This window comes from Miniopterus schreibersii (genome assembly GCF_964146895.1).
Source record: "Miniopterus schreibersii genome assembly, chromosome: 1".
In the NCBI taxonomy this organism is placed as follows: Eukaryota; Metazoa; Chordata; class Mammalia; order Chiroptera; family Miniopteridae; genus Miniopterus; species Miniopterus schreibersii.
In genome coordinates this window covers 156,922,571-157,066,749 of record NC_138101.1, presented here as the reverse complement: position 1 = coordinate 157,066,749, position 144,179 = coordinate 156,922,571, and the positions used below count along the sequence as shown (strand labels likewise).

Genomic DNA, 144,179 nt, shown 5'->3' with positions numbered 1-144,179 from the left:
CTCACATATAGTTTCAAAATGATAGCTGGTGGGGGAGGGCTGCTGATGCTGGGAGGGAAAGGGACAGCTAACATGTTCGTCTCATAAGCTTAAAAAATTATGGAGCACTAAGGGCTAGAAAGACCAGTAGAGAGTATATTGTCTAGCCTTTCTTTCTACAGGGAACAGCCTCCAATGCCCAGGGAGAAGCGACTCATCTGAGGTCAAACAGAATTTTAGCAGCATAGCTCTGACCAGAACTGCAGCCCCCTGGCTCCCAATTCAGGGCTATTTCCACCTCACTATGCTGTCCCGGTTGGCAGACACAGAAAGTTTAGGAGGCGCCCCTGTCACAGGATGAGCTTAGCACTGTGATAGAGCTTTGCCCCACCTCGCACCCCAGCCCCAGCCCCCCAACCTTGACTCAAAGCGCGAAGCTCTTTGCATCCTTGGACAGTTTCTACTTGCATCCGCATCAATTAAACCTTGATCTCATTTATTATCTCAGGAAATGGTCTCAAGGTCACAGGGCTGGAAATTTAATTATGGTAGCAGTATATTAAGTGGCACATTTAAAGATGCTGAATTGGAGTAATTAATTTTTTGGATGGTGGTCTCGGAGGAGCGGGTTTCTCCACACTGGGTGTTCGGCATCCATCATGGCCATTGAGCTTGGCAGCTGTCTTTTAGCTTTAAACTGCCTCATTATTCATCTTTTACGAGTAGCCTTTAAAAACACTAGGCGCCGATATCCCTTTTTATTGTAATATATGTGTGTGGTGGGAAAGGAGCCATACTTCACCTTCGCTATAAAACACGAACCGAGGGTGCCAGCAGCTACCTGAGCTGGCCTCTAAATTGAGACAACAATTACCCTTCGCTGACATCTAGTGTCAAGGCGTGAGATATGGCCAGAGCGCTGCATCCATCGGCCTGGAAAACGTAATGCTTTCCCAGTGATAAAGCCTGTCTTTCCCTTGAGGCTCCAGCCCCAGCTGTAAGACAAAAAGCAGAGGGATGAACTTGGCTCTGGCTGTTGACTTTGCCGGGTGCTAGGTTATCAAATGGGGCACCCGTCTGCCAAGGCCTTAAAGAGCTTGTAATGTTTAATGAAGGGACAGTCATTAAATGTGTTTGGTTCAAATATCAGGCTCGATGAGCCTGGTGGTACTTAATAGAGAGGTGGGAAAATATGAATTAAATTAGAGAGATTCATTAAAGAAATTGGCCTGGAGCCCAAGAATGACTGGTTGTCAGACAGAGCTGCCAGTAGCCAGGAACTCATATAGTAAGGAAAATTCAGACTAGCTTTGTGTTTTAAATTCCAGCATGCCGCTGCAAATACGTTTCAGTGCTGCTCAGCCTGTGCTGTGGAGAAAGGGAGACCCTAAAATCAAATAGTTGATAGAACGCTTACGACTAGAATCTGTGTCCCCCTCTGGAAAACCTGTGGTGCCTGCCTCCTGCGGTGGGAGAGCACAATGTTTGCACATTTCCAAAGCAGAGAGCCCGACCTCTCCCCACTTCAGAGAGGGTCCACCCTGTCCTCTATTTCAGGGCTCTCAGTCCGTGCACTATTGATATTTTGGATAATTCTTCATTGGGGGTGTCTGTCCTGTGCAACGTAGGATTTCTAGCAGCATCTCTGGCCTCTACCCACCGGATGCCAGTGGTCCTCTGCCCCATTAACTGTAACAACTAAAATGCTCCAGACATTGCCAAATGTCCCCTGGAAAGCATAATTGCCCTGGTTGAGAACCACCAGTCTATTCTAACCTCAGGAAGCGGGTACAGACCCCTAAACCTATGATATGTCTAAATGACTCTTTATTGGCTGGAGTATGCACTGCTGGCCCAGGACATCTAAGCTACCTGTGTAACTGGCCTGATGACCACTCATGCCTGATTTTGACCACAGCTTTGTTTTCTGGCATGTATGTTGGATGTTGGCCTGATGAACTTGAATGCAGCTCTGGCCACAGTGCTGTGTCTTTACTATGTGCATCATTTAACCCTGACCTTATTTTGATAGCACTCACCCTGTAACTGAGTCCCAGTATCAACCCAAGTATCTCCACCTCAGTCAGACAATCAGCATGTACTTCCTGTGGGGGATTCCACAGGAAACCAGACAATCAGAACCACTGCCATCACAGGATATGCATTCTAGTGGCAAAAGATAGCCTACAAGTATGTTAATGAATAAGTTATATTCAATGCAATGAAGAAAATTAACCTGGTAATTGGATAGAGTGTGGGGGAGATAGCCAGCCAGCTGTGTGGTCACTGAAGGCCTCACAGAAGTGGAGACAGCCAATGTGTGAGTGGTGAGAAGAAGGTGGCCTTGACTACAAGGCTCTTTTCATCAGAATGAGCTGTTCTTTAAGAAGAGATTGTTAAATAATTATAGCATATGCAGAGCAAAGTTTATAAATCTTATGTGTGCACCTCAGTGAATTGGGACACACACGCACACACGCACATGTATGTATATATACTTGTGTAACCACCACCCAGATCTATAACCTTTCCATCATTTCAGGTTTATTCCTGCCTCTTCCCTGCCAATACATTCCTCCAGAGAAACTATTCCTTGATCACCATCGATTCATTTTGCCAACAGGCTACATTATATTTTGTTTTGTTTTGTCTGAAGAGGTAGGCAGTAACTTTTCATAAATTCCTGTAAGCCTCTGGTTACTTATAAAATTGAAGGAGGCCACTGCAAGGCCCCCAGGGAACTATAGGAACCAGTCGTAATGGAACCCGCATCATCAAGGCCCTCCAGGTGAATCCAGCCTGGGCTGATTCCATGATGCCCAGAGGGGAGGAAAGACACACCACAGTCTCTGTGCTTTCATCCCTACCCCCTTCTTTCCTATTTGCTGAACAAACATTCCTGCCAGAAAGAACAGCAGGAAAACACTGGGCACTGTCAGCGCCCCCGTTAATCAATGAGGCCATAACAAATCACAGGATGAAGCCTATGACACATCAATTACACTAAAAACTGAAGGCATCTACAGGAATTGGCAATCAGGCGCAGGACCTTCAGGGTCAACTCCACCCAGCCCAGTGAGGCCTGGAGGCCCTGCTAGTTATTGGTCTGGCTATGAGGCGATGGCTCAGGGTGAGAGGTGGCTACAGTGTAAGAAAGGCGGTGTTCTGAGTGGAGATTTCAAGGTCTAAGTGGGCTGTTTCTGGTGTGTGCTTCTTCAGTTCTGGATGATGGCTTTTCACAGAACTTCATTATGATGAACAGAAATAATCCAGTAATTGGAAACTTGCTTCTACCTCTGCCATTGACTAACTAGAAACTTGGGCAACTGAGTTCACCTCATGGTGTCTCAATTTCTTCTATCTGTATTTTACCACCTCATGAAAGCATTGCTTTCTGAGGTCAGAAAAGGTGTAAATTTATGGGTGATTATATCTGTAAATGACTGGGTATTTATCCCTCCTCCACGCAGTAACACTGAATATGTCCACTGTGTATCGGTGCTTCATTTCCCTCAGGGAGCCCACAGGTTGAGCTGGAAGTGAGAAATCCACATGGAGGGATCCAACAAAAGCTACCAGCTACATTGTAGTCCACCAATCTGTGAGTTCCCCAAAGGGGAGGCTTGATTGCATAGTTCTTTGAGTCCATGGGGCAGCCAATGCCTGAGAACTGGAGCAATCGCATTTCTCAGGCTTGTCTGGGCAGCCTTGTCTGGGGTGTAGTGGAACTCCTCACCCCTTGTCCCATCGATTCCTTTCCCTTTTCCAACTGCCCCACCACTGCCTGAATGTGAAAATGGAGCAGAGCAAAAGAAGGGCATAAACAGGAAGAGTCATGGAACTCAGTGGGGAGAAGTAAAAAGTTTGGCTAAATTCAGGACAGTGCACTGGGACTGGCTCAGTCAGAGCCACACACAGGACCAAGCACTTGCTCAAAGTGACGGACAGTGAATGGGCCACTATTAGCTCTCAGGTTCCACGCTCTTTCTTACTACTAGGAGGTGGCTCACTAAGTCGGGATTCTTAGTAATAAGCAACAGAGACTAATTTGGGCTGACAGAGGAGAAAAGGAGTTTTTCCCAAAGATATTGCCAGGCAAAAATCACCAGTGGATACTAAAATTAGAATGCAAAGTGTTTTTGAAGAACAGGATATTCACAGTAGATTACTAAAGCACAGATTACTTACTACAAGATTACTTGCCAAAAGGGGAAAGCACATATTTCCCATGGCCAAACCTGGTGGTGATCATGCTAACCAAGTGGTCAAGTCTAGTATCACCAACAGTGGAACTCTATGAGTATGCAATACACACAGCCCCACCAATGAAATGCACTTGCCAAAAAATGTAAACCTGAGTCTAACCAGAACTCTAGCCCTAACTTCAGTCTTACAGGCAATACAAGGAAAGAGAGGAATAAATGAAACACCACAGACTAGTCAGGAATGTAGGAAAGCCTATGAGCCAATTGTTTTACCCTTCAAAAAGTCAATGTTATGATAAATTTTTAAGTTATAAGCACTCTAGACTAAACCAGACGGAAGACAGATAACCACCAATCATAATGTTGATTGTAGACTGGATCCTGTTTTGGAAAAGAAAAGTCATTCTAATAGATGTTCTCGGAAGGTATTTAAATAAAAAACTGTATTCCAGATACTATCTTGAAATTAATATTAATTTTCCTAGGCTTGATAACAGTATTGTGGTTTCGTGGGAAATTATATTTATGCTTAGGAGATGCACTCTGAAGAATTTAGGAGTAAAGTGTCAACTTCAAGTGGACAACTTTCAAAAGGTCTAGTAAAAAATAAGAAAGAAGCCCGGCCGGGCGTGGCTCAGTGGTTGAGCGTCGACCTAGGATCCAGGCGATCGGGGTTCGATTCACGGTCAGGGCACATGCCCGGGGTGTGGGCTGCAGCCGATCAATGACTCTCTCATCATTGATGTTTCTAGCTCTCTCTCTCCCTCTCCTTTCCTCTCTCTGAAATCAATGGAGATGTATTTAAGAAAGAAAGAAAGAAAGAGAGAGAGAGAGAGAGAGAGAGAGAGAGAGAGAGAGAGAGAGAGAGAGAGAGAGAAAGAAAGTAAAGAAAGAAAGAAAAAGAAAGAAAGAAAGAAAGAAAGAAAGAAAGAAAGAAAGAAAGAAAGAAAGAAAGAAAGAAGGAAGGAAGAAAGAAAGAAAGAAGAAAGAAGAAAGAAAGAAAGAAAGAAGAAAGAAAGAAAGAAGAAAGAAAGAAAGAAGAAAGAAAGAAAGAAAGAAAGAAAGAAAGAAAGAAAGAAAGAAAGAAAGAAAGAAAGAAAGAAAGAAGAAAGAAGAAAGAAAGAAGAAAGAAAGAAAGAAGAAAGAAAGAAAGAAGAAAGAAAGAAGAAAGAAAGAAAGAAGAAAGAAAGAAAGAAAGAAAGAAAGAAAGAAAGAAAGAAAGAAAGAAAGAAAGAAAGAAAGAAAGAAAGAAAGAAAGAAAGAAAAAAAGAAAGAAAGAAAAAGACACACGTATATGGAGATTGGGATGAAGCAAATATAGGAAAAGGTGACCAGCTGTTGAGGCTGGGTGGAGATAATAGATGTTTGTCAGGGAGGGGTGGTGAAGGATACCCAGTGGTGATTTATTTAATTTTTTAAAAATATATCTTTATTGATTTCAGAGAGAGGAAGGGAGAGGGAGAGAGGGGGGTGGGGAGAGAGAAACATCAATGATGAGAGAGAGTCATTGATCGGCTGCCTCCCGCATGCCCCCTGCTGGGGATCGAGCCCCCAACCTGGGCATGTGCCCTGCCTGGGAATCAAACCACGATCTCCTGGATCCTAGGTCAACACTCACCGCTGAGCCACACCGGCCAGGCCACCCAGTGGTAATTTAGAGAGTTGATGTGAAAGGACTGGAGCACCAGCTGGAGGCCTCAATCCCCTAACATACCTGGCCAGGTGAGAGCTCGCCATTGCTGCTGGCTCCTTGACCACCAGAGGATGCTGCTTTTCTTTGCCCCCACTGCCACCATGTCTGCACCAGGAATTTACCCTTGAAACCACTTGGGTAAGTCCCCCATTGCCTGTACTGCACCAAAACCTGGGCACCTGTGTCACCAACCACAACAGCGTAAAGGCTACACGGGTGTTTTCTCAGGTGGCTCAGGTGAACTGAAGCCTCGTACCGGTGGATCTGGTGGCTGGAACCTAATTCTCAGGCCTGTTTCTGGCCGCAGGGTAAGCTGGGAGTTGGCATATTGGCGTTTCTTCTCTCGGTGAGGCCAGCAAGAGGATAGGGCGGCTTTAGTCAGAGAGGCGCCAGCTACATAAAACAATAATGTATGTAAATCACTAAGGTCAGGGCTCTATCCTGGTACTTAGCTCACGACTGCAGGATACTTCCAGGTGAGAAGAACAATTCTGACTCTTTTTAATCTTTGCCGGTTTCTTATATAGCCTTTCTTTAATGTTGAGTCCTGGGTACAGGCATTTATTTATGGACCAACTCTAGGATTTATTTATTTGGGCATATTGCCTTGTTTGATTATAAGTTGCTCTCTTAGTTGTTTTCTGTTTAAATGCTGAGAGGCCTTCATGCATGGATTGTCCATAAATTAAAATATATTACTATTATTATTGTTCACTGTGGTTCAAAACTACACTCTCTCCCATCAGAATGCATAATCGAGGCATTACAAAGCAGAAATATCTTAAAGTCTTTATGCTTTATCCATTGAAAATCTAAGAGGATGAGGGTGGAGCTCTCTTGGCAGTTGGTGACAGATTCAAACACAACTGAATTCATATTTACCATGACCTAATATTAATATCCATTAACACACTTTATATTGATAAATTTAGAGAGGGAATTCATGGTGCTCTCTCAGAGGCTGCTGGGAAGTAGATTCAACCCCTTCATTTGTCATCATTATGGGAAAGAGCTATGGTCCACAACTTATCATTTGTTTATGGCAGGAAGTACAGCAAAGGAGGGATGCGGGGTGGTTCAGTAAGGCTGCTGGTCCTCCTCCCTGCTCCCTGTCTCGAGGATTAGCAATGCCATATACCCAGGTACCCAGGCCACACACCCAGGAGGCATCCCCGATTCCTTCCTCTCTCCCACTGCCCCCCGGCACCCAATCCATCCCTAGTCCTGCTGATTTTAACCCTTAAATATCTCTCCAACCCATTCTCTTCTCTCCATTTCCTTCTATATCAGTCTTTTCCTGGGCTAATACTATTTCCCCTATTTTGCAGTAGCCTCCAAACTTATATCCCTACTCTGCTCTTCCTCTGTAACCTGAGGGATCTTTTTAAATGCTTGTGTATTCCTTCCATCTCATCTCCCCATCCCCTACAACCTAAAAATGTTTTCAGTGGGTTCCAATTGCATTTACAATACAGTCCAAAATCCCTAACTGGGTTTACATGGCTTTGTGGGCTGTAGCTCCTCCCCACGTCATCAGCTCCCAGCCTCATCTGACAATTCTCACCCTTATTCACTGACTCCAGCCACACCAACCTCATTTCAGTGTTTCTTACACTCTGTTAAAAAAACAAAATTCAACCAAGTAAATTTGAAGGTCTAATTGGCTTTATTAAGTGATTCGTGAATCAGCCAGCATCCCATCCAGCTCGTAGAAGGGCTGAGGGGGTGGGGTGCACAGAATGGACAGTTTTTATAGGAAGAAGGGTGGGGCGAGGGAGCTATTAACAAAAAAAAGAAAATTAATTTTGGGCCCCAGCATCTTTTTTTTTTTTTTTTTTTTGAGGGGCAAGAGAGAGAACAGGAAGGGTTTTTACTATGCAGATGCCTTTTCTTTGGGGTGGGCAGGATAGAGCCCCCCTCACCCCCGCGACAAATTACTGGTGCTTGACCAGAAAATTCCAGACTGTTTAAGATCACATTTCTAGGAGAGATTGAAACTGCAGTTAGTTCAGGCTTTAAATCTAGGTTTGGTATCACAGGCTTTTAGCACTAGTGATGCCATTTTGGGCCTGTGGTTTCCTCTTTAACAGCTGCAGCTCCTTCTGCCCTCCAAGCCTTTACATGTAGTGTCCTTTCTGCCTGGCATTTGTTCCTTCCCCACCCATGCTCACTCCCAGGCAATGCTCCCCCCAAACTATATCTGTTCTATGTTCTCATAGCACCCTCTGTCTTTCCTTTTCTGCATCCATTGCAACTGGACATTACGTATATGTTAGTGTGATTGTTGGATGACTTCTATCGACCCCACTAGACCGACAGCACCTTGAAGGCAGGAAGACTGTTTCAGCCCCTTTGCACCAGCTCCTAACACAAAGCCTAGGCATGTAAGGTGCTAAGTATGCATTTCTTGAATAAGAAAATACTTGGCCCGGCCAGGCGTGGCTCAGCGGCTGAGCGTCGACCTAGGATCCAGGCGATCGGGTTCGATTCCCTGTCAGGGCACATGCCCGGGTTGTGGGCTCAATCAATGACTCTCTCATCATTGATGTTTCTCTCTCTCCCTCTCCCTCTCCTTCCCTCTCTCTGAAATCAATAAAGATATATTTTTTTAAGAAAAGAAAGAGAGAGAGAGAGAGAGAGAGAGAGAGAGAGAGAGAGAAAGAAAGAAAGAAAGAAAGAAAGAAAGAAAGAAAGAAAGAAAGAAAGAAAGAAAGAAAGAAAGAAAGAAAGAAAGAAAGAAAGAAAGAAAGAAAGAATACTTGAACAAATGAATGAGTGTAAGTGACCACAGAGAGGGTTAGCCACAGAGAGGTCAGAGAGGGGTGAGAAAGCCCAGAAACCATTTAGATGGAAGATTGTCTTCAAACCAGGATTTAGAAACAAGGTCATAAATGCTAGCTGATCTAATGTCTCCTCCCCAGTTGAGAGACTAGGCTGGTCAGTTCAGATAAAGATAATCCTAGAGATTGGAAAGGTATGCTTGAAGAGCAACAAAAATAGACTCGCAGACCTTGCTGAGCTCTCAGTCCAAACAGATGTCCGTGATTGAAACTCCCAGAACCACCTCCCCTGAATTGCATTCAACTTTCATAAATGAGATTTTATGGGAATGATTGTGATGAGATAAATGAGCGACTCCACTAATGTATAATACAATTTTCAATTACAGCGTATGTACAATAATTTACATTTCTTGTTTGATGGTGTGATATTTATGTGACATATTCTGGATGAAACCTGGCTGCTGTTTACATAATGATCTTGCTTTTCTCTTAGAGAAGATCTGGTTTTCAATTTTCTTTTTGTGCTGCTAGACATTGTCGTTCCAAGATAAACATTATATATTATAGAATATGCAGGTGAAAGACATCAATGAAGTAATAATCTAGATGGGTTTTAATAATTCTCATTTATACCATTGGATTAGGTAATAGAATGCTTCACCTTTCATAAAATGTTGGAATAAAAATGCCCCTAAAATTACAGTAAATTTTTTGTGATCTGCTCACTCTGTGATCACTCCTGTGGCAAAGTGCCACTGAAGAGCAAAAAACTGAATATTTCATCGAATATATTTGACCATTAATAACATAATATTCAGCACCAGAATATTGCTCTGAAGTTGGAACAAAATCAAAGGAAAGTGTCTTTTTTCTGGCCTTTAAGACTAAGTCTGCATGAAACAAATGCTCTTATGCATTTAACTCCCAGTGTTATTCCTCCGCTGCTCGCTGGAGGTGGTTGACTACAAGGGAGAAAATAACCCCAATCAAACGCCCTCCAGATAGAAAACTCTTCTCACTATAGCAAAGGGGAGGGAAGGAAAGCACTAAGGAGCCACGTGAAATGAATCCAATTTAGGGTTCAAGACCCAGGCAAGTATCAAGATATAGTGCAGGTGGTCTTGAATGCAGGGGAAAATCTGGGGACAAGAGAAGGCCAAGTAGGCACCTCCACCCTGCTTCAGCCAGAGCACCTCTCCCTTTACCCATGTTATAGATTGGTGCTCCCAGTAAGAATTCATTCAGAAATAAGAACTGGCTACTTTTAAACCTTCACAAAAACACTTTGTGAAAAGTACTATTCTAGATGTTGGCTCTCTGAGCTCCATTTTCTCATTTACAAAATGAAGTTTGTATTTAACAGTCTCTAGCACCCCGTATTTGACAATACTATGTACTGTTTTATATTCTGGGCCAAAACACTCGTTAGATGTGGCTGTTATTTGGCATAACAATCTAATTATGCCATGTTATCAAACAGCATGCTTGCCTCCCTTTTAACATAACAAGGGAAGTAAAACATTCAGGCGTGGAACCAGCAATACATCACCAGTGCCGGTCTCATGTGAAAAGTGCTCACTTTGACATGGGCCACTGGGAGGTAGCCGCCTGGCACCTCACAGATTCTAGACTGCAGGGTGAAATACCAGACTTTTCTCAAGATTTTTTTGCATTCAGATGAGCCCAACACTAGATTAAGTTACAAATAAACCTATAATTTCACTATAATTAAGAAATCTTAATAATTTAGGATGGTGTTCTTTTAGTCATAACTTATTCTAACAGTAAGCAATTTGTTGAGTTTCTCTTCCTTTCTGCAAGTAAACAAAAACTCACCAGCTATCAGAATTATGGCGAAATCATAAAATCAAATACTACGCAGCCATTAAATTAATGATGTGAATGCATATTTGTTGGCATGGGAAAATGTTCAAAATAAATTCAGTAAAAAAAATCAAATAACAAGTCAGCATATATAATATTTCACTTTTGGAAAAAAATTACGTACACATCGAAACAATTTCAAAGGACAGCCATAGTTATCTCTGGAGAGCAGGATTAAAAGTGATCATGGTTTTCTTTTCTGTTACCTTCTAGTGTTCTGAAATTTTTAGGGAGAGTTTACATTAATATTGACATTTTAAAAAGAAACGATTTTGGATAAAAGAAAACCTCACTAATTTCTTGCTTCCATATATTATTTAGAAATGTACAAATGACAGCTCCTGAGAAATAGTGGACTATCTAGAATCAGCAAACTTTCTCTGCAAAGAGCCAGATAGCAGATAGTTTCGGGTTGTGAGCCATGTGTTGATGCCACAACCGTTCAGCCTGGCCGTTATCACACAGAAGCATCCACCGACCCCAGGGAAATGACTGCGCGTGGGGACTGTGTCCCAGGAAAACTTTGCCAAACAGGAAGCATAGTTTGCCAGCCCCTGGCGCAGGAGAAGGAACCTGGGCTTCGGGGGACAGACAGACGAGGGTTTGAATCCTCACTCTGCTGCCAGAGCTATACAACCACTTCTAGATTTGCTTTCCTTGTATATGAAATGGCAGGACTAACCTCCCCTTGGAGACTGTGAGAAAGCGCAGCTCACACAGCCGCGCACACAGGGGTGTATGCCTTCCTTCTTTGTACGGTACAACTGGAAAAAATTAAGCATGTTCAATAAAATGAGATTCAAAGGCAAACTAACTGAACCACCGCCATTTATCCACAACAAAACTGTTTCATAGCTTAACGTAGCATTTGTAGGGCAGGCTATGAATTGGGGGAGGGGAGGCGAAATGACCCGGTTGGAGGACTCCAGTTTCCACCTCACTGCTCCCGGGATGGCGATGGCTACAGGATGCTTTGAAAGCACACATTCTATCTTTAATTTAAAACAAATACAATATATCTAATAAAGTTCATGCAGGATGTACCTGAGGGCAAAATGCCTTTCAGACCCGGAGGCATTAAACACTGGCCCCGTCGCGTTCGTGTGGGGTAACATCTCCACCCACTTCCCAGGAACGGACCACACGGTTGACTCCCACACACCCTCTTCTAAAAGTGCGCACCGGGCATCATCATGCTTCATGCTGACGATCAGTGAGGCACCTTAGATTTCTCTTTTCTTGCTGTTTATAATGATATCTATTGACCCGCATGTCAGTTGTAATAATAGAAAATGGAAGAAGCATTTTAGTAAATGATCAAAATATATCGGCCCCTCGTTTACTTACCTTCCAGAGAAATCGTTCTTGCTTGTGAGTTCAAGACTCTGACTACCCACAGTACTTCCTTCGTTTCTGTCTCCATGTCTAAGAAATGTCTTCTAATAATATTTTTTATTTTGCTACTCAGGGCCTCTGCTGATTGACGATAGTTGATTAGATTCAAAATGTTACAGAGCTTCAAAAGAAACAAAAAACCTACCATCACGAGTGGCACGTTCCATTCTCATGGTCCCAGTGTGCCAATATCATGTTTCATGAAAGCCAGAGAAGGAAAATATGAAACTGAAAAGAAATCTCCTTTAGAAAGTTGGATTCTAGTCACTGCAAGGCGGCCATGATTTGCAATTTCCCCCTAAAAAAAAAACCTTTAAAACATGGAAAGAATGTTGATAACAAAATCTATATTGCCATACATTGTAACACAAGGGCAGTCGGTTAGCAATCTGAAAGAGAAGCCCACTGTGGTTCTGGTGCTTGTTTAATCACTCACCTCAGATGAGGGAACTAAGGCACAGAGAAGTTGACTAACCTATCATAGGTCACACAGCAAATAAGTGGTAAAGGCAGGATAAAGCCCCAAGCAGTCTGGCTCCATCATTTGTGCTCAAAACCATTCTGCTAAGTTTTTTGTCTTGGGCACTGGGCCCAGTGTACAGCTCAAGGGGGAAGTTCCCGGTTAATGTTGACACTGACTTAACCTCCCAGCGTTCTCTCATCTCTCTACATCTGTGATGCCTTTTTAGTATCATCCCCTCACCCATCTACCTTGAAGCACCTGCTGGAAGTCAGGGAGGAGGGCAAGTAACACCCACTTTTCATTTATTATCTCTGGTAGATATTCATGTCCCACTTACAGTGTCCAAAATGGTGTCAACAAGGCAGGTCGTGGGGCTTCAGTGAAGAAATCTGAGTATACATATTTTTATATTTATACATATGTTGGGGTAATTGAATTTTTTTTAATTTTGTGAGCTATCCTTTGAAAGAAACCCTTCTAACTACTATAGGACACTTTGCCATGAGTCTAAAATTGATTCAGACAGTTTGCCAAAGCTGTCCGTCTTAATTAATGACTTCCTATAACCTCCAGTTTTATTGGGTCCATATTTCTAGTATATTGACACATATATTAATGACTGGCCCATGAAAAAACCCACAGTTTTAAAATGATACGAGATAACTTGTTTTCTTATGGGAATTCACTTTTGCCTTGAACTTGTAGTAAAATGATTATTAGTTCAGTAAATTATGACTTCAATGTTCTTATGATCACCTTAGCAGTAGAAAGATTATCTGGATTTCATTTCTTGATGAAACTCCGCTTTGGACAAGTCTCTGGTTAATCTCATGTTCTAGCAAGTAGGACTATTGGCTTCATAGTCATAAACTTTCTAAGCAGAAGAACATTCACTAGGGGTCTGCTGGCTTTCTGTATTAGTAATATCCAAACGTGTTTAACAACACTCCACAGTATTTTCCAGTATCTTAAAGGATGTGTTAGATATTTATATGTGTCAAAGCAAAATTAATTTGAATTCTCTTTAACCTTTAATAAAACACTACAGAACATTTTAGAGTGAGATAGGATAGTAATAAAATAAACAATGTGAATCTCACAGCAACCATAACAAAAAGTATTTGGATAGACTGCTGTCCAATATGCAACAATTTGCATCATCCCCCCAAAAGGGAGCACAGATGTGCCATGTTTCTTATGTCTGTATTGCCAAGTCCAAGTCTGTTTGAGATGTGGTGGTAGAAGCAAAAAGCACCACTAAATTACTCTATTTTCAAGTCCTTTCTTCCCAAATTCACTGCTTTTTTTTTTTTAATCCTCCCCCGAGGATATTTTTTTCATTGCTTTTTAGAAAGAGAGAGAAAGAGAGAGAGAGAGACCTCAGGGTGAGAGAGACACATCAATGCTGCCTCCTGCATGAGCCCAGGGATCAAACCTGCAACTGAGCTATGTGCCCTTGACTGGAAAGGAACCCAAGACCCTTCAGTCCACAGGCTAATGCTCTAACCACTGAGCAAAACTGGCTAGGGCTTGAATTCACTGCTGTTTTGAAAGGTAAACTTTGAAATTAATGTGACAGTGAGGATAATATAGGAAACTGAAATTTTTCTTTTGAAATCAACCCAGACAGTCTAAACTGGGCCTACACTAAGTCAAGTAGTGGGGGTTACTTTTTTTTTTTTTTTTTTTAGGGTTATTCCCAAAGGCTAGCATAATTCAAGACTGATTTTCCCACAAAGTTGGTATTTCCTTCCTAGTTGGTGTGGCGCCACCATGTGGTATTAGCATAAACAGTTTACAACTCAACTAGATGGCTTCAAAATTATAAGATCCTTGACACTATTTATTTTCCTTTGGGGAATATTTGAATTCTTTAAAAGTTTGTACATAAGGAGAGAATCAGCTTATATTTTTATTACGTGATTTCAAATTAGTATATTTCAAATTCACATAAAAGGTGAACGTGTTGTGTTTTTATGTAGCTGTATCAGAGTGGTTAAGAGAACGCACTTTGGAGCTAGTTAGCCTGAATGCGTATCCCAGCTCTGCTACTTAATCTCTGTATAATTTGGGTAGATTACTCAACCCCAAGTACGGTACTGGTACCCATCCTAATGGATTGTATGAGGATTAAGTGAGTTACCTCAGATAAAACACTGAGAACAGTGCCAGGCACAGAGTAAGTCATCTACAAGCTCTTTGTCATTGCTTTTCTATTAGTATTATTAAGCTTGAATAGACTTTGATAAGTCATCTGTTTCACCTTTGAAAGTCCATTCAGACCCTAATCCAATTCATGAGAGACAATGTCAGTGACCAAGCTAAGGGAGTAGACTGCAGCTACTTTTTGCAGTTTAAAACACTAGTACAATACTTTGAGATGATTTTTTTTAAAAAATCAAAATAACTTCAATGTCTTTGTGTCAGGACATCACTTAAATGCTCAGTTACAAATGACCGACTTCAACATTTTAATGATACCCATGAACTTCATTCTTCTAAAGAGTTGCCTGCCTCTCACACTTCAATGAAAATGCGAATAGCCAGGGACTCTTGTTAAAATGCAGTTCAGATTCAGCAGGTCTGGGTGGTTCCTGAGATTTTTGCGAGGCTCCCAGGCTCCCAGATGATGGCGGTGCTATTGGCCTGCAGATTAGCAGTGCGTTAAGTCACTGAGATTCATTCCCATTTCTCCTTCATCATTACCTGCCCCTGTCGCTCAGCAGAACACAATGAGCTAATTCCACGTCAGAAAAAAGCCATAGGAACCAAGCTAATCCCTTCCGTAGCCTTCGCTGTCTCTGGACAGCTTGACCTTCCTCTCTCGTGATGGCCATGACTGCACGTGTAAGGGCAGGGTAAGGGGCCTAAACAGAGCTGGGGAAGTGTGTAAGGATCAAGTGCTATCACAGCTGGGAGTTCTGTACCAGAATTTCCAGAATATCAGAAATGCTGCCGTTCACGTGTGTATAGAAATGCCTCCTGTGTGGAAAGCATAAGGGGCAGAGCAAAGCCCACTGAAGTGGAGACCCCCAGGCACTGAGAATGACGAGACATGCGTGAAAGTGCTCTCTCAGCTTCTGAAGGAAATTAAGGATGTTTTTTTTAATATATCTTTATTGATTTCAGAGAGAGGAAGGGAGAGGGGGAGAGAGAAATAGAAACATCAATAATGAGAGAGAATCATTGATCGGCTGCCTCCTGCACGCCCCCGACTGGGGATCGAGCCCGCAACCTGGGCATGTGCCCTGACCGCGAATCGGACCCTAATCGCCTAGATCCTAGGCCAATGCCCAACCACTGAGCCACGCCCAGGCAGGAGGTTTTTTATTTGTAAAGCAATGCCAAAAATATCGTAATTTTAAAAGTTCTTTGGAAATTTGCATAAGCTTATCCCAAATCTATTAGTTATGACCCAGGCACACCAGATGCACTTTTATTGTCAGGGTCAGAGATTAGAAAATTACAGATTAAGAAACGTGGTGTCATAAATAAACCCAGGTTGAGAACTTCTTGGGGAACCTGTTGTGAGGTTCTGACAGCATCAACTCACACCAGATAAACAGTTCAAGTAATTTACAAAAGCTAGAAACATATCCTTAAATAGCTATGTGCTTAGTTTCTATCATCTATATAAAACAGCTGCGTCATTTTATATTCAGTAAAATCTCATACATATAAATATGTATACTTTTAAAAAAAACTGTACAGATACACAGTCAAATGTTGAGAACAATTAACTCTGATGCCTGACTTTTATTTTCTTTTTGCTTAACTGTATTTTGTCATGTTTCATAATCAATGTGTATTATTTTTGCAATGGGGGAGAAAAAAAATTTCACCTTAAAAAAAAGAATCATCTCCTACACGTGAAGAAAGTACTCTAAAAGTGTTATCTAGCAACTGAAAACCTTATACGTTTAGTATGACTACAGCTCATGATACACCTTCCTGCACTTACTGCTATTGGCTGAATTTCTGAAAATATAGTTTGGTTCAGTTTTTTAAAAAATAATGCCACCATCCAAAATAGTGCTTTAGGGAACTTAGAATTTTCCGTGCTAATAATCAATTCCGGTTGTTCTTTGGGTTCCATATTACTCTGAGGGAAATCCGAAATAGAGAAAACCCCATTTTTGTCAACGTCAGGGTCCCTGCGGCTCCGGACTGTGCTTCCATTTCAAGCGCCCTTGGGCCTTCCAACCTGAATTCCCTCACTTTTGGACTCTAGAAACGTTTCCAAGGAGCACTTGCAAGAAAACCACTTCAGGTTGGAATCCTTCTGCTTGGGCACAATCATGCAAACAGCCGGCAGAATTTATTTAACCTTCAGCCAACTGCTCATCCAACTCGAAATTATTGATAGCCCATCAGCAATGATCAAGATGGAGAGGCTGAATGCGGAGGTGCTTTTTTTTACAAGAGACCCATTGAGCTGGTAACAGGACTTGAAACGCCGTGTCAGCTCGGCTCGCGTGGTCAGGGAGCTCAGCTGCGGGAGGGAAATAAAACTGTTCAGTTACAGCCGCCCTCCAATCAGTCACAGGGGTAATGGTGTTTGGCTTCGGTCGGGTTGTATGTCAGCAAATATACATCTGGCAGACAGCCCCTAAGAGTGCCTTAAGATCATGCTTATTGTTTCATATAGATAGGGGGCGGGTGCTGATAGATGGTGGTCACAGGCCACCGAAATAAATTTTCCCGCGTTCAGCAGGTAAAGTTAATCTCAATACTGGGGAATGAGAGAGCCATTGTGATAGAATATTCATCCCATTGGCAGTGATGGGACATTTTTCCTGTCTTAATGACTGGTGCAGATCATATGGAGGTAGGTGTCCTCTCCTCCCCACTCCCCAGCCCGGCTGTATGAAAAGAGGCCTCAGGTACAGTCTGAAAGATTCACTAAGATTGAACTTTAAAGACCGAGTTTGGTCGAAGGACATACCACAGCACGACCCTGGGGTGGTCACAGTGACACAGGAACCAGATACAGAAGTAAAGAGCCACTGGGTGCTACACTGAATTATTTATGCCCTATCCTTAGTCCCCAAAAGGCTGGGAAGCACCATTAAGGGATCACTAAGTGGCGGGTGGGAAGCTTGTGGCACAGGGCTGTCAAATCTGGCAGTTGGCCCCAGCACCCATTCCCACAGGCCCCACGGGAAGCTCAGAATCGCGACCCAGGGTTTCACACACTCCAAATAAAACAAGTCGGCCACCATCCCACTAAGTCTTTAAAATCCAGACGTCTGCCTTCAAACACTTAAAGAAATACAGTGAGTCCTCCCCCAGTTTCTCGAAGGGTGGTTAGACGATGACTCCAGTAGTAGAGCCTGAAAAACAGCCTCAAAGACAACCTGATTGTCTGCATGGGGTTTTTCTTGGGAATGACGAATGAGGCCGGAGGGCCAAGGCCCGAGGCCCAGCAGAAATTGGGCACCACGTGCTGTTCATTGGAGAAGTGAGATTTTTTCAAAGGATTGGATCCTCTTATTCCCAGACCCAGAGTCAGCAAAACGCATGGATCTATGCCTGCCAGAGCCCCTCAGAGCCAATTTCCACTAGAAACTCCAAGGACATTTGAAGGAGAGGAGGGAAAGGGGAGGTATTAGGAGAATGTTAGCCTCAGAGGGACTTCATGTTATGACAGATGCTTAAAGGAACCAACGCAGGTGGATGCCGGGGGAGGGGGTCAAGGGGGCAGGGGAGGGGGGCATTTGTAATAATTTCAACCATAAAGGAAAAAAGCAAAAAAAAAACAACAGCCCATTCTCCAGTGATTGCAGCCCTTTTGAGGCCTGCTAGAGAACCCGGGACTTGCTGCAACCCTTGGGCTCTGGCTTTTTTTATTAGACTGGTTTCCTCGGATGTCCTAATGTAGAGCTCAATGGCTAGGGATTTAAAAAATACGCTAAATTCTCATTTTCTTAATTTAGTGAAAGTAGGCCTTTGTTTTCCACTTTCTTGAAGGCAGGGTGTTGCTCACGGTCTTGGTGTGTTGGGGATAGTGGGCACCCAATCCAGTAAAACCGGTGACCTTATCCATCACCTCCGTTTCCCAAAGAAGCCCTAGATCAGGCTGCTGTCCGGAGTTTTAAGCATAGTCTATCTTAAGCAGGCCAGGTTATGCATGTAAGCCAAAAATATGTATTTATACTAAGTTCATATTTTCCAAAAAAAAAATTCTTAACCCAAGTGACTAGACTGTCTTAAAATTTGAAAAATCGATTTTCAATATTTTGATTCACAAACATTCTGTAAACATAGTCTTTTTTAATAATAAAATGTGCTATAGGGTGTTTCAGTAAGAAAAATGTATTACAGGATATAAAGGGGAAAATATTCTGAATTAGTCTCAATTATACACTTTTTAAAATGCCCTTTAATTTTTTTTTAATAGTGAAAATTAATCCTTAATGAAGTCCTGCCAAACAGAGCTCCTAGAGGGCCTTCCTTTGATGAATAAATTAAGAATTTTTAATTCACTAACTTAATGGTTTTTTTGCTATTTCCTTGCTATTGCTTGGCACCTAAGCCACCTTGTCACCTACAGTGCTCAGCAAGTTGTCTGGATCAAGACTGACACTCAGGAACCAGCTACTAAGTAGATGAATGTGTCATAAGGGGTTTGAAAACCATTTGCTCTCTTGAGTAAACATTTCTTCCATATTTTTTATTTTACAATGTAACTGCCACTTTTCTGGCCAGTGCAAAGTTCAGTAAACATTAATTAAACCTGTCAGTTACAATTCATGTGCTTTTGAATTTGGTGCATTTATGAGGCCCTGTTTCTATTTAACTTTGCAATTATGTGGAGGATATTGTTAGTAGTCTCCTGTGTTTTCAGTGACCTGAGCCCCACCCATCACTGTATTCCAGCACCTCTGTGCTGATAACATCTCACATTTATCCCTGAGGCCCTATCCTTTCATGGTAATAATTAACATCAGTATAACACTTTATAATTGAAAAAGCCACCTATTCACATATGCTATTTTTCAAATGTGTGACTATCTTAATCTCCACACAAAGGTTGTGTCCATTTACTTAAAATGAGCCAGGACAATGGGGAGGTTGTAGACCCAGCACTGCAGATCTAGACTATGTGAAAGCCAGATACCAGACAGGTAAGCATTCAGCCTCTGGAAACGTCAACAAACAGCTGGGCCTCAGCCACTGGCCTAGGGCTCAGGGCAGAGCTCCAGTTTCTGAGGGGCAAACACGAAGATATGACTTTAATTTAAAGGGAAACTTCTCTTTTAGAAGGATTTGGGAATCAGGGCCAAGGTAGAAATCTACCAATAAGACCTAAGACTCAAAGGGATACAAAAAAATCTAGCAAGTTGTAAATCGATGTTCATGAATGAATGAATGAATGAATGGATGGATGGATGAAATATCAGACTTGCTGCAGAGGTAATCTGATACTAAGTCATTGTATGTTGATCTAGAAGTTCGTATTATTCCTAAGAACTGGGGGTTGACTGGATCTATAATTAAGGATCAAATGTACCATCTTGGGAATAAAAGGAGGAATGAAACCCATTGGGGCTTTCATTAATTCAAAGTTTACTGAGAATAAAAGTTATCTGGGAGTTTCCTAATTATGCAGATTCTCAGCCACCTCCCTTAGACATTCTGATTCAGGGGGTTTTGTGTAGGGCACAGAGATTTTTAACAAGTACCCTCAGGTGGTTCTAATGCTATGGTCAATGGAGAGAGAGAGAGAAATATCCATCAGTTGCCTCCTGTATGTTCCCCACCGGGAATTGAATCTGCAGCCTCGGCATGTGCCCTGACTGGGAATCAAACCTGCAACCTTTTCGTGTACAGGATGCTCCAGCCAACTGAGCCACCCAGCCAGGGCCCAAAGGGCTTTCTTGGCAAACATACAGCTTGCTAAGTTGTCAAGACGTTACTGACAAGATAGTCAATAAACAATTTTAAACTTATTCAAATATACCTCACTTTATACAAAATACCTGAGAGGATTTTGTTCAGAAGCGAATTCTCTTCAGAAGCGAATTCTTTACCTAAGTCTTTACCTAAGTTACAGACCATTCTTAGCATTGCATCAGTGAGGGGTTTTAGTTGTAAGCGATCAAGGCCAATGGTGGCTCTCTTAAGCAAAGAGGGAATTAGAAACATCTTGGGGTGGGGGGGTCACCATACCAACAGGAGGCTAGAAAATCATGCTTGAAAACTAGAGTGCAAGGGAGCCAGATGAACCAAGGTTACCCCACGGGAACAGTCTGGCCCTTCACCAGCACTCCCGGGAGAATGACCATGACCCCCAACACTCCCTTTGTCTGTGCCTCCGCTTGGTCGAGTGTCTGACTGGCTGAGCATATCGTGACTGTGCCAAGGAGTGAGTTCAGGACAAACCAGGTGCCCTTAATTTCTGTTCATGCTCAGAGATGGGGGAGGGAAGGAGCACTGAGAATTGCCTTCTCACTGAGACTCGCTACAGTGCTGAATTCCCTGCAAAAGGGGGAGAAGGAAGTGCTAGGTAATGAATGGCAAAAAAATAAAGGTCCCGTCCAAAACTGTTCATCACAGTATTGTTTATCATAGTTAAAACAAGGGGAGGCACCTAGGAACAGACTTGTCTGACAATAGTTAAATAGATTATGGTTCAGTTCATATGATAGAAAACCCCGAAGCTATGAAAACGATGTTAAGGCAGACTATTTAATGATCTGAGAAGATAGTTATTAAATATTATTAAGAGGAAAATAAATTATAAAGCAATATTTAAAATAGGAGCTTACTTTGTAAATAAGAACAATGGAAGGATATGTACCCCAAAGTTAATAGTAATATCTCTGGGTCATAGAATTAGGAATGATGTTTATTTTCTTCTCGATGGTTTTCCCTGCAATAACCTTGTATTTAAATTTTTTAAAAGCTAGTCTAATATGCATAGTCTTTCATTAAATACAAACCCTTAATTTATTTTGTTTAAAAATCATATTGTTTGCATTTACTTTATATTTTATATATAGCATGTGTGTGTATATGTGTGTAAATGTATATTTATATATGTACTGCATGTATTTATATATATCTGAGAGAAAGAGAATGGGTATGTGGGGATATGTACATATTCCATAGCTTCACCCACTTCCTTCTTTTTAATATTTTACTAAAACTATTCAATTGTTCCCTGAGGAGAGTGCCCATGTCATCACTCCTTCGTATCTTAGCACACGCTATACCTATTAAGTACTCAGTTATTATTATTGAGGGAAAACCTTATTAGACAGTAAACGAGCAATGCGGAGATTTGTCTGAAAGCCCAGTTACGTTTGAATCCTGGCTCCAGCGTGCACTGACTGTGAGTGAGTCGCCCGTCTTGTCTGAGCCCCCCTGTTTGTGAAATGGCACCGTGGCTGGCAACACCCTCTGGCCCAGGCCCTCCGGCTCTCAGAACTCACCCTGCAGGTTAACTCGTGTTCTTAAGAGATAACGTATTCACAGGTTTGTTCACTATAACAGTGTATGTGATCACAAAAGATTTAAAATAACTAATAGGTCCATCAATAAAGAACTGATTGGATAAGTTACAGCCCAGGCATACAGTGACATCAGGAGGAGTGGGGAGATCGTCTCGTATGGGTATGGAAAGATCTCTAAGATGTATCATTAACTGCACAACCGTGTATAGAGTATATCACCATCTAGCTATAGAAGGGTAAGGAAAGGCTGCATTCGTTGGCGTATATGTGCATACATTAGCTCTAAGGAAACCCATGACATTAAGCATCAGTGGAATGAAAAATCACAAGAAACCTGTAACACTGGGTGCCTGTGGGAAGGGGCTCTGAGAGGCTGGGGGACAAAGGTAGCAAGGAGTGCTAATACTGCTAAAATTTTGAAATATATCAATTTTTTATTGACAAAATAAAAACTAAAACTTAAGGGATTAAGAATAATTACTGTTGTAAAATACCTAGCGTGTGGTTGGCACAAAGATATCAGCCTCTGATAGATAAGGTATCTATCGCTGCTCTGATTTTAGTGAGGCTACTTGCTTTTTTCTCCAAGCACGAACCTTCCTCCCTCTCGTGGAGGTGCGGAGGAATTGCACTAAGCCGGAGAATCAAAATTGAAACTCATGAGTAAATGAGAAGTGGGCTGGATACCTATGTTCATCCTCCCTGGCCGCTCCAGTCCATGCCTTTTCAAGGTAGCCCTCAACTTAGGGAGACTGGCACCTGTGTGCCTCCCCAAGGCACGCAGAGGTAAGAATATATGTGATCACGGGGGCCAGGAGATATAGCTCAGTTTGCACAGGTCAATAGCTGCATCTTATAAAACTTCAGGACACTATGTTTTTAAATAGATAACCTATTGTCCAGTGATTGAGGCAACTCGATTGTTGCTGTTCAGCCACAATCATGATTTTTAATAAGGGTGACTAATTCTAATAACTTCCGCAATTAAGATGTCCAAGGCAGTTACACTGTGCTGTATTAGTTGTTATTTGTGTTGCTGAAGGAGTGATATTCCATCAGCATCAGAAGTTTTCTTACTGTGGGCCCCAGTGAAGCCTCAGGAATGTTTAAATCACATTAGCACTTCCCCCACTGGAGGGGAAACTGACTTAATTGGGTATCAACACACATTTTACACCTTTTTGGGAGGAAAAGCCCAGAACTTGGGCCTGATTGATAGAAAATGCTCTATATGAAGAATATTTAAGCTATAAATTTCATCATTGTTTGCCAAATGAGAAATACCTTTTAGAAAATATGATCCACTCTCCCCCCCCCCAACTTTATCTGTCTAGGTAAATATAATTAGGTAATGGATGATGGTTTGTTAGCATTTTATTTTCCTGTGTTTGCAAGGGCATTAACGGTGATAATAAAGCTCACAACAAATATGGTCAGTTTCTGATTTTCAGAGGCAAGAACGTGACTTTTGAGAATCAGATGGGCCAGATGCAGGCATTCTTGCAAATTAACTCTTCCTGTATTCTGAACAGGATTGGAGAGACTTGTCTTAGCTGATTTGCATGCACTAATTGCTAGTTCTGAGTAAATATGGAATGATCACCTACACAATTACATTCATAAATTAATATTTTTGCTTCACAGTTATTTACACACAGGAAGAAACAGTACAAATAATTTTAAGGCTGTGTCTACACTTACATAATGAAGTGGTTAATTAAAGCAATGATCTACTTAATGACAAGCCTAAAAATTTTTCATGAAATATCCATATATGGGAGGAAGAAATGTCTTTGCCTGAATAATTCTCATAATTACCTCAATATTTGATTTCACTTTCTACGCACAGAGATATGCCCTAAATGACACTTCGATTATGAGCCTAGATTATCTTTTGATTTCTTGTGGGTGACGTGGATGCCAAAGCTAACTGCCAAGGTAAGAGGATTACACCGAAGGTATCACATAAAGACGCAATAGTCCCACTCCAGAAGGACTGGTACAAGCTGATTCAGGCAAGCAAGTGGCAATGAACGTACAGAAAGAAAGGCTGAAGCTGGATCTAGCAGGAGCCAGTCATTGACTACCAATACCAAGGGGCTCCTTTATCACCCCCAGGCCAGAGTAACCCATTTCAATTTTAAAGGAGTCAGACTATCCTTTAGGGGGCTCTGACCCTTTGGTCCACCTGACCTCTGACCTTAATGTTCAAGACCGAATTCCCTCTAACTGCTTGCTTCCCATCTGGAATTGGGACTGCAACAAGCCATAATCCCTTGGGGTTGGACAACCACCTCACTCATTTAGGAAAAGATCTAGTTTTTCCCCTATTTGATTTAGGCTAGTAAATGTGTGCTGATTTGTTATGCAACAGCAGAAAACTGTTTTACGTGGGTTGGTTTAATAGCTATTCATGAGGACTGATTGAAGTAGAGAGAATCTAGAGGACACAAAACCAGTTAGAAACTACTCTAGTAATCCAGGGTGAGATGATAAAGGCCTGAGCTGAGGTGTTAACAGTAAAGCACAGGAAGACAAACTAGTGACAGATGGTGAAGGAAGCCCATTAGACTTGGTGTCCACAAAATGTGCAGGTATAGAAAACTACTCTATGACTAATTGAACAGTTAATTCATTGGAAATCAATCGTGAACTTCCTTCTGCTATTTTTCCAGCTACCGTACTGGACTACTATTGAAATATTCCACTTGGTTTTTGTGTATGTTTGTATTAGCTCCTCAACTAGAAGACAAGCTCCTAGCAGACAGAATTATATAAACTTCACTGAATTCCCTCATGGAATCAAACATTATAGATGGGTAATGATTTAGTTAAATTACAACATACTTCACCACACACCTGTTAGACTGGCTCAAGTCAGGACAAGCTGACGATATCAAGTGTTGACAAAGATGCAGAGCAACTAGAACTGTCATGCATTGCAGGGGGGAATGAAAAATGATATAGTCACTTTGGAAAACAGCTTGGCAGTTTCTTATAAAGTTAGATATACACTTACTATACAACCCAGAAATTTCACTCTTAGGTATTTTACCCAAGAAAAATAAAGACATATACAAACACAAACCCCCCATACTTAAATGTTTATAGCAGTTTTATTAAAAATCATCAGCAAATGGAAACAACCCAAATATCCATCAACCAATGGATAAACTATAAGACATTCATACCCTGGAATACTCAGTGATAAGACAGAACAAACTACTGATACATGCAACAACATGGATAAATCTCAAACAGTATTATGCTAAATAAAAGAAGCCAAACTCAAAGGCTGCATACTGATTGTCTAACTACGATGCTGTACACCTGCAACTATTACAAAATAATATTGAATGTAAACTGTAGTTAAAAAATAAAATTTTAATTTTAATAAAAGGCTGCATGCTGTATGATTCCATTTACATGACATTCTCCAAAACTACAGTAGATCAATGGTTGCCAGGGGCTACAGTTGGGGAAGGGTAAAGGGAACTTACCAGGATAATAGAAATATTCTATATCTTGTTTGTGATGGTGGTTTGCAAGCCTGTATACACATCAAAATTCATGGAACTGTACATCTAGACATGGTGAATTTCAATATATGTAGATTATACTTTGATAAGCCTGAGTTAAGAAAATAAAAACAAATTACAATACACCAACAAGCACTCTGTAGCACATGTGTCATCTGTCTAGTGGCAGGACCTTGCCCAGATCTTTAGAGCTTTTCAAGGCTGGGGCAAAGCATGGTATATAATATCCTCTCTTCTCCCACCTCTCAGCCTCCATCCTCTGCAAGAAATGTATATGTATTAAGTGAAAAAAAATATTTTTTACACAGAGAAATCCAACAAAAACAACAATAATAGTACTAAAGGAGGAGAGAAGAGAAGAGACTATTTCAGTAGGGCATGTTCAGGGCCTTGAAGAGGTCTGAAAATAAGGAGGGCCTGCCAAGCCACGACAGCGTATTCATGCGAATGTGCCCAGGGCTTCGGGTCTGCTTTTAGCACCAACTGGTAGTATCCACCCATCTTCCACTCTCTTTGGCGCCACGCAGCAGCAGCTGCTTAAACCCTGAAAGAGGTTAGCCCCACTCCAAACGCAGGACTCCAGGCAGTGTTATCCCCACGGCCAACGTCTTAGAGGGGTCTCTGCCCACAGGCGCACGCAGGTGTGTGCGGCAGGCCGGCCTCGGGAGGGTCCGTGGCAGCATTCCCAAGCTCACACAAAACGCAGATACAACTGGTAATTCCGATTTATACTTGACCCGACTTGAATGCAATTTCCGTATAAATCCAGGGAATGGACTATTATAAGACCCATCTCCAATCTTAAGGAAAAAGACATGGATTTACCCTATTTTCTTGCAATTTCATGCACAGTACACAAAACTCCCCAGGCACCCGAATGACACAGTTTAGGAAAATATGTCAGGTGAGAAGTTTGTGTCTAGGGGGAAAAAGAAGGAACAATCACAATAGCACTAGTTTTAGTGAAAACATTCATACTAAGGGGATATTAGAAATGAAAGGCAAAAGAGCTCTATGTTAGCATGATGGCATCTTATATATTCAGAGATGCTGACATTTCTGTTATACTATATCGGTTGTCTTCCTTGAGTTTTATCTTTAAATTCAAGAGAGGAGTATAAATTTTACAAAGTGATTAAACACTACTCCCTTTGAGAATAGAGGACTTTGAATTTAAAATTAATATTTCCAATATGTTAAAAGTTAACTACATCCCATGTTCAATATTTTCTTAAATAATGATTGCATATAATAGGCCATTCTGAAGTATAATAAATGATGTCTTCTAAATTCTAATAATGCCTAGCATTACTTATGACCCTTTCTGTAGTGATAGCCAATAAAAAAGATCATATTTTCAGTATATACATATCATTTTGAAGACCTTAACATTCAGAAGTGAGTCCATTTATTTAATTTATAGGAATATGAAAATCTTTCTAGGAATAGTATTTTATGATTCTACTCTCATCAATATCTGATACTCTAAATTTTCTTTTTAAGCATCTCCATTTTCCATTGTCATGTCTGAATTACTTTTCTTATTGTATTTTACCTATTTCAATGTCTACTCCTTTTCTTTTATAAATGAATTCAGCAGTTGAAATCAAAATGAGCTTAGAAACTCTTAAGATTTAACACACTTTAATTACAATATATCATGCCATTAAGAAAAGTCAGTTCTCTCTTTGATGAGAATCTTGTTTATATTTATTTCATGATTTAATTTGACTTATTAAAAATAATCCTTCAAAGCAATTAAAATGGAAATATACTAAAACTTGACTGTATTTTATTATTTTTAAATGTTTAAACAACCTGAATACTGGTAAAACACTATTTCTGTTATTCCCTCTGCTTGTTTTACTTAAGAAAAAGGAAACCAAATGAAAGATGTACATGTAACAGAACCTATACATAAACACAGGGTGGGGCAAAAGTAGATTTACAGTTGTATGTGAAACACAGAGTTTATCTTTGTACTATTTATTAATTATATATGAACAACTATAAACCTACTTTTGCCCCATCTTGTAAATATAAAGTAAATATACATGTACACATATATGTCATCAGACAATACTATAAAATGACTCTGTAAAACCTATACTGTTAAAGTTTCTTCCAATATCAAAGATCAGAAAATTATCAGAGATTTCTTTAGTTTAGGGAACAGCATAATTAATTTCAGATAAGCCCTTGTCTGGTCAATTAAGTCCATGAAAACTTTCTTCTGGTTTTTCATTCATCATTTATATTTCCCCATTAGGCATTTTATAACAAATCAGAAGGATAAATCCAATTTGCTATGATCCAAGCATTATGAGCATTTAGAGTGTCTTCTTTAACCCCAGAGTTCCACTGGGATGGATATTGAGAGAAAGAGAGATATGCCTTTGTTTCATAAAGACTAAGTATCATCTAAAAAGTTAGTTTATTGTCCATGGTTAAATATTTGAGCCTTATAAAGAAATTGCATGATATGCTTTAGAGTCACCTTATATTATCAATTGCATTAAACCTATTGCATTTCACTCCTATAATTATTTGCAGTTCTCACCCATTCCTTGAATTAGTTTTTCCCTTTGACTAGTTTGTTTATTTATTTATTTATTTTTCAAATATATCTATTGATTTCAGAGAGAGGAAGGGAGCAGGAGAGAGAGATAGAAACATCAATGATAAGAATCATTGATCAGCTGCCTCCTGCACGCCCCCGACTGGGGATCGATCCCGCAACCCAAGCATGTGCCCTGACCAGGAATCGAACCATAACCTCTTGGCTTTTAGATCGATGCTCAACTGCTGAGCCACGCCAGGCAGGGGTGACTAGTTTATTTTAATTATCATGTTTACTTTTCCAAAACTAAATTTTCTATTTTCCATTATAGAATTAATAAATGTTTCTTGCCCTAATAACCTAAATATGTTACATGCATATCTATTATTTAATGTGTTGCAAAATTTTTAGGATTAGATACCAGAAATTGACACCAAGTTTTAAGAAATTTACTGGAAAGTTTATGACACTCCTCTGGTCCCATTATATAGATTAGAAACTAAGAGCAAAAGAATCCAGCATATAGGTCACCGGATCAATAACCAGGCCTGACGTGTCTTATTTCTTATGAGCATGTCTCATCTCTCCTATTAGATGACCAGGGAGCCAAAGCAATGCCCCCCTGCGTCTAGCATACACCCAGTGAATATTAGGAAGGAAATATTTGAGCTGGTTTTGTAAAACCAATGAATCTTTGCCATGTATATTTATCCCAAAGTGAAATGTTATGCCATTTAAGGCATATGGCTACTAAATTATTTGTACATCTTGTGAGTTCTGCACAAGTCTAACAAATCAATTAACTGTGCTTTCTATGGTGAGTTCCTGAGTTTACATTTCTTTGACATACCAATCACAGGAGACAAGGTTGCTTTGTTGCACTAAGGGTGGATGTCAATTTTCACAATATTGTATAAAGCAGACCATTTCTTTTAGAAAATAATTTTTGTTCCCAACTTACCCTTTTTGCTTTTGACATTGTTTGACATTTTATGCTGTTAGAAAAACATAAAGTTATTTTAAATGTGCAAATGAAATAAAAGCCAACAAAAAACTGTTCTCTGCATTGGATAATAGAGTTTTAATGTATTTCTGCTGTCGGGTTGGTGTATTTGTGTGATAATTTTATGTGGCAGTGTAATTAAATTGTAAAACAATTCCCATTTCCTATGTATTTTATCTATTTATCATCATTTACTTCTTTACCTTCTTTTTCTGCAATAAATATTATTGTAAGGAGAGTTAAATAAGTTAAACCAATGCAATTACTTTTAGAGATTGAAATTAACTTCATATATCAATTTGTACACATTTATACAAAATACCTACAACTTGCCTAGTATAAATAAATGTGTTTATTGCAGTATATTTATGATGTCACTGTGGTTTTCATGTTTGCCTTCCTTTTGAGTAATGATCTATATGTTTAAACTTGACATTTTAACAGTATTTTCAAACAATTTCATTCATTATCAAATAACCATTTATTACACTGTGGCAATTTCACACCATTTACTGAACCTTTTAGACACGCTTAAACAATGATTTATCAACCAATATACAGATTTTAATGCTTATCACAGCAAGTATAGAAAGTAACATTAAATAGTGACTTGACGAGAGATAACTAAATTATCTTTTTTTAAAAATCTTGATGAGTCATGTTTAGTAATAGCCAGTATGCATTTATAGCTGTACTAGAAATTAGGGAAAGTATATTAGATTGTTATCTTCTTCCTGTATTAAGATGGTTAATTATAAAATCTATATGCACATCAACCACATAACCCCAAATGTTGATTTTTAAAGGAAAGAAAGAAGAAAGGGTATTTTAAATGATCCGGATGCAGACCAGCTGGGTAGCTTTTTGTGTCTGGACTTTTCCAAAGGAGGGACAACATTTCCTACTGAGGAAAAGTAATCTCTGGGTGACAAATCTGGGGTGATGCAGATGGATAGTGCTGTGTGAAACCAATGGCTGTTTACAATAACCCTGTCTGCTTGCTGCACACCAGGCAGGCCCAGCTCACCCTCAGGAGATCTGCCTTGTTCTCCTCCCGAAGCACCCACACAAGTTATGTGGGTGTGAACTTTATCGGGGAGAAAATTGAATTTCTCAACCCAAAGGAGGCGAGTCACGCAGCTGATCCAGTGAAGATGGCAGTCCTCAAAGAATGCTGAGAGAAGGTTTAGGTTTAGGTTTAAAAACAAACAATTAACAAGGACAGAAAGGGAGGAGAGAGAAACAAGACAGGCTTCCTTTCAAGTAGAATCATTTACATAAAACATTAAACCTGATAAAGGTTTCTGTCAGTGTGTGGGCGGGTCTGTAGTTCTTTAGTTATCCACATCCAGAATGAATTAATTTGACACTAATTGCAGAAGGATTCAATTTATTCAATCTTTATAGACTATTCCTTGACTATTAAAATTAAATGAAGATAAAAATGAATTATTCTTTCCTAGATCAAAAATTAAACACCAAACCAATTTATGAGGTTGTGGGGGGAAATGGGCAGTGAAGTTCACAACCTGTGACTTTTTTTTTCCAAAGTAGATTGAAATGAGAAGCTTATTTTTGGATGGATTTATTAATTTAACAAAAAGATCTCTTATGTAGGAGGCCCCTGAGACATCTTCAGAAAATATATTATGCCCTAGCTATAAGAACCTAAAAATATAGTATACATTTTTATTAATACTTCAATAATAGATAGCTATACCAAGAAATTGATTTACTGGAGAAAGGCGTTTTTAATAGTCAAAACACAAAAAGAATTATTAAAATAAAAAAAGAGGGACAAGTTCCAAGTGATTTCATTTCAGCATGTGTGTTCTCCATACCTGCCTCCAGGTCTGATAAAGAACTGAAGGAAAAACTAGTATTAGAAGAGGCAGTCTTATAAACTAAACTTGGAAGGAACTCCTCAGTTTCAAAATGATCCTTAAACAAAAATGATCAATTTAGGGCAATGCCTGAGACTCCCTGAGACTGCCATCTGTTTTTCCTTTGCCATGGCCTGTTTCCTTGTCTTACATTTTTTAAGAGATGGTAACATGTAAGATGTGTAATTTTCAGATGTTTGTACTTAAACATAATGTTAACATCCACATAACATTTTAGTGAATTCCTAAAATTTAAGGAAAGGAAATGGTAAGCCCAGCTTTAGGCAAAATGCTCAATTAGGTAAAATGAGGTTTTGGTACCTCCTAAATTACTGACAAGGAAACTGAGGGTCTGGTGATGATACGAAATACATTTTAGAACATTAGCCCATTGCAATAGTGAACTAGATGATATTACCTTTTTAATGTTCATATTTGTATTAAGTAAAAATGCATTTGCCTCACATATAGAGCAATGTTAGCATTTCATTTTGTTCAATAGAATGAAATTCCCAATTAACCCAACAATGGGTTAAATCAATAAATCAATCAATAAATCAATCAATTAATCAAACTCTGCTTTTTTCCTAACTGGAGACTATTACTCATTTGTATGTTTCTAAATATATATGATTATACTGCTACTAATATTTTACATCTTAAAGGAGACAAGTGTATTTTACTTCCCTCTTAGAAACTGATCTTTATTTCAGTCATAAGCCAAGTATCATGATATTATGTTCAGTACTTTTGCAAAAACATTAATTAATAAATGGAATGATTTTTTTGTAATGACCCCTATTCAGGATAGATGGATCTCTGTCCATTGTCTTCTTTCCAAATGATAGCCATGATCTCCAATGTATTTGTTACAATTTTGCCAAATTTTATGCTTTTATATTATAAAATGTATAACTCAGTTTTAACTCATTTGACATTTCTTTTAAGACATCGCAGAAATGTCTTCACAGAAGACTTGAATATGGACTCTAAGATTTGTCCACATTATTAGTTTTTGTTGTTGTTTTTAAATATATCTTTATTGATTTCAGAGAGAGGGAGAGATAGAAACATCAATGATGAGAGAGTCATGCCCTCCTGCACGCCCCCAACTGGGGATCGAGCCCACAACCCGGGCATGTGCCCTGACCGGGAATCAAACCGCGATCTCCTGGATCCTAGGTCGATGCCCAACCGCTCAGCCACACCCAGCCAGGCCACACTATTAGTTTTGATAAGTAATCTAAAGTAGTACTAGCCTTTCCTAACTTGTGTTGGTTGAAACGCACATCTCTCATCGTCAACAGGACTGTCTAGATTTGAACTATTGCTCTCACATGACTTCAATCCATAATCTAGATAATTAATTCCCTGAGTTAAATCCCAAAAGTCCTGTGAACTAAAATCCTCCAGCAAATAAGCCTAGTTTTCCCCCTTGAATGGCCATAATCGAACACGTGGAAGTACCAGGTGAGGCAAAAGTAGGTTTACAGTTGTTTGTACGGAAAATAATAATTAACAATGCAAGAACAAACTAACAAGTGTAAGCCTGTTCCCCCCACCCTGCGTTTCTTAGGAATGTTTGCGATGCTTCTCCCTGGACTCTGTGCAAAGTGAAGCATCACAAAGGTCACGTGTAACATACGCGTGCAGCTCAGTTTGATTTTCTGAAGTAGGGAAGTACAGATTCTGTCCGGAACAACTTCTTTCACTGGTTTGTTACAGAAAGGAAACTTGTCACCATGCCAAAGACAAAACTATTGCTTCTGGGTGAATTTTATAAAGTGAATAAATAAAGTGAATAAGTGGAAAATATGTACACATTCATTTCTGACTCGTTATAAATAATTAAATGAATATATAATTACATCTGGTTTTACCCTCAAGCTCAACCAGCAAAGACATATTCAGCCCATGTAAAAAGAATACTTCATATTTTTTTCAAAAATTATGAGTGAGCTGCCACACATCACTGAATTTATATGCTCAAAAAGCAAGATTAATAATCCATCTATAAAATGATACAGTGGAGAGTGTAACAGCATTCAAGAGTTTTGTTTCATGTACATTCTGAAAATTACACTTACACAAGCACTTTCTTCGGGTTGACTTAAAGGTCTTCACCATCTCCTGTCTCACCACTGGTCCAAGGCTGGGGTGGAGCTGGGGAGCAGGTACAGACTCAGCACCTCTTCGAGGCTATTTTGGCTGAATGCTTTTGTTTTTGATGTATGAAGTATGACAAAGTACCATGAATGATTTTCACACACACGCTAAAGCATATATTCAAGTAGGTGTTGTCCCTCTCAGAGTACTTCTCTTCGGACTTATCCAAAGATGCTGTCATTTTGCAGGACATGTTTCAATCTCTTCTTTTGGAGTGCAGTTATAAAGTAATAATTGATTGCTTTTCCATGTTGCTCATTACATTGATTCTGAATAAATCCTTAGCATTAAAAAAATCCCTTTTTAATCTGGCCTTTGGCTACTTATTTACTGGCCTTTCACATCCACTCATCTTCTCACTGCTTGTGCTCCAGTTATCATGAAAAATGTGCAGTTCCTAGTGGACTCTGTGCATTTGCATATGCTATTCCCTTTGCTTGAAAGCTCCTCTTCTTATTACTAAGCTAGAGATCACCACCTTCAGAAGATCTTCTTTTACTGACCCCACCTCCCATCCCCCCAATCTGTTTAACTACCTTCTATTTAAATGCACCTTGAAAGTACCAAGGTCACCTCAATTCACCAAATTGTTTACTGTCTTCATTTGCCCCTCTCCCTAACTAGTCAGTGAGCTCCCTGAAGGTAGACATTGTATCTTTTTTACCTGTATCCTCAGGGCCCAGCAGTATTGACTCACAAATATTGTTCAGTAAAGGTTTGTCCAATGATGGCCTGTGAATGGATACAAAGGTTTGTCAAAAGATTTGTGAACAGATACTTGAATGAAGAGGGTAGCTTAAGATAACTCTGAAGGCAAACATTCATGTGATTGAGACCTAGTAGAGTTCAAGAATTACTGGATGATTTAATAAATGATATTGGGCAAACTCTTTCATTAGTTTAGTAAAATCAGATTCCCTACCTCATTATAATAAGCATATATACACAATTCCAATTGGACTTAATGTTCATATTTTTTAAAGATGAAACTAGAAACAACTATGAGTTCTTCTATAATTCTAGGGTGAGGGAGGTCTATTTAAACATAATACCAAAGTCAGAAACCACAAAGGATAAGGTTAATGGTGGCTTTGAATTAAACTATCACTTTTCAAATGATAGCTTCTAGTTAAGGTATAGAAGCCATACTTTTTCCCCTCTGGATTATTTTCCAAAATTTTAAGATTCTAAATATCTGCCTATTCAAGGAGGTACATGGAAAAAACAAGTGATTATAAAAATACACTAAAAATTGTCCAAAAATCTGGAAACACAGGGAGAATAATGTCTTTTTGATACTTTTTTCAGATTAACAATTGAACCAATTGTTTAGAGGAACTTCACCTAAAAGTTGAAGAAAAATATATCGAGCATATTATTTGAAAATTTTAACTAGTATATTGTTTGAAAATGTTAGTCCTATGTTTCTGACTTTTTAAAGTTCATTCTATGAAGTGTCATTTAACTGTAAAAAATGGAGCAGCCACCCCACTGGGCGTGGCTCAGCAGTTGAGCATCGATCTAGGATCCACGAGATGGAGGTTTGATTCCCCGTCAGGGCACATGTCCGGGTTGCGGACTCGATCCCCAGTAGGAGGAGGCAGCCGATCAATGACTCTCTCATCATTGATGTTTCTATCTCTTTTTCTCCCTCTCCCTTCCTCTCCCTGAAATCAATAAAGTTATATTAAAAAAAAAAAGGAGCAACCTTGCCCTGGCCAGCATGGCTCAGTGCTTAGAGCCTTTGCCTGCAGACCAAAAGTCCACATGCGGGAGGCAACCAGTAGATGTGTCTCTCTCACATCCATGTCTCTCCCTCCCTTTCTCTCTCTCTTCACCCCCTCCTCGCCCCCTCTTCCTCCCTCCCTTCCACTATCTCTAAAAAAATTAATGGAAAAAATATCCTTGGGTAAGGATTAACAAAAATTAAAATTTAAAAAAATGGAGCAACCTAAATGTTCAATAAGGAATTGTTAGTACATAAGTTATCCATACTAAAAATAATGTTATTGAATTTTATATAACCTGAAAAAGAGTGATATATTTTGAAATGAAAAGAAAAAATTAGATTAATAACTATTTGGTACAAATTATTTCAATCTTATAAAAACACACATGTGCTATCTATGTAGGTAATATGTATACAAAAATCTGAAAGGATAAACAAATGTATTAATACTGATTACCTTTTTGGCCTTATCTGTAGTTTCTAACCTTTCAACTATAAACACAGATAATTCATGAGATGGGAACAAACAGACATACAGTAGAATGCCTTACTCAAAACTAAAGCAAACACTCATCAAGTTTATTAAACAATAAAGCTACTGAAATGAAAAATAAAGATTGCAAAAAATCACTGCACGTATATGATTTCAAATGATTTCCTGCCACCCTGTGGAGACGACAACTCATTGCAGGATCGAAAGAAGCAAAATAGGGAACCGCAAAATCTGGAGATGCAGCTGAAGTTACAGGAGCAGGGCCCACGAAGTTGTTTAGCTAAACCTGTTCAGCAACGTATCCGTTTTGTTTTCTCTGCCAGGGACGTAACAAAATTTCTAGAACAGGAGGGGGATAATACCTAACACAGATATGATGACAATATGCCAAGTACTGCTCTGATATTCGGGGTGGCAAAAGTAAGTTCACAGTTGCGAGTATGCGAAACACGGCTTATTCTTGCATTGTTATTTATTATCGTATTATTTTCCATACACACTGTAAACCAACTTTCGCTCAGCCCTGTATGTATATGACTGTATCTCACAAAAACCCTATGAAGTAGGTATTACCCCCACCCCCACTTCATTGAAACACCGAGAGTTTAACCACCTACCAACAGTGAGTCGACGTTAAAAGCAGTGTAAACCCGGGAGCTGCGTTTGGGATCAGGGACTTAAATTCCTGAGCCTTTCGGGCCCCCCCGCCCCACCTTCCCCAACGCCTCGCCCGCGGAGGACACTGCCGGGCCTTCGCGGGGCTTTGGTGAGACTGCTGAGCGGGATCAGGATGTCCTCCAAACTAATCCTATTTCCTTGAGGCTGTAGAGCAGGGTTGCTACTCAAAGTATGACCCGCAGACCTGGGCCCTTCACACTGCTGTTGGTTACTTGGTCTGCGGCAAGAATCGTACAGAAATGGAGAATAAGCATTTAGAAACCTTTCTGGAAATTTCACAGGTCATTGATGGCTCCTGGCTCTAATGATAAAATGTCATATTTTTATGTGACCAAAGCATGGTCCACCATTAATTGGAAACGTAAAAAAATAATAAATTGATCGCTTCCTATATACAGTTTGCGAATTTACTGTTGTAAAGCTGTTCACCCTCGAATTTTACCAAACTCTGGATTCTTCTGAGGTCTAGTTCCCCAAAATGAGGTCTCGGATACTTTTCCTCCCCTTATTTCATCCATTTTATAATACACAGGACAGCTGTAGCGATCAATAATGCTAACGCAGAGAATATAAAAATGGCTCTGAGACGCTCGGCTGCGTCCCAGCGCAGGGCGAGGACGAGCCTCGAGCCTCAGAAGCGCCCCCAAGAAGGTGCGAACGGGACCCGCCAGTCCAGCAGGCGCCCAGGGCGGCCGTGCGGCGCATGCGCAGGCGTTAGTCCGCGCCGGCGGCGGGGCGGTGGGAGGGGCTCTGGGGTTTCAAGAGAACGCCACGCCCCCCGCCCGCGCCGCCGCCTCCACCGGGTGCGGCGCCGGCAGAAAGTCGGAAAGTAGTCACTTCCGCCGGTGCTGCTGTCTGCATCCGGGTCAGCTACGCCGCTGCCGCTACAGCTGCCTCTGTGACCCGGGTACTGGGCCTGGGTCTCCACTGCGGTCCGAGGGGAGTGGGCTCCGCTCGGCGCTACCTTCTGCGACCTGGCCGTCAGCCCCACGTCGCCGGCCTGGAGGGGCGAAGAAGACGAGGGGGCCAAGGCTTCCTCCGGGGTGAGTGCGGCCCGGGAAGGCTGGGCACGGCGGGTCTGGGCTGGGAGCAAGCCTGGGGGCGCGAGCGTCTGAGGGGCGCGTGGCCCCGGAGGGCCGAAGACAGGAGGCCCACAGGGTTATTCTTTCGGGGGGGGGGCACCACAGAACCTGCCCGGAGGCGCTTCCCGGATCTTAGGTCCCCGCCCTTGGCTCTGCTCCTGTTTGCATTTGCCATCCTTGCTCCTCCACCCCCTTTTCCGTTTATGGTGGCTGTGCTCCGGATGGAAACTGGCCCCTTCTCGGCCCCCCCTGCACGCACCCGGGTCTGGGTGCGGTGACTGGGCCACGTTGGTCTCCTGTTTATGACCAGCGTCCGTCCTGGTGCAGAACAAAGAAACTTGGACTTCTGATGTGCCTCGTACCCTCGGAGAATAAACACGGAAGCGGCGGTTGTAATCGGGGCTCTCGTAGACCTTCCTGCGTGAAAAGCTGTGTTCCTGCGTGCGTTCAGACCCTACCTTTTTCCTAAATAACTGACAAAAATGGGTTCGGTTTCCCGGGTGCATCTGATGCCACTAGAGATCTAGATCAGCTGATGTTAAATAAAAACTTAAGTTGGTTCTGTTACGTTGCTTTGAAACTTACCTTGTCTGTCCCGGGAGCTCTTTGAGGGCCCAGCTTTTGTCGTGTTCATATAGGTCAGGGGTGGGGGGCCCGCAGGCCGTATAGGGCCGGGAAATCATTTGGTCTGGCCCTGCCAAGACCTCACCAACGAGAAGTAGTTCCAGCCATCACATTAGGGGTGAGTTAATGAAATGTTTGACCAAATATAGCAGCCTAATTTTTAAGTTGATAATTTTATCTGACCTTGGAATGTTGTTATAAATAGCCAAATGGCCCTTAGCAGAAAAAAGGTTCCCCACCCTTGATCTAGGTAGTCATAGCTCCTTCCACATAGTTGAAGAGTGTGATGGCATTTTAGTGTTGCTTTTTTTCATCCTCACCTTTTAAAATTAGGATCTCTATTTTTCCTAATGCTTAATTTTTTTAAATTAAATGTATTCTTTCTCTGAGATTTTGTAATTCTGCGACTTGTAAATAAGATTCCTCAAAATTGTAAGTTACCCAATGTAGTTACCCTCAGACTGTTTTCTTGATGATCTTACACTCCTAATTTCTTGTCATTTTACATTTTTTTTGAACTCTAATTCTTAGTCTTCATAATCTTCTCTATTGCAGCCTAATATTGTAGGGCTTAGACAGGAAGTATTACAGGTCCACCTCTGCAAACACATCGGTATTGTTGTAGTCCTTAGGCATTGCCAGCCCTTTGAAGCTAAGTATTAAGTGTAACTAAATATGGCATTACAGGCTTATTCTGTATAAAGTTGAGGGTGAACTGGAGATACTGCTGTAGTAGAAACAGCCTATGCCTGGGAACCAGGATATAGTGTTATTTTTCCTTACAAATAAGATAAAATGAGGATAATAACACCCGTGTTTTATACCTCAAAAATTATCGGTTGCCACGTATGAAATGATGAATGTGCAGCTAGTTAATGTGAAAAGCACTCTTTGGGAAAGCAGTTCTGTTCATTCCATCAGGAGTAATGTTGGTAGCAGAACAGTGAGGAAGGCATCTAAGAAAGGAAGTAGTATATTTAGCCAGATCTGATAAATTAACCTTGACTGGCAATGGACTGAAAGACGTCTTGTAAAGCTTACATCCTATAAAGCAGAATACTGGTATAATATGATGATAGTGATATCCCAAAATTATATTTGTAACTACAACAGTGTGTTAGAGATTAGTTGGTAGACTTTAATCATTTTAAAGGCCTCAGTATCTCGAGTCTGGTCTGCTTACTGGTAATTTAATAAATGTGTCTTTTATAGGTGGGATAGTTATCCTTTGCTTTATTTTCACAATTTTGAGAAAAGTCAGCACCATTTTGATTTTTCTTAAATTTTGTGTTAACATTTCTTTTTTTCTTTTTTAAAATATATTTTTATTGATTTCACAGAGAGGAAAGGAGAGAGAGAGAGAGAAACATCAATGATGAGAGAGTCATTGATCGAGCCCACAACCCGGGCATGTGCCCTGACCGGGAATCGAACCCTGATAGCCTGAATCCTAGGCCGATGCTCAACTGCTGAGCCACACCCAGCCGGGCGTGTGTTAACATTTCTGATAGAGTATCTCATTTCATACTTTGTTTTAATGTATATATAGTTGACATAAAACATTAGTTTCCGGTGTATAACATGATATGGTATTTCTATATATTGTGAAATGATCACCATAATTAAGTCTAGTTAATATCTATCACCACACATAGTGACAAAAACTTTATCCTGTGATAAGAACTTTTAAGATCTACTCTTTTAGCAACTTTCAAATATGTAATACAGTATTATTAATTATAGTTACCATGTTGTACATTACATCCCCAGGACTTACTTATTTTATAACTAGAAATTTGTACCTTTTGACCCCCTTCACTCATTTTTCCCACCACCCCATCCCCACCCCTACCTCCACCTTTGGCAACTACCAATCTATTCTCTGTATCTGTGAGCTCATTTTTGACCTTTTGTTTTTGTGTTGCTTTTTAGATTCCACATGTTAAGTGAGATCATGCAGTATTTGTCCTTCACTGCCTGAGTTATTTCACTTAGCATTATGCCCTCAGGGTCCATCCATTTTGTTGCAAATGGCAAGATCTTCCTTTTTGTGGCTGAATAATATTTCTGTGTATGCATGTACACATACCTCATTTTCTTTATGCATTCATCCATTGATGGGCACTTAGGTGGTATCCATATTTGGCTGTTATAAATAATGCTGCAATAAATATGGAAGTGCATATATCTTTTCAAAATAGTGATTTTGTTTCCTTTGGATAAATACCCAGAAGTGGAATTGCCAATTGCCTATTCATATGGTAGTTCTACTTTTAATTTTTTAAGGAACCTTTATACTGTTTTCCATGGTGGCTGTGCCAATTTACATTCTCACCAACAGTGCACAAGGGTTCTTTTTCTCTACATCCTCACCATCACTTGTTCTCTCTTGTCTTTTTGATAATAGTCACTTACAGGTGTGAGGTGACATTGTGTCATTTCATCTTTAAAAACCTACGTGACCTTGCTCACAAGGAAGCAATGACAAGAAAGCATGTAGGATTTTTCCAGAAGTGCTTGGTGATCTTTATAAACATAGGATGGCCTAAATTATTTTCCTGTAATGCTAACAGTATTGCCAACCTCATAGGAAAAAGTGAACATAAATATTTAAGTTGCATCCCTTTCATTTAAATGAGGAAGTGAAAAGCTTGCCTGGCCATTTCCCTTGCCAACTGTAATTGATTTCAGCATAGATGTGGTTACTAGCACCTATTCCAGAAGCAGTGTTAAGCTGCATAATATTAAAGTTACCATGTAAAATTATAATTCAGACCATTCTAAGTATGATCTTAATACTTAATTTTTGCTTATATTGCTAAGCTGCATGGGGAAATCCCCTTCTTGGTTGTGAAGTTGTGTCAGGAGGAAATCCATTATCTCCTTTATTTTTAAGCTCACTAAGGTGAATGACTGTTTTGAATTTATCTCTGTGACCTTCACTCCTAACTGGCATAAGTAATGATGTGCCACAACTACCATAAGTCTGTTGAGAAATCACCTTATTCCTGTTGCATTGGGTTGTTTTAACAAATAGTATCTTAAAGTGTTATTTCCTCATTCCTTTTTTCACCTCATTCTAATTTACAAAGTCTATGAACAAAAAATGGGAAGCAGCCATGGCTAACTTGTAAGTCAGCAATATCCTGGTTTCCTTCAAAGTGGTTGTGCTTATATTGTTCCTTTCTTGTTTGTTTCCTGTTTTTAGAGCTGCTGATAAAGTGCTTCTAAGAACAGTACTCTCTCAGTTGTTTCAACTGTTTTTATCTACCTAGTGTACTTTTCCTCCTAAAGTTCATGATGAAATGTTTAAGAGTGAATCTATCTTTATCTCTCCTAGGTTCTATTTAACTAAATATCCATGTTTCTGCGCTGTGGTTTATTAACATTACATAATTCAATATGATATTAAAGTAAAAAGTGAATTGGCCAAGAGAGCTGAAGTACTCAGGCTCTCTGCATTTAGAAGGTCTTTTTCAATTGATACCCTTGTTCAAGGGATAAAAGGTAGATAAAAGACATGGTTTGTCTTCTAGAATTTCTATATATTTTCTCTTACAAACAAGGAATAATTTTACCAACAGAAATTGATGTTGTATGTATGTAGATTGCTCCAAATATTTTCATTATACTTTTTGAGGGATAAAACATAATAGGAAGCCTGTATATAGCTTAATAAGAAAAATAAAACATCACAGATACACAAAGGATCCTACTAGAATACTATGAAAGACTATATGCCACTAAATTCAATAACCTATAAGAAGCGGATAAGTTCCTAGAAATATACAACCTTCCTAGACTGAATCATGAAGAATTGGAAAATCTAAATAGACAGATAAACAGTGAGGAAATTGAAACCACCATCAAAAACCCAAAAAATGAAATTCCAGGACCAGATGGCTACACTAGTGAATTCTACCAAACATTCAAAGAAGATTTAAAACCTATCCTTCTCAGACTCTTCCAAAAAACTGAAGAAGAGGCAATACTTCCTAACACATTTTATGGGGCCAACATACCCTGATACCAAAACCTGGCAAGCATAACACAAAAAAAAGAAAGCTACAAACTGATATATCTTGTAAATACAGTTGCAAAAATCCTAAACAAAGTACTGTTTGTATATACAACAATATATTAAAAAAATAATACGTCACAATCATTTGGGGTTCATTTCAGGGGTGCAAGGATGGCTCAACCTACACAAATCGAAATGTAATACACCACATTAACAAAACAAAAGATGAAAATTGTATGATTTTATCAATATATGCAGAAAAGGCATTTGATAAAATACAGCATCCATTTATAATTAAAACACACAATAAAATGAGTATAGAAGGAAAGTACCTCAACATAGTAAAGGCCATATATGACAAATCCTCAGCTAATATCATACTCAGTGGTGAAAAACTGAAAGCTTTTCCTCTAAAATTGGGAGTAAGACAAGGATGCCCACTCTCACCACTCTTATTCAACATAGTTCTGGAAGTCCTAGCCAGAGCAATCAGGCAAGAGAAAGAAATAAAAGGCATCCAAATTGGGAATGAAGTAGTAAAACCATCACTTTTTGCAGATGACATGACTCTATATAGAAAACGTTAAAGATTCCACCGAAAAACTATTAGAAACAATATATAAATACAGTAAAGTTGCAGGATACAAAATCAATGTACAAAAATCCACTGTTTTACTATATACTAACAATGAAACTTCAGGGGGAAAAATGGAAAAAAAAAATCCTTTGGCAATTGCAACAAAATAATAAAATACCTAGGAATAAACTTAACAAAGAATGTGAAAGATGTATATACTGAAAACTACAACATGTTATTAAAAGAGATTGAAAAAGACACATTGAAATGGAAAGACCTTCCATGTTTATGGATTGGAAGAATCAACATAGTTAAAATGACCATATTACCCAAAGCAGTATACAGATTTAATGCAATCCCCATCAAAATCCCAATGTCATTTTTAAAGAAATAGAAAAAAAAAAAATCAGACTTCTATGGAACCACAAAATACCTCAAATAACCAAAGCAGTCCTGAGAAAAAAGAACAAAGCTTGAGGTATCACACCGCCAGACTTCAAATTATACTACAAAATGACAGTAATCAAAACAGCATGGTACTGGCAGAAAAAGATTCAGACCAATGGAACAGAATTGAGAGCCCAAAAATAAAACCACAAGTATATGGGCAAATAATTTTTGACAAAGGAACCAAAAACACACAGTGAAAAAAGAAAGCCTCTTCAATAAATGATGCTGGGAAAATTGGAAAGCCACATGCAAAAGAATCAAACTAGATTACAGTTTGTCCCCATGTACAAAAATTAATTCAAAATGGATCAAAGACCTAAATATAAGATCTGAAACAATAAATTACATAAAAGAAAACATAAGTACTAAACTTACGGACCTTGATTGTAGAGAGCATTTTATGAATTTGACCCCAAAGACAAGGGAAGTAAAAACAAAAATAAATGAATGGGACTATATCAAACTAGAAAGCTTCTGCACAGCAAAAGAAACTAACATAAAACAAAAGGCAACCAATAAAATGGGAGAGGATATTTGCAAACAATGGCTCCAGCAAAGGTTTAATATCCAAAATATATAAAAAACTCATACAGCTCAACACCAAACAAACAGTCCAATTAAAAAATGGGCAGAGGACCTGAACAAGCACTTCTCCCAAGAAGACATACAAATGGCCAACAGATACATGAAAAGATTTTCAATTTCATAGCTATTAAGGAAATGCAAATCAAAACTACAATGAGATACTACTTCACACCTGTTGGAATGGCTGCTATCAACAAGACAGGTAATAGCAAGTGTTAGGTTGTAGAGAAAAAGGTGCCCTCATCACTGCTGGTGGGAATGTAAACTGGTACAGCCACTGTGGAAAGGAGTATGACGGGTCCTCAAGAAATTAATAATAGAGTTACCATATGATCCAGCAATTTCTCTTCTGGCCATCAATTCAAAAACATTTATTCACAAAGGTATATGAACTCCTATGTTCATTGCAGCATTATTCACAATGGCCAAGACATGGAGACAACCAAAGTTTCCTTCAATAGAGGATTGGATAAAGAAGACAAGGTACATTTATACTATGGAATACTACTCAGCCATAAGAAAAGATGAAATGCTACCATTTGCGACAACACGAATGGACCTTGAGAATATTATGCTGAGCAAAATAAGTCAATTAGAAAAAGTTGAGAACCATGTGATTTCATTCGTATGTGGGATAGAAAACTGAAATTCAGATGCATCCTGATATTTTCCCAACACCCAGTAAAAAAGTGAGACAAAATAATAGCTTTCTGATTATTGAATTTAGGGAAATGTGTTAGTTCACTTCAGAGTGAGTATCAACTAAATTCAATAAAAATTTTAAAAGAAAACATTGAGAAGTATAGTGAATTAAAAATTTGAAAGAGACTATCAATTTTCAACCTTTAGTAATAGAATGTTTTCATCTCACTTGAGTAGAACTCTAGAGCCGGGGTGAGGAATGTCCAGTCCGAGGGCCATATACGACCCTCGAAATCATTTGCCTGCCAAGGCAATCACAGGCAGGACTCGAAACTCAATAAATCTAGGAGCTTTTTTCATAGCTAATTTTTAAGTTGATAATTTTGTATGGCCCGCGAATGATGTTATAAATATCCAAATGGACCTTAGCCGAAAAATGTTTCCCGACCCTGTTCTAGAGTAATAAGTTGAGTACTTGGGCTTTTGGCCATAATTTTGGGGTGTTTGGTTTGTTTGTTTGTTTTTACTAGTGCTGTATTTTAAGTGGAAGAGGTTGCTAATGTAAAGAGGTATCCCTTTTTTGTTTATTTTCCTCTCTACAAAGAGGAAGAGTTGCTATTAGAAAACAACCTGTGATCATTGAAGATGTATGTTAATTACTTTAAAGTGTAGGCTATGTATTAGAAACAGAAACTGTGAAGTACATACATCAAAATTACTGTATTTTAAGTGTGTTTTTCATTAATTTCTCAAAACTCCCTGGCTCACAATTTTCCCAGAGAATTAAAAATTCCTTACTCCTATATATAAATTAACTTTTCAAAGTGAATATGTTGGTGAGGTAAAGACAGCATTTATCATTTTTCCATATTAACAGTTGGGTCCTCAAAAATGTAAACCTTTAGAACACGTTTGAAGCCTTCCCTTGAGCATAAATTGGAATTCAAACTGGGAAGAGAGACTCCCGGTCTTGGCAGAAATATGAATATACTTCATCGTGTAAACTCTAACACTTAAGAAAATTTCCAGCCCAGCCGGGCGTGCCTCAGCAATTGAGCATCAACCTAGGATCCAGGAGATCGAGGTTCGATTCCGTGTCAGGGCATATGCCCGGGTTGTGGACTCGATCCCCAGTCAGGAGCATGCAGAAGACAGCCAATCAGTGACTCTCATTAGTGTCTCTCTCTCTCTCTCTCCCTCTCCCTTCCTCTCTGAAATCAATAAAGATATATTTTTTTAAAAAAGAAAGAAAATTTCCAGTGTAATTTTGTTGTTGGTCTAGAACATGATGCTTTTTCTGCACAGCCTTGTGCATCTTTTGGGTATTGTAATGACAGATAACGCAACCATAAAACATGACCACATCTTTATTTTAGAAGATTAGTTTAAATGACTGTGAATGGCTTGCACCATTTGTTTTACTTAATAAGTATTTTTAAGAGTTATTCACATGTGGTTTTAAAAAATAATTTAGAAAGAGTTAGAAATCTATTGACTTACTCTAATGTAAGTGAACTAAATACTCATTTATACTTCTTGCCCCCTAAAGTTTTCGCAATTTTTGTCACACTGTTAACTAGTTGATCTTCATGACTTCTTAAATAATATATTTAAACCTCTATTTCTTATTCCAGCAACCAAAACAATCTCTAAGTTCCTCACTTTGTAAAATGAGTATATTGGAACCCATATTCTTCCTTGGAAAAACTAAAACTAAAATATATGGCCTAAGTTAAAACAGGTAATTGCATGAACAAAAGCATTCACTAAGTTCAGTATGTGAAGACTTAGCTGAACTATATATGAGAGAAGCGTGGTATAGATATGAAGCAAATCAAAATGCCCCATAATGCATTTACTGCACAGTTGCTTTCAGTTCTTTAGGTGGCTCAGGAATTGTGGTATTGAAACTATAGAAAAGGAAATATAAATGACAGCACACCACTTGGCTCTGCTGAGTCTTGAGAGTATAAATGCTGTTTACTAGTGTTCAATTTCTGGAATCAACTGCTATCCAGAAGACAGAAAATTTATGGGTCTAGAGTAGAGAACATATTTACTCACTTCTATTTCTTGTGCCTCCTTGCTTTTTTTGTTCTCACCCATGGATATTTTTTCCATTGATTTTTTTTAGAAAGAGTGGAAGGGAGGAGGGAGACAGACAGACAGACTGGGACATCAATGTGAGAGAGACGCTTTGATTGGTTGCCTCCTGCACACACCCCAACAGGCTGGAGACTGAACCTGCAACCCAGGCTTGTGCCCTTGACCAGGAAAGGAACCCGTGACCCTTCAGTTCAAGGGACAGTGCTCTAACCACTGAGGACACCATCCAGCGTGCCCTCCCCCCATTTTAAATCACAACCTAAAACACGTGCATTTTTGCAACTAAAATAAGTCTGTGTGTGTGTGTGTGTGTGCGCGCGCGCACTCTCCCTCTCTATATATAATATATATATGCTCTATTTTCTCTTCCAATTTCTTTTTAAATGGTAGTTGCAACCAAATAATTGATTTCATGACCAGACCATTGAGCTAAGAACTAGAGGTATGAGCTAAAGTATAAGATTATTGTACCGTTTCAGCCGATAAAAAGTAAAGTGAAAAATAAGTTGCTATAAATTTTTCTCTTTTCACAGGACATTGGCTCTCTGGATTATCAGGAGTTTGCAGTTGACATTGAGTCCAAGTTGAGGATGGAAGGTGTAGAACTTAAGGAAGAATGGCAAGATGAAGATTTTCCAATGTGAGCAATACTTCTAAATGAAAACAAATTTAGAATAAAATTTCTTTATTGTTATGTCACCTATTAAGTGAATATGGGGCTTAATTTTCTTTTATTTTCAGAAAAAACTTATTAAATAAATAAACAAGGATTTCCTAGATATTCTGGCAAGCTACCGTAACAGATTTGCATTTGTAGTTACAGTTGTATTGGCACCAGTAGGGTTGATTAAAAAAGAACAAAGGCAGACCTTATTTTTATTTCCAGTTTTATTGAGAAATAATTCACATACATCACTCTAAGTTTAAGACATACAGCATGATGGTTTGCAGACCTTACATACAAATGATGTTTCCATGCCATCATGGTCAAAAAACTATGCAGTGCGCAGTAACGTACCTTAGCAGTTGCAAGGGTCAGGTGGGAATACTGAGTCACTGCCATAGTACATGATGATAATAGTAATATGAAAATGCTAATACTCTAAAGAATTGTAGCTGTCCTTACCATATTCCCATTGTGAGGAATGATTTATCTTCATCATACATTATATGTCACGTTAAATTCACGCATTTGAAGTATATTTGTTTTGTCAGTTTATAATTTTTATATTTGTTTTATAGTTGTATTTAAGGGCAGTTACATAAGGAATTTATATCTACTTTTATGTGTTACTTATATCAGTATGTAAGTCAGCTCCGACAGTCTGAAATACTTTCTTTAAAAATGGTTTGTAAAATCAGTTTCGTACATAATTGTTTTTATAAGCTATTTTTAATAGAACTTTGAACTTCAAAATATTTTTTTTAATTTCTTGGTTAAAAAGTGTTTCTGTGTCTTCTAGACCTTTACCAGAAGATGATAGTATTGAAGCAGATATATTAGCTGTAACTGGACCAGAGAGCCAGCCTGGTAAGAACTTGACACTTTTAGTTTCAATAAAATGATAGACTTTGTGCTATTTTTGAACACATTTCTTTGTCAAGGAAGAAAATATACTCAGTGTTTGTTTTATCATAGGGAGCCAAAGAATAAGTTGAATGTTAAGGAAAGAGTTTTTGGAATACTTGGGGATTTCTGGAAATTTCTACTCTAAAGGGATGAGAGTAGATCATTTTTAGTAGTAAGAAGTGACTCTGAGATCTGCCTCTATTTAAAAAGATATATCCTTTCTGGGATACATCACCTTGCCATGATGCAGAAGCAACAGTGATCAGAATACAAAGTTGTGAATTAGTGCTTTGGGATTGTGTTTAATTAATGTTATTTTTCCTAAGGATGAAGTGGTGGACATTTAAACATTTCTTCTAATACATCTTTCACTTGGTTTACTCATTCCAGGCTCATTAGAAGTTAATGGAAATAAAGTAAGAAAGAAACTGATGGCTCCAGACATTAGCCTGACCCTCGATCCTAGTGATGGCTCTGTGTTGTCAGATGATTTGGATGAAAGTGGGGAGATTGACTTAGATGGCTTAGATACACCATCAGAGAACAGTAATGAATTTGAGTGGGAAGGTAAGTGTTTCATTGTTTTTATCTGACTTTTATTAATGAATGTTTGACTTTATTATACATAAATGTTTTTGTAATGGCATTCTCATAGTGTGATAATTGGAAAAACTTAAAACTTGATCATGAAACCAGTTAAAACTAATGATCAAGGGATTTTGTTATGTTGTTAATTCTATATAAAGTTCATATTTTTTTCCCCTAAGATATGAAATTCTGCTAACACTGGATATTCTCATGGCTTTCAAACTATTTATAGTAGATTGCGCAGGTGGCTTTTTTTTTTCCTTAATTGCCCAGTGCTGTAAATTTATGTTTTTTCCTGGTTACTCTCAAAATATTGCTTGGTAATTATGGCATATTCTTATGTTCAGTTGATCAGCTTAAAAAGCGCTTTGAAGAGACATATAATTTAGGAGATGTGGTAAAAGTAGTTAAGGGTTTACAGAGAGGGAGTTCTAAAGGGAGTTTTTTGAGGGTGATTTTTTAAAATAGGTTTGCTGATAGTGCTGCACTTTGTAAACAACCAGCTTGAATTAATGTGTACTCTAGCCCCAACTTTATATTCCTCATCATTTGTTATTTGGAATCCAAAGGAATTTGCATGTGTTTTGCTTTGCAAGCTTTCTTTAATTAGATAATTGTTGGCTACAGTGTCTTTATATTGTTAATAATTTATATATATGTATATATATGTTCCATCTTTAAAATGATTTTTACTTCAAAGCAGTGTTTAGCACTAAGTATATTATCTGCAGTGAAGGGTAAGATCCTTGATGTGCTGTACTTTTTGTTCCTTTCTTCTTCCCTGTTTACTGGTTCAATAAGCAGTCCAGTAAGAAGCAATATTTTATAAAAATACTGAAATAGTTTCTGCCTATGTGTTTTGTCTCTTCTTTCTTTAATGCTGCTCTAGTCATTTCCTGGAAGGATATTTTCCGTTAACTGCTTTATCTTGGAAACATACAACTAACATGCAGTAGGTTTCCCCTCCCCCCATCTTTTGGTAAGGAGACTCTGATACTAAAATTTTGAAAATCATATCACTAATAATCAGCTAAAATGCAATCTTGAACTATAAATTACACCTAATCATTGGTGCTTATGCTTTAGCCAATACCAATTTAAAATATACTTTTGCATGTATACTTCAGAATATTATCAGTAAATTTCTGCTTAAAAAACTGATCAAATGAGAAATAATCATTGACTAGTTAGCCACTTTCTACTGGTATCATAATGTTTGGGGAATAATTTATTGCTCAATAACAACAAGAAATGATTTGGCTTCCAAATAATGAAGTAACCTGTAGTGTTGACACCTGTCAAGGACAGTCTTGTTATAAACAGTATTTGGAAAGGCACTGTGTACTAAGATTTTTGATGGCTATATGAATTATCTTTTCTGAACTTATGGACATACCTTGTACTGTAATTAGGTGCCTTCTGAATTAGGCAATACAAAAAAAGTTAAAGAACCATGATTTCTAGAATCATAAAATGACTTCATATTAAGAACAAGCCTTTCTTTCTGTTATGGAAGAAATATTTAAAATTCCACAGAAAGTATAATGAAAAATTCTCCAAACATTCTAATTAGATAGCAGAGTGGTTAACATGTAATTTTATTTTGTGGTATAAATAACAATTTGGGATTCAAAAACCTTTTATTTTGACAGATGATCTTCCAAAACCCAAAACTACTGAAGTTATTAGGAAAGGTTCAATTTCCGAATACACAGCAGAAGAGGAAAAGGAAGATGGACGACGCTGGCGTATGTTCAGAATCGGAGAACAGGACCACAGGGTTGATATGAAGGCCATTGAACCCTATAAAAAAGTTATCAGTCATGGAGGTAAGAGCTTCCAAAGATTGTTCAGATTTTTTAATGCAATATCAGAAACCTAAATGCTTAAAGAAACTCTCCCTTGAGATATTACACAATTTTGAAATTATAATAAACATTTATCATGTCATTTTAGAAAATAACAGGTTTGAAGTAAAAGAATAAAACTAGCATTTAAAAATCATTAATACATGCACATAGTAAGTTCAAGAGGCTTAACTGTATGCAGTGAAAACTCTTCCTCCTACTCTTTCCCTTGACATTGCTCCCAAAACTGAGACTTCCTCCCCTTTTTACCCATTTATAACTTACATGCAATGAAATATTCTAATCGGTTTTTTGTAGCATATGCAAATTTATTTTTTCACCAGCTTTATTGAGATATAATTGACATATAACATTGTATTATAAGTTTAAGGTGTGCAGCATGTTGATATGACACACTTGTATATTATAAAGTGATTACCACTAGCCTTAGCTAGCACCTGCATCAGATCACATAATTACCACTTGTTTTTTGCAGTAAGAGCATTTAAAATCTTTCTCAGCAACTTTCAAATACATAATACAGAATTATTAACTCTTGTCACCATGCGGTACATTAGCTCCTCAGAAACTGATCATCTTCTAATTGGAAGGTTGTACTATTTCACACATCTCTCCTTTTCCCCCAGCCCCTAAAAACCACCATTCTATTCTCTGCTTCTGTGAAATCAGCTTTTTTAGATTCCACATATAAGTGATATATTTGTCTTTATTCTGTCTGACTTATTTTATTTCACTTACAAATGTTCTAATCTTTAGTGTACAGTTTAATGAGTTTTGACAACTACCCATATAACCATATATACCCACATAGCTTACACCCCCAGACATATAGAACATTTTCATTGTCCCAGAAAGTTCTCTAATACTCCCTCCCAAGGATTACCTCTCCATGATCCTAACCACTGTTCTAATATCTATCCCCATGATTAGTTGTGCCTGTTCTAGAATTTCATGTAACTGGAGTCACATGGTGTACACTCTTTGGTCTACTTCTTTTGCTCAGCATAATGTTTCAAGATTCATCCATGTAGTTGCATGCATCCATAGTTTATTTCTTATTACTGCTGAGTGGTTTTCCATTGCATGGGTAAACCACAGTTTGCTTATCCATTCTTTTGTTCCCAGTTTGAGCTATTATGATTAAAACTGCCATGAACATTCTTATACAGTCTTTTGTGGATATAAGTAAAACCTGGCTTTTTAAACTTATGACTTTTTCTTTTAATTGATTTTTAGAGAGAGAGGAAAGGAGAGGGATAGAGAGATAGAAACATCGATGAGAGAGAAACATTGATCGGCTGCCTCCTGCATGCCCCCTACTGGGGATCGAGCCCAAAACCTGGGCATGTGCCCTGACCAGGAATCAAACCATGACTTCTTGGATCCTAGGTCAATGCTTAAACACTAAACATGACGCCTGGGCTAAACTACAACTCTTAATTTACCATACAACCCTGAACAAATCATTTATCTTTACCACAAAGTAGAGAACCAGTTCATTTCACATTTTTATGAAGTACCTACTTGGTATATTTGTGGGATATACAAAAATATAAGGCTTTGTTCCTTCCCTTAAGAAATTTACAAGTCAAATAGGTAAAGCTATGAAGACAGAACATCCATCAGTCTGACTGTGCTGTATATAGAAGTTTACCTCAGCATTGTGTAAATACTGCCAGAATGTTAGTGCTAGCCAAAATGGAACTCACTCCGTAGAGCATGTCATGTTACCTGAAATCCATCCTCCTAGTGCAGGCAGGGAGCCACATAGGTTTTTTTCACGTAGAATTATTTCCACTTAGTTTACTCTCTGCCAAATGCACCCCCTGCTTAATTCTATAGTCCTCATTCATCTGAGAGCAAATCACTTGAATATTTTCAGTTACATTATTCTGCCTAATTTAATCTTATTCAGATAAAAACAACAACACCAGGATAATCTGGATCAGGAAGTCCACCGATGCATTAATTCAGCTAGTTTGTAGGAAGCAGGTCATGAGACCTAGCTCATGGCTGAAATACAATATTTTTCGGAAGTAATACGTTATTTTTCATACAGGAAATATTAGGGCCATTGTATCCTACTGAATTCATCACAATATGTTTTGTTACTACAGGATTAAGAAAGATAGTTGGGGGGATGAAGATGGGAGGCTGGGGAAAGATTAACCAAAGAATTTATATGCATATATATATATAACCCGTGGACACAGACAATAGTGTGGTGAAGGCCTGGGGCAGGGGGTGAATGCGGGGTGGAAGAGGTCAATGGGGGAAAAGGGGGACATCTGTAATACTTTCAACAATAAAGATTTTTAAAAAGATACTTAAGATTCTAATGTATTTGAAATGTTCAAACCTTTTCAGTGCATACTTTAAACAATAGAAATGAGAGTTAAAGCAAAAATATTTGTGATTGGTTATAGCTTAATATCTAGAGATTACAATAAAAAATATATACATTTTAGTGCTGTATTTCTTAGAATTATGTCAGATGTGATCTTTTCTTAGGTATTAATACCCTAAAATCTACAAAATGCTAGGCAGTGTTGAACGCAACTCATTTTTTTAGAAGCACCCACTTTAGCCCAGCTGGTGTGGCTCAGTTGGTGAGCATCGTCTGGTGTACCAGGAGGTCACTAGTTTGATTCCTAGTCAGGGCACATGCCCTGGTTGCGGGCTCGATCCCAGTAGGGGGCTTGCAAGAGGCAACCAATTGATGTTTCTGTCTCTCTCTGAAATCAATAAAAACATATATTTTTTTAAAAGACACTTTAAAAACACTTTAACCTAAGTAAGTTGCATAAGAATGTTTTATTGCTAATGTTGTTGTGTTGTGTCTGCTTGGATTATATCACTGTATTTGTCTACTTGTTACAATAAGTCTGGCTTTCTGATTATGCTGGTTTAAGTGGGTTTCTGGTATTTATGCCCATCCTTTCCTCTTCAAATTTTATTGTCTTTTTGACAAGAGGTAATTTAAAGATCTAAAAAAAAAAAAACCAAAAAAACTTTAGATCCAGAAATTTGTGGAAGGTAAACCACTGTACTCAAACAACCATACAGATGTCCTCTGCAAAATCTTCAGAGTAAAATCATGCTGGTGATTTTATCTTTGGTTTCTTTTCAGGATATTATGGGGATGGATTAAATGCCATTGTTGTGTTTGCTGTCTGTTTTATGCCTGAAAGTGGTCAACCTAACTATAGATACCTGATGGACAATCTCTTTAAGTATGTATATCTTCACAAAAATGTTTAGACAGAATTCTGAGTTAATTAGATGTCCAATTTAAGGAAGTGAAGTTTAGCTGGGTAAAAATTATAAATATACCAGTTCTAGTTCTTTTTAAGTTCTTATTCTTTGGCATTATGAAACTATTTGCTTTCCAACTTGACAGAAAAAAACCTGTTATTTTAAAACTGGAAGGAATATTTCAGATTATCTGTTCCAGCTTCTCTATTTTACATTTGAGGACACATTGAGTATAAAGAAGTGACTTTTTTATTTCAAAATTATATGGCTAAATTACATTTATCCCCGAAAAGCCAAAGGTAACTAAGCTGACTCAATTCTGTTGTATTTCCACAAAGTCATTCTATTTCTCAAATTAGTGCAGTTTTTTAAAACTTTGTTGTAGAAAATTTAAAACATATACAAAGGTAGAAAGCAGTATATTGAATCTTTGTGTACCAATCACCCAATTCCACAATTATCAGTTTATATTTCACTCCCACAATTTATACTTCCCCTACTGTATAATTTTGAAGCAAATCCCAGACATCATGTCATTTCATCTATAAACATTTCAATATGTATTTCTAAAAGATAACCAATGTTACCTCAATAAATATAATTAATTTTTTAAATAAGTAAATAAATAGGTGATAATAACTTTTTAAAATAACCATTATATCAGCTAATACAGTGTTAAAATTTTAATTGTTTTTGCTGTCATTGAAGGGGAGGGAAGAGAACTATAATTTGGATAACCTAGTTTGGCTCTGCAAAACTATTATTTAAGGCTTTAAATTCTTTTTGCAGGTATGTTATTGGCACTTTGGAGCTATTAGTAGCAGAAAACTACATGATAGTTTATTTAAATGGTGCAACGACTCGAAGAAAAATGCCCAGTCTGGGATGGCTCAGGAAATGCTATCAGCAAATTGATAGGAGGTACTATAAATACAAGTTGAAAGCTAGTCCAAATAATTTTTATAATGGCCTTATTAGATCATTTTCTGTTGCCAGTTAAAGGCACCATGTATACACTTCCTAAATTACATTTATTAATTTCATAGAAAGTTTCTATTTTAGAATGTTGTGAAGGAAATTAATTTTAATCTGTTTCATAAAGAATAACTTTAATTCCTTAAAACAGACATATAAAAGCTCTTTATTTCTCTTTATTTATACCACATTGAACATTTTCCAGTAATTTACATTTGGGGAAAGGATGGAGAACTTGGTACATTTTCTATTTCATTACATTCTGAGTTTTGCCTAATTTATAGTGTTAGCATATTTTATGTTAAAGTGCTTATTTAGCTGTAATTTTTCTTTGGAATGAGCTCTAGAAGTGTATTCTATTGGAAGTTAGTCATCCATGCTGATGGAAGGAACTTTGATCCTCTGATTGGTTTGATTTGACCATAGCTAATTCAAACTAGTTTAATCAACTCAGACCCATGAATAGGCTTTTCTTCATACTTAACCATGACATTTGCTAGTTCTTGTGATTTAAAAAAAGATCCTTAATGGTCACTTTATTTAAGTGTGAAATGTGTGTGATAAAAGTTATTTGGTCATTTTAAGTTGCCTAGAATAATAATGCCTTTAATTTTTAATAAAAATTTCAGACTTTGTAAGAACATACAAGGTCTAGTTTATGCTGCCTGTTACTTTGGTCATCTCCATTCTCAACTTTGTGCTTGTACAGTGCCCTTCGTGGTGTTGAAGAAATTAGTACCAGTTTCCCCCTATTCCTGAAAATGTAAACAGTTTACTTCTGTATTCAGTATTAGCCTCTACCCTTGGGTGGGAGAATCCTGAGGACAAGTGCATGTATGCTAGGACACATTTAACAACAGGTTATACATAAATTTAGCCAAATGAAGTAGTTTATTTCATAGCACTAGGAGGGACCATCAAAATTCTAGAGTGCATTTCTTATGTGTGAAAGAATATCACATCTAAATGAGAACTCTTGGATGAGGGATTTTCAATTAATTTTTCTATAAACCTTCATATACCTATTGGTGTCTTAACTTCTAGCATTAGAATTTATAAAGCTTTTTAAATTTTTCCTTCTTTATTAACTCCAGGCTACGGAAAAACCTAAAATCTCTAATCATCGTACATCCCTCTTGGTTTATCAGAACACTTTTGGCTGTTACAAGACCGTTTATTAGGTAATTTTCTGAATGCCATTAACTTTTTTAAAAAGCAGAACACAAACTCCTTGTATGAATTTCTTGTCAGTTCTGTTGGTCAGAAATATTGAAGTAATTATTTTTATTTTCTTCCATAGCTCAAAATTCAGCCAAAAAATTAGATACGTCTTTAATTTGGCAGAACTAGCGGAACTTGTCCCCATGGAATATGTTGGCATACCAGAATGCATAAAACAGTATGTTTTGTTTTATTTCTTTAATTGTATTGGATCTTTATATTTTGATGTGCAAGAGGTAAATATTTTTTTAATACTCATTTTTTTCTCACTTCCTATATTCTAAATATTTTGTAGCTTCTCTTGTTTTTGTAACAAAGTAACAGAAGAAGCCAGCTCTGGCCATTGTGCCTAAGTGGTTAGAGTGTTGGCCCACAAGCCCTCAGTCTAGACACTTGTGGTTAATGGCTGTTGTATAGGAGCACCTATGACTTTCTCTGGGCCGCTTTCTCATCTCGTTTCTCTCTCAGGTTTTAATCAGGATGTTCACTGGGTGGATTAAACCAGTGTTTTTAAGACTTGGGTTTGCACAAAATTTCAAATGCATTGAAAACAAAAAATGCTTTATTACCCTTTAATTTCATAAATATTTATTGTGTACCCACTGTGTACCAGCTGTAGAGAATATGTGTTGGATAAGGCTGGCTCCATCCCTGTCCTTCCCAGAGCTTACAATATAGTAGGGAAAGTAGGCATTCAATAAGTAATTATACTCAAAAAAGGAAACATCAGTATGGGTAGCCTCGGGTTTGGTTCCCAGTCAAGGGCATGTACCTGGGTTGCAGGTTCCATCCCCAGCCCTGTTCAGGGAAGATTTGGGAGGCAACCAATTGACGTGTCTCTCTCACATCGATGTTTATCTATCTATGTATCTATCATCTATCTGTCTCTCTTTCTCTCTCTTTATCTCTATCTCTGTCTCTCTATCTCTCCTCCCTTCCACTCTCTCTAAAAATTAATGGAAGAAATATCCTTGGGTAAGGATTAACAAAAAAGGAAGAAGACATTTTCCAACACCTTCCCCATAAGTCACCATTTTCTTCAGCCTGTTGGTTGAAAAAAATAGGAAGAATTCTTTCTGGTTGTGATTCATTTATGTTTGTAAAGACTGGTTACATGCTAAGAGGTGATTTCTTGATTTGTCAGTGCTAAAGAACATTCTCCAAACTTGGATGTGCTGCTCTCCTAATTTGAGTAAAAGCTCATTTTGACATTGACTATTATTACTAAAGAAATAAAATATTATTTAGATCAGCATAGCCTTAATACTTTCCAGTGACTGGAATTTATTCTGTTTAACAAATTCACTTTTATCTAACTTTTAAAAGAGCTTGGTAGAGGTTTTTAACATAAATACTTGAGTATCATGGTGCTATAATGTAGAAAAAGTTTCTTTGTTCTGTTAATCTGAGGTTTTAGTCTATTGAATGTGTCAAAGCTAGATTTCTTAAGTCAGTTTTGATTTTTTATATTCCTGTATTAAATATTTTTGGTTTTGCCTACAAACTTAATTTTATTTTCAGTACCTTTTTTTATTTTTTGTTTATCATTATAACATGTATTTACTGAAATAACTCTTCCCTACCAAGGTATGAAGAAGAAAAGTTAAAAAAGAAACAAAAAAGGTATATGCACACCTTGACTGGGTTGCATCTAGACTAGTCCATTTGCATTGCACAGACTAACTCTTCCGTATTGGTTGGTTAGCTTATAGACAAAGATAATAGCATTTGTAAATATAAATATACCCCAGAATCCAATGCAGAGTGAATCCAAAGTTCCTGATGCTGACTGTGGCTTGGATTCACTCTGTTTTAACACCATATATAATACTATTTGGGAATTAAAGGCCACAGCCCGTCCTCCCTCCTTTTTGGTATAAGTACTGATGGTGAAACCAGAGAAATTACTAAGAATGCAATTTGAAAAATCAGTGATTTTTAATACTTTATCATTTTTACCATATTTTTTTAATCTGTAACTTGTGCTTTTGAAATATTCGTGCACTTTTTAAAGAAATTATTTTATTTCTCTGGGGTTAATGATTATATTTAAAATGCACATATTCTTTGGCTAACCAACATTGATTTCCTTGTATGCTTAAATGGCCTGCTAACCAGTCAAATTTCTACATGTGATAAAATACCTAAAAGTTCAATGTACCATTTAGTAGTTAAACACTCTGCTTTCCATCTTAAATTTAATTTTGAATACTTCTGCTTTGAGCATAACAAACTATTATCTATTAATACCTTGGCATAGAAGATAAAAGGCAAGGGTATAAAACAGTTACATTTTATATAGTAATTTTAAAAAGTATAGGATTTGGATCTAACTTGTTAATGGACTTTTAAAATATGGACAATTAAATTAGCAATACAGTTTAATACAGTGTTTCTTAAGAGTTAAGGTGAGAGATTTATATGTAGTTATTTTGACTATTCTAAGGAACCAATTTTAAGTAACTGGAACTGAAACATTTTTAACTTTGGACATATTTTGTCTCTGTTAATGAGCAAGAATTCAGTTGACCATGTGATAGAATAATAGCTTCACATTTCTATATGACACTTTACAGTTTATCAAATAATTTAACAGAGATATGGGCAGTGATTTTTAGATCTTGCTAATTTCTCATTCCTTTCTAGGCATTGGTGTGCATTTGCCAGACAAGTGGCTGAAATTAAAAATACAATCTGTAGTTGTAGAATATTTTGAAGCCAGCTGCTTCATGGATTTCAAAGTGAATTGCCTTTATTGATGAAATCTGTATTGTGCCTTTTTACAAAGTTCTTAGTATTTCATTATCTATTAAGTGATTTAGGCATCAGAAAAAAAAGCAGAACTGTACTCTCTTTAAATGTATTGTTTGAAACCTACCACTACTATTTTATCTTGTTGTGTTTTTTTTCTCTTTTTTTAATTTTGTTTAACCTTAATAGAATCATTATGTATACCTTTCAGGCACTTCTTAGTTTTTGTACAAGGTTTAGCCTTAAAATATTAATAAATTCATGTTAGCTTGAAAATGATAACATTCAAATTTTAAAAATAGAGGGGCATATTTTTGAAACCAAAAGTTAACAGGCTACATGTGGGAGAGCTTACTTAAAGTGAAATCTCTGTGATGAATGAGTACTGATGAGAAGCACGTACAAAACTGAGTCTTGAAATACAGTCATGCGTCACTTAACAATGGGGATTTGTTCTAAGAAATGTGTCATTAGGCTATTTTGTCATTGTGTGAACATCCTAAGAGTGTACTTTCACAAACCTAGATGGTCAGCCTACTACACACTTAGGCTATATGATATAGCCTATTGCTCCTAGGCTATAAACCTGTATCGCATGTAGCTGTACTGACACTGTACCTACTAAAGGCAATTGTAACACAATGGTAAATGTTTATCTAAACAGAAAAGGTACAGTAAAAATACGGTGTAAAAGATAAATCATCATATTTGGACATTTGTATAGGACAGTTAACCATGAACAGAGCTTGCAGGACTGGCGAGTCAGTGAGTGAGTCGTGAGTAAATGCGAAGGACTTGTACATTACTGTCTTGTATTGTGTGTGCTATGACGTTACAGTGTCATTAGGTGGTAGGAATTTTTAGTTCCATTATAATCTATGGGACCTTAGTCGTATATGCCGTCCATCATTGACTAAAATTGTTACCTGGCGCATGACTGTAGTGGCATTTTAATATATCACTTAACAAAATCATTTTTGAAAGGTTTTTTCCATTCTCTTATCTCCCTGCCCCCAGCTATGCTACAATTCAACATTTCAGTATGTAATGTTGTTCAGTATGTAATGTTCAGTAAAGTTCAGTAATCTGAACTTTTAATAAAGTTTATGTGCATTTGTACATAAGTACTTTATAATTTTTAAAGAAACAAGTTAAATTTCTTGTCAGTGTTCTCTTGACTTTAAAAATTATCTTTCCTTGTTGGGAAAATGTTTTGTAACCTTTTTACTGTGTCTGCTTCTTGGCAAAGCTTTGTTTTTAACAATAATATTCTATGCTAAATGTAGTCATTATTTTTAAGAAGGAAATTATTCACTTGCTAGTGTTTTATTATCTATATTTGTTTTTCATTAAACAGAGTTGATCAAGAGCTTAATGGAAAACAAGATGAACCAAAAAGTGAACAGTAAGTTTGGCATCTAGTCCAAACAAGACTGAAGAATGTGCTGATGAAGCAGTGCTCTTTTTTGCATTTATAATGCATTTATTGGCCCTGATTTTTATGTAACCTGTTACAAAGTTGACTTGACTTTTTCTCAATGGACTTTTGTATAAGGGACTGTTCACTGCTGTATTGTTTTGCAAATCTCTTGAATTTAGCTCTTTACTAGCTAATGATATTGTAATCATTTTATATTGCTAAAAGCAGAGAACCTCACTTTATATAAAGTGGTTTTTGCATTTGTTTATTGAATGATGCGTCTTCTTCAGTAAAATATTTATATGCCTAATTGGTAAAGGAAAGAAATAATATATATTTTTATGTTTTGAGCAATATTTTTTAATGTATACCTGTCTTATGGAAGAATATGCAGATAAATAAGACCATGATATTTGAAGTGCATGTTAGAATTTTTGTGTTTTGTAAATGGTTAACTACATTTCCTGGGTAACTTAAAAAACGAAGTGGCTCATAAGGTGAGAGACGGTTAAACTGGTTGTCATGAATACCCAAAGGTCATATGTATAATCTAAGTAGATTAGTGCCGACCTAAGCTTTTTTAATTACATAATATATATTGTTCCTTAATTCAGAAGCACAAATACAAGTGTACTGCACACTTTTTCCTTTTTACACTTAAAGACAACTTTAAAAGCCAGTTATAGAACTAGAGGATTTAAGAGGCTGAGAATTGAGGTTTGTACATATATGTATATACGGGACATTTTATCTCCTGGCCAAAAGTTAGACCTTTATAAAAATCTTAGATTTGTTCACTAATGTGAAATAAGCTGTGTCCATGGTATCATGCTCCTGAATTTGTGTGAGTGCAGTGTACTGTTCGGAGAACGTGATGAGTTCTTTACTGTCACTACTTTTCTGTAGAAAACAGGAGCTGCTTTTTTAACTGCTCTCAATTTGGGCACTTTACGAAAATACTTCCTTATCAGTTATTGGAACTTGGTAGGTGTTTGACCTAGTCAGATATTGTGTGTTTTCACATTTCCTATTGAATCATGTTGACAGTACTGTAGATTAAGCTATTTTCTAAATCTTAGAGCATCATTGTATTATACTGTTTTGGATGATACATTTGATATAGCATATAAACTCCTTGTTTAATTTGGCAAGTACCTGGACTCTTGCTTCCAAACAGAACTAAATTTACCCACAGAATCACCCTAAAAGAACTGATTGGTCTAATATTGTGTCATATACTTGTGTGACTCATATACATTTAGTAAACTTAGCACCCTCCTAATTTGAGGCTCATACCACACTCCTGCTCTTCTTATAAGGTAATTTACAAAAGAGTGTCCTGGAGTAGCGTAATTGAAGTGGATGAGAGCTAAGCTTCTAAGATTTATTCTATCCTAGACTGAAGACATGTGGTTTTTACCATTTCTACTTTTAGTATCAAGTTCCTATTACAAAAAAGAATTATTCTTTACTGTCTATCCTCTTCAGTCATAAACTTGGCATCTAACTTAAGTCCAATTATGGGAGATGCTGGAGGATTCCCAGGATGAGATGCTCCTCAGCTGCCTCCTGGCTTGACTTGGATCCAGCAGCTGTAGGCAGATTGTGAACTAATGTCATTATAATGAATAAAATCAAAACCATTATTGCTTGCTCAAATGTTAGAAACACTTTGTACTGAAAACACAAACTAACAATAATTTAGGCATTCCTTCTGACTTCACCATATAACAATTATGAATAAAGGATAATATTGAATTTAATTGTGATTAGAGTCTATAATTGTAGAGTGCTTTAAGTAGCATTTTATCTATAAGTCTTCATCTGGCTCAGAATGGGCTGAGCTTTATTAAATGGGTGGTTTTCCTCCACATCAAGTACCCAGTTCAGTTTCAACATTTTATTATGTTTATTGACTTTTCCTTTTGCAAGCATTGTTCCAAACTACAGAAACAACTTGTTACAAAAATGGTGCATTTTTAAAAATATTTTTTAAAAGTAGGATTAGCCTGTATTCTATTAGAACATTAAAATTCAGAGGGAACAGTGATAACACTGGAATATAACAAAAGGGATGTGCTGTGAATCACTAGATTCAAAGGATACCTGCTCTAACCTACACTTGAATGGAATCTGGTATAGGGACATGCCCCATAATAAATGTTTCATAATTATAAGACTTATGTAGGTTAGAAGGAAAGTGTTTATTAAATTTGTTATTTGTAATTTGTAGCTATGTTGACATTTCCCCCATATCATTTCAATTTCAGTTTTCCACTGCTGATTGAGGTCAAATACATATATTTGTATTATTTTACCTTTATGTTGGGGTCATGGATCTAACTTAACTGGTTTAACTTGATGCATCTTTCACTTTTTTTGTTATACTTGGGCTCTGAGTACCTCTTTTTAGTCAACAGTTTCTCATGTAAAGTAATTTGTGTTCTACTTGGTTATATTCCTAAGTACCACCAAGGAAAGATGTTATATTGACCCCATAGTTTAAGCTTAATAGTCTTTAACTCAGGGGGGATGGGTAATAAAGAAATATGATTCTAAGTAGGGCCCCGCTGGTAGTTGGAAAAGAAGATAACAGAAAAAGGAAGTAGGAGGAAGAAAACTATAAAGGGGTAAAGAGTTAGCTGTTACTAAGATGCCACTGACTGTATCCGTTACAGGAAGTACTGTGTATGGCAGCTGTTGGTACCATTTCTTGTGTCTAGCAGGAAAACCTGCAGGCAACTCACAGAGTATGTGAAGGAGGAGAAGGCTGATAATACCTGTAATGAGAATTCGTATTTTCTTCTGCTTTATCCCTTCATATAGAAGTAAGTTTGAACAGAGGGTCAGCATTATAGTGCACAAATTAAAGTTTAGGAGTTGGGTTATTTTTCATATTACATGGTTGGTAAATATAAATGAAGTTTTCCAAAATAGACATCACTATTTAGTAACTGCACTGAATACTGAAATTTGCTGATTGACAGATATATTTTGGTAGCTAGAATTTCTTCAACTGCAATTCCAAAATTTTTAAAAGTAAGGGATCTGATTTTTTTATAGAGACTTTGTAAATAACTGTATAGTGTTACTATTTGGCTGTTTTTATGTGAGTGCTCAGGGAATTTGAAAGTTTCATTTAATGCAGGAAGTGGCTTTTTAGATTTCTTCAGTTGATAGATAAATTAGCATTAGGATATATCTGATAGAACAGGCCAGTTTCCTGATCAGGTTGGTAAGGTTGTATAAAACGTTACAAGTAGCTTCATCTTTCCTTTTCCTATGTTACATGTGGAAAATTGCTAACATTGCTCAATCAAAAGGGAGCAGGGGAAAGGCTGAAAATAGAGATTGCTACCATTCTGTTTTGTTTTCATGCCTATATTTTTCCCATCATATTTAGATTTTTGAGAAATGGATTACAAATCTCAGAAGGATGGGGTAGGTAGAGGAATAACTGTACTTACAAGTTAGACCAACTATTCTTTTAGAGTTTATCATGTCATAGGGAACAGGAATTGTGTAATTTAAGCTGCTGGGAGAGTCAAGAATTTAAAACTTGCATAGGAAAATCAGTAGGTTAGGGAAGTAGATTATCTACTCAATGTTCTAAGTACAGAATTACCTAGGGAGCCTGTAACTCCCCTGTTCCTGTCCCAGGATTCTGAATGAATTAAAGTCAGACCAATGGCAAGTCCCTGTAATGTAACTTTCCTTTGAAGTTCTAAATGGTAATTGAAAATAAGGTAATGTGTTGAATAGTAAGGAGTGACACTAAAATTTGAACAGAACTGTTACTTTGTTGTAACTCTATATATCTTCTTAATTTCTTATGTTTTGAGAACTACTTAAAAAATACTACCAAAAGTTCACATAAAGCACTTAATAGATCAAACACCAGATGAAAATCAAAGTTTAATGCTTTCAAATTAAAGAATTAAGCTGTTTGCTTCAGATAGCTGCCTTATTCTCTTATAAGGCATTCTACAAGAAGTTAAGATGTTTGCATTTTAAATTTTTGTTTCTATGTTTAGGGTGGCTAAGGAGGAACTTGGAAAACATAAATTAGCTACTCCACTACACTTTTTGTATATGGACTTTCTAAAGTTATGCTCCTTAAACAGTTTATTTACATACACCTAGCTAGTAAATATTGGTGGTGTTTAGGGCCACTGACTTGCACAGGCCTTGGGGCATCATTCAAATAGAACACAATTCAGAGTGTTCAATACTAACACACTTTGATAAATATTTCAAAAATTCAAATATTTTTCTAACCATTGGTTCACATTGCAATTTAAACAAAATTAATGTACTGTGATCATTTTACTACTATTCAGATGATGTTGCATAGCTTAGTGCTTTCATTTTAGAGTGTTTGAGAAATTCAGTTCTGATGACTGTGTGTGCAAGATGTTTATGTGGTCCCTGTAAGAAATATTAGGGTTGGTCTTGATTTACTAAGGAGATGTAATATTTTATTTTCCTTTGAATTGTTAGGAATACAGTGACTTGTGTCCTGATCTGTTGCACATCGTATTTTTGCAACATTAATGAATTTAAATAAATTAATTGGAAAGTTTGTTTTTGTGTCATTTTCTCATATTTCTTCCGTCTTCCATTGTGCTCCTAATTTTTACACCAAGTTATCGTGTCTTTCAAATCGTTGTAGACCGTTACTCTTGAATCTCCTTCTGTAATCTGGTGCTGTTTCCTATTGTCAAGGGGGTGAAGAATCCACCCTAGTTTTAATTTTAACATTATCTTGTTTGTGTTTGTTATTTAAATACCCAGATTTTATTAAGTTTCTTTAAGATCTTTTATAAGTATTGATAAGATCTCATTATATTGAATTCCAAGTGGTTATAATTCTGAAATGAAGAATTTTTTAAATTTTATTTTTCAATTACAGTTTGCATTCAATTCTTTTGTATTAGTTTCAGGTGTGCAGCATAATGGTCAGACAATCCTCTGTTTTACAGGGTGTTCCCCCATTAAATGTTATCTTAAGTATAATCAAATTTTGTGTTTCATAGTTTAGAATTCTTTTAGTTAGTGGGCAATCCAGCAATGGAATCAGTTCAATAGGTGGCTGGAAACATGGCACAAATGTAGCTTGGGTTCCATCTAGTAGCGCTTGTTTTTGCATTTACTCCTTAATCACTATCCAGCCACTTAATGGCAAACAACTGTGCACGTTACTGCTGCTTTTAATCCATAGGATAGCATTTGGGGTTATATAAACTAAAAATATAAAAGTATTTGTCTTGCATTAGGAACAAATATTAAATACAAATTCTCCCAAATTAAAATTCTTCATGAATCATAAACTGAAAGCTTGCTGGGCTAAATGAACTGCAGCCCTATTTTGAGTGGTAAATAAATACCTGCTATAATCTTCCGAATTTCATTGCACGGTCTTAAACAGTATTAACTCTGAGCACACCTCAGGCATAAAATGTGACTACCTTACATTTCCTAATTGTGCATCTTTTTCCTAATTGTGCATTTTACAGTGGAGATTATTCTTTAAAATTATAATTCCCTTATGAACAATTTAGTTAACCTGTGAACTCGAAAAGGTTACCTGCCCACGGCTCTAGCTAGGGCTTGAAAGCTGCGGTCCCACGCCCCTGCTCTCTCCACAACCGGCCCGCCCCTTGCGGAGCTGGAGTTGCGCGCGGGAGCGGGTGGTGGGCGGGGTCTCCCTGGGCGCCATCGTGACGCCACTTCCAGATTCCGCGAGCACTTCCGGGTCGCTGGCGGAGTTCTGCGGTTTCTGTGGCTGCCAAAGAGGTGGTCGGGCCCGAGGTGGTAGGTACCTCCTGCTGGGCTCCTGGCGCGGCTGCTTCCGTCGGCCCCGCGGCGGGAAGCGCGTTCGCCGCAGGTACTGGGTGAGCCGTGCCCGCGCTCCCAGTGCCGGGGCTGCGGTCGGTTGGGTCTTCTCCTAGGGCTGCATGGAGGGCGAGGCCCTTCCCCCCCGGGGCGACCCGCTACCGACCCCCATGCCTGGATGGCCCCGCGGCCGGTACCCCGGAAGGCAAGGGGACGCGAGGAAGGCGGCGGGAGACGGTTGCGTGTCGTGCGGGAGGCTTGTTCTCCCCCGGGCGCCCGCTGGAAGGTCCTGGGGGGAGGGCCTGCGCCTCAGCCCAGCGCTGCGTTTTAGCCAGGTGAAGGTTTTTAAGCGTCCGGGGTTTGGGGGTGGGGGTGCCGAACATATCGGGGGCGCGCATTCCTTGAGTGTCTCATTCGTGTGCTGCTTCGCTTGTTTGAAGTCAGCCTTCCGACTTCATGCGAACTTCTGCAAAGGAATGAATTCAGCTGGATGGTTTGATCAAGGACTAGGACTTTGAGTTGCTTCCCAATGAGGGCCTTCTAATTTACTATTCTAAACTGCAAAATGAAAGAGCACTAATTTGTATGGCTGATAACACAACTAAAATATTTGAACATTGCACAAGGAATTTTTAAGAATCTAAGATTAAAATGCTCACTTCGGCAGCACATATACTAAGGTCACTAAAGCAAGTAATTTTAATAAACTTTTAAATAGTGGGGGTTTTTTACACTAACTTAGGTATAATAGATACAAAGTTGTGTAAGTTTCAACATCTTGATTTGGTACTGGTATATGTTGAGAAATGATCACCACCAGTTAATTTTTTTTTTCTTTTTTTGTGATGGCTTTTAAGATCTACTCTCTTAGGAGCTTTCAGATATGCAATACAGTATTATTAACTATCACCATGCTATACGTTAGTGATTTTCAACCAGTGTGCCACAAGAATTTTTAAAACATTCAATGCCCAACTAGTCAGGGACACTGATCTCTTTTCCCTTAGATTGTCAAATAAAAAAATGACAACAGCCAATACAACATAGCCATCTGGTGTGGATGAATCAGAATTAGATTCTTTTTTTTTGTCAGATTGGCAAAAAGTATAACATGATTTTTGGTGTACTGCAGAATTTTAGTAATTATGTGTGCCGTGAGATGAAAAAGGTTGAAAATCACTGCTATATGTTACATTCCCAGGACTTATTTTATAAATGGAAGTTTGTACCTTTCAACAATCCCCCCACTCCAGCCATCAATCTGTTCTCTGTATCTGAGCTATTTGTTTTGGTTTTTAAATTCCATATATAAGAGATCATACAGTGTTTGTCTCTCTGACTTATTTCACTTAGCATAATGCCCTCAAGGTCCGTCCAGTTTGTTGCAAATGGCAAGATTTCATTCTTTTTTTGGCTGAGTAATATTCCATTTCATAGATGTATGTATCTTCTTTACCCATTTGTCTTTCAGAGGACACTTAGGTTGTTTCCATATCTTGACTATTGCAAATAATGCTGCGGTAAACATAGGGGTGTATAAATCTTTTTGAATTGGTGTTTTGGATTTTTTGCTGGGTCATATGGCAGTTCTGTTTAACTTTTTGAGGAACTTCCATACTGTTTTTCATAGTGGCCGCACCAGTTTACTAATCTTACCAACAGTAAACGAGGATTCCCTTTTTTCCACATTCTCACCAACACTTGTTCTGTGTTGATTTATTGGTGATAGCCATTCTGACAGGTGTGAAGTGATACCTTATTGTGGGTTTAATATACATATCCCTGACCATCAGTCATGCTGGGCATCTTTTCATGTTTGTTGTCCATCTGTATGTCCTCTTTGGAGAAATGTCTCTTCAGGTCCTCTGCCCATTTTTTAATTCAGTTGTTTGGGTTGGGGTGTTAAGTTACATGAGTTCCTTATATTTTTTAGATATTAACCCCTTATAGGATGTATGATTGGCAAATATTTTCTCCTTTTCAGTAGATTGTCTTTTCGTTTTGTTGCTGGTTTCCTTTTCTGTGCAAAAACTCTTTAGGTTGACATAGCCCCCTTTGTTTATTTTTTTCTTTTTCCCTTGCCCAGGGAGACATATCCAAAAAGATAGTGCTGAGCCCAACATCAAAGAGTTGACTGCCTGTGTTTTCTTCTAGTTTTATGTTTTTGGATCTTACATTTAAGTCTTTAATTCATTTTGAGTTTATTGTACATCAAGGGTGGGGAACGTCCTGCCAAGGCCTTACCAAAGAGAAGCAATTCCAGCCATCACATTAGGGCCGAGTTAATTAAATGTTTGACTAATATAGCAGGCTAATTTTTTTTAATATGTTTTTATTGATTTTCAGAGAGGAAGGGAGAGAGAGAAACATCAATGATGAGAGAGTCATTGATCGGCTGCCTCCTGCACTCCCCCAACTGGGGATCAAGCCCGCAACCCAGGCATGTGCCCTGACCAGGAATTGAACCTCTATCTTCTGGATCCTAGGTCGATGCTCAACTGCTGAGTCACATCCGGCTGGGCTAGCAGGCTAATTTTTAAGTTGATTATTTTGTATGGCCCTCCAATGAAGTTATAAATATCCAAATGGCCCTTGGCAGACAAAAGGTTCCCCACCTTTGTTGTATATGGTGTAAGAAAGTGATCCAGTTTCCTCCTTTTGCATGTATCTGTCCATTTTTTCCAGCAGCACTTATTGAAGAGACTGTCTTTACACTATTGTATGTTCTTGCCTCTGTCATAGATTAATTGACCATATAGGTGTGGGTTTATTCCTCAGTTCTCTGTTCCGTTTCATTGATTTGTGGCAGTGATTTTCAACCTTTTTCATCTCATGGCACACACACAAACTAGTTACTAAAAATCTAATTAATATAAAGCATATTTTTTGCCGATCTGACCAAAAAAATAGATGTAATTTTGATTCATTCACACTGAATGGCTATTGTTGTGTTGGCTGCTGTCATTTTTTACTTGACAATCTAAGAGAAAAGAGGTCGGTGCCCCTGACTAAATAGTCAGGTATTGCATGTTTTAAAAATTCTTGTGGCACACAAGTTGAAAATCACTGTTCTAGATGCCCGGTTAACTTCAGTAAACAAAACAGACAAAAAAGTCCCTGCCCTGAAGGAACTTACATTCTATTGGAGGGTACAGAAAATAAACATAAGTAAATTATTATATAATATGTTAGAAGTGATGGTGCCATCAAAAAACATAGCAGGAATAGGGGGATTGGGAAGTTCCAGGGTGGAGGTGGGAGTTGGTTTTTAAGAGAACCAAGTAGAGCCCTGGCCAGTATGTCTCAGTGGTTAGAGCGTCAGCCCTCACCCCAAAGGGTCTTAGGTTTGATTCCCAGTCAACGGCATGCACCTCGGTTGCAGGTTCCTTTCCTGGTGCAGTCAGGGGCATGTGTGGGAGGCAACCATGTGTCTCCCATCCTTGTTTCTCTCTCCATGTCTCCTCTCCCCCTCGGTCCCTTCCACTCTCTCTTAAAAAAAAATCAATGGAAAAAATATCCTCAGGTGAGAATTAACCAAAAAAAGGGAGAGAACCAAGTGGATACCTGGGGGAACAGTGTTTCAGGTAGGAAGAACAGCCTTTCAAAGGCTGGAACATGTCTGTCATGGTTTAGGAAAAAGGAAGCCAGTGTGAGAAGGGTGAGAACAAGGGAGAGATGGTAGGTAAACTCAGAGAGATAATAGGTAGCCAGATTACTGTAAGGACTAGTGAAATGTAAGCCACTGGAGGTTTTGAGCAGAGAAGAGATACGTTCTAACCTATGTTTTAGAAAATCACCTGGCTGCTGAGTTGGAAGAGTGTAAGGGACAAGCATGAAAGCAGGGAAACCAGTTAGGAAGCTACTTCAGTAATCCAGATGGCAGGTGATAGTGGCACAGACCAGGGTGATAACAATAGAAGTGGTGAGAAATGGTTGGATGCTTAATGCATTTTGAAAGTAGAGTTTACAGGGTTTGCTAGCATTGAATGTAGAGGTGAGCTGGGGGAAGGGAAGGGTAACTTCAAAGATTTTTGCCAAATTCCACAGAAGTTTGGAGTTATATCACCTGAGATGGGAAAAAAAAAGTAGAGAGGTTGAGTAGGCAGTTGGGTCCTGCAGTGAGTTCAGGGGAGAGGTGTGTGCTAGTGTATGAATTTGGGAATTGTCAGCAATAGTATTTAAAGCCATGAGACTGAATGTTATCTCTAAGGAATGAGCATGGACGGAAAGCAGCAGAGAACCAAGCATGGTGTCTGTGACATTGAGAGTTCAGGGGGAAGGGGATCAGCCCCCAAACGACATTGAGAAGAATGAACCAGTGAGTTTAAGAGAACAAACCACCCGAAAAGCATGGTGTCCCAGAAGTGAAGCCAAGATCCTCTATCAAAGAAGAGGGAGTGATCACTGTGTGAAATGCTCAAGCCTGGTGAAGGCAGAGATGAGGATTAGCTTTAGCAGTGCTGCTGATGTCCGTCACTATGTTCCATGGGAATGCTGGAGGCAAAAACCTACGAGGAGTGAGTTTAAGAGCAAATGGGAGAAAAGGAGAGACAGCGAATGTAGACAACGGACAACTCCTACAAGGTTTGCTGCAAAGAGGAACAGAGAAATAAGAGTATATATAGCTGGTGAGGGAAGTGGGCTGAAACCTTTTAAGATGGAAGAAATCACCCCGTTTGCTGATAGGAATGGTCCATGGAGATGGGAAATTTGGTGGTGAGGGAGAGAAGGAATAATTGTATTGTTGGAACATATCCATGAGCATGCTGACAGGATAGGCCCTAATGCACTGGAGCAGGACCGTATTTAGATGACAGTATGGACTGTTCGACTATTAGTGAAAGGCAGGTGGGCAAAGTACATGGGTATAGATATTGGTAGGTGGTTACATGCAGTTTTGAGAGCCTGAAAGTTTTCATTGCTTCAGTTTCCTCAGTAAAGTAGAAATCTTTGAATTGCACTTAAATACATTTATAATATTTGATATTCGCATTTTGACATATGACCAGGTTATATATTCAGACTAACAAATACAGGAGTTGGCAAAGGTAGGTTTACATACTACAGATAAATGATACAATAATTAATAATACAAGATTAAAAGGTTTCTCGCATATTCACAACTGTAAACCTACTTTTGCCCACCCGATATATTGAATACATTCTGCATACTACGCATTGTTGTAGATGGTTAATATATAACTTCATGGAAAGCCTATTTTAGTGGATGGGAACAGAGTAAGCATATGTAATGTCAGCCTCAATGATATAAATAATAAAGCCAGTGTGAGGGGGCAAGGAGGTAGTTCCTTGGTTGGTCACAGAAGTCCTTTCTAATGAAATGACATGTGATCAGCCGTCTGAATGAAATGAACCATGCAGGTACCTGAGAAGATGGTTCAAAGCAAAAGGAAGAGCCAGTGCAAAGGCCCTAAAGCAAGAACATCTTGCTGTATTGAAGAGCAGCAAAGGACCAGCCTGGGGCCGAGTGGGCGAGGAGGGTGAAGAAGGAACGTCGAGGGGGCGGGAGCTCATGGAGGCCTTGCAATCCATTAGAAGGACTTTTTCACTTTAAGAAAAGGTGCTGGCATTGTGGTTTTTTTAATAAATGAGTGATGTGGTTTGACTTATGTTTTAAAAGGCTCAGTACTGCTCTGGAGGCGAGAGGTAGGGTATGCAAGGGTAGAAACAGGGAGACCCCTTACTGGTCTGTGACAGATGATGGTGACTTAGTGCCAGCAGTGGAGATGGTAAAAGTTGTCAGGATCTGGCTACATCTAGAAGGAAGAGCTGAAAGGACTGGCTGACACGTTGGATGCAGAGTAAGAGAGAAGTTAGTGTTGATTATAAGGCTTTGGAGCTGTCTACTGGAAGACTAGATTTACTGTTTACTGAGGTGGGCAAACTGAGCGCAGAAAGGTTTGAAGGGGTAGTATCAGGAATTTAGTTTTGACACATTTATTTTGAGCCACCTACTTGATAATTCCATCCAGTGTCAAGTAGACATTTTTATTATATGTGGCAACAAGGGGGAAAGTCAGGACTGGAAATATAAATTTGAGACTCATCAGCAGACAGACAGTACTTAAAGCCGTAAGCCTGGATGAGGTAAATAAGGGAGTAAAGTATATAAAGAAGACATAAGAAGCCTTAAGGTAGTTACAAGTTGGGCTGCTGAGGAGAACCAGCAAAAGAAAACTAGAAATACACAGTAGTGGTATCCAGTGAAATGGGAGGAGAGAAGTGACTGTGGGGTCCCCAAAAAAACAAAGAAAAGGCCTCAAGAAGGCAAAAATGACCTAGTGTATGAAATGCTCACAAGGCGTGTAATATGAAGATTGATAAGTGACCATTTTTGCTGAGTTTTGCCTGATGATTCGTCCTTGATGATATCTCCTCCTGTCCATTTCTAAACTGAAAGTGCCATGAGATCAGGGATCTTACACCTGACATGCAGTAGATGCTCAGTAAATATTTGTTGAATCTGTACTTCTGCCACCTTCTTGGAGTCCTCATTCCTCATCTCTTTCTAACCTTGCACTCAAGTACATTTTTCAGATGGCTTCCAATCTGACCTTTCCTGGCTAGAATGCTTCAGTACCTCCCCATTATCTTCGCTATGAAACCCTGCACCTCTCCTGATGGAACAAATCCATCCATGCCATCATTTTCCAACTCATCTTTTACCATTTTCCTATTTATATCTATACCCTAAGAATATAGAACAATTTATAGTTCTCTTTACAAATTATTATTTCATGCTTCTATGGCTTTAATCATTCTATTATTATAGCCTAGGATGACTTTCCTCTTTTGCTTGGCTAAAGACTAGCTTGAAGAACCAGGAATCTTGCGTGAACCAACTCATTCAGTCCAGAGTCAGACTCCATAGTACACTGTATATCTCTATCACAGTTCTTTTTCTCTTTTGAATTTAACTTTTTTATGTGTCTGCTACCCTCCCTACAGTATAATTTTTAAGGTCAGGAGGGTATATTTATCTTCCTCTCCCTAGTATCCATCACAGTGCTATATCTTCTTAGTAAGTGCTCTATAAATATGAAATTTTAAGAGAACAGGAAAATGAAAGGGAAGGCATGCAAATGTGAGCTGGATTGTCTGAGTCAGTGACTTGGCAGTAAGGAGAAAGGAATGGTATATGGTAAATTCTAGGCTAGGTCAAAAGGCAAACTTTTGAAAGAAATGGTAAAGATGTACATTTTAGTCATTGTAATAGCTATACTTTGTATAAAGGAGTATAAATGCCCATGTCAGAGTAACATAATTAGAAAAATCATTTTTAACTGTTGTAATTCTAAAAGTATTATATAGAAATTTGCAATTACTAAGAGTTCTGATTGTACATATTAGAATGTATAGACTATTTATATACATGATTTATAATGTTACTTTTTTAAATACTTTTATGTTAAATTTTTAGGACATCAATGCAAAACTGAGTAAGAAAAACAGTTTCTTCCTCCTAAGCCATGGCATATCAGTTATACAGAAATACCACTTTGGGAAACAGTCTTCAGGAAAGCCTTGATGAGCTCATACAGGTAAGAGACTAAAAATCAGCATTTTTATTTAAAGGGGTCTATAATAATTCTTGTTATATATCCCTTATTCCAGGCAAAGAGGTTAAATATCTTAGACTATTTGCCCCAGTAAATCAGTATTCAGATTAATAATCTCAAATTCCTGTGCATTTATACCATCTGACTATGGAGCATAAACTGTAATAATGATTGAATGATATAGTTGCATATATCTGAATTTTCAAATATTTTTGTTAAAGATTAGAGTGTTGATTTTCTCATATATATAAAAAGGGCATATGCTATGTCGCTTTAAGATAAATTAGAACAATTTTTAAAAGTCTTTTGAGATTTAAATTTGAATTTTGAATTTATATTTCAGTTTCAAGAGAATTAATTTTGATATGAATCTCTCATCTAAGAACATTAAGTATTTCCATTCATTTTTATATACTTAATGAGCTTCAATAAGATTTATTAGATTTTTTAAAATATATTATTGGTTCTGTGTTTTTTATTTAAAAGAGATGTGGTTTCTTCAATTTATCAATGCTTCTTTCCAGATGCTATGAAGGAATGATAGTCAAAGTTTTGTCCAGGCACTATAACCTCACTGCATGTTTTCTTTTCAAAATATGTTGTATCGAGATAATGCAGGCTGATTGCCTAATTGTCAACTATGGCAAAAGAAAATAAGGGGTGCTAGCTTAGAGGCTCTGGTTAGCCTCAGTGAAATTTTTTATGATAATTCGTGTGTTTTTTTATTTTGTCTTTAATACTCTTCTGATGTATGACTTTTACTTTTCCTCAGTCTCAACAGATCACTCCCCAACTTGCCCTTCAAGTTCTACTTCAGTTTGATAAGGCTATAAATGCAGCATTGGCTCAGAGGGTCAGAAACAGAGTCAATTTCAGGGTAAGGATTTTTTCCTAAATCTAGAAGCCTGCACCAGTGGTTGTTATTTAACAGTGTTTTTTAGGACCCCTACATATTTACTAGTCATGAAAGGAAGAAATTGCTCAATCAGATTTTGGAACATGTTTTATAATAACAAAATTATATTTTTACTTAGTACCTTGATACTAAGTTCATCCACTTAACATGAGATACAAAGTTTATTTTAGATTTTTTTATTCAGTTGTTTCACAAATCAGCCTATGTATGTTTGGCTACCTTCCCTGAAGAATTAGTGAAATTTCAAATGCCTGAAATACTGTCTGCAGGTTTGAAGGTAAGTGACAGAGTAATCCATAAGGTTATGTTTTTCAAACTCCTGCTCCTAAAAAAAAAAAAAAAAGAATATCAGTTACACAGGACAATAATATTACAGTCTTAGTGGCTAATGTAGTAACTCCCTGAGCTAAGTCACAAGATTAAAATTAATGTTTCTAGGAAATTCCTGGTTTTGTACAGTTGTGGAGAATTAACAAACACAATAATACAGTGGTACCTTGGTTTTCGAATGTAATCCGTTCCGGAAGACCATTTGAGTTTTGAAACATTCGAAAAACTGAGCGATCAACAGCCGCCAGCTAGGCCTCAGGATCTTGCCCTCAGCGGACACCGCGTGGCATGTTCGACTTCCGAGGCGTTTGAAAACTGAAGCATTTCCTTCCGGGTTTACTGCGTTCTTAAACCGAAATGTTCGTCAGCGGAGACATTCGAAAACCGAGGTACCACTGTACATGTTCTTTTAAAGTGTTGACATAAAAATTCAAATGAACTTTCACAATATAGCCACATGAGGGCAGTAGAAATACAAATTCAAATTTCCATGCAGCTTTCTTCACATTTCAGGTAAGCAATTTACAGACAGTGCTAAAAACAGTCTGCTAACACTCTTAACTCTTCCGTTAGCAAATTTGTCTAGAAATTTTTTTTTGTTAGGATGAAAATTAAGAAAATATTAAGCAAGGTAAATATTAAAGAATCATACTGTTAGAATTATGTACTTGGTGGCTGAGTCTCAACTTGCTGTGGAGAAAAATATGAGGGAAAATGACTTTTCATGTTATGTCTAAATGTTTTGTTTTAAAGGGCTCTCTAAATACGTACAGATTCTGCGATAATGTGTGGACTTTTGTATTGAATGATGTTGAATTCAGAGAGGTGACAGAACTTATAAAAGTGGATAAAGTGAAAATTGTAGCCTGTGATGGTAAAAGTAAGTGTTCACCTAAGTACTGTGAAAGCAAAGCTACTTGAAATCTTGTTTTTATGAGCCTTTAGAAAATCTCCATCTGAAATTAGGCGGCAAATGGTCAGTGATCCACCCCCAGATAGAGACCTGGCTTCTACCTCAGCTAGATGCTGAATTCCAGATCTCAAAAAAGCCTCTTACTGACTAAATATTTCATGTGACACATAGACTGCTTCTGCTTCCAGATTGAATCTATTGGGGGAGGGGAGGTGGATTTCAGCTGCAGATTTGAAGTGTTTATCGGGCTTTTTTACAACCATCAGTTTCTCTAAGGAAGTGTTTGACAATTTATTCTATAGTTTCTGTGTTGCTGGATACCTATACATTTTATACTTAAAAAGTGGTTAAGATTTAATTAACCATAAGGACCTTATCAGTCATAATAGGAAATACCCATTCCTGTAATCCATTACATCCATACAGGTGTATTTTCCATAGCAGACCAGGAGACCAGGGAACTTGTTCAGGTCCTTAAATGTTTCAAAAAGTATATAGCTCTGCTTTCTGTTCCATGATTAGTTATTTCCTTTTTGCTAATTGTATTTTAAATGTACAGTTAATTTTACTTTATGAGCTGAACCATTTGTTTAAAGCAGCTATTCCTGAAAGTAAAAAGAGAAGACTGTCACTGTGTAAGAAGGGGAGTTTTGAAAAGCAAGAGAAATATAGAAAGTAATACCCTACATTTCTCAGGTTATGGGTTGGGGTTTTTTGTTCTATATACTTTGGGTTTTTAAAGAAATAATCACTGAAAAAATGTAGAGACAACAAAAGTATACAGAAGAAAAATATTTGTGACATCTGGACATAACATATCACTTGTAATGTTTTATTGTATAAACTGGTCTTATATCTTTACAGTAGTATATGTATGCACTTATACACATGTGCAAATACATCATTTTCAAACAGTCATTAACTCTTCTCTTAAACCTGATTGTTAATGGCTGCATGAAATTATACCTTCAGCCCTTTTTAAAGAAATAGTCTCTTCCAAATGTCAGAAAGCCTTAGACACTAGCAGTGTTACAATGATTTGTACCTTTCAGGTTAACTAATCCTTCTAAGAACTTTAAAAGCATATGACTTTTTAATATAGTCGTCAAATACTTACACCTTTTTTGTCATTACAGCAAGAAACAATGTTATTTTATAGTTACTGGATCACAAGATAACATTTCCATATTTCAGATAATGTATATTTTTCATATTTTTTATAATTTATGCTAATACCATTCTCATAACCTTTAGGTTTTTAAGTTTTTGCTAGACTGTGGAATTTGGGCATTAATTTTTAACTTCTAGACCTATCAAAATGAGTTAATGATCTAGCCCAGTACTGTTCCCTAAAACTTTTGTACTGATGGAAATGTATGTTGTCTCCAGTTTTGTTAGGGCAACTGAGAAACCTAATGCTTTAATTTCTAATTAATTAAAGTTAACAAAGTTAAATAACTTTGGGTAGCCAGTGGCTACCATATTGGACAGAACAGGTGTAGACTAGTAGAGTGTCATTTTAAATCATTGGAAACATAGCTAAGAACCAAAAAGTCAGTAAAGAAGGCCTCTGAGTAAATTAATAATATCAGAGTCCAAACATATGTATTTTACTTATAGGAGCTCCCAGTTTCTGGTGGTCTTTGAATATATTACTCTTGTTTAAAGATACAAGTTATCTGTTTTTTCAAACTTAAGTGGATGAAAAGTAGCAGATCGGCCTTACCTATTGCAGTGGTTCCTGAGGAGCTTGCCCTACTTACAACACATTGTAGTAATCTTCAAAGAAAACCTTGTTGAGTGTTGAAGAGAAGCTTAGGTTGTGTACCATGTACTCTGTGTCAGCAGAAAATACAGTCTTAGAAATTTTCTTTCCAAAATTAAAAACATATGGTTTAGCATTTAGAGGCTGAAGTTTAAGTAATTAAGAAAATACCATTCCTTAGGAATCAGATATATGCAGTGCTACTATGAAGTAAGCCCATTTTTCCTGAAAGCTTTCTGAAATAAAGTTAGGTTCCTGATAGAACAGCAGAGAAAAGGTGACAGTGGCTAGAATTTTGGTCTGTTTCTCACCAGGAATTAAGTAATATAATTCTCTTCTGATTATGTGTTATGGCCCTTGTGGTTTAATTTTGGGACAGTAGAGGACCTGAAAAAAATACGGTTAGCAGTTATATAAATCAAATGTAGTGTAACTTGGTTTTTCTGTAGCATAATATGGAGAGCTAAGCAGTGTGTTTTACTTCTGCCTTAAAAGGAAAGTTATTTAAGTCCTCAAGGTATTTCCATGGTCAGCTTCCGACTTCTTTCCAACCCCTCAAACCATCACCACCATAAGTTCTGTTTTATTTTAAGATACTATTTTAAAAATTAAGTTGCTCAAATTAAGTTGCTCTTTCTCTCCTCTGTTTCCTAGATACTGGCTCCAATACTACAGAATGAATAGAAAAATGGCCTTTTATGCCATCTTCTGTTACTGTTCATCACTTTTTAAAGAGAAGCATAGAAGAGACTTTATTTATTCTAGCACTGCAGAAATGACTACACTGTGCTATACTATCAGAATCCAGTAGCAAGAAGCTTGTAACTCTGTAGCCTCTTATATTACCTTTACTATAATGGCATGAAGAAACAGAACTTTTTTTTAATGACAAATCAAACGTCGTTGCCTTCCTAATAACATTCTTTAATAAACTCATTTTAAAACTCATTGTGGGTAATAACTGGTAGAGCTATTAAGTTAGCAATGTGAAGATACTAGATAAGCATTTTGAAAGAACACTTTGCTCCTTGCAAAGGAAATTAGAAAATGCATTCATTTCAATAAAGTTAGGTTAGTTTTATCAGTTGTAACAGCTGATAAAAGCATCAGGAGGAGCAAAACCAAATTCTGGATTGGAATTTTACTTAGAAATACCCTTTTTTTAAAGTACAAAACCAAGGATAGTCATCACTGTAAAAAAAAATGCTAAGTACAACTGAATTAGGAAAAGTTACATGATCTTCAGACAGTTCCCATAGCCAAAACAAAACCAAAAAACCTATTTCCAAACAAAATATTCTCCACACAACATGTAAATTATTTCTTGAACTGGCCATATTGGTCAAGTTGTATATGTTTTTAAATGATCTACATTTTGCCAGTTTTTAGACTTTTAATAAGAAGTCCTACGAAATGTATGTCATATCTTTGTGTACTGGAAGGGAAGGTGTTAACCTAGGAATATGTAATGACAAATGTCGCATTTCTGAAACAGCCCAGGAGGAGAATCCCAGGGACAGGGTAGCTGAGCACCTGGGACTTAGCAGCTGCCTACAGGTGCATCAAGATCAACTATTTTTAGTAAGGACCCCGCCCTGCTTCTCATTTAGGGTAGGCTCTTGACAGCCCCTCATCCTGTAGTCAGCCCAATTCAACCCCACTTCAGTGTGCTGAAGCTACAACAAAGAGATGAAAACTGCTGAGAATCAGAGCTGGCGGTAATCTTCAGCAGATGGCTTTTCCTAAACCTGTTAGAAAGTTAAACAGTTCTTTATATTAGACATAGTCCCCCTGTTTCAGTTGTAGAAGCATGTTATGTAATAGGTGTTATTTTTCACTAGATTCCAGAGAGAGAGAAACATCAATGTGACAAAAACATCTATGGGCTGCCTCCTGAACACACCCCGATTGGGGATGGAATCCGCAGCCTGGGTATGTGCCCTGACCTGGAATCGAACCTGCCACCTTTTTGGTGTAAGGGATAATACTCCAACCAACTGAGCCACACTGGCCAGGGCAATGGGTATATATTTTTAAGCAACTAATGCTCGAATGATCCATTTAGCAGCACAGAAGAGACTATTTGTAAGATAGTAGCCAAAATGACATTTGGGTGACACCAAGTGCTATATGTCTTACATATATTCTGGATAATCTTCACAGCCCTGAAAAAACTTTGTTCCCTTTTTACAGATTTAAAAATTGAAACTTAACAAATTATAAAAGGTTACATAATTAGGATGTTTTTTTACTGCAATTAGTCAAAATCAAGGTCTTTTACTTTGGAGGTTCCACATCGTGTTTAGGAGACAGGTACGTTGATAGTAAACTTACAGTGGCAGTAGAAATTTCTATTAAGGAATAAGTTACTTTTTAAACTTTTTTCCCTGTTAACAGTCACTGAGATCTCAGAAGTATAGGGCTGGAGTTGTATGCCTGTTTGGGGATTTAAAACCCTGTAAATGATGTCAATAGATTGTCCTTATAATAAACACAATCTATTGAAAATCTCAACTGGGGAAGCAACACATTGACCCTGGGTGAGGAGGTTCTTGGAAGATGGGGTTGCCTGGATTGACCAACTAGCAGGAACGACGACTGAGCCATTCCCTGGGGGCTCCTGCGGTGCCACCGCGGCATGTCAGGGTAGCCCTTGACGCTCGTAACCTTTCGTGCTTGCAGCTCACTGTGTGGCCCATTCCAGGGTTCTCGCCCTAGCCTTCCTTACCAGCCACCACATAGCTCCAGTTAAGTTTGAAAAAGAAACAAGGTTAGGTCTGAGTTTTTCTTTTGTCTTTGGTTGTGCAGTTTCCTGCATTTCCCATGCTGTTTCTTTCAGAATCAAAATCCTACCCGTCCTTCAAAACTTAAACCCACATGTATCTGAGTGCCACCCACATTGATCTCTTTCCTGTTGATCTCATACAAAGAAATTATTTATATACAGGAGAGAAGGACAGGAGGAACTTGGGTCATTGCGGTGCTCGCTCAGGCACTGACCCAGATAACGGGGTGTGACGCCCGGGGTTTATGCTGCGGTCCCTCAGGAGAAGCCGGTTCCCACAGGTGGGCCACCACACCCACCTGCCTTTGAGTGCAGAGTCGCCTGACGGCTCCTGTCAGTTCTCATTACTTGTATACATGTCCGGCAGCTGACAGTTGTATTCGGTGTAGGTGTCCCGGTCTTCCCACAGTGGTACCCAAGTGGTACTCTGTTTCCTGGACTGACAGAAAAGAGGCACGGCAAGAGCTCACACCACTGTGCTCTCCCATCTGGCCTCCGGCTCCAGCGATGATAAGCTTACTTGGCCTGTCAAGGTGAAAGAAGGGAAAATTCATTAATTTGTCTACAGTCAGGACTAAGAGTAAAAGCTGGGCTTTTTGTAATGAGTTGGTCCTCCACGTGCATTACCAAGTGCTATTTCAATACCCGGATAGTAGACAGGGTTTAATGCCAGACTGGGCATTGTTCGGCTTGTTTATTGTGAGCTGTCTTCAGCTAATTTTATTTCTTGGTAGACCGTAATCAGTGTCATACAGTGTGTGGCCATCATTTTTGAGTGTGTCATAATTAAATTGCTACTGAGAGTAAAATTCTGAAATTTTAAAATATGTACATATTTTAAATATATATTTCAACTGGGGGAGCAGTTTCTAGCATACTTGTAAAATTGAGACTCAATAAAACAGTGTAAGGTAAGGAAAAGTGTAAATACGTAAGAGTTTGCAGAGAGGAAGGGAGACATCCCTTGGCCACCTCCTGCATGCCCCCTACCTGGGATCAAGCCCGTAATGCCCTGACCAGGAATCAAACCAGCAACCTTTCAGTGCCCCAGATGACACCCAACCAACCATGCCACACCGGCCAGGGCCAGCGATACTTTATATGCCGTAATAATAGAATTTTTATTTTCCTAGTGCATTCGTAGGTAGAATTTGCATGGGGTGTGGAGCAAGGCATTTCACCTTACAAGAAGTGCAGGAACTTGAGGACATGCATAAGATTTAGCGGGATTAGCTAAAAAGCATTGTGCAGAAAGACTATCAGCAGCGTTCTCTCCTGAATGCCCTACTCTTATTCTCCGATTCTGTGAACTTCCTAAAGTTCTGCTACAGGAGAAACTGGATTCAAAACTGGTTCTTTTGCCCGTGGACAGAGAACTGAGATTGTTCTTTCCATTGTCCATGCTGGACGTGCGTGGACAGCACTGATCTTTTGGCTGAATGAAGGGACTGGCCACACATGCTCTGTGCTTCCCTCCCTCTGCTTTTACTCAGTGTTCCCCAAGGTGCACCACAGAGGACCCCAGGTGCTAGGGCGATACCGAGAACGACCGGACAAGGGGAAGCATCGTAAGCATGCTTCCTGATTTCAAATGTATTACGAAGCATACATTTGAAACATACAGAGATCAATGGAATAGAGCCCAGGAATAAACCCACACACATATGGTCAATTAACTTAACGGCAAATTAATAACAAAGGAGCCAAGGATACACAGTGGGGAAAGGATGGTCCCTTCACTAAGCCGCGTTGGGGAAACCGGACAGCCATGTTGCCGAATGAAACTGGATTGCTATCTTATACCATACACAAAAATCAACTCAAAATGGGTTAAACACCTGAGCATAAGATCTGAAATCGTAAACCTCCTGGAAGAAAATGGGGTAAGCTCTTTTTTGAATCCTCACCCAAGGATATTTTTCCATTGCCTTTCAGAGAGTGTGGAAGAGGGAGAGAGAGAAACATCAGTGTCAGCGAGACACACAGATTGGTTGCCTCCTGCACGCACCCCAGCCAGGGCCAGGGATCAAGCCTGCAACTGAGGTACGTGCCCTTGGCCGGAATCGAACCTGGGACCCTTCAGTCCAAGGGCCAATGCTCTAACCACTGAGCCCAACCAGCTAGGGCTGGGGTAAGCTTGGCATTCAGTCTTGGCAGTGATTTTTTGAATTTGACAACAAAAGCAAAAATAAGTGAGACATCAAACTAAAAAGCTTCCTAGCAAAGGAAACCCAACAAAATGAAAAGGCAGCCTATGGAATGGGAGAGAATATTTGCAAGTCTTATCTAATAAGAGAATATTACAAAATGTAAACAATTATTATACAGCATATGTACATATACAAATCAAAATATGGGCAGAGGATCTGAATTGGCATTTTTCTGAAGACAACATAAGTTGCCAACAGGTTAGAATGGCTATTATCAAAAGAGGTAAGTGTTGGCAGAAATGTAGAGAAAACAGAAGCTTTGTACACCGATGGTGGGAATATAAATTGGTGTAGCCACTACAAAAAAACAGTATGATTTCTCAAAAAATTAAAACTGGAACTACCATATGATACAGCAATTCCACTTCTGGGTTTATCCCCAAAAGAACTGAAAGCAGAGACTTGAAGAAATATTTATACACCCATGTTTATAGCAGCATTCACAACAGCCAAAAGGTGGAAGCAACCCAAGTGCCTATCAATGAATGAATGGACAAACAAAAGGTTATATACACAGCCCAGCCAGCACGGCTCAGTGGTTGAGTGTCAGCCTGTGAACCAGGAGATCACGGTTCCGGGCACATGCCTGGGTTTCAGGCTCGATCCCCAGTACGGGGTGTGCAGGAGCAGCTGATCGATGGCTCTCATCATTGATGTTTCTCTTCCTCTCTGAAATCAATAAAAACTTTTTTTTTTAATGTTATATACACATACAATGGAATATCATTCAGCCTTAAGAGAAATTCTGACACATGCTACATGAGTGAACCTTGAGGACATTAACAAGCCAGTCAAAAAAGGCACATGTGTGATTTCACTTATATAAGGTACCTGGAGCAGTCAGGATTGAGAGAGAAAGTGGAATGGTGGTTGCCAGAGACGGGGGTGGGAGAATGGGGGGGGCGGGTTCAATGGTTGTAGTTTTGGTTTTGCAAGAAGAAAAGCATCTGGAGATTGGGTGAACGAAGTATATGCTTAAAAATGATTAAGGTGGTAAATTTTATGTATATTTGACTAATTTTTTTTAATCTTTGAAAAAGAAATGCTGAGGGGAATATCTGTATCTTCTCCCTGCCTACCCCAGGTCTGTGCCCTGCTCCAGCCCCACCGCTTCTAAGGAACTTTCCTCACCCTCCTGTTTCCCGCGCCCCTCAACCTCCCCTGAACTCCCCGCCACATACTGAGCACCGCGCCCCTCAACCTCCCCTGAACTCCCCGCCACATACTGAGCACCGCACTACCTGCCTGTCTTGACACTTACTCTGTAGGACCCCTGAGGAAAAGAACGACGTCTTGTGTGGCGATTGCAGGGGGGCAGGGCGGAGAGAAGGGGGAAAGGGCATGGGGGGACAAATGGTGATGGGGGGGATTAAAAAACAAAAAAATTTAATGTTAAAAAAAAACCCTATGTCTTCAGGGTGTTTGGGGGCCTCTGTTGTGCCCTCCTTAAAGGAAGTGTATCAGTCAGTGTACAAGTACAGTAGAAATCACACTAAGTGTTTCAAACAGAAGGGATTTAACAGAGAGTTTGCTACCAAGGTACTGCCAAGGGCCGGAGAAGCACGAGTGGAAAGGTAAGAATATCTACAGAATAGTAACTAAGGAGGCAGCTAGCACCGCATCCCTACTGCTGTAGGGAGCGAAGAGGGAAACGGGTGGCCCGGAGCCACAGTCACGGCCGCCGAGGCTGCCGAAGCTCCCTGGCTGGAAGCTGCCGCTCCAGTGCCCACCCTACCTGCTGTGGCTTGTGACACCACCAGAAGGGATCAGAAGAATGGTTTCTCCTTCTCACCTTCTAATATCCCATTAGTGCCTCTCGAAGGTAGAACTAAACAGAAATCTAGCTGCAAGGAGCCTGGGAAGTGTAACTTGTGGATCTCCTGCCACAACAGCCAAGAGGGAAATACAGGAGAATTATGGAGCTGAAAGAACAGTCAACATCCAGCTCCCTCCTTTCACCATTCAGCATATACACTCCTCCTTTTGTCCATCTTGATATTTACATACAACAATCTCTCTCTTATACAAAATATGTGTGATCTCTCCCCCAAAAGAAAGACACAGAGTCCTGCCAGTTACTCTGACTGTATGGATGATAAGTGCTCTTCTAGTTACATCGCTCCCCTTACAAGGGGTGGTTTCTTAGAAGTGGTGGGGCTTGAGTAGAGCAGACAGATCTGGGATAGGCAGGGAGAACACATGGATTTTCCCCTCAGAATTTCTTTTTTAAATATATTTTTTAAATCCCTAGCCAGTTTGGCTTGGTGGTTAGAGCACGGACCCATGGAATGAAGGGTCCAGGGTTTGATTTCAGCCAAGGGCATGTACCTCGGTTGCAGGCTCGATCCCCGGCCCCAGTCGGGGCATGTGCAGGAGGCAACCAACTGATGCGTCTCCCTCACATCTCTCTCCCCCCACCCCCACCCCCTTCCACTCTCTCTGAAAAGCAATGGAAAAAATATCCTCAGATGAGGGGAAAACATTTTTTTTACTGTGGTAAAATATACATAAAAAGAGCCTCCAGAGGGAGTGTGGCCCTGCCAACACCATGATTTTAGCCCAGTGAAATTGATTTTGGACTTGTGGTGTCCAGAACTGTGAAACAGTACATTTCTGCTATTTTAAGCCACCAAGTTTGTGATAATTTGGTACACTGGCCATAAGAAAATAATAGCCAAAGATGGAGCATTTTTAGCATCATCAAAATAATTGCAATGAATCACAACATGTAAATTTTATTTTTAAACAATTCATGAATTCAAGATGATTCCAAAACCCATCCTTATACACATAAACTCATTTATCATTAGATAACCAATTCATTATTCTGAAAACTAATAGAGGGAAATAACTTCAGATTAATAATACAGTTGAAAAGGAAAGTTTCAGTATAGAAAAATTTTTTAAAGTATTTGTAGAAGTAGGATATGTCACCATTTTACAATTATGAAATAACAGAACTTAGCTGTGATCATTGATGGCTCCTAAAACAATTAGGAGAAAGGATTATAAGAAATTTATAATCAGGCTGACAACTTCCAAACCCCACAGTTTAATCCCAACATTTAAAAAAACATAAGCAAAACAAAAACCAGACAAAATGTACCTCCTAATGTGATATAATAAGAAATACAAAATACCAACTATGAAATTTTCTTGACAAAAATTCAAACCTGAATCTGGTCAAGCTTCTAAATCTAAGTACTAGTTTACAAGAAATATCAAGGACAGAGGAATAAGTTAAATGATACTACTGGGATCCTATCAGCAGAATCCCAAATATGGGGAGCTGTAGAGGGCAAGAGACCTAACTTGTTCAACAAATAAACTGCCAAAACAAAAACGGCGGAGGAAGAAATCTATAATTAAAAGAAATTTGAGAGATTTATCAACCCAAAGAGTCCTGACTGAAATAACCAAACTGTAGAACATAATTATGGCATGACACAGTCAGGGAAATGAAAAACTGGTTTGGTATATGGTCAAAGAATTGTTATGATACAGTTGGTTGTATCATACCTATCTTAATTGAAAGATACCAAAGAATGAATGAATGAATGAAGTAATTTGACTTTTGGGATTTACTTCCAAATAGCCCAGTTTGGGTTGGGAAGTTAATGAGAGTATAGCTAAAACAAGATTGGGCAGCAGTTGATAACTGAAGTTGGGTGATGGGTACATGGAAGTCTCATTATGACATTCTCCTTCCTTTGTATGATTGGAGATTTCTGCAGTAAAAATATCTTCTACAGATCCTCATTGCTTCCAGATAAAGTCCAAACTCCTTGACAGCAGGAGAACACCAGGTGTATCTGCCATCTGGCCATCTCCCAGGCTGACCTTCACCTGCCCTCTTCACAAGGAGCTACACCCAGTTCCCTGAACATGCCCCATATTTTCATACACTTGGTAATCCCATTTGCCTGTGTGGAAGACACTCTATCACTTTCATTATTTGGTGAACTCCATGGCCCAGTTCAAATGTCACTGTTTCTGTAAATTTTTATTTTATTTATTTTTATTTATTATTTTTTTTTGCTGGCTTTGTTTCTTGTGTCTGAATAAAGGATCCTAGGTGAGTGGGGTGGGCCCAGGGTGGGTGTGACCCAATAGAGGATGGCACTCACCACATTATTGATAAGGAAATAAGGAATGGGTCAGGTGAGGCTCTGCAGAATTCACATGCAGTTTGGAGAGTTATCTATTCCGTTGCACCCATTTAGGGACAGATGGTGCAAAAGCCTACCAAGAAGCGGTTGCTGGGGCCAGGAATGTTCTAGAAGTTGAATCCTCTGGGTGTCAATGTCAACCACCCCTCAGTTTTGGTCACACTTCATCTGTAAGCCTCAGGTTCCCCTGAACCCCTATGCAATAACCACGAGGCCAGCTGAAACGTCACTTCAGCTCCGACACCCTGCAATCCCTCCCTTGAAGGAGGAAAATATTAACTCAAGCCCAGCCCGGGGCTGCGGAACGGAGTGGCGAGCTGCCTCCACGCCCCAAGGCAGCCGAGTCCTTGGGTTGGGGAGTTCCTCAGCGCACCCTTCTCTGGGGAACAAAATAAATGAAAAGTGTCATTCCTTTAGCTTTCAAATTTACATTGTGCGGGTAGTGTGACCCTCTAACGTCTCACACAGACTTGAGCATGCGTTTCCGTTTTGCGTTACTCGCCCTGAGCGATCGCAGTGACACCTGAGCGCAGGACCAAGCACTGGAGGATTCCGACCACCAGCCCGCACCCAGTATCTCTCTGTAAATTTTTAATGGACTCCTTGAAATAGAGCTACTCCCTCACTTCAAAGCAATCCCAACACATCGTGGCCAGGACACTCCACCATGCCCCCTTGGCCTAGCTTCTATTCCAGTTTCCAATCTGAAACAATTATTTTATACCTTCTTTTTTCCTAAGCCTCCAATATCTCAATCAACTTTTTGAGTGTTTGTTGCTGTTTTTTAATGTGCCCCAGGCATGAAACAGTTCTGGCCACCAACACAGGCATCGAGCTAGGGTGAACTAAGGATGTTTGCCCTGACTAAGAGCAACACCACCAATCAGGTGTCTCTTTGCGCATTGCCAGCGGGTTTCAATCAAGTTACCTCCACACTCCACAAAAACCGCTCTTATCAAAGTCACCTCACATTGTTAAATTCAATAGTTACTTCTCCACCCTGTTACTGACCCAATAGAGGGTCTGCAGGCCCCATGCACAGCAAAGCCAAACATTGAGCACCAAGGTTTGCAATGGAAGAATTAAAGCTGTTTTATTTGCAGGGCACCAAGCAAGAACAGAAAGCTATCACTGAAAACCCAAAGTCCCTGATGGCTTTTAATCAAGAGTTTTTAATAGCAGAGATTGAGGGTTAGGCGTTAGGGCAAACAGGCAGATAGGCGGGAGCCTGGCCGTGCAGGTTTTGATTGGAGAGCATCAGAACTTTGCCATTTATGGTAAGATATGGTAAGGGGCTTCAGCACTGATCTCCCTGGACAACAGACCCTTTGCTTCTAGAAGGATTCCAGGGTTCAAGGTCAAGTCTCAGTCCTTTGGTCCCATGGTTGGCCAGGTTACTCGAATCTGATTCTGGGTGCAACTGGAGATCAGAGCTCTCTCCTCTGCATATGCTTTGGCTACATGACCCATGGTTTTGGTCCGCTGTCTCAGAAAGGACACTCAGTATCTCGTTAGAAACCAGACAAGAGGATTCTGAGCTGGTTCTGGGGCTACACTCATCTTCAGTGACTTTCAGCAGCATTAGGCACAGTTATCAACTCCCTCTTTCCTGAAGCCCTTGCTCATCTGGGCTTCCCGAACACTACCTACCTCATTTCCCGCTGCCACAGTAGCGCTCCTTGGCAGCGTTCTCTTGGTAGTTCCTCCTCATCTCTGTGGCCTCTGCATTTTTGAGAGCCCCAAAACTTATTTGGGGGACTCTTTTCTATGCTTCACAGGGGAGCTTTCTAATTCTTTAAGTTGTAGGGTTAGCTTACTAAAACTTTTTCTTCCTTTTTGAGGTAGGCCTGCAGTGCTATGAACTTCCCTCTTAGGACTGTTTTCGCTGTGTCCCATAGATTTGGGGTTATTGTGTGTTCATTTTCATTTGTTTCCAGGAAGTTTTTGATATCTTTCTTGATCTTATTGGTAACCCATTCATTGTTTAATAACATGCTATTTAGCCTCCATGTGTTTGAATGCTCTTGAGTGTTTTTACTGTAGTTGATTTCTAATCTCATGCCCTTGTGATCTGAGACGCTTGATATGATTTCAATCTTCTTGAGCTTGTAGAGAATTGTTTTGTGTCCTAACATGTGGTCTACCTTTGAGCATGACACATGTGCACTTGAAAGGAATATATATTCTGCAGCTTTGAGGTGAAATGTTCTGTAAATATCAATTAAATCCATCTGATCTAGTGTGCCATTTAGAGTCACTGTTTCTGTGTTGACTTTTTGTCTGGAGGACCTACCCAGTGAAGTCAGTAGGGTGCTAAAGTGCATGACTATGACTGTATTGCTGTTGATCTCTCCCTTAAAGTCCTTAAGGTCATTATTGATAGGTCCTTATTTATTGTCATTTTAATATATCTTTATTGATTTCAGAGAGAGGAAGGGAGAGAGAGAGAAAAACATCAATGATGAGAGTCATTGATCTGCTGCCTCTTGCATGCCCCCAACTGGGGATCGAGCCCGCAACCCGGGCATGTGCCCTGACCAGGAATCGAACCCCGATCGCCTGGATCCTAGTCGACACTCAACAGCTGAGGCACGCCAGCCGGGTGCCATTTTAATTCTTTATGCCTATGTTTCTCTATTTCTTTTTATTTTTACAGCAGTTCGTTTAACATTTCCTGCAATGCTGGTTTGATGGTAATAAACCCCTTTAGCCTTTTTTTTACCTGGGAAGCTCTTTATTTCACCATCTATTTTGAATGATAGCCTTGCTGGATAGAGTAGTCTTTGTTTCAGATCCCTGTTTTGCACTTCATTGAATACTTCATGCCATTCCCTTCTGGCCTGTAGAGTTTCTGATGAGAAGTCAGATGACAGCCTTATGAGGGCTCCTTTGTAGGTAACAGATTGCTTTTCTCTAGCTTCCTTTAAGATTCTCTCTTTGTATTGGATTCTTGACATTTTAATTATGATGTGTCTGGGTGTGGACCTCTTTGGATTCTTCTTGCTTGGGACTGTGTGTGCCTCCTGAACTTGTGTGACTTTTTCCTTGACCAGGTTAGGGAAGTTTTCTGCCATTATTTCATCAAAAAGGTTCTCTAACCCCTGCTTACTTTCAACCTCCTCTGGAACTTCTATAATATGAATATTGTTACATTTCATGCTGTGTCCCACAGCTCCCTTAGACTGTCCTCCTGTTTTTTCATTGTTTTTTGTTTTTGGGTCTCTGATTGAGTGATTTTTTTCTAATTCACTCAATTCACTTCTAATTGGCTGATCTGATCCCCAGCTTCCTCTAATCCACTCTTTATTTCTTCCAATGTATTCTTTATTTCAGCTATGTCATTCTTCATTTCTGACTGGTCATTTTTTCATAGTTTCCATATCTTTTTCATGCTGTTGAGCATCCTTACAATCAGTATTCTGAACTTTATATCTGTTAGATTGCTTATCTCCATTTCATTTAGCTCTTTTTCTGGAGAGTTCTTTTTCTTTCATTTGGAGCTTGTTTTTGTTTTTGTTTTGTGTCTCCCCATTTTGGCTGCCTGTTTGGGTTTGTTTCTATGTATTAGTTAGGCCTGCTAGGACTCAGTCTTTTTGGAAGGTCTCTGGTGTAGGCCAATGTCAGACGCTGTTTGTGACTGGCCTTGAGTGCCCTGTTTGGAGCTATCAACAACCCACAACTTGAGGTCCCCTCTGTTGGTGCTGGGTGCATTTGGACAGGACCAAGATGCACACCAAAGTCTGCTTTTCCAAGGCCCGGGTCCTGAAGAAGATCAGGCAGAGACTCAAAGCACTCTGAGATCTGCCTCTGGCTGCAGGCTGATTAATCTGATTCTCTTAATGAGCCTCAGGCTGTAGAAACTCCACAGGGTGGGGCAAGTGCTTCCCACTCAGGCAAAAGCTGCTTGAAAGGTAAATGTCTGCCTATGAAAGATGTCCTCTGCAGTATGAGGAATGACTCAGCACAGGAATTCAGAGGGTGCCCTCTGAGCTCTATCTCCAGAGCCCGCAACCCTAGGTTCTCCTCACACAGCTCCAGTCCACTCTGCCCTCCCTCTGCTGGAGCCCAAGGTGAGCGGCTGCACACGAAACTTTGTGCTTTGGCTCTTTAAGAGGGTGCCTGCAGATCCAGCCATCTCTCCCTGGCAGACAGAAACCCTGCTGCTTTCACAGCCAGATGCTATGTGCGCACCTTTCTCAGTGCTGGTGCTTTGGCTGGGAAGCCCAGCCTGGGGTTTAGGCCCCAGAGTCCTCAGTGGGAACCCTCCACAGCTGAGATCTCCCTGTGTATCTTCAGCTGCTGCCTGTGGGAGCCCAGCCAGCTCTCTCGTGCCTCTGCACTTCCTACCAGTCTCCATGTGGTCTCCACTTTTCGTCCTTGGTTATGAGGCTGCTCTCCAGCCACTCTTCAGTTGCATTTGATTATTCAGGATGGTTTTTCTATATTTCAGTTTCAAGCCAGTATGTAAAGAACACAAGAGTGGCAATTTTTGTCTGCTTTGTTGACTGCTATCTATCCCCAGGGTCAAGAACAATGCCTGGTAAATAGTATGAGCTTAGTTAATAGTTGTGGAATGAATAAATGACTCACTAAATGGAAGAATAAATCTTCAGTTCAATAAACTACTTAAGGCAGACAATGTATTTAATGGTTCTTTCCATTTTTAATCCAAATATGTAGTCTCCCCAAATAATTACATCATCTGTCCCAAACAAGATTATCAACTGCCTTTTCTTCCTTTCTTAAAAAAGTTTTACTATGCCCGGCCAGTGTGGCTCAGCAGGTGGTTGAGCATCGACCTATGACCCAGGAGATCCCGGTTTGATTCCTGGTTGGGGCATGCCCGGGTTGTGGGCTTGATCCCCAGCAGGGGGTGTGCAGGAGGCAGCCAATCAATGACTCATCATTGATGTTTCTGTCTCTCTCCCTCTCCGTTCCTCTTTCTGAAATCAATAAACATATATTTAAAAAAAAATTTTTCACTCAATCAAGAGAACAAAGGTTATAATAGGCAGAGTGTGCATCAAAATGCAGTTATTAAAACAGTGCCTGTGCCATGCCAGTGTGGCTCAGTGGTTGAGCATCGACCCATGAACCAAGAGGTTACCAGTTTGATTCCCAGTCAGAGCACATGCCTGGGTTTCGGGCTCGATCCCCAGTAGGGGGCATGCAGGAGGCAGCAGATCGATGATGTTTCTCTCTCATTCATGTTTCTATCTCTCTATCCTCTCTATCCCTTTCCCTTCCTCTCTCTCTAAAAATCAATGAAGACATATAAAGAAACAGTGCTTGCCAAAAACAAAAACAAACAAAACTGCTTGCCAATAGTTCACAAAGCAAAACTAAAGACATAATTCAAACCTTGAGAGGTACTATACATGTACAGTCGCTCGATTCATTTATAAGATTTTTCCTTTCCAGAGAAAGGTTAAAGAAACAAATATGACTCAGAGGGAAGAAGAAAAAAATCACCAAACATTTTGGTTTAATTGTATGATTTCTAAAATAAACTACACAAATGAGGGAGAAACTTGACCCTTCTGATATGAAGACCTTATGTTATTAAATAAAGAGCACTTTCTATTCACTTGAATGTATTTCAAGAAAAAAAATGTCAGTGCTTGGAAAATTCCAGCAATGTGATCCCCGCAAATGAAAAGTTCACATTTTAGTTTATTTATATAAAAAATATAATGTATTTCACATGAAAATGTACAGGGGAAGTTGACTATGAGGCCAAAAACCCAAGTTCTTTTCTCAGAGCACACGCATTCAGGAAAGCTTTTCTGCCCAGTTCCCACAGTGGCAGTGGAGCTCCACTGCTGGGAACAGACCTTACAGGGGGACTCATGCTGACCATATGACTATCGTCATCTCCAAGGCGGGCCTAGCAGCAAGGTGCAGAGGACTCAATATGATGATGAAGGTGGGTTGGTGGTGGCAAGGCCCATTACCAAAGGAGTACAACCTTACAAAAAGCAGTCACTACCTTATAAATAGAAAATTCGCTGTGCCAGATGCAGTGATCACTACGCCAGAATACACGGGTTACAGGGAAAGTTGACTATGAGAGAAAAACTTCCTGAGTCATAATCAGAAGTGAAGAAACACGGTATCATGCATATTAATGGGAACATCATTCAAATCACACAAATTGATTTGTATATAAATCAGTTTTCCAAAGCATATTGTGCAAGATCAACTGTACTATATATAAGATACGCCTCTTTTTATGTGGTATCCCTTGCTTATCACAGAAGAGTAGCACCAATAGCCAATAGCCTTCCAATGCTATGACAATTATCTCTGGAGCTTCAGCAATAATTGTTTCACTGAGTAACATTTTGAGGGAGTAGAGCAAATATACACACATATACATACACAAAATTGTCCCTCCCCCCCCAAGGAAATTTATAAGCTAAAGAACCACAAATAGTGACTCTTCCATTCACATACTTAAGATTTTTCATTCAAAAGGCCTAAAAGTGACAAAATCTGACTTCCTGGTTTAGCTAAACAGTCCTAGTTTATTCCTGTTTCCCAGCATAATTTTAATAATGCAGCCTCCCTCCCCCCTCTAAACGTGTTCCAGTTTGGACAATAAATTATATGGTGACCTTACCTAAACTAGCTATTATCTTTGTAATGGAATGTTAGGCTTTGGCTGTGAAGCCCGCAAAATTAGAGTTGTAACTTTCCCATAAGGATCAGGTGGTCAACTCGGTTAAATCGCCCTGCCTTGTCCCAGACAGAAGTCTGGCAATGTAAACATGAGGAGGGCTTTCAGTCATGAAAGCAGCAGCTCTGTTCCTCTCTTGTCTTTTGAATTTGCTATTTCTACAGCCTGCCATGATCATTTTGGAATTAATGAGTCTCTTGCCTGCCACTAGGAATATTAAATGCCACCAATAGTAATGAAAAAAAGTCTCACACTTTTGTCTTATTTCTGGCTTCCCGAACAGAAAGTAGAGGCAGGGCTTTGAATCAGGAGCTGTTTATTTTTAAATTAATAGTACAAAAGAGAAGGTCCTCTTTCCATCAAACTCCCACTCCCCACTACCAAGCCTAGAATTATTAGGAATGGCATCTCCACAGAATGGAAAAGCTGGACACAAGTATTCAACTAAAATCCAGGGTCCCCTGCCACACTTCCCTCCCTGACTCTCTCAAATAACTGGTTCTTATGCTCACTCTGAGAAAGGCAGCGGAGGGGCTATTGGGAGTGGGGTGAGATAAGTCAGGGTTCATCTGGGGCGGTTGTTTGCAAGGCAGGAGAGCTACTTACCCACACTCCAATAGCAGCCCCCTTACCCTGCGGGATGCCGTGGATTCCAGAGGACCTGGTCCCCCACCCCACACTGTCCCAGCACATTCTAGGCATGTCTGTACATGTTCTTACCCCACAGGTAGCAGTTCTCTCAGTGTATCTCAGAGCTCAGTCCCGTAGATGGCCTTATAACGTAAGTATTCTTCTAAACACTGAAGAACATTGTCATCCACCTTTGGGTCAAACTTGTTGGCCAATAGGTGATGGTTCTGAAGAATCCAGTGAAGGTCCCCAGTCCCATAAATACAGATAGCCCGCTGGTGGATTCCAGAGCAAGGTGGATAAGGTGCCCCCATACTGACGTCTCCTTCATGGCCCGCCCACTTTACCAGCCTGGCAATGGCAGCCATGTCTGACATGTGAAACTTGGGGTGGTAGGGAACAGAGCCGGGCATCCATGGTGCACGGTGAAGGGTGGCCCAAAGGTGTTCATCGGGGCTATAGGTGTCTTTTACCCATTCAATCAGTTGTTGGGCTTTAGGGTTCTCGAAGACCTGCTGGACAAAGTCTCGAGAAGCCACAATGTAGGCATTCCCTATGAACATAGGTAAATTATCAGGGGGAGGGTCCTTAGTCTTGCTGGTCATTTGTATTGTGTTTGTCACCTCATAGTGATATTGCCAGCGAGATTTTTTGTATACAGTAGGCATCTCTGACTCCATACTGTTTTTCCCATTCAACATCTTGAGGGCCAGGACCATCTCGGCATTGGTCTTAATAGGAAAGTCTGTTCCACATGTATTTAGGAGGTATTTCCATGGCACTGAGCTCTGAAGCAAGTCTTCCATACAGTTCAGGTCAGCCTGCACCCTGGACCAGGAGGCATAAACCACCCGAACCAACTTACTGGCCATGAAGACATTTGGGAAGCATGAAATAATTGCCTTGACTGCCTCTTTGAAAGCTTCTGAGGACTTCTCATCCACATGAACACAATATATGTTCTGAGGGACATACACAGCTCTCAGCAGCCTTTCAAAGTTCTCAATCTTCTCATGGACCACCATAGAGTATGCAATAGGGAAGTCTAACTCGTGTTTGCTGAGTGGGTACTGTATGAACTTCCTTTCGGCCTTAAAGTGCTCACAGTCTCTGGTCATGTTGAGGTAGTCAGCCTCTGTGAAAGGCTCCCGCTTCTTCTTGACCTCCAGCCTGTCCAGCAGAGCCTCAGTCACTGCTTCCTTGTCCCCTTGGATGATTCTAGAACAGTTGATGGATCTCTTTGCTGGCAACTTCAGGGAATTGTACAAGATGTCCCTACAGTGCTTGCTTCGAAAGTCCCTGGCCTGCAGATCCAGGGAATCAAAGTCGCATTTCAACCTGAGAGAGAATCTCAGAGCAACAATGGCCAGCAGCAAATAGCAGCCCAGGGCCCAGAGGTAATGCTGCCAGCAGAATTTCTTCTTCCACCAAATCATCTTCATGGTATGGGAGATCGGTAGAGTTTGGGCACAGGGAAGGAGGAGGAGAATGGGATCCTTGGACAGAACAAAATGCCTTCAATTACAAACTAACCCTGAATAGGTTCCCAGGAAAATCAAGTCCAACTCCAAAGTGATGGCAAAATATATTTCTTCTCTAGGCAAATATCCTCAGTCATGACCTGCCTAGGAGCTTACGCTTGGGTTGCTAATGGAGGTCTATAACCTGACCCTACAAACTAGCTGATCATACCACAATCAGGACCTGGCTCCACCTCCACCTCCAAAGAAAGAGAAGGGGAACTGAGCACCTGCTGATGCAGAGCTGGAATTAGTAAGAGGAAGTTCCCACCCTTCATTCCCCCTTCTTCCCCCCCCCCCCCCCCCCCCCGGCTTACCACCCTGTTTCTAATGTAGCTCTTATCTGGGCCTAGAATTTCTGATAGGTCTAGAGAGAAAATCCATGAAATTCAGACTGTGAATATCAGTTCTAGAAATTCAAAAGTCCTTTTAAAAGAAAAAAGTATATTTCTTGCTCTTATTTGGCAATTTATACATTAGGGTGCTTTCACCATCTGTAATTCATTGGTTAGATGTAATAGCTAATCACCCTTTTAAAAAAATGTTCCTTCACCCTGGCCGGGTAGCTCAGTTGATTAGAGTGTCATCCCAATATGCCAAGGTTTCGGGTTTGATCCCAGGTCAGGGCACATACAAGAATCAACCAATGAATGTATAACTAAGGAAACAACAAATCAATCTCAATCCCTCTCTCTGTCTCTCTCTCTCTCTCAAAAATCAATAAATTTTTTTAAAAATCTTTTTTTAATTAAAAAGTGTTCTTAAAAAACTGGATATAATCCAAAAATGCTTTTAATCATTCATATAGATAGCACTTAGTCTATCCAAATTTAAAATATATTTACATACAACACACACAGAGCTATGCATATACAATATTTAATGAGTGCTTTCTATATGCCAGAAAATATTTCTTTACATTGTCCCATTTAATCTTCACAACATACCTAAAATGTAGTATTATTAGATAGGAAAACAGATAATGTGTATTTTATAGATAGGAAAACAGAAGCTAAATAACTTGCCAAATATCACATATAAGAAGCAATTCTGGGACTCCACCATCCTCCCGCCCCCCTCATTTTGTCTATAAGCTTAATACTTATTCCTTCAAAACACAGCTAATCGTCAAAAACAATACAGGGTACTGAGTACCATTAAAGAAAACCAGATACTATAGATAAAAATCCTTAAGAGCAGAGAAAAAGAAGCAAAATGTGACACATCCGGCAATGATGGTTTCGCCTTTTGTATCCTCTTTATAAGCATAAGATTTGTATCCTCTTTAGTAATAATTTTTATGGGTCTCTAAGAGGAAGAAAAAATGAAAAATTAAGAAAATTCTCACCGTTAAAAGCTTCTTTCCTACTTAAGGTAGATCTCTTGCCACGGTTTATTTGTGTTTCCCAGGGGAAGATAGGTTAGGTTCCATGGAAGCAAATGTGAACACCATATCCCTTGGTCTTCTTTTAGCTCCTCCAAAATACAGTTTCTAATATTCACAGGACGTCCAAGAAACTGTCTCAGGCTCCTCCTTAATTTCTGCAAAGTAGAGAGCAGTGAGTGGCTTTATCACTCCCCTTTGAGCTTCCTGCTCTCAGATAAAAGAAAGAGCAGGCTCAGGTGGGTGTCATTCAGGAGCATATTTTCAAGAACAAGTCATTCAGGGAGGTGAGTAGGCCAGGAAAAAATGCTGTCAGTATCTGAGGAGGAGAGCCGCTGTTTCAACCAGGACAGCCCAGTTTGTGTCCACGCTCTCCTGCCAGGAAACGATTCATAAAAACCTGTCGATGCTCATATAAGAGCTTGAAAGCTTCCCCGCCCCCACCCCTTAACAAAGAATCATAGAAACACAACAGATATTCCCTGTGCCTTCCCCGGCCTGGAGTCCAAGTGTCACTCCTCTTATGTTCCCTGAGCGTTACCAGAGTAAAGCAATAAAAAGACATTTCTTTTGTTTCTTTTGTGGTTTTTGCTTTGCTTGGGGGGGGGGGGGAATTTTGTACTTTTTTTTTTTAAAAAAAAAAAAGGTCAATGAAAATGAGAGTTTGTTCTTCAAATGGGAAGTCCTCGAAAAAATCCACTTGCCCGTCTTTCCATGACTGTTAATAATCTGTACGCGGCAGAAATACCCGCAGGGTTCCAGACTGTCCATCTCCCTCGTGAATATCTGCGAGGCCGGGGTTCCTGGCGGCCTGAAGAATGGGTAGCGCTGTGCGCAGGCGGCCTTCAGCGAGGGCCCCGCGGGGCGACCTGGGCAGTGCCGGGTGGAAGGCGCCTCTTTCGAAGCCGCTGGCATTGTCTGTCACTGTTTGCCTCACCCCGAACCACCCCTCCCCATGTAGCATCCTGGCCAAATATTTGAAATAGCAAATGTAATAGAAAGGACTTCAGCAGGTATAAAGTTAAGTAAATAACTGAACAGCTGTGTGTGGCGGGAAGGGAGAGACGGCGCTACATTATTAGGGCAGTGGCTTCCACCCCAGGGCGGGATGAAGGGGGGGATTACTAAACTCAGAATTCGGGAAGAAAGGTACCAACAAGCTGGAACCCAGCGATCTGTGCGGGGCTGGCGCTCGGCTCTCCCAGGGGCAGCCCCTTCGGCTGAGACCCAGGCCTCTCGGGCGCCGGCGGCGTGTCCCTCAGCTGTCACCGTAACCCGGGCTCCGCGCCCCTGCAGGAAACAAGCCCCACCGCGAAGCGAGGCGTAGGCCGGCGAGGCTCAGAGGCAGGAAGCGGGCAGGAAGCGGGCAGGAAGCGGGCAGGAAGCGGGCAGGAAGCCCCGCCCCCAGCCTCGTCACCTCCCTCTAGCGCCCCCTGTCGGCAGAGCCTAATAGGCAGCCGCTAGCGAAGCGCTAGCATGGTTTGCACGGTGCCCCTTCCAGCAGGGCCCAGCCAGTGCTGGGGGCTGGACGTCCCGTGAAGACGAGATTATACTGACAGAGATCGGGCAGGGGGGCCGTCTTCCTGCAAGAACTGTTTACGCAGCCCCCGATACAGCGTAGGGAATTTGTTTATTTATTTATTTATTTATTTATTTATTTATTTATTTCATTTTTTATTTTTATTTTTATTTTTTTGTACCTCTCCAGCCTGTTTCTAACTGTAGATGAAGACAGTCCAATGACAGGGAGCCATAAAGAGTCATGTGCACCCCGCTTTTATTGGCCCCACTGCACTGACTCTGTTTTCTGCCAGCTTGGTCACTCCGATTCTGAGCAACTCTCTGCTGTTGAGCCGTAAAATCTCTGAGGCCAAAATGATGAAGGGATGAATACCTGCTCCAGTATCAGAATCTAGAAAAATCGCTCCCGTTTATATCTAACTTTTCTTTGATGTTCTCCACACAAAGTCCCACCTTCCCATAAAAACCACACATCACAGAGTCTCTTAATAAAGAGAAGGTGTTTTGAATATTTGATTTATAAGGGAATCAAAAGAAGTATCCACTCTTAATTGCTAAATAGGCTAACATCACATTCACAAATTGTGTGAAATATATTTTGTTGAGATAACCTACATGATAGTAACACCAAGTAGGTAGTATTACAGGCACACCTGGGCTTTGGCAGGACAGAGGTAGGTCTGAATCTTGGCTCTGCTACTTTCTAGCTTTGTGACCTCGGGCAAATCCTGTAATCTCTCTGAGCCTCGGGGACTTCTTTTCTGTGATTTAGGCTAATACCACATTGTTTGCGGGTAGTTTTTATCGCTCGCTCTACTACCAGTCAACGTAAAACGTATAAATACGTTTCCCACATACAATGTGATACTAATACCTATTTTATAGGATTGTTGTGAAGCTTAAATAAGATAACACATATGAGGGACTTGGCTTATACCTGGCATATGCAGCCCCTTGATGATGGTTGCAGTTAAAGTGCAAAATACAAAGGCCTACTGTACTCACAATATAGCTCACGGGTACAAATAGCACTCTTGAACTCTGGACCAAGTTGAAAGTATTGATGCTGATGATGTGCCTAGAAGGGCAAACCAGGGAAAAGACATGGAACTGTCCCCTTATTTGTGCTCTGGAGAGACTCAGTTGTAAGCACTGCACAGAGCAGGGATGAGCCACAGCTGGCTCCAGGGAAGTGTAGGAGAGGGAACAGAATGGCTGGAGCCAGGCAACCTGCAGAGATCAGGAGGGCATTTGGAAAGATGGTCAGCCTGTTCCACACCTTAACTTTAGGCTGGCCTTGAAGTTGGGGTACTCACAAGACGGAAGAAGGGCCCAATCCAACAGTGCTGGAGAAGCCAGAGAAGTTTCAAGGCAGGAACCCAGACCCAGGATATGAGGTCCTTCATTAGGGTTTCTTTTATTCCTGCTGAGGCCCAACAGCAGAGCCAGATGAGCCTGGAGGCAAATGTATCCAAGAGCCCAGGATTACACAAAGATATTTAGAAGTGGATCATCCATGTGGATCTAGAAGAACCCAGTGGAGCTTAGTGATAACTCCAATGGGGGGATTCATTAACCACCTGGTCCCTGAGGCTGTCATACCATAGAGTCCCAGCAATAGGGTCAGAGGACAGCCCACACAGCAGGGATCCAACCACCGCAAACAGAACTTACACACTGGCCTTTGCACACTTTTACTTATTTTATTATGGCAACGTATGCCTCTGCTAAGTGTCAGCTTTGCCTTCTCAGCACTCTTTATCTCTATTGTTTGTCTCAGCACTAGGGTCATAGATATTGGCAGAATTCCAAGGCTACCCACAAGAGAAAGGTCATAGATAATAACAAGGACAGCACCACGGACCAGAGAAGAGGCCTTGACTCGGAGAGGCAAGCAGTGAAAAAAGATAAGCAGGTACAATCCAAGTTAATGTGTTACTAGATGGGCTGGAGCTGGGGTTTGAAAAAGACTGAAGAGGAAGACAGAGGAAGGGGTTCTCTGAGCCCTAACCTTGTTTAATGTTCATTGTCAGTGAGATCTTAGCAAAGACGGGGCTATGAGAAGTGGTTAAAAGATCCAATATGATCAACTTTGTTTCCAATCAGGGTTGTAAAATGAAGCTCACACTCAGCTGTGGTTTCCTGGCTGGCAGGGGCACTCTCCAGCCCCTCCTCTGAGCGCCACTCACCCTGTGCTCCCGATGCCCTCCCTCCTCATGCACACACTCCAGGTGACCTGGAGTAAAAGAGGAGATACTCAAGAAAGAAAAGAAAAACGTAAGAAACCCCACAGAGCTCAACAACTATTAACTCACTGAAATAAGTAATTATTACAGAGGAAAATTCTGAAAGTAAGCAAAACAACAATCTTCGCAGATGAAATAAAGCAATTTGCTCTACAGGCAGAGAGGGCAATAACAGCCATGTTTTTGGGCCACCTCACAAACTGGTCACAATGCACCTGTCCTCATTGAGGTGTCATGAGGTCAAAGACTGTGTCTGACTCCGCTTTGCCTCCCACAGTAGCTAGATGACAACTTGCAGATGGGAGATTCACCATGAATGTTTTCTGAATGAACAGCTTCCTCAGAGTTCCAGGGAGGGTCCTCTAAGTCTCGGAGCCTTGGAACCATAGCTTACTAATATCTACTGGAATAAATGCACAGAGGCTTCCTGAAGTAAGCTACACACAAAAACACAATGACACAGAGTTGAAGCTAATTGAAATCCAAACAGCACTAAAGGGATTAATTTTGCTCAGGAAATTTCTGAGAAGTAACACTCCCAAAAATGAGATTTGGAGGCCTGTTAATGAGATTAAGGTGCCTCCTATTGTGTCATTAGGAAGTAGCCTTCTAAAAGGAACCAATAACAAATGGTATATAACATGGAAGCATTTTGTGCATTCATCCCATTTAACAGTTGTTGATTGAGGAAGCTGCTAAGTTTTAAATGCTAGAGAAACCGGTTGATTAAGAAAGTCCCTACTCTCAAGGTGCTCATAATCTTGTGTGGGAAAAATATTTGGAGATAGATTATAATAATGCCATGTATGAGTGCAAAAAGAGATATGCATTGGATGTAATGGAAGCCCAGATGTTGAAACTAAAAAGGGAATGGTTAGAAATACAAGTGCCAACAAGTGAGAAGGGTCTTGGCTAGTGGTTACAAGAGGAACAGATACATAAGTTAAAAAAAGAAATGTCCCCCGAGGGCAGCCATTTGGGAAAAGAAAGTTAGAACCCTACTATGCACTATAAATACATTTCCTATTGAAATCTAAAAAGAAAACAGTTCTAAAGTTTCCAGAAAATATATAGCATATTTTTATGATGCCTAAATTGGCAAGATCTTTTTAATGTCACACCAAAACATTATAAACAGAAAGGAAACAGATTTGACTATATGGATACTATAAACAAAAATATCATTGAAAGTGTGAAATGAGACTTCTGGGTAAAGCTCCTTAAAAGGGAAAGTCCAATCCCTCCTTCCTGTCTTTCTTTCATTATCATGGATGCAGATGAATAGTTGGAGCTCCAGCAGCTATGGAAGACCTTGAAGCAACACTGAGAACGGAAGTCGTGAGCTGAAAAATAGCAATACCATGGAACCATTTCACCAGTTCTGGACAATCTACCTCTGGGCTTCATTTTTATGAGAAAGAAATATATTTCTACCTTATTAAGCCACTACTTTTTCAGGCCTCTGACATGAGCAGTCACTCACAAATTTTTAACTCACACAGAAGCTATTTCCTAATTGAGGGACATTAAGAATCACAGATATGGCCCTGGCTGGTGTGGCTAGGTTGGTTGGGTATCACTTCGGGCACCAAAGGTCACAGGTTCTAATCCCAGTCAGGACACATGCCTGGGTTTCAGGCTCGATTCCCAGTTCAGGGTGTGCAGGAGGCAGCCGGCCGAAGTTGTGCTCTCACATCAATGTCTCTCTCTCTCTCTCCAAAAATCAATTAAAAGTCTTAATTAAAAAAAAGAATCACAGGTATAAATCACAGGTATGAAAAAGGCACATGTTTCAGGAGAGTAAAGAGAAGCTACTCTGAAGCCTGCAGGGTACAGAACAGGAGCTCTACTTCCCATTCTCCCCACTGCCACCTCACCCATCCCCACACCACCACCACCACCATTTTTTGCTTCTGATTTAAAAACACATTTCAGGAAAAAGTCTGAAAATGAATGCACTAAAACATTAAGCACAGTGTTCAGGGCTGTGTGATTGCTCCTGGTTTTCAGTTTCCCCTTTTTGTCTCCTCAGGTTTATAACTTATCTAAAATGTACATGCATTATATATTTTTTATTTTTTTAAAAACATATTTTAGAGATCCAAGATGACGGTGGACTGAGTGGAAGTTACACTGACACTCTCCCGGGACCAATCTGGATTTACAACTAAAGCATAGAAAAACCATGCTGAAAACTAACTGGAGACGAGCTGGGGAGCACCCTCATAACCAAGGAGGAAAAGTGGAGACCCCACAAAGACTGGTAGGACGTGTGGACGCAAGAGGGCTGGCTGGGCTCCCACAGGCAGCAGCTGAAGGTCCGGAGGGAGATCTCAGCTGTGGGGGTTCCCACTGTGGACTCTGGGGCCTAAACCCCAGGGGCTGGGCTTCCCAGCCAAAGCACCAGCACTGAGAAAGGTGCCCACATAACATCTGGCTGTGAAAAGCAGCAGGGTTTCTGTCTGCCAGGGAGAGATGGCTGGATCTGCAGGCACCCTCTTAAAGAGCCAAAGCACAAAGTTTCATGTGCAGCCGCTCACCTTGGGCTACAGCAGAGGGAGGGCAGAGTGGACTGGAGCTGTGTGAGGAGAACCTAGGGTTGTGGGCTCTAGAGATAGAGCTCAGAGGGCACCCTCTGGATTCCTGTGCCGAGTTATTCCTCATACTGCAGAGGACATCTTTCATAGGCAGACATTTACCTTTCAAGCAGCTTTTGCCTGAGTGGGAAGCACTTGCCCCACCCTGCTAGAAAACCTCTGGCCCTACCCTGTGGAGTTTCTATAGCCTGAGGCTCATTAAGAGAATCAGATTAATCAGCCTGCAGCCAGAGGCAGACCTCAGAGTGCTTTGAGTCTTTGCCTGATCTACTTCAGGACCCGAGCCTTGGAAAAGCAGACTTTGGTGTGCATCTAGGTCCTGTCCAAATGCACCCAGCACCAGCAATGGAGGCCTCAAGCTTGGGGTTGTTGATAGCCCCAAACAGGGTACTCAGGGCCAGTCACAAACAGCATCTGACATTGGCCTGTACCAGAGATCCTCCAAAAAGACTGAATGAAAGTCCTTGCAGATCTACCTAATACACAGAAACAAACACAAACAGGCAGCCAAAATGGGGAGACAAAAAAACAAGCCCCAAATGAAAGAACAAGAGAGGTCTCCAGAAAAAGAGCTAAATGAAATGGAGATAAGCAATCTAACAGATATAGAGTTCAGAATACTGATTGTAAGGATGCTCAACAGCATGAAAAAAGTTATGGAAACTATGAAAAATGACCAGTCAGAAATGAAGAATGACATAGCAGAAATAAAGAATACATTGAAAGGAATAAACAGCAGATTAGAGGAAGCTGAGGATCGGATCAGCGAATTAGAAGGGATGCAAGGCTGTTACCATCTTCACAAATCAGTAAATGTGATACATCACATAAACAAATTGAAAGACAAAAATCACATGATCATATCAATAGATGCAGAAAAAGCATTTGATAAAATCCAACACCCATTTTTGATAAAGACTCTCAGCAAAGTGGGGATAGAGGGATCATACCCCAACATAATAAAGGCCATATATGACAGACCTACAGCCAACATCATACTCAATGGGCAAAAACTAAAACCATTTCCCTTAAAAACAGGAACAAGACAGGGATGTCCACTTTCACTACTCTTATTCAACATAGCACTGGAAGTCCTCGCCATAGACGTCAGACAGGAAGAAAACATAAAAGGTATCCAAAATGGAAAGGAGGAAGTAAAACTGTCATTATTTGTAGATGGCATGATATTGTACATAGAGAATCCTAAAGGCTCCACCAAAAAACTACTAGATTTAATAAATGAATTCAGCAAGGTAACAGGATACAAAATTAACACCCAGAAATCGATGGCATTTTTATACACCAATAACGAACTTTCAGAAAGAGAAACTAAAAAAAAAAATCCCATTTACCATTGCAACTAAAAAAATAAGATACCTGGGAGTAAATTTAACCAAAGATGTAAAAGACCTTTACTCAGAAAACTACAGAACACTGAAAAAAGAAATAAAAGAAGATATAAACAAATGGAAAAATATATCATGTTCATGGATTGGAAGAATTGACATCATTAAAATGTCCATACTACCCAAAGTAATCTGTAAATTCAATGCAATCTCTATTAAAATACCAACAGCATATTTCACAGATTTAGAACAAACACTTTGAAAACGTATATGGAACCAAAAAACACCCCGAATAGCCACAGCAATCCTGAGAAAGAAGAACAGTTGGAGAGATCACACCACCAGATATCATGTTATACTACAAAGCCACTGTAATCAAAACAGCCTGGGGCTGGCACAAGAACAGACATATAGATCAGTGGAACAGAACAGAGAACCCAGAAATTGACCCACACCATTATGGTCAATTAATATTTGACAAAGGAGGCAAGAACATACAGTGGACTAAAGACAGTCTTTTCAATGAATGGCATTGGGAAAATTGAACAAGTACATGAAAAAAAATGAAACTAGACCACCACCTTACACCATACACAGAAGTAAATTCAAAATGGATAAAAGACTTAAGTGTAAGACATGAAACCATAACAATCCTAGAGGAAAACATAGGCAGCAAAATCTCAGACATCTCTTGTAGCAGTATGTTTGCTGATACATCTCCTAGGGCAAGAGAAACTAAGGAGAAAATAAACAATGGGACTGCATCAAACTAAAAACTTCTACACAGCAAAAGAAACCATCAACAAAACGAAAAGGGAGCCCACTGTATGAGAGAACATATTTGCCAATGACACATCGGATAAAGGGTTAATATCCAAAATATATAAGGAACTCATACAACTTAACAACAGGAAGACAAACAATCCAGTTAAAAAATGGGCAAAGGACCTAAATAGACACTTCTCCAAAGAGGATACACAAATGGCTACGAGACATGAAAAAATCATCAGAGAGATGCAAATTAAAACCACAATGAGGTATCACTTCACACCTGTCAGAATGGCTCCATCAACAAATCAATGAACTACAAGTGCTGGCGAGGGTGTGGAGAAAGGGGAACCCTAGTGCACTGCTGGTGGGAACGCAGACTGGGGCAGCCACTATGGAAAACAGTGTGGAGGTTCCTCAAAAAATTAAAAATGAAGCTGCCTTTTGACCCAGTGGTCCCGTTTCTAGGAATATATCCTGAGAATCCTGAAACACTAATCAAAAAGAATATATGCACCCCTATGTTCATAGCAGCGCTATTTACAATATAGCTAAGATCTAGAAACAGCCCAAGTGCCCATCAGTAGATGAGTGGATAAAAAAGCTGTGGGACATTTACACCATGGAATACTATGCAGCTGTAAAGAAGAAGGATCTTGTACCCTTTGTGACAGTATGGAAGGACCTGGAGAATATTATGCTAAGCGAAATAAGCCAGGCAGAGAAAGATAAACATCACATGATCTCACTTATATGTGGAATCTAAAGAACTTAATAAACTGATGAGCAGAATAGATTTAATGACGTGGAAGCATAGGTCAGACTGACGAATCTCAGAGGGATGGAGGAGGGCAGATGGGTGGAGGGGCAGAGATTAACCAAAGAATTTATATGTATATATGCACAGCCCAAGGACACGGACAATGGTGGGGAGAGGGACTGGGGAGGAGGGTGGGGTGGGGTGGAATGAGTCACTGGGGAGAAAAAGGGACATCTGTAATATTTTGAACAAAAATTTAAAAAATAAAATAATAAAATATAACCTACGGACTCTAATCAGGCCCCCGTTCACAATAAGTGGCAATAATACACGTGGCCTATACAACTGTGCAAAGATAAATGGCATCTAACACCAAGCTGATCCAATTATTCATGTGGGGAAATTTTTTTCCAATTAACGGACTAACTTTCTTATTAGTTCTGTGTTAGAGAACAATAGCAGCAACAAAAAAACCCAAGGAGAGGTTAGTTGTGAGAGAGGACAGAACTGCCACTGGAAGAAGGCAGAAACATACCCGAGAAGCAAACAGAATTGATTATGGGGAGATGAGGCAAAACCTGCCTCAGGTCAAATGAATGGCAGAGCCCTGAAGCCAGCCAAGGCCCGCAAGACACTAAAGCCAGAGGAAAGCAGCCCGCAGCGACTGCTCTGGGAAGGTGTTGATTGAGGTCAGAAAAGCCGGGATTAACTGGCACTCCCTTCCTCATGCCTGTTAATGGAAATGTTTTCTGTCCTGTACTTTGCAATGGAAATGAAGAGGGAACAGAGTAACATTCGGGATTTATGCACAAAGTCAATTTCCAGGAACTGTCCAGGCCCATTCACCCTGATTTCCAACCTCTTTTAAAACTATTCCCCTTCTGCTCTGTGTCACTTTTATAAGTGACTTGGCTCCTCTGGGCCTGTGTAGGAATCCTAACCCCTAACCCAGAATCTGCAAAACCAGCTTTTTCAGTTCAGAAAATCTGTGACCCTGCTGCCTGGTGTTTTTGCCCTGGGGCAACATGCCAGAGTCGTGTTCAAGAATCCTTATGTGGACTTGTAGAGAGTCATGTTTTTAACTTTTATGAAAACTATACTTTAGCATGATGGACTTTTCCTCTCCAGGCTGGCATGGCCTAGGGTCGTCATTGTGAATATTGGGTGTGATGGCTCCTGGCTTTCAGATTTGGTTTCCAAGCCTTCTCAAATCTATCTTAGTGGTGCCTTTAAATTCTTCCCGTCTCTCACAGCCCTCCCCTCTTCTCCCTATTGTCACTGATCTAGCTGGGCCCTCATTTGCACGGGGACCACTGTAATCTCTCTCCCACTGGCCTCCTCACGTCCAGCCTTTGGCACCTTCCTTCCACCCCAGGTGGGGATTAGGAAGCATCTCTCGACAAAATACACTGAACATGTGTCAAAATTGTACTTAGCTCACTATTTATTTTTTTTAAAATCCTTACCTGAGGATATTTTTTCCATTGCTTTTCAGAGAGAGGGGAAGAGGGAGAGAGAGAGAGAAACATTGATGTGAGAGAGACACATCAATTGGTTGCCTCCCACACTTGCCCCAACTGGGGTAGAGCATGCAACCAAGGTATGTGCCCTTGGCTGAAATCGAACCCAGGACCCTTTAGTCCGCAGGCCAGTGCTCTAACCACTGAGCCGAACAGACTAGGGTTTGACTCACTATTTAAAGAGAGAAGCAGTAAGATGGTAAAGCTGGCTCAGATAGCATCTTGAGAAACTGACTATGTGTAGGCATTTATAAAGGAATGTTAAATCAAGTTCCTAGGTTAGATATGAAACTGGTCTATGCCCTACCAGATGATACAAAGCTGTAACATTTAGGGATATCTCTTCTGTTGGGCAGAAATTATTTGCATCTCTACTGCACAAGATCTGCAAATTAAGAAGTAACTTTATGGAGTCTGAGCCCCTAATTAATAGCAAATAGCAGCGTCAAACAAATGTTCATTCTTCTAAATAGTGGTTCTCAACCAGGGGCGATTTTGTCTCCCAGGGGACATTTGGTATTATATATCTAGAGACATTTTGGGCCACAACTCAGCAGCCCAAGGTAGGGAGGGGAGGGCTGGCATCTAGTGGGCAGAGGCCCCATGATGGTGCAAACATTTTACAGTGCACAGGACGGCCCCACAGCAAAGAACAGCCCTGCCCCAAATGCCAGTAGTGTGAAAGCTGAAGCCCTGCTCTGAATATTAATTAACCTTTGTGCCAGTTTGTTAAAGAAAGAACAGCCTTGGATGACCATGTGTCATTGCTGAGATATGTGGCTCGCCTTTGTTCCTCATTTCCAAGGTGTAAATCATTTTCCTTAATGATAAGTCAACTACCTGCTTTCAAAGGAAAGTAGACTTCTTTTTTTTTTTTTTTTTAATATATCTTTATTGATCTCAGAGAGGGGAAGGGAGAGGGAGGGAGAGAGATAGAAACATCAATGATGAGAGAGTCATTGATCAGCTGCCCCCTGCTCGTCCCCGCCGGGGACCGAGCCCGCAACCCGGGCGTGTGCCCTGACCGGGAATCGAACCGAGAACTCCTAGATCCTAGGTCGATGCTCAACCGCTGAGTCACGCCCGGCTGGGCTAGACTTCTCCTTTTTACAAACATCTCCCCTGGGAATTTTTTAAAGGTTTTCTCCCTAACCTGAAGAACATCAGTAAAATGTTATTAAACAGAACACCCCTCCTCAGTTTCTGAGGGTTTTTGTCTCATTAAGATCTTCCTGCAATAGCTGTTCAAAGACTATGGGATTTTTCCAGGGAGCATGAACATGCCAGTAAATTTCTTTTTTAAAATATATTTGATGGGGGGGGGGGTGGAACCCAACCCAAAAAGATGTTCTGATGCACCTGCACCGGGGGAAGCTGGCAGAAGGGCAGAGAAGGGACAGAGCTGGGAAAAGACAGATGCCAATGGCCACCTCAGGAGACCCGGTCTGAACACGGTCTCCCTTGGTTTGGTTCGGGCTCTGGGGCTGCAGTGGCTTACCCGAGCCCCCTGCCCCAGCCTGCTCCCGGTTTCAGATTATCGGCCCTGAAGCACAGCTCTGCCCGTGCCACTCCCCCACTAAGAACAAATCCCCAGGAGCTTCCCTTTGCATGGGCCCCGAGACCAAACCCAGGCACCTCCACTCAGCAGCGAGGCCCCCTCATACCTAACTCCCAGGCTGACTCCCAGGCCCACCTGCCGTGGAAGCCGCACCCCCTTCCACCTAGGGCGGGTGGCGGGCTTGCCCACACCCGTGTCCTTTCTTCTTGCATGTTCATTTTTGACCTCTCCCTCATCTGCAGGTATCAAGAGGCAGCAATCAATAGATCTGCCGTGCTAGATAAATATTCACTGGCTCCAAAATAAGTATTTCTAGCGTGAGAAGGCAATGTATGATCATCTACAGCATGTCTTCTGTGACACATTTTTAATAGGGTTTTTTGTTGCTTTTTCATTTAAAAAAAAAAAAAAAAGTTATTTTTTAACATTTAAAGGTTTTCAGACCCAGTTTCAGCATGGAAGGGAGATTCCTCACACCAACAAACAATTCTCAAACAGCAGCAGCGTCTGAGAATTCAACTCAATTCTGATACTATCTACCTGGAGATAACATCAGATTCCACAGGTGCAGGGGTCCAGTCCAATAAGACTGTTCCTCCTCCCCCCACAAAACACACACTTCAGATGCAAGCCCCGGCTACCTGTTCTTCTGGCCAACTGGCCAGATTGGAGGTCCCAAGGTGCGCCCTCCCTCCCCCAACTCAGAATGACAATTGCAAGTCCAGGTTATTACCTGCACTTCTAACTGACTGGCTATAAATCACAGGTTCCCACAGCCTCCTTGGGTTCAATTAATTGGCTGGAATGGCTCAGAGAAACATGTTACTTACTGGGTCACTGGTTTATTGTAAAAGGATATAACTCAGTCACAGCCAGATGGAAGAGACACATAGGGAAAGGCATGTGGGAAGGGGCCCAGAGCTTCCATGCCTGTTCCAGGTGCGCCACTCTCCACGAATCTCCACAAGGTCATGAACACCAAAGCTCTCGTAACCCCATCCTCTCTGGTTTTATGGAGGCTCCTTTACGTAGTCATGATTGATTAAATCACCAGCCTTTTGTGATTGATTCAACCTCCAGCCCCTCTCCCTTCCCTGGAGCATCAGGGGGGTGGGACAGAGTTCCAACCCTGTAATCACAGGGCTGTTTCCATTGGCAACCAACCCTATCCTTAGGTCCTCTCCAAAAAGTCACCTCATGAACATCACAAAAGGCACCTTTCTCACTCTCAACACTTGGGAAATTCCAAGAGCTGTGAGTCAGGAATTGTGGACAAAGACCAAATATATATGAGAAACATATATTTGATTACCTGAATGGCCAAATATATATTTCTTATAAATCACAATATTGCAGTCCACCCCCTGGTCTTCAAACAAAGATTCCTTACAACAGAACACTCAAAAAAGTCAAAAGGTACTGCATGTAACTAGCACCTCAGTCATTATCAATCTAGTTCATCATCATATACAAAAATGTCTCCCAGGGGAGGGCACAGTGGCCTCAGTAATACCTGGCTATACCCTTTCAGGCGCCTTGTATAATTATGCTAAGAGGCAATATTATTCTCTTGCTCTGAACCTTTTTCAAGATGTTAATATAATATTGGGTTTTTCTCATTACATAACCCATGATTCATTCCTTTACCCATAGTTAGTATTTTTCTCTTTTTCTATTTATATCCAAACTTTTCCACCTTTGAAAGGGACATGAGGTCCATCACTGTGATGGTCTATATTGCAGGCAGCAATACTCATCCAGCAAGTGCCACCCCCCCAGGTCGTCCCAGTTAGGATAGAGTAAGATTCCACAGGTGCAGAACCGGTGGGCTATCTTTACCATCAGACAGTGTAGCCGAATTCACTGTTAATCCCAGCTTTCTCAGATGGGTAGAAGGCACAACCAATCTCACCAGGCCCTTAGGAATTGTGATACAAAGGTTAAAAATGCAGTTATAGTTTCTTGCTTAGGAAACACCCCTGTTTATAGCCCTCGTAGTTTCAGCCCTGGTTCTCTGACCAATGAGTCAAGTAGGAGAAAAAAATTTTAAGGTGATATGTGGAAGAAAGAAACCAGCATTCTTCCTCACCCCCTCTTCCCGAGACCCACTGGAAAAAACAGAAATCCACCTAGAGGGAACATTCCTTCAGGCCTACTCGTGTTCATGTTGAGTGAGAGCACACTCGTGAAGGCGTGTAAGCCAGCCCTTCATGCTTTTCTCTCCTCCGTGTTTGACCGCCAACGTTTAAATTGCCCATTCTGGTTCTGTCAAAACTACTACTCTGAGGAGGAAATCTCTCTGCTCCCTGTCGAACGTTATGGGCTATAAAGTGTGACCCTTGGTCTGAAGAAATGATGCTCAACCATCCACATCGGTGCAATATCTTCTGTTCAGGTTCTTTCACAATACTCTGAGCATTTGCATCTACCCTCAACATAATAAAGCCCATATATGATAAGCTACAGCTACCAACATACTCAGCGGTAAAATTCTGAAAGCCTTTTCTCTAAAATCAGGAACAAGACAAGGATGTTCGCTTTTACCACTTTTATTCAGCATAGTATTTGAAAGTCCTAGCCAGAGCAATTAGGCAAAAAAATAAATAAAAGGCATTCAAATTAGAAAGGTAGAAGAAAACTATCACTATTTGCATGCAGATACATCATATGATATACGGAAAACACTCCACCAAAAAATAAAACCCAACACCCCTACCCCCCAAAAAAACCTGTTAGACCTAATAAACAAATTCAGTAAAGTTGCAGGATACAAAATTAATATAGAAAATAACTGCTGCATTTCTATACACTATTAACAAACTATCAGAGAGAGAGTTAGAAACATCAATGATGAGAGTCATTGATTGGCTGCCTCCTGCACGCCCCCGACTGGGGATCGAGCCCACAACCCAGGCATGTGCCCTGACCGGGAATTGAACCCCGATCGCCTGGATCCTAGGTCGATGCTCAACGGCTGAGCCATGCCCGGCCGGGTACAAGTGAATTTCTTTAGAAAAATTAGTAGTTTTTCCATTTTGGTTTGTATTAAAGAAATAGGGGGAAAAAACACTAAATGACCAAGTTAAAAGATCATGGAAGCTGAATTACTTTGGGTGATGTTCTTAACCTTTTCGAGTTAGGGTTGGGGATAGATCAATGTCCAAGAGCTACAGCCTGTGTGTCAATTATCTAAATATAGGTAAATGAGGAGGGGAAAAAGAGAGGGAGGGAGGAGAGAGAGAGACTCGTAATAACTTGGAAAGGACAATTAAGGGCAAAAGTTTACCCATCTTCTCACAAAACACAATACAAAATTATGTTGGTCTACCTTCAGTCTTTTTTTAATGCATAAAGTCATACTATGTACACAGTTATGTAGTCTACGATTTTTGCTTAGTAGTCTATGCTAGGCAGTGACTCATGCCATGAGGACCTCTTTGCAAACGTCATTTGAATGGCAGCATCTGCCCAAGAGTGTCAAGAGGTCCTCATTCATAGGCCCACTCCCGGACAGTGAGTTTTGCTACCTGTTTATTTGCATAACTAGGTGGAGACCGGGGACTTGGAGCAAAGAGGAGCAGAGGCATTGTCCTCTGCACAATGCAATTTCTTTGACTATTTGGTCTGTTTTTTTAAATTCTTATTTATTGATTTTAGAGACCAGGGAAGGGAGGTAGAGAGAGAGAAAAAAAACATCAATTTGTTGTTCCATTAAGTTATGCATTCACTGGTTGATTTTTTTTTTTTAAATATATCTTTATTGATTTCAGAGAGAGGAAAGGAGAGGGAGAGAGAGGACTAGAAACATCAATGATGAGAGAGTCATTGATCGGCTGCAGCCTGCAACCTGGGCATGTGTCCTGACTGGGAATCGAACCCTGATCACCTGGATCCTAGGTTGATGCTAACCGCTGAGCCACGCCCGGCTGGGCTCACTGGTTGATTCTTGTATGTGCTCCTACCTGGGGTCAAACCCACAATCTTTGACATATCAGGACTATGCTCTAATGAACTGAGCTACCCGGCCAGGGCTGACTATCTGGTCCTAAATTTCATTGTCCTAAAGCAGTAAAAATCAACCATCAGGAAAACGTTAAGTCTGATCATTCAAGGATTACCATTTCTCTATTTATTCTATTTTCTCAGTTCCTGAGACAACTATTTGTTTAAGCTCCCATGGGCTTGACCTGGCTGAGAGTTTTAGACAAACGAAGGTGTTACACTAAATAGCCTTGAGCAAATACATTAATAGATGTTATGCCCTTTTGTTCAAGAAGAAAGAGCTAGGTGGATAGACATCTCCTGGCCAAATAATAAATTATAAAAACACTCACCCAGCAGGATGGGGGTTGGGTGGAGGGGGGCAACGTGGGGCAGATGTGGGGGACATCTGTAGTAGTAACAATAAAAAATAAAAATAAATTTAAAAACACCCACCCAGATGCCCCCTCCCACAACGCTGCAGGAATTCTTCCCCACCCCCACTCTACAGACTATACTGTCCTAAACCATTCAGGATAACGATCGTAGCACTTCTCCCTTCCTCCCCACAGCGTAGCCCTTCAAGTCCAGTCCAAGCCCTCGCAGTGCCATTTCCCTGGTCCAAATGGCATCTAATATAGTCAAGTTCTGGGGAGGAGCTTATCTGAGCTTCAGCTTCCTCGTGTACAAAATGAGAGGAATATGACTTAGTCATATGGTTATAGGGATTTCTGAAATGTTTACTTCTGCCAAAAAAAGAAGTAAAGATCACAAGAAAGAAGTCAAGGTTTCTGTACGGGAGTGACACTGATACTCTCAAGTGAAGGAAGCTGGGACTTCCCGTCATACATGAGTTTCAGTCAACTTTGCCTTATGAAGCTGAGATAAAGGCACTGGGCCACTAAGAAGCCATTCCCCACTTTATCTAAGGGGCTGGTATGAGGGTGACTAAATCCAGTGAGGGAGAAGCCACCCCTTCTGATGCAGCAACTGTGGGAGTTTCAGAGCCGTGGCCACAGGGGACCCCTGAGGTGCACACCCTGCTTGCTCAGTACAATGCAGTGTGAGACACTCGTACAGACCCAGAATGCCTGGGTTCAAACCCCAGCTTCGCAATTTCTTAGCGATGTAACAATTGAAAGACTTATTTGCTATGTCCCCAGTGCCCTGCCCATAATAGGAACTCAAATAAAACCTGTTGAACCAGAGAATTAATTACTTCATTTGATTCTCACAATAAATAGAACTGTTTATCCAGGATATTTACATTTCTTGATTTGACACAATACATGCTCTGTGGTATTTTCCCCCATCTCTTCAGCTCAACACGCCTGCCTCCCTGAAGCATTTAAAGGTCCATCCTTTCCAAATGTGCTAAAGTGGGTTATCCCCACTCCCAAGAGTCCTCTGTCTCAACAACTCTTGTGAACCAAACACTCGCAGCAAATACGACAGCAATCTGACTCCTTTTCCGCTGCTTGATGACAAAAAGCAGTCAGTATGGAAACTCCAGCAATTTGACAACTGTTAGCAGGTCACGCCTTAGCGCTCCTGCCCTGTGACGGTTCCAGGGGAAAGTGGCACTTCATTGCCGTTTCCTGCGATAATTTCCACCAAAACATGAGGCTGTCCTGCCGCCATGCCTGTGCTCACCTGTTGTCACACAACAGGCAGGTTCCAGCAGGACACAAGGGCCTCGTTGTTTGACATCAAGGCCACACACATGGGCCAGTGATTCACAAGGAAGGATACAAGCCATTTCTATCATCTAGTCTGGGGCAGCGGTAGAGAAATATACAAAATACAAAATTGATTTAAAATGCTTGCACCCAAGAAGTTAAAGTATAGCAGGAAATTCAGATCATAAAGCCAGCTCATGATAAGTCAGAATGAAACAGACACTCAAGGGCAGTCCAAGCAACGTGCTGTGGAAAGGTACCTTGAAGGGAGAGGAAGACTGGTTTTGTTGGTTTGTGTGTTGAAGGGTAAGGATGCTTGGGTTAAATTGTGATAGACCAAGGGGTGTGGGAGGAATCAAAGATGCAACAGAAAAGGGATGGTTATTGGCGAAGAGAATGATGAGTCCCAGGCAAGAGGAGAGATGACTTGCTCCTTGGAGACACTGAGGCATGAGTTGAAGAGAATGCAACAGGATGTGTTGGCATCTTCCTGAGGAAAGCCGATGCCACAGCCTTCTCGGAGAAACAGAATAGGTCACTGAGCGAGTGATGGCACATGGAAGAATCATGGTGCAAATGAAAATAATTCCAGACAGCTGGAAAGAATAAAATAGAGGTAAGTAAGGGTAAATTTTAAAACCATCAAACAGCATTTAGGGTTCAGCCAAAGGCTGACTACATAACTTTGTAATGAAGTCAAGCAACATGGTTCGATGTTTTTGTTCTATCAGCAATTTTTACACAGCCTGTGGGCACATATAGAAAGTTTGGAGCGAGGTTAACCTGAGATGGGAAGTTGTCTAGGCTCCTGAGAAGAAAATCAAGGGTGAGAAGAAGGGAGGAAGTAGATGAGCGTAGAGAAATGGTTGAACACGAGGTCCACGCTGGGTAGGGAAACAGCGAAGCCAGCGGGGACTGAGGCATTGGGAGACTAAGGAAGAGCTGCGGAACCAGAAATTGAAATGCTGTCGCAGAGCAGGTGTGCGAGAAAGGGGGCATCAAAAAGATAAAAGGTCACCGGCAGGGAAAAGAACTTCAGGGTTTGTCACTTTAGTTCTGCAAGAGGACCTGTCCAAGTGGGTTGCTAAAGCGGAGAGGAGGAAGACACAGTGAGGCCAGGTGCTGGAGAAGTCCCTCATCTGGACACTGCGAACCACCCGGATGACCATCAGGGACAGAGTGCTAGGAAAGCCTCAGATTCAGGGGCCAAGATGCTAAGGCATCTGCAAGACACCCGGAGGTATGAGCAGCAGGTAATGTGACTGGCTGCTGGAGGCCAAGACGAGGTAAGCAAATCACTGTCTGAAAGCAGAAATGGAGAGTAGAGAGGTGGAACATTCTCCTGGCTCCAACACGCAGGGGCTGGGAGGCTGTGGGGGGAGATGTTAAAAAGAAAAGAAAGGCTGGGCACACAGGGAAGAGTGAGGACAATGACAATAACAAAGACCTCCCAGTGCAAGGGGTGGGGGAGTCAGGCTGGGCGAGGAATTCAGGCCACTCAAGCAAAGGCCCTCACCTTGAACACCTCTGAGCCTCACGGCACCTCCCTCTCCCACCAGCCTTCAGCTGGCTTACTGAGACTCCAACATGAGATTTCCTCGAAGTTTTCCTCAAGTTACAGGATTTCAGCAGTGGCATCACTCTCTCTGCCCAAAGTGCCTCCAATACTCATTTTCTGGGTCAAGGTAACAGGTTTGAATTCTACAGAAGAACTTTCAAGTAATTACAGGTGTCCAGTAGGGAATGGCCTTCCTCTAAGTAACAATTGGAGGTACCTGGACGATTGCTGCATGGCAAGGGGCCCCTCTGTTGGGAAAAGGTTCTTGATAAGTTAACTACCAACAGGGACATGGTGATGAGGGAAAACTCTAGTAAGGAAAGATTCTAAGAACTGTCCTCAAGCAACTCCCTCATTTTTCTTCCTTTTACTTCGTTATTAACCGCCCCCCCCCCCCCACACACACACACCCTCAGTGCTAACAGGCTGCAAGGAGGCCATGTTAAGTAGTGTTTATAAGCACAGTTTGAATCTCAGATGCAGCTGTGCTCTGGTCCTAGTTCTGTCGCTCCCCAGCTCCTGAGCAAATTGCATCATTTCTATAAGCTTCAGTACCTGCACCTCTAAAAGAGGGTGATAATGCCATTTACTTCATGTAGGGTTATTGTAACTGTTATGTGAAATGTAGTTTCAGAGCCTGGCATATGGTGTTTAGTAAATGGTAGGTGTTATTCCTGAAAATAACCATAGTAATATCAGTACTGTTAACACTAAAATATTCTACATGCATAAACATATTATACACATATTTATGTGCATTAGTACTGTGCATGTATAGCATATAGCAGGTCCTCAGGGAATGTTTGTTGAATGAATGAATGCATGCCCATGCACTTCTCCAGGGATGCACCAACCTAGTCATAGACATTAGAGGTACTGGGAAATTTGGTTTCTTCCTTCTTGCATATGAAAATTGATAGTTTTCCTGCAGATACATTTTTCCATTGGATGGAAGAGTTAACATGGTCACCCCTATTTGCCCTTATGACTAAGATTTATAAAGTCTACCACAATTGCCTGCTGCCTGGTTTTCATTGCCTGTGGACTGGCCACCATTCAGGTAAAATTTTTCTCCTATGTTCTCTTTTAGAAGATTTAGTTTTAGGTTTTACATTTAGAACTATAGTCCATTTTTAACTAATATCAGCACATAGCACAAGGTATAGATTGAAGTTCTTTGTGTTCGCATATATTCAATTGTTCCAGCACCATTTGTTGAAGAAATGAGCTTTTCCCCACTGGCCTGCCTTTGCTTTGTGAAAAACCAATTGACTATACATGTATGGGTCTATTCTGTCCCATTTGTCTATTTGTCTATTTTATAAAAATATCACACTGTCCTTATTATAGCTTTATAATAAGTCCTTGAAATCAGGTAGATAACATTGTTATCCTCATGTTATTGTTTTTAACAGTTTCAGTTACTCTAGGTCCTTTGCATTTCCATATTAATTTCAGAAGCAACCTGTCAACCTTCAAATAAAGTTTAACTTCTCTTTCAATTTAGATTCTCTTTCCTTTTCATCCCTTAGCTGCACTGGCAAAAGTTTTCAATACAGTGTTGAATAAAACTGTTAAGAGCAGATACCCTTGACTTGTTCCTAATCTTGGAAAGAAAGCATTCAATCTTCTACCACTGAATATGGTGTTAGCTATAGGTTGTTTTTTTGTAGATGTTCTTTATCGGACTGAGGATTCCTAGCATGCTGAGAGTTTTTCTGTTTTTAAAGCAGGAATGGATTTTGTCAAATGCATTTCCTGCATCTGTTGAGATGATTATATCTTTTTTTAGTCTTTAATATGGTAAAATACGTTGATATTAAAAAGTTAAACCAACCTTGAATTCCTGGATAAATCTCACACAGTCACAATGTATTATCCTTGTTACATGCAATTGGATTTGTTTTGCTCACATTTTGTTATGAATTTTTGCACCTATATGCATATGAAGTATTGCTGTGTAGGTTTTTTCTTGTAAAGTCTTTGTCTTGTTTTGATATCACAGAAACAATAGACTTATAGAAATGTCAAGTATTCCCCCTTTTTAATTTTCAAAAGAATGTGTATAGGTGTTATTTCCCCTCTTAAACGCCTGATTGAATTCAACAGTGAAGCCACCTGCTCTTGGAGATTGCTTTTGTGAAAGGGAAGGTTTTTAACTACTAATTCATTTTCTTTAATAGTTATCTATTTCTTCTTGGGTTAGTAGCTGTGTCTTTCAAGGCATTTGTTCATTTAGCCTAAATTGTCAAACTTATTGGCATAAAGTTGTTCATAATATTCCTTTATTATCCTTTTACTACCTATAGATTTTATACTGATGCCACATTTTTTATTCCTAATATTGGTAATTTGTCTTTTTTTTTCTGATTAGTCTAGAGGATTATCAATTTTATCTTACCAAAGAACAAGTTTTTGGTTTTTATTAATTTTCTCTATTTTTCTGTTTTCTATTTCACTGACTTTTATTCTTTATTGTTTCTATCTTTATGCATACTTTTGGGTTTCATTTCCTCTTTCTAGTTTCTTAAAGTAGAAGCTAAAGTAATTGACTTAAGACTTTTTTTTTAAATTTATTGGGGTGACATTGGTTAATAAAATTATATAGATTTCAGGTATGCAACTCTCTAATACACCATTTGTATGTTGTAATGTGTGCTCACTACCCCAAGTCAACTTTCTTCTTTTCTAATACAAATGTTTAATGCTACAAATTTCCTCTAATACAATGTTAGTTACCTTACAGATATATCAATAAGCATACGCTGTGTTTTCATTTTTATTTACTCCAAAAGTTTCTAATTTTACTTTTGTTTTCCTCTTCGATGTAAGGATTATTTAGAAGTATGTTAGTTTCTAAGTACTTGCAAACTTTTTAGTTGTCTGTCATTGATTTCCAATTAATTTCAGAAATCATACTTAAACATACTTAAATAATGGTCAGAAAACATACTTTAAATAATAAAGTTTTTTGCAATTTATTGAGAAAAGATTCAGATTATGGTCTACCTTCATAAATGTTCTATGTGCACTTAAAAAGAATGTGTATTATGCTTTTGTTAGGAATGTGTATTATGCTATTGTTAGAGTGTTCTATAATCCTTAGATCAAGTTGGTTGATATTTTTGTATCAGGGAAGAAAGAGCTGTAGGACCCCATAATGCTTCAGCCATTACTTAATTAGTTCATTGGCTAGAACTGGTCACATGGCCCTAACTAGCAGCATGGACTGGGAAATGTGGGGAGACACATGGATGTAACAATGGCCTTGCATGTTTCTTAGAATGGAGGTTTCTCTGAATAGCACCCCCAGGAGATGAGATCTGGAATCCTAATGTAAATGCATCATCTTATGAAACTTTCAGAGTGAAAGTGAACCTTAGTTTGCTATAAAGGCTGAAACCTGGGAGTAATATGTAAGCTCTTTCTGCTTTTAGTTCCTGCTGTATTCATTTGTAGTTAATTTGGACTAAATACCATACAAGTAACAATATTTTGCTATTTCATTTCTTTGATTGGAGGTGTGTGCTTTTTGTCCCATCTGCCCCTGGGAAGTTATAGGTATTAATCATCAAGTGTATTGACTGAGTTTTTAGAGGCAGGAAGAATAAGACAAGAGCAGAGATCACTGCTGTTTATTAATTTATACTTTGGAAATTCTTATCATTTGAGAGCCCTTTATAATCCTTTCTGGCAAATCTTTCAACAAAAATATGTTCAATTTGCAACAATACCCAGTGACCTTAGTTTCTAATAGAGACTGAGATCCAGCTGTCCAGATCAGAAGGCTGTGAGCAGTCCTGGAAGATGAAGGTGGGGCTGGGAATTCATATAACCCGATGCCTATTCTGTTGCTGGTACTGCAGATAAAAGGTACATGTGTATGTTTGAATATTTCCATTGGTCCAGCTGTCTATGACTCAGAATTTCAGCATTCACAATGAAGAAAAATGGCAACTGCTGGGGACCTGCTGAGCAGCAAGTCCTGCTCCTGTGACTGTCTCCCGTCAGCCCTCCCCAAAGGACATCCTAGGCCTCAGGACAGAGCCAAGGGTGCAGATTAAAACACAAGGCCACCCTGCAGATCTCAGCCCTAGTACTCAATCCCTGAAAACGTATCTAATGTGGATCAATTGGCATTTACCAAAGTTTCCCATTCTTCTTGGTTTCATCTCACACACACACGCGCACGCAGACACACCCATCCTCAAATGTTCTGTGACTGAGTGTGGGACAAATTTCTTCCATTCCCAGCCCCTCTCCTCTGGAATTCAGATCTGTATATAGGGTGTCCCAGAAAAATGTATACACACTTTAACAGCTGATAACTCAATTTTCACTCCTTTTCAGGTTTAACTGATTTGAAATAATGGGTGAAGACAGACTAGCTTTGAAGAAAGAAAACTTATCCTAAAGTGCCACTAGACTTGTTTTTATGGGGATATATAAAAGATAAAATTTATGGTCGATGTTCAACCACTGAGTCACATCAGCTGCGCTTGTTGGCTTTCTGAACCATTTGAAAGTCGGTTACAGACATGGTGCCTCTTCACCACTAATTTGTATTTACTAAAAATAGAACATTCTCTTAAATTACAAGGGTACAATTACCAAAATCTGGAGACTAACATTGATACAATGCTAATTTTTTTTCTTTTTTTTTGAGCACAGAGCTTTTCATTCAGAGGAGGTAGCAAAGGTTTGTGACCAGCCTCTCTCCCCATAGGCCTTCATCTTGTTCTGACAAAACTTGCAGAAGTTTGTGGCTAAGGAGAATATTAGGCTGTCGACAGCCACCAGGGAGAGGCTACTGCGTCACTGGTGTGAGGACATGAGGCTCAGGGGTGGATAGGTTATCTCCCACGTAACTCTAAAGAGCTGAGGCCCAGTGCAGCCCCTCCCAGAGTGAGGTCTGATGAGGCCATGGGCTTAGAGAGGAGGGAGAGCATGGCAAGATTCAGATTTTTGTATCTAATCTACAGATCTTATTCACATCTTGCCAATTGCCCTAATTAAGTCCTTAGCAAAAGAAAATTCTAGATCATGCACTGCATTTAGTTGCCACAGTTCTTTCATCTCCTTTCAATCTTAAACATTTTCGAAATCTCTGCATTTAATGGTATTGACATGTTGGAAGAGTACAGAGTACAGGGCAGTTCTTTTGCAGAATGCCCCTTACCCTGGATCATGTCTGAAGTTTCCTCATGATTTGATTCGCATTAGGTGCTGGTATTAGGAATGCCACAAAAGTGAAGGTGTGCTCTTCTCAGTAATGACACAGCTTTAAAGTGAAAATCTGCCCTATCCAGTTTTTCTCAGTGATTAGAGCGTCAGCCTGAAGAATGAAGGGTCCCGAGTTCAATTTCAATTCTGGCCAAGGGCACATACTTTGGTTGCAGGCCCTATCCCAATCCTGGACCAGCCGCGTGATCTCCCTCTCTCTCTCTTTCTCCCCCTTCCACTATCTCTGAAAAGCAATGGATAAGTTATCTCCCAAAGATATTCATTTGATTTGAAATGTTTCCAATACATAAAACAATGGTTTATTTTTGAACGTCTGGGAAATTGTCGAGTTCAAGGTTTATTACAACATCTGGAGTTCATTTTCCATCAGTGGTATCAGTAACATGACAATAATCAGGTTTTTATTATTATGAGACTCATTATCAACTCAGCAGCAATACAATATTGATTTAAGTTGGCACATTCTCACTTATCTAAAATAAAATAAAAGGTAATATGTCTTTCCCCTACCCCCCACTCCCAGACAAACCATATTCTCTCTTCCTTTGTTTAAGCTATAACAAATGAGAAGGTGATGTTGGAACTTTTCTATAAATTTTTAAAAATCCATTTACATCATTAGGTCAGAATTCAGTCACCCAATGTCCTACACTATTTTCAGACACAGCTTTTACATAGATTGCTTATGCAACCATCAAGATTATGGCAGATAATTAAGGTCAAAGAAAGATAAATTATATGACGTGTAATTTTAGAGTAATTTCATGTTGTAGTTATGAGTGTACTGATCAAAACTGATTATCCGTTTGACAGCTGCCAAATGGGATGGGGGTTGGGGGGATGGGTGTAAATGGTGAAGAGATTAAGAAGCACAAATTGGTAGTTACAGAATAATCATGGGGATGTAAAGTACAACGTAGGGAACATAGTAATATTCTAGTAACTATGTATGGTGTCAGACAGGTATGAGATTTATCGGAATGATCACTTAGTAAGTTATATAAATGTCTAATCACTGGGGTATACACCTGAAACTAATAATATTATATGTCAACTATAATTCAAAAATTAAAAAATGATTTAAAAATAAATAATCTATGTGTAGTAAATATAGAAATGTTTCATTAAATAGAACTTTCAATAAACCAGACCACATCTGGCTTTCTTACCTTTTTGGATAAACAGATTACTATATTAACAATGCTATGCATCAAGTAGAAATTCATAGGAAAACTTCCAATTTACAGTGCTTGCCAGTTTTCCTGGTATAAATACTCCTATTGTGCCCCATTTTAAGTTATTGATGATTTAACAATAAGCTCAAAAGTTCTCTTTAAGCAAAAATTAATAGGCTCTTGTAAGCTGGTGTGAGCAGGTTCCAGAACACCACCAGTTCTGAAGAAAATATCTTCATTGAAGCACAGAAAGAGTCAGAAGATGAGAAATGCAGATGAGAGATAAGAGAAAAAAGGATCCAGTGAAAAGGCATCATATATTTAATTGTAGTCCCAGAGGGAGAGGAAAGAGACAATGGGGTTGAAGCAACCTTCACCAAGACATTACCTGAAATCCTCCAATACTGATAAAAGACATTAACCTGCCCTAGCAGGTTTGGCTCAGTGGTTAGAGTGTTGGCCCTCAGACTGAAAGGTCCCAGGTTCTATTCCAGCCAAGGGCACGTGCCTGGGTTGCAGGCTCGATCCCAACCCTTCTGGGGGCACGTGCAGGAGGCAACCAATTGATGTGTCTCTCTCACATCGATGTTTCCCTCTTCCTCTCTCTTCCCTACCCTCCCTTCCACTCTCTCTCCAAAGCAATGGAAAAAATATCCTTGGGTGAGAATTAAAAAAAAAAAAAGACATTAATCCACAGATTTCTGTCAACCTCAAGCAGAATAAATAAGCAGACCTTTCCTAGACATATGGTAGGAGAACTGCAGAGGACTAAAGGCAAAGAGAAAATTCTAAAACCTAGAAGCAGCCAGAGGAAAATGACTTATTGGTTTCCAAACAACAATTAGACTAAGAGCTCACATTTCAACCTAAGTAATAGAAACCAGATGATGATGAAAAGATATCACCAAATGTCTGAAAGAAAAAACCCGCCAACCTAGAATTCTATAGCTAGTGAAATTATCCTTCAAAATGAAAATAAAACAATTTTTAGACAAAAACTAAGAATGTTACTAAAGGAAACATTTAGGAGTGATCTTCATGCTGGAGAAATTGGTCTCACATAGACGTGCAGATATGAATAAAATAACAAGAACAAAACAATCAGTCTAAGAATATATAACATAACTAATGTCTTGTGAGGGTTAAAATAGACATACAACTAAAATATTTGACAGCAATTGCATGTAAATCAGGTGGGATGTAAATGAACTCAAAGAACCTCAAGGTCCTAAGACTATCAGCAAAAGAGTAAAAGCATCAATTAACAGCTTTCCAAATTGATATATAGAGTCAATGCAATCAATCCCAATCTAAATCACAGCTGTTTTTGTAGAAATTATCAAACTGATTCTAAAATTCATGCAAAAGACTCATATTAGCCAAAACAACTTTGAAAAAGAAAAAATTTGATGTGCTAACACTATCTTACTTCAAGATCTATGAAAGTAAAGTAACCAGAACAGCATAATATGATATAAAGATAGACAAGTAGATCAATGGAACAGGATAGAGTCCAGAAAACCCACATACATATAAATTAATTTTAAAAAAATACAACGTGCCAAGCCAATGCATTGGAGGAAGGAAAATCTTTTAAATAAATGATCCTGAGACAATTGAAGATTCATATTAAAAAACAAAACAAAAACTTGCCCGGCTGGCATAGCTCAGTGGTTGAACATCGACCCATGAACCAGGAGGTCACGGTTCAATTCCCTGTCAGGGCACATACCCAGGTTGCAGGCTAGATCTCTAGAGTAAGGGGCACGCAGGAGGCAGCCGATGATGATTCTCTCTCATCACTGATGTTTTTAACTCTCTCTCCCTCTCTCTCTCTCTGAAATAAAAATTTTAAAAAATATTTTTAAAAATTTGAACACATACCTTAAATTAACTTAAAAATCAATCATAATACTTAATGTAAAATCTAAAACTATCATGTCCAGAGGAAATCATAGAAGAAAATCTTTGTGACCTCACCAAACACAGTAACAGCATTGAAAGCACCATATATAAATGAAAAAAAAAATGATAAATTGGACTTCATCAAAATTAAATACTCCTGCTTTTTACAAGACACTGTTAAGAGAATGAGAAGACAAGCCATGGAAAGGAGAGAAATCTTTACAAATAATATATCTGAAAAGAACTTGTATTCAGAAAATATTAAAAGTTTCAAAACCCAGCAATTAGAAAATAAACAACACAATTTAAAAGTGGGTTAAAAATTCAAATAGGCACTTCACCAAAAAAGACATGAGTGGCAAAAACAAAAGCACATGAAAAGATGGTCAACATTATTAGTCATTAGAGAAATGTAAATTAAAACCACAAGACAACACTACACACCTATTAAAATGGCCAAAATTTAAAAGATTGGCTATACCAAGTATTAGAATGTGGAGAAATTGGAACTCTCATACTCTGCTGGTGAGAATAAAAAATAGTACAACTAATTTGGAAAACAATTTGGCAGTTTCTTTAAAAGTTATACACCTGTGATGTAATCTATCCATTTTACTTCTACAGTAAGTATTTACCCAAGAGAAAGGGGAATAAATGTCAATACAATGACTTGTGCATGAATACATATAATTGTTTGTTTTAAAACAAACAAACTGGAAAACCAAGCATCTATCAACAAGTAAACGGGTAAACAAATTAGAAAATGCCAGCTAACCTACAGTGACCAAAAACCGATTCTTGGTTGCTTAGGGAGGGGTGGGAGGGAAAGGAGGAAGGAAATACAAAGGAACAGGAAGAAACTTTGGGGGATGATGAATATGTTCATTATCTTGATTGTGGTGATGGCTTCACAAATGTATACATATGTCAAAAGTTATCAAATTGTGCACTTTAAAAATGCACAGATTACTTTATGTCAATCAGACCTCAATAAAGCTGGGGTTGGGTTTTTTGGTTTTGTTTAACTATTTTGAGGAACCATTTATGTCCTTTAGATTTGAAAACATTGAAGTTCTGACAGAATCACATAGATGAGACTGTTTAAAAACAGGTGCTTAGGTGGGGGGCAGGCTCTATGGAGAGCTATTGGACAATAGTTATCAGAGTAACAAATGCACCTGCTCTCTGACCGGCAGCGCTACTTCTCCTCCTACAGAAGCACTTAAATTTGTATACAAGGTGCTAGGGCAAGTTTATTTATTGAAGTATTGTTTGCAATAGCAAAGCAGTAGAAACAACTTCAACATCCATCAATAGGGTCTAATTAAAGTTAAATAAAATGAATTATGGTAAATTCATATAATAGGACACAATGTAGTTATAAAAAGGAGAAGAAATTATATACTACTAATAAAAAGACCCCCAAGATATATTTTTAAAGGACAGGTTGCAGAGTAGTATGCATATTATATTGCCAAGTAAAAAGAGGGAGGGAGAGAGGAGAGGAGAGGAGAGGAGAGGGGAGGGAGGGAGGGAGGGAGGGAGGGAGGGAGGGAGGGAGGGAGGGAGGGAGGGAGGGAGGGAGAATGAAAAGACTAGCTACAGAGGTGATGATATTTATAACCTATATAGTGAAACATTCATATTTTCAGTGGAAAAAAAAAAGACAAGAAACTAAGAGGCAAAAAATGGTAAAAGACTTTGATGTTTACAAAAGAGGATATCCAAATGGCCAATAAACTTGAAATTGTGCTCAGCCTCCTTAGTAATCAGGAAATGCAAATTAAAACCACCATGAGATATCATTACGGACCTGCTGTGTGGCTAAAGTTTAAGACTAACGATGCCAAGTGTTGGCTGGGATGTCAAGAAACAGAACTTGCCTACACTATAGTGGTTGGAGTATAAATTGTTACAGCCGCGTTGAAAACTGAAGTTGAAGATATTCATACTCTCCAACGCAGCACTCCCACTCCCAGGTATATAACCATCAGAAATGTGTTCACCAAGATCCATGCACAATAATGTTCCCAGCAGCCTTGTTTTTAATAACCCCTATAAATCCTGCACATCCATTTTCAACGTGGGAGAAAGAGATTTGACACATCACCAAGCAATTCTGACACCACCTGGGTGTCCAAAAATTCAACTCAATTCTGATACTATCTACCTGGGGACAGAATCAGATGCCGCAGGGTAAGAGCTCAGTCTCACAAGACTGCCTTCCGCAAGTCCTGGTTGTTATCTGTGCTTCTAACCAACTGGCTGTAAATCAGAGGTTCCCACAACCCCCTCCTTGAGTTCGATTAATTTGCTGGCTCACGCAACTCAGAAAATCCATTTCCTCGCTAGATTACTGGTTTATTACAAAGGATATTAATCAACCGCTACATGAAAAGATACATGGGGTGAGGTCTGAACAAAGGAGCTCTGTCCTGGTGGAGTTAGGGGACTTTGAAGTTTGGGAACTGACATGGTAGCACATGGAAGTGTCCTGGTTCTCCAGTCTGGAAGATCTCTGAACCCTCTTTTTTTTTTTTTTTTTTTTACAAATGTTTCACTACACAGGCATGATTGATGATTAAATCAGGGCCATTGTGATAGATCCAATCTCCAGCCCCCCTCCCTTCCCTGTGGAAAAGAGGTCCGTGGGGTGGGCCTGAAAGTTCCAGCTCTCTAAAAACATGGTTGGGTCTCCTGGCAACCAGTCCCCATCCTTAGGTGTGTTCCAACAGTCACCTCATTAACATAAACCCAGTTATGGTGGAAAGAGGCTTGTTATGAATAACAAGACTCTCGCTTTGCCTTTATGGCTCTGAAGCTACTGAGGACAAGACACCAAATATTTTAACAAAAGATACTTGGATTGCTCTTATCACTCAAGAAACTCAAAGGGTTTTGGGAGCTATGAACCAGGAACTGTGGATACTCCTCCATTGAAGGACATTTGGGTTGTGTCTAATCTTTTTCTATTGCAAAGAATGCTACAATGAACAACTCTGCATGTGCATAATTTCACATGAACACACACACACAGATTACATATATATATACATAGGATCAAGCCCCCGACACTGAATTGCTGTAACAAAGACCGTGCATTTGTAACTTGGATAGAGATTGTCCACTTAGAACCAACTGCACTTCCACCAGCCATATACGAAAATGTTTATTTCTCCCGCAGCCCTGGCAATAGTGTGTGCCAGCAAACCTGGCAATTTTTGTCAATCTGGTACCTCAGCATAGCATTCATTTACATTTCTTTTATTATGCGTAAGTTGAGCTCTACCTCTCCACACGTTTAAGAGCCACTTTTCCTTTTCTGTGAACTGTTTGCATTCTTTGCACATCTCTCCTGAGGTTTAACCTTTCTCTTCTCAGTTTCTAGGAATTCCCTCCACACTGGGAGATGAGCCCTTTGCCCTTCCTCTGGGATACGAGTTGCAGCTACTTTCCTTCAGGTTGCTTTCTGTCTTTTCTTATTGGTGTATGTTTTGTTTGGCCAATTGGAAGGGTTCATTTTGTTTTTAATGTGGTCAAGCTTACGAGCCTTCTCTTTTTGGATTCTGCTCTTGAGTTGTATTGAGAAATGTCTATCCCCACTCTAAGGATATGAAGGAATCCTCCCACGTTTTCTTCTAGTACTTTTTTGACTTCAGTTTTACATTTAAATTTTCAATCCATTTGGAATTTATCTTTGTTAACAATGTGAGATGTGGATCCAATTTAATACTCTCCCAGATTATAACCCACTATTTCCTTACCATTTATTGAATAGTCCATTGTTGTCTAATTTTGCTTAGTACTTTAATTTGAATTTCCCAACAGCAAGATTAAGAATTTATTGTTCAGAAGAGATTATTTCAAGTTATCCTCATTCTGTGCCCTCAAAGTGCCAAAGATGTCAACAGTATCTCTCTCTGTCTGCCATGAGTCCTGCTTTAAGTGAAATGAAGGAGCATCATGCTGGTTCCCCTGTTAAATATCAGGAAACGTGTAACCCAAGTAAAAGACCAGCCTCCAAAGACCTAAGAGTAACAAGTCAGTACTGTGTCCCTGGCTTCTAGATTAGTCAACAGAGGTTGCATTTTCCTTTCACCAAAAAGTCCTGGTTAAGAAAAAGTGAAGGAATTTAGAAGTACAAATTGGTAGTTATAAAATAGTCATGGGGATATAAATTATAGCATAGGGAATATAGTCAATAATATTGTAATAACTATGTATGGTTCTAGGTGGGTGCTGGAAATTATCAGGGGACCACTTTGTAAAGTATATAGTTGTCTAACCACTATGCTGTATGCCTAAAACTAATATAAAATAATATTTAATATAAACTTTAATTGAAAGTAAAATTAAAAAATACATAGTGGGACAATTGGGGACATTTGAATTCGGTGTAGGTATTTAATAATAATATGTTTTCAGTGTTTAAGAAAAAATCCTGGTTGTAAAGTTTTAAGTTCTTTCTAAGATTATGTTCATCTAGAAGCTGGTTTAAAATACCAAACAACTCATTCAACTTATCCCTGCATTGCATTCCTTTTTTCCTCCCACTGAATTACTTTGCCCATCAAAATACAATGGTCACATATTTCGATTGAAAAGACATTATTAAACAAGGTTGTAATTATGTGATGAATACACTTTCCCATTGAATTTAATGGTCACAGTCAGAGTAACAAAGGCGTACAAACAGGATCAGATGTACAGGCTGGAAAAGACTACAAGAAGAACATAAATTATAAAGACAGCAGAAAGCCGGGTCGCTTATTTTCTCCAAAAAGTTCTTTCCTCATTTATCTCCCTCTCCATAAAGCAAACCCATGCTAACCCCTGCTTAGGTTGGGTAGATCTCGTTTGGAGGAATTCTGAATTAATAAACAGGTAACTCAAGGGTAATGATTCTCTCTCAGTGGTGTGGTTAGTGGAGAGGGCATTGGAAGAGGAGTCCAGAGCTTTCGGTCTCTGTTTTTCCTTGAATAACCCAGGACAAGTCGCTCAATCCTCTAACCCTAATTTCCTATTCTATCACATATCTTCCATCTGTCCCCACAATTAGATTAAGGATCAAGTGAGCTGATAGGTCAGAAGGGCTTTTCAAAGTACACAGAAGTATGATTCAGACTGTCAGGGTGGAGACAAAAAACAAGTCATAGGCTCCACTCCAGCATCTTCCTTTTACCGAAAGAAAATGCTGACTTGAGGGGATTCTGTAAACCCCAGCCAGGGAAAGAGCTGGAATGAACCCTGACCTCCCGATGCCAAGCTCAGTGCTTTTCCCAAGCTGCCATATTACAGGTCGTCAACAGGTTGACAGTAAGGCCAGAGCATCCCTCAGTCACTGATGGGGCATGGCCTGGGTCTGTGTCCACAGCTGTAAGTGTGACCAACTGTGTGTGGCCTGGGGAAAGGCTTTCATTCCTTCTGGGTCCCAGTTCCCTTATCAAACTAAAATGGATGGGCTGGACAGAATCTGTGTGCCCTTCAACAATTATATTCTAAAGTGTTATCTCAATGCAAACTTACAAACATACTCGCATACCTTTTATCTACTGCACACACAACAGAGTAGGCATTGGGTTACGAATTGCCAACCCCACCCTCATCTTCCAGGACAGCTCATAGCCTTCCGATCAAGTCCAAATTCCTTTCCTTGGCATTCGAGATCCTACCACCACCAAGCTGCCTTTCTAATTTTATCACTAACTCACCTGAACCTCCTAGCCCACTGTGCTCCTCACTGTCCCCAAATATTCCTGCCACTTCCCACCTGTCTGTACTTCGGTCAATGCTGTTTCTGAGTTGTCATCCTTCCCCTATTATCATCAAGACCCTGCCTGTCCTTGGGGTGAGAGGATGATGGAAAGACCCCAGGTTCCTCCAGCCTACCCCATGCACATGCTGTGTCACCAAGGTGGGATGCTATAGGGGACAAGGTACAGGTTCTACTTTCTCAGAGTCCCCACGCTGCTCAGAGATGTGTCTGCACACATAGCAAGGGCTCCACCACACATGCTCTCTACTTTTGAGTAGATTTTAAAGTTGTTTGGTTTTATAGTTGGGAAAAAAGGGTCCAGAGGAGAAGGGATTGGCCTAACATTTCACAGCAGAGCACGAACACATCTAAGACAGCAGAGTTGGAAAGGAAGCCCAGCCTACAAGTCTGACCCACACACCACCACCAAGTGATGAGTTGAATAACTGGGCATCTAAAATGTATGCAGGTGTGTTTACTGGGATTCTATTTTTAAGAGTGAAAAATTGAAAACCACCAAAATAACCATGAATGCATTAGGGTATTTCCAGACTGTAAAAAATTATGGAGTCATTAAAGCATTTTAATGGAGTTGAGTGGAGTCTTTAAAGAATGAGATAGCGTGAGGAAATAGCCATGGCAGCTGTCAGTCAGTGAAAACAGGTTTAGGGGAGTGTGAATAACATAATTCACCTTTTTAAAAAGGAAGCGCACACGCTCGAAGCTTGCAAAGACAGACCTAGCCCATTAGCAGTGCTTCGCTGCCCTGGGGGAATCATACGGAAAACTTTCATTTTCTGTAATATAAACATGTATTGTGTATTCATGTATGTTACGAACATGCACTATTTTTATAATCGGGGAAAAAAGGAGCAACTTTTATTCAACTGCAGTAGTGTTTTAAAGTTAAATGAGAATAAACTCAAATATAAAAACTCTAGGGGGAGACAAAAAAGGTTCAGATTCATCCATTTTGAAGCTATAAAATATAAAAAGAAGGAACTTTATCGGGCACTCCCTTTGCTTCTATAAAGGAAGAGTACACGGCGCCTGGCTGAAGCAATGACACAAACGCAAACAGGCAAGCGGCTCAGGATTGTGACGGCTGCAATCATTGCACTGGCTGATATCAGACGTGACAATGTAATTGCTTCCCTGGTTTAAGAGTTTCCAGAATTAGACCTTGAGGAAGTGCTTAAGAACATAAGACATTATTTACTGACAGAAACCAGAGGAGATTTTCCTGTCTGGCTCCTGGGTAGTCTGAGGGCGCCTCCCACGCCACTTTAAACAGGGGAATCTGCTTTCTGTCCCCAGCTCTCCTGCCGCGTGCCTGGTTACGGCAGAAATGATAAGAAACGGAGTCTGAAGACTGGGCCGTAGCTCTTTCACGAACGGCAAAGCACAGAGCCAGTAACTTTCTCTCCGAACCAGAGTTACCTCATTTATCAAATGACACTCACTCAGCCTATCTGCCAAGGTTTTCATGCCTGGTTTAAAAGGTTATACACCCACACCTTGGAATTATATGCAGATATTAGAAGGACTGGGGAGAGAGTCCATATATGAATGTGAAAAGAGCACTAACATAAATTAGCAAGTGTAAAACACCAGGCACAGAACAGAACATACTGAGCGATCGAGTTTGGGTGGGGCTAGAATTTACAAGCTCTGAGGAGCTAGATGATTCATCCACGGACTCCTGAGAAACGTAAATGGTCTCAGAGTGACCCAGGGCCGAGATGAGCAGGGAGTCCTCTAGCTTCCATTCTTGCACCATTTGGTCTAACTTTTATGTTCTGTTTATTACTCTTCTAAGAAACATAATTTAGCCCTGGCTGGTGTGGGTCAGTGGTTACCGGAGCTCCAAGGGCTGGATTCCCGGTCAAGGGCACGTACCTGGGTTGCAGGTTCACTCCCCAGCATGGACTGGTTGGAAAGACTAAATGAAGCATTCTGTTTAAGAAACAGCTCTGTAAAGTATAACAATTCACCGGTATTATTTCACCTTCCTAAACAGAACTAAATATCTATTTATTGAATTCTGTTCTAAAACAAGATCAGAATCACCCAGTTGAAAGCTTCCATTTTTAATATTCTTTGATGGTTTGAAGCATGAGACCAGCGGTTGTCTGAGGGTGCTGTGCAGGCCACCGAGAGCTTTGCCCATCCCTCCGTGTCATCGGCTTTAGGCCACGCCGCCCTCTAACTGTGCTCCCTGCCTCTGGCCTTGCCCCTGGTAGTTCTCTACTCAGCAGTTACAGGGAACACACAAAAATATAAGCCAGATTATGTCACTCTCTGCTCATGACCCTCCAGTGGCTCTCACCTCAGCCAAAGCGAAGTTCCTTGCAAGGCCCTGCCTAGTGTGCTCCCCCCTCCCCCGAGGCTCCGGCCGTGGCTCTCTCGCGGTCCCTGGCACACCAGCACCTCCCTTCCCCGGGGCCTCTGTCCTCACTCACGTCCCATTACCCGTTAGCCGCAGGGCTCCCTCCTTCAAGTCATTACTCAAATGTCACCTTCTCAGGAGAATCTCCTCTGAGCACCATTTTTTATTTTTAATCCTCACTTGAGCATGTTGTTATTGATTTTGAGAGAGAGAGGAAGGGGGGAGAGAGAGAGAGAGGGAGAGATAGAGACAGAGACAGAGACAAACGTCGATTGACTCACTCCCACACACTCCCCTACCGGGGATCTAACCTGCAATCTGGGTGCGTGCTCTGACCCGGGATTGAACCCTCGATTTTTGGTACATGGGACAACATTCCAACCAACAGAGCCACCCGGCCAGGACTGATCATCCACTTTCAAATTACAGCCCTCGACACATGTGCACGCCCTGTGCCCTTTTCCTGGTGTATTCGCCTCCAAAGCACTTATCACTATGTATTTTTCCTATTTATCTTGTTTGTCGCCCGCAGTCCTCCGCTGTTAAGTTTGCTCACGAGAGCGGGGAGCGTTTGTTTTGTTCACGGCTGCACCCCCGGTCCCTAGGACAGTGCGTGACAGCAGGTGCTTGATACACGATTTTCACCGAATTCTGGCCATAGGGAGATGGAACAAGTTGAGTTAGTTTACGTAGCTATCTGCCAAGAAAAGAAAAACTTGCGTTTCTTCAAAAGGCCACCCACCTTTGGGGATGATTTTTAAATGGGGGGGGGGGGGTGAGAGATAAAAGCAGGGAGGAAAGCAGCACGCAGAGAGCGTCTTTCACTGAACTTGACAAGACTTTAGGGGCAGACATGAGCCACGCAGTTGCTAATTGTCATAAAGGGCTTCCAGCTGTCAGGCAGCGTCCAAGGTTAAGGACTTCCGGAGGGAAGGGGGGACATTCTTGCAACAAAGGAACACAGAATCAATACAGACATTAGAATAAATACAGATATTAAAGGAGATAAAGCAGGCAGGTTAAATATTTACTCCATGCTTGGGATAAACGCAGCAGCCGATCCCGGAGGCTGGTGAACACTGGGCAGATGGAGTCGGATCAGAAGAAGGATTTCCTCCTCCGATAACCCCGAGGGGGTTCTGACCCTGGTGGCAGGGCTGCTGTCACTTTAACAGCCGTGCTTCCCCAATTCATGTGGCTCAGGCACGCGGCAGACTCTCTCTTTACCACAAATATGAAGTCCTTGAGACATGAATAATGGGAGGGCTTATAAGAATAAACAATGAGTAAGACAGTCTTACTGGGTGGGCTCTGCTGGGTGGACCCCATTTCTCATCTGTGAGTCACGAGGAAACTGGGGGGGCCCAGAACCTGTACGTGAGAAAGGCCTCTAGACCCTCCCAATCCACGGGGGAGAGGCGCTGTGCTTCCTTCCACACACATACTTGTAGCACCTACAGGCAGCCGGGCCCCTGTAGGAATGTTCTTTGAATTGCCTGAGGTCCCATCTTCCGTGACAAGAGGTGGAATCTAATTCTTGGGGAAGAGCCATTTCGTTCTGCTTGGGGGGAAGCTCTGCCCTCTCTCACCAACTCTTTCCACCTTCCTCTTCCGCGCCTCGCCCTCCTTTCCCTCTCCTGCCCCTCTCAGAGCCCACTTCCACTTCCCCTGGCCATTTCCAGCGACTGTCACAGCACACGGCACCTCTGAGCTGGAGGCTGTCAGTGGGGGGGAAACAACTATTTCTTCTGGGCGTTTTTCATTCCTGGAAGTCTGGGCAAGTTAGTATTCGGTTCACTTATTTACCTACACCCAAGCTCATCCTAAAAAGGAGATTAAAATAAACATAAACTCTGCTAAGGAAACAAAAATTATGAATAAGAAAGATGAGGCAAAGGGACAGGACATAAAATGGAATCAGGAATGGAATGAGGCTAATATAAAATGCATGCCAGCAAGTCTTACGCCTTTAATAAGAAGGGCTACAAATTCAATTCTCAATTTTCTAGCTGGGAAACAAAAAGTACATAAGTAACATGAATCCTAGGGTCTATCTGATTCAAAAAATAAAACAGTTTGAGAAACACATACCTGACCCAATGCCAACAGGAGAAATTTCTCCTATAGATATAACGTAATGAATGGTGACAACAATGTCTTTAGAATGGGCAAAGTGCCAGTGTCACAGAACTAGTTCTTAGAAGATCCCTCAGGGAAAACCCTGGGCATCTCTCCACAGAGCCATATTGAAAGCAATTCTAGGGAAGTGCAGGCCACAGACATCTGCTGGTCTGACATACCCAGTTCCAAACCTGCTACCCACAGGTGGGCTTAGTTTAGGTGGGACTGTTTTGTGACCATCACTGCTGTTGTTTTAAAGTTAATGCCTTTAGGTGGAGCATATACGTTCCACTTCACCCTCCATTGTTTTTCTTCCAGTGACTTCATACATTCATGTTGCTTTGGAGACCGCATTTATTTATCTACTCATTAAGCAGGTATTTTCGAGCACCTTTTATTGCCTAGCACTGTTCTCTGCAAGCTTCCTCAGGAAGCTTAAATCCTAGTGGAAAGCAACAGGAAGTAGGTGATTAAGTAAAAATATGTGTTATATCCGATAGCTAAGTGTTATAGAAAATAATAAAGGGAGAGGGAGTGCTAGAGGGAGAAACATTTTATGGAGTAGTCTCACCACAAAGGTTGCTTTTGAGTAATGGCCTGAAAGAAGTGAGGGACCTGTGTGCATATCAGGAGGAACAGCAAGTGCAAAGGCCCTGAGGTAGGATGGGGCTTGCCTTGTTGGAGGAACAGCACACAAGCTAATGTGACCAGATCAAACAGCAAGGGTGAGCCAAGAAACCATTTAGGAAAAGAAGAAATGGTAGAAGGGCAGGTAACAAAGGGCCTGGTAGATCACTGTAGGTACTTCAGAGGAAGCTGTTGGAGGGTTTTGAGTGGAGAAATTACATCATCTGATTTAGGATTAGGACTGTTCTGACTGCTGGATGCAGTAGATCAGCTGTCAGATTAATCTAATCATCCCTTGATTTAGAAAAACTGGAGTGATTGTATATTCTTCAAGAAGTTCCCTGTAAGTATGGTTTCTTTCAGACTTTCAGTGGGATGCCTGGCACGTAGTAGGCATGTAGCCAGCTCTAGGGAGAGCTATGGGTTTTAATTGTCAGCAGAGCTGAGAGCGTGAACCAAAGAGCCAAACTAAGACCAGCACCTGAGGAGAGGTGAGTTGAGAAAGTCCTCAGAAGTCCATTTTAGTCTGCTCCAGGACACAGGTGGCTAACATCCGGGGAGCAGGGCTACAAGTGTGTCCTGGAAAATAGTCAAGCAGCAGGAACAACAGGGCTTTCATCTCGGTCAGTAAAGAAAAAGGGAGTCCATGGAACACGTAGCTCTGAGAAAGTTCCTTTGTGAGGCCTTTAACTCAAACCAGTGGCAAAACAAACAGAAAGGTAACTGAAATCAAAGACTGGCTTCCTGGGATTATAATAATCAGCTGAAAAGTAATTAAAAGCAGGGGGCCCTGATCATGCACAGTGGCCTTGTCACCGAGAACAATAGCCCTTTCTTCTGGTCTAAAAGTGTTTCCATGTGCCCTAGCAGTTAAGGCACCTGAACAGAAGTGCCCTCCACAGGCCGCCCAACCCTCTCTGAGAGAACCCATGAGGAGTGGAAGTGGGCCCTGGGCACCCCAACTCTGCAGCTCACTGCTTGGTAACCTAGGGCAAGTCAGGCCCCTCTGTGAGCCACTTTCTCATCTCAAAATTAGTTTTATGAGGGACTAAATGGGATTGGAAACATAAGAACATTGCACAGCTCATCATAGGGGCTTGTTCCATTCATATTGCTTCCCTTCGCCATCTCCCTCCCCCCACACAGGTTGACCAGGGCGAAGTCTCAGGCAAGCCCCCCTCTATTGCTCCAGCACATCTGACCGCTTCTCCATCTGACCGGCCTTTCCCAGGCGCTGGCTCAGGAAGTCTGAAGCTCCCTGCCCAAGGAAGGCCAGAGAAATCTACCCCGAGATTCCAGCAGCCTGTTCCTAGGAAGGCCGAGCAGGTCCCTGTCACACTCCTCCCGCTCTCTCTGACCCCCGCAGCCCTCCATGCGCTGCCCTTTGCCAAGTGCACCTGCCCTGGGGAGGACTCCATGACAGGAGGCAGGAAAAGCTCCAGAGAGGCCCGCCAAGCTCGCAGGAGAACCCAGGCTCCTGCAAACCTGGCGCAAACGCTTCCCTGGATTCCTCCCTCTACCAAATAAAGAAAATGCAAGGTTGCTAAACAGGGCTTCATGTTTCAAGACAGACAGAAGAGAGGATGCTCCTTTGTGGAAGAGAAGAATTTTCCTGGGTTTTAGTATGTAAGCAAGGTCTGTTCAGGTTGAAAGAACACGACCGACCCAAGGTCTCCATCTAGTCTAGGAGCACCAGGAATTAGGCCGCAGCGGATCCCAACACTGCAGCTAAGTGTCCTTGATCCCAACACTGCAGCTAAGTGTCCTTGCTGGCTCCCCAGCCTCTCCCAGCCACCTCCCAGGACTGTGACAGCTACAAAGAGGCTGGGGGGCCAACTGGCGGACACAAGAGACAGGCCGAGGCAAAGAGGGAAACCGAGTAGTGCAAAAGATGAAGCCCAAAAGGGTAGATGTGGAAAGTCACGCCGCCAATATCTGGAGCCACTGGGGGTGCAGACTCTCCATCCCAGCCGTTCCCTGGGTGGGGTGCTCAGCCTCTCCTCGCTCACACGCAGGTGTCCTCACAATGACTCACGGTACTTGAAATAACTTGACTCCAGTCCTTCCACCCAAGGAAGCCATGGTACTATTGACCTAGTGCACACAAAACCCCTCCCTCATTTGGGGGCGCAGCCCTTCCAGGGCCAAGGCACTTACCTGCCTCCTCGTGTCCTTTCTTTTCTCCTGGGGAAACATCTTAGATTCCTTCCGTGTCTGCTCGGACACTTCAGTCCTGAATTTCTCCCCAGTCTAATTGCTCTTTAAATATGTGCTGGGCTCACCTTAAGGGCTTCTCTCACCGTAATGTGCATGAAAATCACCTGGGTTCTCATTGTCATTCCCTGTGGGTTCCAGGTCTGGGTGGGGTCCAAAACTCCGAGTTTCCAACAACCTCCAGGCAATGCTGATGCTGATGGTGACCACTTTGAGCAGGAGGACTTCCACTCAGGGTCGCCTTTCTACTTGGAATCACCTGGCACTTGTTAGAAACGTGGCTCTTGTGTTCCATCCAAATCTCCTGAGTCAGAATCTGTAGTTTAACAAGATCCACAGGTACACAGAATGCACTTTAAAATTTGGAAAAAAAAAGGTTGACAACCATGGCTGCTTATTAGAATCACCTGGGAAACTGGAAAACAATCCAATGGCCCAGCAGCACCCCAGACCAATTACATCAGAGGGTGGGATCCAGGCATCAGTGGTTTTCAAGCCCCCGGTGATTCCAATGTTCAGCCAGAGTTGAGAGCTCTGCCACAGAGCATCTTAAAGACATTACCTCTGAGACCACTGCCCAGGGACAGCAGGACATGTTGTGTTACTTTGAACTTCTCAGGTCCCAGCTTGAGGTCCCATTAGCTCTGGGCAGCCATGCACAATGCCAACTCTTTTTTTTTTTTTTTTTTTTAATTTATCTTTGTCTTTGAAAGTATTACAAATATCCCCCATTGATTACCCTCCACCCTGTACCCCTCCCCGCCCCCCGGCCTTCATCACACTATTGTCTGTCCACAGGTTATGTACATATGTATATAAGTTCTTTGATTAATCTCTCCCCACCCACTCCTTCCTTCCCTCTGAGATCCCTCAGTCTGTTCCATGCTTCTGTGTCTCTGGATCTATTTTGTTCATCAGTTTATTTTGTTCATTAGATTCCACATATGAGTAAGATCATGTGGTACTTGTCCTTCTCTGACTGGCTTATTTTGCTTAGCATAATACTCTCCAGGTCCAGCCACGCTGTCTCATAGGGTAAGGGATCCTTCTTTTTTTTAAAATATGTCTTTATTGATTTCAGAGAGAGGAAGGGAGAGGGAGAGAGAGAGAAACATCAATGAGGAGAGAGTCACCGATCGGCTGCCTCCTGCATGCCCCGCACTGGGGATTGAGCCCACAACCTGGGCGTGTGCCCTGACTGGGAATTGAACTGAGATCTCCTGAAAGGGATCCTTCATTTTTACAGCTGCATAGTATTCCATTGTGTAACTGTCCAAGAAGATGTTTGATATGATTTCAATCTTCTTGGACTTGTAGAGACTTGTTTTGTGTCCTAACATGTGGTCTATCTTTGAGAATGTCCCATGTGCACTTGGGGAGAATGCATATTCTGCAGCTTTGGGGTGAAATGTTCTGTAAATGTCAACTAAATAATTATCATTATTCAAAATGTGTATACATTTTTGGGGACACTCTGTATATACCTTTATATCACATTTTGTTTATCCTTTCATCAGTCGATGGACATTTGGGTTGTTTCTACCCTTTGGCGATTCTGAATAATGATTCTATGAGTATTCTTGTACAGATTTTTGTGTGAACATATGTTTTGAATTCTCTTGAGTATATACCAAGATGTAGAACTGCTGAGTCACATGGTAACTCTAAGTTAAACCTTGTGAGGAACTGCCAGACTGTTTTCCATAGCAGCTGCACCATTTTATATTCCTACCAGCAGTGTATAAGAGTTCCACATTTTTTCATGTCCTCATCAACATTTATTATTGTCTGTCTTTCTATTTTAGACATATTAGAGGGGTTGAAATATTTCATTGTGGTTTTTTGATTTGCATTTCCCTGATGACTCAGGATGTTAAGCATCTTTTCATGTACTTATTTCCTGTTACAATTTATTCTGTTAAATTCAACCCAGCATCACAACTGATCACACATTTGGACCTTGCTCCTATCTTTGCAATTTTTTGCATTTATGGTCTTATCTTTGCAATTTTTTGCATTTATGGTCAACTGCAAGTATCATGCTATAATGTTAACTTCCCCATCCATTCTCTTTCCTCCCATCTGCAGCTTGTAAAGGTCTGTGAAATGCAGAGCTAAGTGGAGCTGCAAAAAGGCAGACTCTAACATAGGAATTGCTCCCCAGCAGTTTTAGGAATATGATGTGGTTGTCATAGGGAACACACTAGACCTGGAATCAGTGGATCTAGGTGCTCAGCCTTGCCTCACCAGCTCTATGACCTTGACCAAACTTCCTTGAGACTTAGTTTCCCTATTTGTAAAATGGAAACATTAATCTCTTACTCATTGCGTTATTGTCCAAATTAAACCAGATATGTACTTTAAAATGTCTGTACATAGTAGGTGTTCAGTTAAAATTAGTAACTTTGGTTTCTTTATCTGAGAATGAGAATAATAACAGTAACCCAGGAATGTTATGAGGGCTAAATGTTTTAGGTAAAAGTGATTTGTGAATGGCAAAGTCTTATGCATGTATCAGGTCATCGTTATTTAAGAAATTTGAAAGTTAGGGTGGGGTGTAGGTTTTTATTCACTGTTTCTTAACAAATCTAGCGTATTGCTCCATCTAGTGATAGACTTTATAGTTCCATAGTTTATATAGTTTAGAAAAAGCCAAAAAGCTGAAATGATTTCTTCTTGCTGAGTCTTATGAAGCCAAAGACATCTACATTGTCTAGCTCTCAGAACACTTGAGGTCTTCAATGAAATTTATTTTGCACTGTCCAGAAATAACATGTAAACAAGATAAAAGCACCTCGCATGGATGGTCCCCAATACTTTTACCTTCCTTTTGGAGTTTCCCCCAAACACAGACCCTTTAGAAAGAGCAATTTTTAAAAGTGCATTAATTAATTAATTTTACTCTTCATTAATCAAAGCCCTACCCATCTGGAACAATTAATTGGAGATCCTCATTAGTATGGGGCAGGAAGCTGCCCTACCAGGAGCTATTACCAGAAACAAGTTCATCTGCAAGTCTTCATGATGAGCATCTCACTTCTGTTAGACTCGAAATATTTAGAGAAATGTGACCATGCCTTCAAGTTCATGCAGGTATTTGTAACAGGATAGTACTTTTGAAACATACTAATTTACCTGTGTCGTTTGCATTTCCTTGCCCCACGCCTGCCCCCTATTCTGCGGAAGCATCCATCTGTCCCAGAGGGAAGTAGGAGGGGTACCGCAGGAATGCAAAGAGTCCACAGTTAGTTTTGAAACTCAGAATGGATAACTCGAAAGCAGAGAAAGACAACTTTTAAAAGCCAAGCTTTGTCATGAGAGAACGAATTTTCTAAATTCCTCAACTCCTAGAACTGGCAAGGGCCCTGGACTCTGGGCCAGGCCCTAAACCAAACCTGCCTGGATGGTGCTGAGGACGCCCCTTCTGCCACCAGGACCGAGGCCCCCCTGTCCCAGGAATGAGGAGCGACAAGGGGAAGGCCACAGGAAGCCCAGCTCTCTCTTTCACCCCAGGAGCATGTGAGGAGAAAGCTGCTCCTTTCCTTCCCCTTGGGTGAGAGGGTGAACATGCCCAGGACGGCTTGAGGGCGCTGAGAACAGGCGGGGAGCAGAGGGCAGGCTGTGGTCTTACTCCTGGAGCTCAGCACGTGGCCCTGGCCTGGCCTGGGCGGGGGCACAGCCCCTGGGAGACCCGGAGTGCCCGCCGGGTCCCAGGTGCCCGCTGCGGGCCCGGGGCCAGGGCAGGGGGGCTGCTTGGCCCACGCAGAGATGCCCACCCTCTGCCCCTGCCTCAGTCTCCTCCAGAGCCCTTACCATCGACCGGCATCGTGGCATTCACTTGCTTGTTTCTTTTCTCTCACGCAAGAACTTAAGCTTCATAAAGGCAGAAATTTTGCTCCGTTTTGTTCACGGCCGGTGCAACAGTTGGTGCTAACTCACGACTGTGGTTGCAGCTCGTCTATAGGACTCGCCTGCAAAGCCCCCGGGGAACTTCTCTGGGGCTCAGTTTCCTGTTCTAGAAAGTGAGAAAGTTGAGTCCACTGATCTCCAAGGGCCCTTCCTCTGAGGCAGTGCTTGGTTCTGGGTTCTTCCCATTGACACAGCTTCTCTGGGAGTTTCTATTCCCTCCACGTGGGGGCAGCAAGGGACAGTGAGTGGCAGGGGGCTGGCAGTGGCACTGCTCACATTTTTGTGATGACAGGCGAGGGGACCATGCCAACCTCTTCACTCCCCTCCATCCGCTCCCCGCTGCTCTCCCTCCGAGTCTCAAAAAGGAGTCAGATCTTTGCTTTCTTCGTGTCCCAACCCGGTTCCAAGAATTAAGTCACAGGTTTGAAAATTAAACAAGGCATGGCAATTAGGGCTAAAAACAGACTAGAGACCATCTAAAGCAATCAGACACGCTTGGGGTAAGTGAATTACAACAATTGAGCACTGAATTTAGCTCCAGGTTCCTAGACACCTGAGCAGGGCCCAGATTCAGTGAGGGGAGTGAGGCATCATCTCAAATGTTAAATGTATGATGGGCAACAGCCAAATCCTCAGGCATCAAGAGAAATAATATTTGAGGGCAGTATTTCTAAAAATCCAAGTTAACCAAAAAAATTCCATGATGAACAAAATGTCAAAAATTTGAATAAAATTACATAAAAATTATATATAGGGGCACACATTTTGTTGTTGTTGTTGTTTCAGTTTCAAAATGGCTCCATCAGCCACAGCTGGATCCAGTCTTATTTAAGGTTTGATATTTTGTTCATTGTGCTTTTAAAAAAATCTTTTAAAATTGCATTATTGCATTCACATATTATTTAATTATGGAGTTTTAAGTTTTCCAAGGTGAGTGTCTCACTTTGCCCCACCCTAGTCCCAGGCCTGCCAGGTCCCTCTCACCAGGGAACATCAGAATCCCTGTCCCTGGCCAACAACCCCTTGCCAGGGGTTGTCCTTGTGTGACCCTGACAGACACCGCAGACAGGCAGCCACCCCCCTCCCCTTGGCTGACACATGTTGGCTCTTCCCCCGAGTCTGGCACCAGCTTCCCATCCTTCTCAATATAGTGCTCCAGGCAGCAATATCTACTGATCAGAACTGGCAGACAAGACAAAATCTCATAAACAAAGACCTGGGAAATCATCTCGAATAGGAACAACTGGCATAATGTTGTGGAGATGAGGCTGGAGGAAAATTCCAGGTCCAAAGCTCAGTCTAAGCCGACAGAGTTGCAAGGGTGAGGAAACCATTGCTCTTGGTCATAATAGAAAAGCTCTTCATTTGTGCATATGTAGCCACTAACCACATGGGGCTATTGAGCACTTGAAATGTGGCTGAAGAACTGAGGAACTGAATTTTTAAATTTATTTCATTCAGGTTAATGTATTGGCCACATGTGGCATAATAGCTACTGTATTACAGTGCAACTCTCGTCAAATTTAACTTGCATTAGAACCGTGCGCAAGGTGTGCTAAAGCAGATTGCTGAGCCCATCTCAGAGTTTCCGGCCCAGCAGGCCTGGGCTGGGGCCTGAGAGTATGCATTTCTAGCAGCTTCCCAAGTGATGCTGATACTGCTGGGCTGGGAACACTTTGAGTACCACTGATCCAGGCAGTGTCCTGATTCCAAACAGCTGTGGGATATTGAAAGCATCACTGTCTTGGGCGCTGGCTTATCTTGAAGCCAAATGGCAACGTGGGCTTTGGAGACAGATATGGATTCAATCCCTGTTCCTCCATGAATTAGCTACATGACCATCCATAATCTACTCCATCAAAAAATGGAAATAATAGTACATACCAAACAGGGTAATTACAAAGGTCAAATATGATAAGGTATATACGCCATTTAGTATACATTTTTAAAAATTTCTCAATGCATTGGTCATTTTTATGCATGCAACAAAAATTTAATGAGGATCTACTATGTGCCCCACACGATGTGGTTCTTATTGTTGACAATAACTTAAATTGCGGCAGTTGCCACCCCAGGGGCCACTGGGCAATGTCTGGAGACATCTGTGGCTGTCACTGCTGAGGGATGCTCCTGACATTGAGTAGGTGGGGCCAGAGCTGCTGCTGAGCACTCCACAGTGTCCAGGATGGCCCACAGAAAATGACCTGACTCCAATGTCAGCAGTGCCGAGGGAGAGAGACCCTGCATTACAGTAACTGTCCCCCCCACACACACAATATCTTGTCCTTGGCCCCCAGATCTTTCTTATTACCTTTTCACTCCCTCCGGGATGGATCTTTAAGGGGTTTGTTTTGTCTCCTGCACCCCCTCCCCTGCCCAGTGCCCCCTCAGTATACATTTTAAGATCATTTCCTGCTCAGAAAATATGTCTATTAAATGAGATTATATATATGAAATAATATATCATTTGTAGCATAAGAAATAAGCATTTCCACAAAACAGTTCTATCACAATTCCCTAGTGCCAGTGTTTTAGTTATCTAATGCTGCATATAACAAGCAAACCCAAAATGCAGTGACTTAAAACCACACATATTCATGATCTCAGTTTCTGTGGATCTGATATGGGCGTGGCTGAGCTGGTGTCTCTGGCTTAAGGCCTCTCTCATGAGGTGACAGTAAAGCCACCAGGGCTGCGTCTCACACAAAAGCTTGACTTGGGGGTTGAGGAATCCTCTTCTTTTTTCTATTGTGGTAAGATAAACGTAAAGTTGATCATTGTAACCATTTTTAAGTGTACACTTCAGTGGCATTAAGTACGTTCCCACCAATGTACAAACATCACCAGAACATTTTCATTAAACACTAACTCCTGTCCTCCCACCCTGCCCCCAGCTCCTGGCAACTATCATGCTATTCTCTGTCTCTGTGAGTTTGTCTATTCT

General features: G+C 40.3%; 3 protein-coding genes across 12 annotated transcripts; 2 read left to right on the top strand and 1 right to left on the bottom strand.

Annotated features, from left to right (window-relative positions):
* Window positions 1-36,703: 36,703 nt before the first annotated feature.
* Window positions 36,704-64,229, top strand: BNIP2 (BCL2 interacting protein 2). Of its 4 annotated transcripts, XM_081135361.1 has the most exons (11): window positions 36,704-36,954; window positions 46,532-46,638; window positions 47,462-47,529; window positions 47,959-48,135; window positions 49,809-49,985; window positions 53,155-53,257; window positions 54,069-54,200; window positions 55,349-55,435; window positions 55,555-55,653; window positions 57,063-57,098; window positions 59,584-64,229. In XM_081135361.1, the coding sequence occupies exons 2-11, from the start codon at window positions 46,589-46,591 to the stop codon at window positions 59,633-59,635; spliced, it is 981 nt and encodes a 326-aa protein (XP_080991487.1). In that variant the 5' UTR covers window positions 36,704-36,954; window positions 46,532-46,588; the 3' UTR covers window positions 59,636-64,229. The 4 variants fall into 4 exon arrangements, with proteins under 4 accessions (XP_080991487.1, XP_080991488.1, XP_080991489.1 ...); XM_081135362.1 differs by lacking the exon at window positions 57,063-57,098 and having other exon boundaries at window positions 59,584-59,919; XM_081135363.1 differs by lacking the exon at window positions 54,069-54,200 and having other exon boundaries at window positions 36,769-36,954; window positions 59,584-59,919.
* Window positions 64,230-65,371: 1,142 nt separating this feature from the next.
* Window positions 65,372-77,933, top strand: GTF2A2 (general transcription factor IIA subunit 2). Of its 4 annotated transcripts, none has more exons than XM_081134977.1 (5): window positions 65,372-65,460; window positions 72,923-73,043; window positions 73,834-73,938; window positions 75,061-75,187; window positions 77,640-77,933. In XM_081134977.1, the coding sequence occupies exons 2-5, from the start codon at window positions 72,972-72,974 to the stop codon at window positions 77,663-77,665; spliced, it is 330 nt and encodes a 109-aa protein (XP_080991103.1). In that variant the 5' UTR covers window positions 65,372-65,460; window positions 72,923-72,971; the 3' UTR covers window positions 77,666-77,933. The 4 variants fall into 4 exon arrangements, with proteins under 4 accessions (XP_080991103.1, XP_080991101.1, XP_080991104.1 ...); XM_081134978.1 differs by having other exon boundaries at window positions 65,411-65,816; XM_081134975.1 differs by lacking the exon at window positions 77,640-77,933 and having other exon boundaries at window positions 65,389-65,460; window positions 75,061-75,243.
* On the bottom strand, window positions 74,159-137,521 carry GCNT3 (glucosaminyl (N-acetyl) transferase 3, mucin type). 4 transcript variants are annotated; one of them, XR_013998651.1, is made up of 6 exons: window positions 137,434-137,521; window positions 96,327-96,520; window positions 93,435-94,954; window positions 80,070-80,295; window positions 76,947-77,056; window positions 74,159-74,302 (listed from the first exon to the last, which is right to left on the bottom strand). XR_013998651.1 is itself a non-coding variant. In XM_081134712.1 (3 exons), the coding sequence occupies exon 3, from the start codon at window positions 94,898-94,900 to the stop codon at window positions 93,578-93,580; it is 1,323 nt and encodes a 440-aa protein (XP_080990838.1). In that variant the 5' UTR covers window positions 94,901-94,954; window positions 96,327-96,520; window positions 137,270-137,325; the 3' UTR covers window positions 93,261-93,577. The 4 variants fall into 4 exon arrangements, 1 of the variants encoding a protein (XP_080990838.1); XR_013998652.1 differs by lacking the exon at window positions 137,434-137,521 and adding an exon at window positions 137,270-137,325; XR_013998653.1 differs by lacking the exons at window positions 93,435-94,954; window positions 137,434-137,521 and having other exon boundaries at window positions 96,327-96,917.
* Between the last annotated feature and the right edge of the window lie 6,658 nt (window positions 137,522-144,179).

Excerpts from the sequence above, each read along its gene's own strand:
- GTF2A2 (XM_081134975.1), top strand. The coding sequence starts at position 72,972 with ATGGCATATCAGTTATACAGAAATACCACTTTGGGAAACAGTCTTCAG. Across the intron at positions 73,044-73,833 it reads GCCTTGATGAGCTCATACAG|TCTCAACAGATCACTCCCCA; the intron begins GTAAGAGACTAA and ends ACTTTTCCTCAG. Across the intron at positions 73,939-75,060 it reads GAAACAGAGTCAATTTCAGG|GGCTCTCTAAATACGTACAG; the intron begins GTAAGGATTTTT and ends TTTGTTTTAAAG.
- GCNT3 (XM_081134712.1), bottom strand. The coding sequence starts at position 94,900 with ATGAAGATGATTTGGTGGAAGAAGAAATTCTGCTGGCAGCATTACCTC.
- BNIP2 (XM_081135361.1), top strand. The coding sequence starts at position 46,589 with ATGGAAGGTGTAGAACTTAAGGAAGAATGGCAAGATGAAGATTTTCCA. Across the intron at positions 49,986-53,154 it reads AAAAGTTATCAGTCATGGAG|GATATTATGGGGATGGATTA; the intron begins GTAAGAGCTTCC and ends GTTTCTTTTCAG. Across the intron at positions 55,436-55,554 it reads GTTACAAGACCGTTTATTAG|CTCAAAATTCAGCCAAAAAA; the intron begins GTAATTTTCTGA and ends TTTCTTCCATAG.